Source organism: Periophthalmus magnuspinnatus, chromosome 7 (genome assembly GCF_009829125.3).
Source record: "Periophthalmus magnuspinnatus isolate fPerMag1 chromosome 7, fPerMag1.2.pri, whole genome shotgun sequence".
Classification (NCBI taxonomy): Eukaryota; Metazoa; Chordata; class Actinopteri; order Gobiiformes; family Gobiidae; genus Periophthalmus; species Periophthalmus magnuspinnatus.
Genome location: NC_047132.1, coordinates 5,579,726 through 5,713,948, shown reverse-complemented (window position 1 = coordinate 5,713,948; position 134,223 = coordinate 5,579,726). Strand labels below are relative to the sequence as shown.

General features: G+C 39.6%; 4 protein-coding genes and 1 long non-coding RNA gene across 8 annotated transcripts; 4 read left to right on the top strand and 1 right to left on the bottom strand.

Moving 5' to 3' along the window:
- Positions 1–31,458: 31,458 nt before the first annotated feature.
- Positions 31,459–44,151, top strand: LOC117373890 (immunoglobulin-like and fibronectin type III domain-containing protein 1). Its single transcript, XM_055223216.1, has 27 exons — positions 31,459–31,495; positions 31,619–31,678; positions 32,224–32,355; positions 32,430–32,563; positions 32,636–32,735; positions 32,821–32,863; positions 32,966–33,140; positions 33,746–33,902; positions 34,347–34,619; positions 34,700–35,092; positions 35,267–35,425; positions 35,702–35,815; positions 35,933–36,049; positions 36,712–36,816; positions 36,888–37,001; positions 37,623–37,747; positions 37,823–37,964; positions 38,643–38,936; positions 39,149–39,445; positions 41,397–41,576; positions 41,654–41,782; positions 42,110–42,418; positions 42,584–42,669; positions 42,753–42,945; positions 43,241–43,537; positions 43,720–44,046; positions 44,147–44,151. Exons 1-27 carry the CDS (start codon positions 31,459–31,461, stop codon positions 44,149–44,151), a joined length of 4,497 nt encoding a protein of 1,498 aa, XP_055079191.1.
- A 450-nt stretch (positions 44,152–44,601) lies between these two features.
- zgc:66479 (uncharacterized protein LOC327541 homolog) lies at positions 44,602–49,490 on the top strand. 2 transcript variants are annotated; one of them, XM_055223110.1, is made up of 5 exons: positions 44,602–45,121; positions 46,008–46,447; positions 47,095–47,152; positions 47,715–48,504; positions 48,582–49,490. In XM_055223110.1, coding segments are annotated over exons 1-5 (1,569 nt in total). In that variant the 5' UTR covers positions 44,602–44,842; the 3' UTR covers positions 48,584–49,490. The 2 variants fall into 2 exon arrangements, with proteins under 2 accessions (XP_055079085.1, XP_055079083.1); XM_055223108.1 differs by having other exon boundaries at positions 47,095–47,179.
- Positions 49,491–49,936: 446 nt separating this feature from the next.
- LOC129456394 (uncharacterized) lies at positions 49,937–51,818 on the top strand. Its single transcript, XR_008648740.1, has 3 exons — positions 49,937–50,026; positions 51,356–51,446; positions 51,737–51,818. It is a non-coding gene; the product is annotated as an uncharacterized LOC129456394 (long non-coding RNA).
- Positions 51,819–57,978: 6,160 nt separating this feature from the next.
- Positions 57,979–70,142, top strand: LOC117373420 (protein phosphatase 1 regulatory subunit 12A-like). The gene is made up of 7 exons (XM_055222913.1): positions 57,979–58,041; positions 64,206–64,222; positions 64,320–64,449; positions 65,336–65,440; positions 65,608–65,658; positions 66,241–66,291; positions 69,923–70,142. Exons 4-7 carry the CDS (start codon positions 65,336–65,338, stop codon positions 70,055–70,057), a joined length of 342 nt encoding a protein of 113 aa, XP_055078888.1. The 5' UTR covers positions 57,979–58,041; positions 64,206–64,222; positions 64,320–64,449; the 3' UTR covers positions 70,058–70,142.
- Positions 70,143–72,733: 2,591 nt separating this feature from the next.
- LOC117373414 (synaptotagmin-2-like) lies at positions 72,734–116,333 on the bottom strand. 3 transcript variants are annotated; one of them, XM_033969432.2, is made up of 9 exons: positions 116,265–116,333; positions 83,962–84,183; positions 83,039–83,199; positions 80,148–80,276; positions 79,907–80,074; positions 79,298–79,465; positions 78,873–78,990; positions 78,440–78,573; positions 72,734–77,881 (listed from the first exon to the last, which is right to left on the bottom strand). In XM_033969432.2, the coding sequence occupies exons 2-9, from the start codon at positions 84,161–84,163 to the stop codon at positions 77,666–77,668; spliced, it is 1,296 nt and encodes a 431-aa protein (XP_033825323.1). In that variant the 5' UTR covers positions 84,164–84,183; positions 116,265–116,333; the 3' UTR covers positions 72,734–77,665. The 3 variants fall into 3 exon arrangements, with proteins under 3 accessions (XP_033825323.1, XP_033825319.1, XP_033825322.1); XM_033969428.2 differs by having other exon boundaries at positions 76,941–77,881; positions 80,148–80,285; XM_033969431.2 differs by lacking the exon at positions 116,265–116,333 and adding an exon at positions 108,546–108,708 and having other exon boundaries at positions 76,941–77,881; positions 80,148–80,285.
- Between the last annotated feature and the right edge of the window lie 17,890 nt (positions 116,334–134,223).

Sequence of the window (134,223 nt, the reverse complement as noted above, 5' to 3'; positions counted from 1 at the left end):
CTGGTCAAACTGAGGAGACCTGTCTCTGTTTCTCTGAGGTGGGGAAGGGTGCACAACAACAGGCTCAAGCAATAAAACGCCTCAACTAAAGGATATTCTGTAGCTCTGATGAACAAACAAGGACACAGGACTTGTGTATTTACATATCTTTACCTGTGGTTTTCTGTGTGGATGGAGCAGACACATTTTACACAGTGACAGCGACACTTTGAAACTACATGATGCTCCAGCATGTCTCCTATAAGCCTCTATTGGCATTATATTCTGTCCTAAATGGTGCATCTGAGTGTAAAACGAAGTGTGATTATAACACCTTAATTTAAGGTCAGGTCTCAAAATTTTAACCCATTTCTTTGGGTCGTGTTTGTCAGGTTGGATTTTTACTCGGGTCGGGCGGGGACCCTGAGTCAGAAAAAAGCTGACCCACACGTCACTAGCCCTAAGTGTATCAAGGTCCATTATACACTCCTCCAAATTTGTGACGACAGGTGTGATGAACGAGTCCTTCAGTGTCATTGGCGAGTGTTCACCAGGGCGACGGCGGCAGCTACACGGCTCTGAGCGAAGTACACTGGAGGTGGAGCAGGACCCGGACATTTCCAGTATCAGAGTCAGTGTCTTCCTCTAGTTTAATCTTCGGTGGTTGTTTATTTTCTTAACGCAAAGGCTACTGTAGGCCGTAACCCACGTCAAAACAAGAGCAAACCAGCAGCAGTCTCACCTCACCAGAGCCAGTCTCCAAAACAGAGCAGCAGCTGACCAACAGAACCTCACATCAACTTGTCAGCATAGCAACCAAGAGTCATATACAAAAGCAGACACATTAACAACACATACATTTTTGAGAAAATTATTTTTATTCAAAGACTTGAATTATAGTGATCAAATAGTTTATTAACAATGATTCAGACTTTGTAACTACTTAATTAACACCTTAATTAGAGAAACCTCTTAGCACAAGTGCTAATAATTGGGATTCAAATGAAGTAGTCACCAAGCCCGAATCATTCTACTGTGGTCATTTACCGTGTAACATCCCTGTCCTTAGACCTTCCTTCAGGGTGAGGAAAAACTCATAAAGAAACCTCAGGGAGAGCCGCAGATGGATGGATCCACTCCCTGGACAGACAGGCGGCATCAGCTCCAGCCAAAACAAGACACACACAGTCCCACTTGTGTTTGGGAGATGTCTCTTTTAACTGGGGCTAATTATCAGGGTGCAGTTTGCTTTGGGGTTGTTTTCTCCATTTCTTCCTTTGTTGCTGTTTTTTTTTCCCAACCCTTTATTTTATTCTTGTATTGACCACAAGGGGGATTCAACAAAGTGACCACCTACAGACTGTATCCTGCATTGTACCAGTGCAAACGTCAGGCGTTTCAGGCATCATAATTATTAAAACACCACCACAAATTGAAGTATTTGACATATACAAATAATTGGGAAGTCTTGGTAGTCTTTTTTTAATTAATTGGAATAGGATTATGAGAATTAGGAGAATAGGATAATTTAATAGGTTGTTTATTTAATGTTTTCTGATTTTAATACAAGTGATTGAATGAATTGATTTAAAGACACATTTTAACCATCCTGTATATAAGTAAAGCCGTGTTCACTAGTCACTCTGCTCCTCGTCTGATTGATTTTGTTTTGTTTTTTTATTCCTGGACTGAGTCTCTGTTCTCTGTCCTCTTCATGGTCAGGCTCCACACATTTCCCAAACTAGACCAAAGAAAATCATATTAGACTTCTATGGTTTACTTGGTTATTTGATGAATTGTGTTCTAAGACATATTTTATCAGTCTCTCATTAAACTACCAAAGCCTGCTCACCTCTCGCTCAGTTGGTAATCTTCTTTAAAGAGCACAGTGTTATCTGGTTTGGCTGAGATGACCAAGAGGACCAAGGATTCAACCACTTCTTCCTGCACTGGTCATCCCATTTCACTCCCTATACTGCAAAGAACAAAAATATGCAGTTATATATGGTTTTCTTTACACTGTATTTTGGTATATCATGTTTAATCCCTTAATTAAGTAGTTACTAAGCTTGAATCATTATTAATAAACAATTTGTGCATTATGAATTAAGTTTTTATTCATGATATATTAAGGCTAATTAACTCCCAGCAACCTCAGTGTTAGCGTCACTACTTCTTGTCCAATTGTATCTCTATTTAAAGATGAGGCAGTGACAGGGGGCTGCAGGAGGGTTAGGGGTCAGGGGTCAGAGGTCAGGGCGTTAGGGTCAGACAGTGGACAGGGAGCTGCAGGTTGATGTCACTGACAACATGTTCAACACCAGATGACACTTTTGTGTTTAGAAAGAGACATCTCAGTGCTAGCGCTAATGCTAATTTTCAGGCATAATAATTATTAAAACACCACCACAAATTGAAGTATTTGACATATACAAATAATTGGGAAGTCTTGGTAGTCTTTTTTTAATTAATTGGAATAGGGTTATGAGAATTAGGAGAATATGATAATTTAATATGTTGTTTATTTAATGTTTTCTGATTTTAATACAAGTGAAAGTGAGTAAAAGTTAGAGCAGTGCTCTAGCTAGTGTCTTCCTGAAAATGTGAGACAGGCCTCTACTTTGACAATGTTTAAATCCAGGCTCAAAATGGTTCTGTTTAGCTGTGCATATGAATGAAAGAGTTTTATTCTGCACTTTTTTCCTTTAATGTTAATTTTATGATGATTATTTCTGATTACTTATGTTTTTATGTGTTTGTATTATGATTTTAATGTCTTTCTTATTCTGTAAAGTCCTTTGAATTACTTTCTGTACCAATTGTGCTATACAAATAAACTTGCCAAAAAGTAACTGAGTTAGCAATTCAGTTACTTCAACTATTTTCTTCATTAAAATAAACAATAACAATAAAGTACTTTCAGTATAATACTGAAAAAAATCATGGCCATGTATTGCAAAACTAAGACATTCAAATGTAATAAAATAATACAAAACCTTTAAGCCTTCTCTGGTCATACACTGTAATTCTCTGTCCAGTATTCAAATATTAATCATCTTATCTCAACATAAACGGAACTTTATCCAACTCTTTAACATTCATTAAAATTAATTATTCCTTTATCTATCTATCCATCCTAACGATTGAACCTGTGGTTGTATCTTAGAAGCAGAATCTTTCAAACCTCTGATCTGAGCCTGTTCCTCTTTGGAGAGACCACGGTCACGTTTCTGATCAAAACACAACTCGGACCCAATCAGCTGTGAATGCACGTGTGGACAGGGCATCATTTCCCATCATGCAATAAGCGTTTGTAGTCCATGCAGGCGGCCGCAGTCGGTGGAGAGCTGCTGCGCTCGCCTTGCTCAAAAACGTCCCGTTACCGGCGCACAGGTTACGTCAGAGCAAGTTGGTGGCATCTTGGACACAAAACTAACCGGCATGCACCGCGCACCGATCGTCGGCGATCTTATGTGCGTCCGCCTCATCTCAAACAAGCCTTTTATCTCACCCCAGACTGCTCTTTCACCAAAGAAACACAACAGCGCTGCAGCTCCTTGGCTGAGAGACTCTGATGAAGAGCAGAGTGAACTGAATTAAAAGTAACGCGCCACATTTTATTGTCAGTAACGGTAACGCCGTTGGGACGCTGGGAAAAGTAACTAGTTAGATTACTCCATTAGTGAAAAACAACGCAGTTAGCAACGCTGTTATAGTTTAAGCCCGTTATTCCCAACACTGCAGATAACACCAGGATAATTACATGAGAGAGAGATGGAGAGGAGAGTTCTGTGCAAGGATAAACAGAACTCACACAATGATTCAATTTTGATATTAAGTCTTACTAAAAGTAATGTATTAAATACATGTACATACACATTTTACAGTGATATCACAGTTCATCTGTAGTTTGGTTTTAGCCACTAGGCTACTTAAATAGTGAGGGTGTTGTGTAAGCGAGGTTTCACCGTGGCTTTGTGGTACCACAGAGTGCTCAACACATACTCAGCAGTACTGTAGACAATACTACACTGACCTGGTCACTTTGCAGAACAACTAAAAGAATCCACTTTATACAGTGAAATGGCCTGGATGGGACTGTTCAATGGCATTGCTTCATGGAAAGGAGTCATGGGCAGTAACTCCAACTCCTGGAGATGGTCTCCTACTGGGGCCACCAGCACCTGTCAGTACCTGACTGGGCATTGGGTGAACCCAGTCAGCTTAAGAATATTTTTACTGCAATCTGGACTGTAGTTAGACTGCAACTGTGCAGTTGGTCTTCCACCTGAAATCATTGTAGTTAAAACCTGACTTGAATATTTACCACTTTGTCTTTGTAGACTGCGCTAACTGCTAATGAGCTAAGTGCTAACGAGCCACTGTTAACATAACAGTGACTGTTGTGTGATTTTTACCAGGGCCACACTTTGACGAGTATGGACATGCTATACTCTCTTTGCTCTCTTTTAAAAGCTCTGAACCTGCTCTAATCAGTTGCTAAATGTGTTTGTTAATCACAATAAGTCACATTGCAGCACAAGCAAATAATCGCCAGAGCGAATTAGCAACGTTAGCATGCTACTATCATAAACAAAAGCACTGAGCTGATATCCTCTGTGAACTATAAAAAACCTTTAGAGTCCTAAATATTTGTACATTCCATGTGACAGTCACATGTAATTACAGCTGCCCTTAATGTGCAGAACAGTGAATGTGCAGCTTTATGGCCTCTGCACTCTGTGCAGAGATGAGCTGTGAGCGTCAAACAAGAGGCAGAACAGCTATAGTGGTATCGGCTCTTGGTATCGACAGTGCATTGATGAGTATGAGTACTGGCACCCGATACTGGTATCGGTATCTCTACATTCCTACTCATTAATATGAGCATTTACGTGAAATCACAGCATCCATGCCTAAAATCCTCTTATTTAATGTTCAGTCCTTCCAAATGATTTGATGATTATAAATCTGATGTTATGTCCAGTCTGTTTCTCTTATGCAACTCTTAACCTGGAGCACTACTTTGTACTTCTTGAGAAATATGATTTTGAAGTAAGTGTACTCTTGCTTAAGTACATCCTTTGGCTACTTTAATAAATTCTGCATTTTATGACACAAAGAACTGATAAATGTAACCCCACTTTAGTCACATTCAAAATGCACCAGAAACCAAGAAAAAAATGTCCAGAATTAAAAAATGTCTTTGGCAGATTCGCCTTCCTTAAATGTTTTCATACTGATTATGCTAGCGGTAAAAGTCCGCTAGCATAAGCCACTAGTTAATGCTAACATGTCATTTTCTGAAAAACTTGTTAACACTTTTGTAGTCATGCCCAAACTGTGGCCCGGGGACCCTCAACCTTCCAGGTGAATTGGCCCATATTACCTTAAACAGTACTTTTTACTGTACATTTCTGAAAATCTACTTTAACAAGCCCATATCAAATATTTAATGTGTCCCATTGAAAATGTAAGCATGAATAAAGGTCTAGTGGTTCAGTCTAACTTGTAATAATAACGCAGATTTGAAGTATTTACATACTGGTGACCAGTCTATGGCCCTCAATCGGCCCTTAGCTTTGTCTCTGTTTTTATGTGTGGCCCTAAATGAGAAAAGTTTGGACAACCCGGATCTACGCAATTTACCTTGGTATATAACTTATTAAAAGGTTTAGTTGTTTTCATTCCTGACTACTGTTGGACTGCTCACTAGTGGTCTTCCTCAGAGTGGTCATGTGATGTTCCTCTGACGTGTCCGGTCAGCTGTCCGGTGAAAACAGGACAATAGCGCCATCTGCAGTGTGACTTCTTCAGGACAGTACAGACAGACAGTGTCACAGTGGGGTGACAGTGGCTCAGTGGTTAGAGTGTTGGTCCCCCAACCTGAAGGTTGGAGGATCGAGTCTGGCTCACCAAGTTCTGTTGTTGTGTCCTTAGGCAAGACACTTCACCCACATTGCAGTGTGAAAGTGGTGTGTGTGCGAATGATAGGTGGTGGTCGGAGGGTGCAGATTGGCAGCCTTGCTTCTGTCAGTCTGCCCCAGGGCAGCTGTGGCTACAATAGTAGCTTACCATCACCAAGTGTGGAAATGAATGAATAATGACTATAGTGTAGCACTTTGAAAGGCTTTGAAAAAGCGCATTACAAGTGTAAGCCATTATTATTTTCTTCAGGACAGTATCCCAGGTGTGTGAGAATAAAAAAGCTGTCGATGGATTGCCCATAGGACTTTAAACCAGGACGAGGGGGACTTTTACTCTCACTCACCTGGAACACTGTCCTGAAGAAGTCACACTGCAGATGGCGCTGTCGTCCTGCCTCCACAGGTTGGAAGACATCACAGCATCATGTGACCACTCAGGAAGTTGAAATTGTCATGTATGAATACAAACTAACTTTTTTGTTACACTCCAGTAAAATTTTCAGATACATGGAAAACAAATACATAATACATTTATGAACATAATCATAATGCACAAATAGTTAATTCATTATCTTTTAAAGCATAATGAATGGGTTTGAACTTAAGGTTTTAAAGGCTAATGAAGGTGTAGTTATTGAAATGGCACCCATCTATGTGTAGACTATATGAGATCCACAGCACTGGCAGGAGTGGGCAGTGAATATGCAGTTGGATGCTGTCCCAAAATGTATATTATCTTTCACTGTATGGACACTAAAACCATAGTTTCACACAGAATATGTTTGAGTGACAGCAGTGGAGCACTTTATTGCTGGATGTTATTGCTGCAGTTTTGATTAAAGCAGAGACTTGGACACTTTTGTCATCTCTTTTTGCCAACTTCCACCATCCTGTATTTAAACCCAACCAGGCCCCTAGAATATACCAATTTATTGTATTTTTGTCACTGTTAGAATCAGAGGTTCAGCATAAGGTTCTTTCATGAAAAAAAACAAAGGTATTAGTATATGATGATTTGCTTCTATGAATGTTTGGGGAAAAATAGGCTAAAAGAACACTCTACATATACTTTTCAACATACAACAAAGTCTGCAATAAACTAAAATAAAGAATAAATGTAAAAGCCACACAAAGCATTCAAGGGAGCATTTGTGAAAATGAAATTATGATGTAAGAAAACTGTAACAACATTAGTTTTGCTCCCTGGACCTCAGTAAACTGTGATGTATAAATGAGAGGTGAAATGTTTATTTACCCAATCTCAGACCAAACAGGAGGTCAAAGGGTGGTCTGCACACTAAAGGTTTTGTATTGTGTTTCTGGGTTTTTGGTCAATTGAACTGCCAACCTTCAGATCAGTATTAACCTTTCTTTTTAAACGGAATCTCTTACAGCAAAGTCCTCCATAGTGAATCCCCAGTAAGTGACCGTCAGCCCTGTAGCTCTGTGCACAGTACTCCTTACCTCCTAAACATATTGTATTTTATTAGGTGCAGGTCAAGCAGGTGATTTTTTTTCTGAGCTAAAAGCGTGACATGCAGTGCAGGTGCATAATCAGCCCTCGTTCTGTTTTGTAATGGGTTTGATCCTATGTGGGCCATTCCTTTAGGCTTTACAATTATGATAATGCTGCAGTTTTAGAGCCGTTTCCCTCTTTGGTTCAAACAGGAAGAGATGTACAATATATACAGAGGGGAAATGTACGAAGGAAAAGTGTAGGCTGACATGATTTCAAATTTATTAATGCAATGATTTTAAAAATGCAGTATAAAAAAGTATTTTAAAAAATGGCTATAAAACTTATTGTTAAATTTGAATTGTCATATTGTCTAAAAAAGTAATTTAAGTAAAATCATTGCTCAAAACGATATAAAACTAGAAGCTTATGGTGGACAGTATCTGCTGTCAAGGGATGACGGATGAAAAATAGCCTTTGGCTAATTCTGGCATATTTACAGAAATGCTGATTAATATGCACTGTCCCTGAAATAAATAAATAAATAAATATGTCTCCATGTCTTGTTTAGAAGAGCCAAGGGTGACGCAGAAGTTCCTCCAACGAGGGCCTGTCATCAGGGTTTTCGGCCAGGCAGGATTTAAGGAAATGCAGACATTCTGGAACACAAAAAAGGGAAAAGTTTAGAAAATAAATATAAACCCAGTTTTTCATCTCAAAACATTCAACACATGACATGTTTATGTTGTAATATGTAAATGTAATAACCTACTCTCTGACAGGCCCCACTTGAAGCCCTTTATCCTCGCCACGTAGAAGAGTGTATGAAAGGAGGTTCGATGGAGGAGGCTGTAGAGGAGCGCGCCCACGTGAAACACTGTGGTGGGCTCGGCGCTGTATCCTTTAGAAGAATGCCACTCAGGAGGAGCTTTACTGAATGTCCCTGGAATCACACAATGTCAGTTATGGTACTTACTGTACTTTTTACACTTTATTACTCATTACTGTTGAAAATAGTACTTAAGAGGAGATGAAATACCTGAATAGTAATTATAGGGGCCTTCTTTGACGAGACATCCACAGCCAAAGTCAATGACCCGGACTTTGGGGTAGCTGTGGTCCGTCTCCACTAGAATGTTCTTGAGTTTAAGGTCGCGGTGGAACACATTGCTGTTGTGCATCTGGATGGAGGCTTCCACCATCTGCCTCAGAATCACTTTTGCCTCCTCTTCCTCCAGCACTCCTCCGTGGAACTCTTTATAGTCATGCAGGTCCATTGAGGGAACGGGCCGTTCCATCACCAGGATGACCTCCTCTGGAAGCTCGTAACAATCCAGCAAAGAGACCACGGCAGGGCAGTTCCCCTGGGACACTTTGACCATAATAGCCACCTCATTGATGAGCTGATGTTCCACGCCATTCTGAACCTGAACACCAAAGCATTTTACTCATAATGCTCACTTTAATCTTTTTGTTTAAAGGTGTATAATGTGACTTACCACTTTTTATAGTCGACTTTCTCCCATGGAATGTGGCTTGATGGCCACCTGTAACAGTTGTACAAATGTTAGTGCTTCATGTTTGGGGGATATTTTGGTGTAACTTTGAAAGTTACAATAATAATAAATGCTCACATTGCAGGCATCATCCAGACGTTCGCCAGCAAACACAGAGCCAAAGCCTCCACTGCCCAGTTTGTGCAGCTCACGGTACTTGGACTCAAAGTCAGCTCTGCTGGTGCTGACCTGGAAGGTCACGCCATACAGTTCATCCTTAGGAGAACTTGTGCAGCTCTCAGGCGAACTGTCAACTTTTGCCTTTTTGAGGTCCACATCAGGCTCACACTGGGCCTTCCTTTTCCTCTGGACCTTACTCTTTTCCTCCACAGGGACACAGGTGTCAGTGCCTAACACAACAATATGATCATTAGTGAAAACTGGCTCAGGGTATCACATAGAACATTATTATGAGGAAATAATGAGGAATAATGAGGAAAAAAATTGTATTTAAAAAAAAAAAAAATCCACAAATTTGTGAACTCTAGAAACCAAAAGGTGTGTGTGATACCTGAGAACTAAGACTACAATAACTTAGCTTGGGGGTTCTTAGGTCACCTGACTTAGAAGCCATAGAAAAAAAATCTGTCATATTTTATGAAAAAAAACTTTCATTCTTTTCTAAAAAGGTGTGTGTGTGTTGCTTAAAAACTAGGACTCCTATAATAGTTCTAGTTTTTAGGCAACACACACACCATAATAGGTCACCTGCCTTAGAAACTATTAAAAATAATCACTGATTTTCATGGGGAAAAACCCCTGAAAAACTCACAAAGGAAACCAAAAGGGATCTGTGATTTTTAGTGTTTTCTGTGACTTTGAGTGTTTTGGATTTCCCTAATGAAGGTTAAAATGGTTAAAGATGAGCAGAAAGCACCATGGAGGAATGATCCTGTTTGTAACAGTAAACAGATTTACAAACCCTCTAGCTCCACTGCTGTTGGAACTAATTTCCACATCTAAGTGCAATGAATTTTCAGTATTCTTGAATGACACGGTTCAGGGCGTCAAAAATACTGTCAATTCCACAACACAAATAACACCCCTGCAGCCACCTAAACACAGCGGACTCACTTTTCACCTGTAACTGACAAAACTGTCCAAGAGATGCCTGTATAATCCCTCAGTCGTCCAGGTCTTGTCCATAGTAAAAGACAAAGTTAATCTGTCAACTGGACAAAACGTAGGAGCAAAGATGTTTTGTTGCTCATACAAGCCGCTTCTTCAGTTCCGGTCAAATTACTGGTGGACACGGCCTACATTCAGCCTTAATGGCCCTTGCTAGGTCTGTTGTTCTCTTTGGTTCCTTTATTTTGTTTGCTTTGGATCTGGGGATGGAGTTGTGTATGGGGGACAGCTGTCCAAGAGATCATCACCAGTCTGAGTTCATCTACATGTTGCCTCGATGTGTTACCACTAAAGTCTGAGCTCAACAGTTTGCTGTCACCACTCATTTGCATAGTTAACATGTCACATCAATCTGGAACATTCTGAAGAGCTTTGAAAACTGTGGTTATCAAGCCTCTCCTAAAGAAGAGCAGTCTTGATGCCACGATATTGAACAATTACCCACCAATCTCAAATCTGCTGTTTCTTGATCCTGTTAGATCTGAGTGTTACTTTTGTGACTGTGGATCATGGGATCTTCTTACAGAGACTAGAGGACTGGGAGGGCATCTCTGCTACGACACTGAACTGGTTCAAGTCCAATCTAGAAAATAGGGAGTACTTTGTTGAAATTGGAAAATGTGTCTCAGATAAAATGAAATCTAGAGATAATAATGGACTCACACTTGAACTTTAACAGCCACATCAAAACAATTACATTTACATCTTTTTACCATCTGTAAAACATTGCAGAAATCAAAGGTTTACTGCCAAACTATACTTGGAGAGACTTATCCATGCATTTGTCTCAGTAGGTTAGACTACTGTAACGATAGATGCCCCGATGACAGCTGGACCCTCTCCTCCTCCCCGCCTGGCCCTCCTCCTCGCCTGGCTCTCACCTCCTCGCCCGGCTCTCCTCCTCCTCGCCTGGTCTTCCTCCTCCTCGCCTGGCTGATTTTTCTTGTTTTGTCTGATTTTTCCTGTTGTTTTGTTTTTGTGTGTAGGCAGCACGGTGGCTGTGTGGCAACACTCATGCCTCACAGCAAGAGGGTTTGGTTCAATCCCCGGGCCGCCCAGGCCTTTTGTGTGGAGTTTTGCATGTTTCTCCCCGTGTCTGGATGAGTTTCCGCCGGGTACTCCGGTTTTCCCCCCATCAACCAAAACATGAATGCCCTTCGAGACAACTGTTGTTGTGATTTTTGGGCGTTACAAAAATAAATGAATTGAATTGAATTGAATAACGGCCTGCTCACTGGCCTCTCCAAACGAGCCTTAAGACAGTTGCAGTACATCCAGAACACTGCTGCTCGGGTCCTGACTAGAACTAGGAAGTACTTCACACATGTGTCCTGTTCTCAGGTCTCTGGCTCCTGTGGCTCAGAGAATAGACTTTAAAGCAGCTCTGCTTGTGAACAAGTCTCTCCATGCAGTAGCATTAAAGTACATCTCCCACATGTTATTGCCGTATGAAGCATCTCACCGCAGGACTTCAGGGACCGGCCTCCTGCTGGTGCCCAGAGTCAGGACTAAACATGGGGAATTGATGTTTCAGTTTTATGCAGCTAAAAACCTGGAACAGTCAGGGACAGGCCTATACTTCGATAATGTTTAAATCCAGGCTCAAAACTGCCTCTGTTTAGCTGTGCATATGAGTGAATGTTTTTTATTCTGTTCTCTTCTCTTTTAAAGCAAATTTTATGATGATTATGTGTGATTATTTGTTTTGATGTTTTGTATTTTGATTTTAATGTATTTCTTATTCTGTAAAGCACTTTGAATTACCTTGTGTACAAATTGTGCTATACAAATAAACTTGCTTTGCGTTGCCCTAGAACTAAGACTACTATAATAACTTGGCTTGGGGTTCTTAGGTTAGGTTTGACTTATTGAAAAAAATCTGATTTTCTATTAAAAAAAAAAATACATAAAATTCCAAGAGTTAATTCTGGAAGCCAAAATGTTTGCGTGATTTCTGACAACAAGGATTACTATAATAACTTGGTTTGGGTTCCTGGGCTGCCCTGCCTGAGAACCCTATTGAAAAAAAAAATCACTGATTTTCTATGACAGAAATTCTTAAAAAGGACACAAAGGGTAAATGGATTTGTAAGATATGGTCTGCCCATATTTGTGTTGATTTGAATGTCTGTGAAGTGGTGCTCAGAGCAGCAAGCTTAAGTTTGATGTTGATGCAGTTGACTTGAAATAATAGTCAAGGAGTATCCTGTGGAAGATTTATGTTGATATGATTGTGATTTTTCTGCTCTACGGTAAGATTTTCATTGTATAAAAAATTGTAGTGTAAATCATAATTTATAATCACTATACAGGTACAGGCCAATAAATCATTGTGAAATCTGTATTATGTATGTATATTCTTATGCATCTAGATGTTTGTTTGTTTGTTTTTTTATTTGACACAAATTGATCAAAATAAAACACACAACATAAAAGGGCAACACTTAACAAACACTACATGGACATTAACAGGCATCATGTTAACATTCACACGCATCAGTCACATTCACACACACCACAATGACATGAACAACTATCACTTAAGAATTGACAGATGACTCCTATCAACATGGAAAGATAATTGATATCAGCTGTTTTGATGGGAAAAGGTGGGAAATGTGCTGGGGTCAGACATTATAAAATGAGAGATCTTAAAAGAGGGCATTTTGTACTTGAATCCAGTCTTATTAGCCTAAAGAGATTTGAAAGTTAAGTTATGCCAAAAATATATTGTTTTACAAGTGAAGATGCGATTCTATTTTGGGTCTAACAAGAAGAAATGTTAGTCACCATAAATTTCCAAGAACGTCCAAGGTCTCTTCGAAGTACCAGTATGTGTCATCCCTTGTTCGAGGTATAATTGAGTGGTATACCGAGGAGTTTGATAATGACTTTCAACTTTATAAAGAGAAAGAGACATATTAGACTTACAAACATTAACATGACTTGATTTACTGTCTAGATAGAGGTGGGAGATACAGAATATATATCATTTATAATTAAAAGTATTAAAAATTACCCTCAAAAAGAGCCAAAAACATGTATGTGTAAATCTCCCAAACAAGGGTATAAATAGAGATTAGGTGTCAGTCTGGTCCCATGTCCTCTGTTACGTCTCAAACCCGCTCAAAAGTGATCGTCTAATCAGATTTGTTTTGTTGTTTTTAGTGACACATGTGAAACGGAGCTCATTGGTCATATGCTTTGGCCCACCTGTTCGTCTACATTTGGCCCTAGTGACTCACTGTTTTATATGGAACGTTATGGAATAAGTCAAACCCTAACAGTAAATGGGCGATCATGGTCCCCAGGCTCCACACATCCACAGCCTCATTGAAAGGACATCCCCGAAGGATTTCAGGAGGCCTAAGGGAGGAAGAAAGACAAGGCATGAACATAACATGGACTGATAGATAAATAGATTGACATTATTAGGACGAGACATTGCAGGCCAACTACCATTATGGAAACTTCTTCTGTAGTTGAATTATAAATAAGGCGTTTCATGTGTAAAAACTGTCACAAATTTGGGAATCTGAAAGTTGAATCTGAAAATGTATAGAGCCAGGTTTAAAATTCTTGCTGCATTTTGTTGACAAAGATCCAAAAATAATTTACAGGTTGGATTTTTGGTATCTAATTTAGTAAGAAAAAACAAAAAAAGTATGTAAAAATTCCAATTTGCCACATTTTTAAGTTAAAACATCAAGGAATCAGCTTTAGAATTAAATATCAACAAATCCTGACAAGATTGTAAAGTTGATGTATGTAGGCGCTACTTAACCACTTGGGCATTCCGACGGCCCGCCCGTGAGGCATCTCGGACCCGGAGTGGTTCGTGGAACCGAGTGAAGATCTCATGGTGGACTGAGGAGTATAGGACCTTATGATTTGATGGACTGGATGCTCCTGATCGGTAAGCGTGGTTTATTCTGCTATTGACTTAATTGTGGGTCAAATGTGTATCATGTGTAATCATTAGCATTAGCTAATGCCAATCTGTGCCCCCCCCCCCTGACCATCACCAATCATCACGAACACACTGCTTGGGCGAAGTGTCTTGCCTAAGGACACAATGACAGAACTAAGGACACAATGACAGAAGTTGGTCCGAGCGGGACTCGATCCTCCAACCTTCAAGGATCGAGGGGACCAAAGCACTAACCACTGAGCCACTGTTGCAGAATGACTGTCACATTGTACAATCATGTACAGCGTGTTCTTAATTTCCAGTGTGTGTTTGTTTACATTTTAAAGTATGTGTGTGTTTGTTCACTGTTTGCAGTGTGTGCTTTGTAAATATATATTTATTTTGTTTTAACTGTATTTTATATACAAATATACATTTTATATTGTGTTTTGATATGATATATAAATGTACAGTAATAGAGCAGCTGGGTGTGCAGATACAGATTCCTCTCAGTGTGAGTTTTCAGTAGAGCTCTCACTGATGTCTGTGGGTTGAAACATTCAAAAGTTATTGCAGTTTTTCCAAACGTTCTCCAAATGTCTTCATTTGGATAGGTTTGGAGAGGCCTGGACTTACTCATGATAAAATTATTGTAAAACTCTAATTTTTATAGGTATTGACCTCAAATTTGAAATGTAAGTGGCCAACAATCTTGTCAGTTGAGATATAGTGTATTTTTGGCCCCAGCTCCCTACTGCAGCTTTCTGCACCTTCATTTTCACAAAAAAATTTGGGCGAGGATGAGAAAAATCTTTTTTTATGTGTGTTCCAAAGTGTATAAATGCTCAGCAGATATACTTACATTGATTCTGACACCTGTGGATAAAACTATAGGATGTTACCTTTACAAAGACCCCAAACTTGTGTATTTACTACTGAGGGTTCAATAATGATTATTTTAATTTGGAGAGGTCAGAACAAAGGCATGTCCCTAAGTGAGACAGTGCATTTTGCTAAAACATTAGAGCTGTCTGTAGTGTCTCCCTTTAATTTGATAAACAGGAGTGCTATAGCTCTTTTGTAGCACACAAGCTGGATCCTGAGACCTGGTTTGGCCTCGGATGTGTAAAGGGACAGGCCAAAGTCTATGAGTTTGACCTAGATGGGCCTCTGGGCACAGACCGTAACATTATCTACTTTAATATCTTTGTGGATTATGGAATATCTCTTCAGCACCTCCAAAGCAGTGGCCACCTGTACAGTGTTACAACACCAAACAAGTTAGGTTGTGGAATTCCATCTTACTTATTTCTTTGTTCATAATTCTTCATAAACCTTATATGGATCTCTACAGTGACCGTTAACTCCCTGGTTTTGCAAGTAGATTTTCCTTTACTTTTCTCTATAGACTTTACAAAAAAATATATTAGACATGTGAAAGCTTGCACAGGGAAAATCAGTAACTAATGATGACAATATAGAATGACCTATATTTTTTATTTTTTTCTGTTTCTGAAACTTTATGATTCGCTATGTTATTAAAACATTTTCCAAATCTTGTATTTAAACATATTTTTTGGACTAAAAATAACTGTGTTATGGATATTAGTTACCACAGAGCTCGCTGTCTTAAACTGATTTGAATTTCTATGGTAAGTCTATGGGAAAAATGAAATACACATACCACAGGGGACTGAGAAGTGAACGGGACTGGTGAGCTCCATAACTTATGTAAGTGAAAGAAATGACTTTGTATTATCTGTAAATAACTTAAATTATGATTTTCAGTTATAATATTTGACTGCTTATCTGCTTCTGATGCTAGTGTTAACATTACAGGCCTTCTATGAGACCAGTACTGCAGCAAATGCTATTACAATGTATGAGAAGGTACGGGCAGAGTATTACTGGAGAAAATCACTATGGAAACCAGTCAAGTCATTTCAAGGTCCTATATTATGCAAAAATTACTCTTGTGGCCATTAAGCCATGTCACAATGTTATTACCTCATCTGTCTAGATCTCCAAAGCTCAAAATGCTCTGTTCCACCTTGTGATGTCATGAAGTGATCTTTTGCCAGTTAACAGCTCCTTTTACATTTAGTTCAGTAGATTGGAAATTCCAGGGCTGAAATCATCCAAATGATTTTAATGAAGGTGTATTTAAAAACACAGTGGAGCACTACCAGTATTACCACATGACATCACAAGGTGGAACAAGGTGCTTTATGTTTCATGCAGGGTTTTTGAGATAAACATGTGCCAGTGAAACAAAACAAAACATGACTCCAGGTCTGTTTGTGATGAGGAAACAACATTAGAACATAGGCGAGACAAAAGTGTGATATGGGCTCTTTAAAGCACATTGTGAGCATTGGCTGCGGATGTGCGACAGGGGCAATTCTCCATTATGGCTTTTATAAAAGTCCCATAGACTCATGTCCAAAATTTCAAAGATCATTCGTCTTCCCAAAGGAGTGTAAAATGCCTCAAAAAACATCACGATGTTTTTCTGGTCCATCCGTTTATCCATCAGACGACACAGTATAGAGATCTGAACAGACAAGAATGAAAACGACATGTTTACATATTTAAGCATTAATATAAAATGTGTATCATTCCATTAAAGTGACAGGTTAGACATTTTTTTGTATTTTTTTTTTACTTTAGGGGAGTTTATAATTTGACTTCCTGGTTGGACATGGGCAGCAGATATGGTAAACATAGAGGTAATTAAGAGGTAAGGGCCAAAACTTGTCTTACACAGTAGTAATGATAAGACTTAAAGGGCCCATATTACACCATTTTCTGATCTATGTTATAATATTGTTTCCTCAGTTCCACCTTGTAATAATTAGAAATACTTGAAAACCTGTTGTACGCACTTTAAACAGTGTCATAAATGGGGCTTATCTCCTTCGTCGTATTCTGCCTGCACAAGGGAAGTTTGACTGCTACAATCTCCTGAGTGTCTCTCTTTTGACACTTGACCACTTGACCAAAGTTGCCGCGGGACACACAATCGATCAGCTCGTAGTTTTGTGGGATTAACTTCTTAATATCGTCTAGGGTCAGGTCAGGAACCATTCTTTGTGTCTGTAGAACTGAAACATATCACACATGAGGTAAGTCCAGATAAAAGTTGTGTTATTTCATGTTAATGCATTGACAATTCATGAGAACTCCTATGTAATGAACATGTAGGCCTAACTGCTACTACTACTACTACTACTACTACTACTACTACTACTACTACTTAACTGCATATGATTAGGCCGCCAGAGGTTCCTCAAAAGTTTGAACAGTGAAAAAGGAATTAATTTAAGTGCTTACCTACTGAAATACTGCTGGATACTTTTTACTTTTACTTCAGTAGTGAGTAGTATCTGTACTTTCTACTCCACTATATTTTTGAACTGGACTGAAAAGTAAAAAGCACTTTTCATGTGATTTGAGGGGTTATTTTTACCATGTTCGTGGAAACATCCTGACTAACATTTATGAGTTCAAGCTTTGGTTTTGAGCAAACAAAAATAAATACACAAAATAAAAACACAAAATTTGTATTTTATTTATTTATTTATTTATTTGATAGGGACAATGCACATTAATGAACATCTGTTGTGAACAAATGTAAATATGCCGGATTATAGCTACAGAGCTAATTTACATCCGCAGTCCCCAGGCAGGTAAAGAGTACAACAAATACATCACATTAGTACAATATACAAGAGTTAAAAAGTGAGAAGTAGAGTAAAAAAAAAAAAAAAAAAAAAAAAAAGGTAAGAAAAGTAAGAAGGGAGGTCCATGTATTGATTAGTGATCACATGACTGATTTGATTTCAGCCAGAGTTTGAGTTGAGTTTTAAAAGTGGATAATGTGGAGCACTCTCTTATTTGAAGTGGAATGCCGTTCCAGATCTTACTCGCCTTCACAGAAAGAGCATTTTGTCCAAAGGCAGTTTTTCTATAGGGCACCTCACAGTCTCCTCTGGACGAGGCCCTGGTCCTCATGCTTCGGGTGTTTTTTGTTTTGAAAAGGTCTGACATGGGAGGCGGGGCTAATCCATGTAGCACTTTGTAGATAAAACATGCATATTTAAAATGTTTAAAATTATCAAAACTAAAAAGATTATGCTTTTTTAAAATATTACAAACATGGAAAGAAAGAGGTTTCCTATCAAAGACCTTTAGGGATTTTTTGTAGAGTGATTCCATTATTTTGAGTGTATTTAAATTTGTTAAAGAAGATGTGAGATAATATCATTGAGTGGAGAAACACTCTGGCAGCATCAAGGGTTATAAATGGTCTGATTTGCTTAAAACCAAAGCAAATGTTGGCCAAAATATGTATATATGTATTTTTAAATCAATATCACTATAATTAACACTTAAATAAATTAACAACATTTTAAAAAGGCACCTAAATATTTTTACTTGCTTATATTTTTTTGATGTGATACTTTTACTTGAGTTAACTTTTTGCTTTTGTATCTGCACTTCATCCACTACTGCATTTGACCCGTGCTTCAATACCACGGGGGCAACCTGTCAGGAGCACAGGGACCCATCTCCTGATTTTGAGCTCATCTTAACTGGCGCTGATAGCACTAGCTGACTCAGGTTAATGAGTTTCCCCCTCAAAAAGAGGTGAAAAGTATGTTTATGTAAATGTATTGTACACGAAAAATGAAAACACTGCCTCTGCCTCAAACACTTACACTACAGCAGATGTCATTTTCTTAGTCAAATTGCAGAGAAATGTAGCTAGTACCTCACCCGTGTCACTGTAAATGAAAAATAGCTGGTTTGGAGCCTTGTTTGTTGAGTTCAGTCTCTCACACGTAAAGTGCACCTCTCCTCTGCAGAGTTCAGTCAGAAACCTTTCCTCAATACAAGTCCAAGTAGAAGGATTCCAGTGACATTCAGAGTTGTCCACCATGTCACTATATGACCTGTCATATCGCCACAGAAACATCAATCTGTAAGACATTTTAAGGCCAATCTGAAAAATATTTTAAGCCCAATCTTAAAGACATTTTAAGCCCAGTCTTAAAGACATTTTTTAACCAAGTTGAATTCCATCAAAGGTCCCTGCGGTGTTGTTCTTGTTGAAATGCCAGTAAAGATATATTTGTGATATTTGTGATATATTTGGATGGGAAACTGCTGGAAACATCATGGCCTGGTGCAGAATGCCATTGTGTCCTTAGGCAAGACACTTTGGATGTGGTGTGTGTGAGTATTGTGGTGGTCGAAGGATCTGTCTAAACTATGACTGAAACCTTGCCGTCTATAGGCTGCACACAACACCTCCTGTATCAGAGGTGGGTAGTAATCAGTTACATTTACTTGAGTAAAGTAACAATACTCTTACTTGAGTAAAAGTCGTGGTTTCTCTTTCCACAGTGAGTAAGTCTAAAGTGACTTAAGCTGTCGACAATATGAAAACATTTGTGTTTCTTGCAGCTCCTTCAGATATGATTTAGTTTGTAGTTTAGTATTTTGTGTCTGTTTGAAAATACTAGATTTTATCCTTTATTTACTGTTTTGTCCTTTAAATTACATTCACTTCAAATTATACATCAGATGTCCCGACAGTTACTCTTTAAGTTACTTTTACTTCTTTTCCCAAATACTTTTTCACTCTTACTTGAGTCATTTTCTGAGATCACTACTTTGTCCTTCTACTTGAGTAATATTATTTTTGAAGTAGCATTACTCTTAGTTGAGTACAATGTTTGGATACTTTGTACCAGTTCTGTCCTCTAGATTCAGCTCCTGATCAGCCGTAACCGAAGCGTGCATCCATGCACACTTCACGCACTGTTATATCCCATCATGCACAACGCACAATAGACATTCAAATGTTTGTACTGGTTTACCTCATCTACAACAGTGCGACATGAAACTGTTAAATCTGAATAAAGATCTGTATAGGCCGTGTTTGTGGATTAAAAAGGAGGGGAGTTACATGGAATAAAGGAATGTACAGTTATTTCTAGACATTAAGAAGACATTATTATCATTAGAAATTATTATTGCAACAATAAGAATAATGTAAGAATGTTCGTTTCTATTGTAAGCGACAAAGACCAAGAGACTGAAACATAAAGTCAGAAGGGTTTAATGAGTTCGACAGGTAAAGTGAATAATGAAGCAACGGACTCTCAGGAAAGGATAGAAGAGAGTCATGAGACGTGCACAAAATCTTCATGAGTTCAGGTACATTCCATAGGTCTGTGCCCCCTGGTGGGCATGTGTTATTTACCTTTGTGTTAGTAAATCAAGATACTAGCTTGATGTAGTGCTGCACAGCTAGAAAATACCTTATAAATATGAAAAGAACTGGCATGGCATAGAAGGGAAACAGCACCCTCTACTAGTATTAAAGTGGTTTAGCCACAGATCAAATTAAACCTGGCCCAAATACTGAATCGTTAAACTGCAATACCTCACTTTATGTACAACTAATCAGTGTTCTCTGGTTTATAGACTATGAACGTAAAAATTATATTGCTACCTCTGTCTCTCTTATTATGTTTTCACAAGGTATATTTTGTGAAAGTTATGAAGTAGCTACAATTGAGACAAAATCACCTTGAACGTTATATTTGCCTATTGATATTCAGTTTGAACAGAAAGAAATGGCTACGACGACATCTTGACTTTTCTTCTATTAAAGGATAAATAATTAAAAATAACGTATGTAACGTACGTATCGTACGCGCAAAGGAAGTATGGTCTCTGCTGTAGGCCTGTCTCATTTCGGCAAGATTGCGAGTACACATTTTCGGGTATTTCGAAGAGTACTTGGAAGAGTATGCATTTGGCAAATTGGGACACGGCCGCTGTCTGTGCGCTTATGTTACGTAGCTTACGTTACGTCGCTTACGTTACGTCGCTTACGTTACGTCGCCTAGCAACCGTGACAGTTGTTGACTCATGACCTAAACACGTAAAATGGACACTGATATAATTACAGTTTTATTTTTAATTCTTTATTATTTTATAGAGGAAGAGTCAAGGTGTCGAAGTCGCAGGTGTTTATTTCTGTTTATATTGAAGGAAGTAAGGAATTAATCTTACCCTTTGAATATCAATATACAAATATAACATTATATGTGATTTCTTCCCAATTGTAGCTAGTATTACATAACTTACATATACATTGTTTCTCCAGTAGAAAAAGACACGTGCGGTGCATGATGGGATATAGCGGTGCCCAAAGTCTGCTCGGACGCACGCTTTGTTCATGGCCGATGTCCATGGAAACGCAGGGCACATTTGTTGGCTGAATTCATCGGGTGCATGAAATGGGAAAGGCCTTGTCGTGCCGGAAATGACGTAAGAGCCCTTCGATGCAAGCGCATGTCATCCACGCCCATCTGAAAACTGAGTCTCACCGGTGTTCAGTCACATCTTCATGAGGGATTGGGAAGTGTGTCTTCTGGCAATTAAAAAAATAAAATAAAATTTCTAAAAATATCTAAAATACCCTAATAGGCCTATGTCAACAAAATAAACGGATACATAGTAGGAGCAGCAGAGAGGGGCATAGCAGAAGTAGCAGGGAGGGGCATAGCAGGAGCAGCAAAAGAATAAGGGAGTATGCGTGTTTGCATGAGTGGGCGAGTGTTTATGTGGGTGAGTATGTATCTGTGTGTTTGTCTAAATGTGTTTGTGAGTGTGTGAGGACTTAACTCCAGACGTGAGGACGTGTGCAGGAGGTCTGGACGTGTGCAGGAGGTTTGGACGTCCGGAGCAGAGCTGGGCTTTGGCTCACACAGATCTTTGGAGAGAAACATTTGAGTCAGACACCGATGCTGCAAACAGGGCTCACATACAGCAAACCCAGAGAGGATAACAAAAGGGGCCTAAATGATAAAACTGTAGAGACCAAAATGCTTCTTACATTTGTTCCAAAAATTTAAGTTTACGCCGAAAGCTGAACGCACATGGCAAAACAGCAGTTGTTGACCAGTGAAGTTCATTACTATTACAATGTTTTAAAGTCAGCACTTTAACCCTTAGATGCACACGTGGGGTCAAAAATGACCCCAGAGGTTGTTATTCTTCAAAATCTTTAAAATGAAAAGTTGTGATATATTCATATTCCAGGTATTCCTCACAAAACATGTTTGTGACATGAGTCCATTTTCATTTTTCTTTATTTTTTCATTAATTTTAAGAAATTGCAGTTTTTGTATCACTACCCCACTCTTCCACAAGTGGGGTCAAAAATGACCCCAAGCAATTCCTATGGAATCTTCTATGAACCTTTAATTCTTAGCAACTCTGCACTCTGCACGACTGTGCCACTTACACATCTGATGGCATCTCTCACATCTGATACAACTTTGACTGTCAATACTGTCCCACTTATACACCTGATGTCAGCAGTCTCACCACCCAGGAGGGGTGGGTTTGTGATGCATGCACCCCATATGCAGTTGATAGGATTGTGTACCTAGGGAGACAGCCAGGGAAAGACATCCAGAAGAATCTGAGGGAAAACATTGTCTGTCAGTTGTGCAGTGAATTCAGACACAAAGGTCGCAACATCACCAAGGACAACTTCTTCACCAGTGTGCCTCTTGCAGAGCATCTCCTGGAGAAGGTTCTGACTGTTGTGGGAACTTTGCGACAGAACAAGTCAGACATTTCACCAGTCATGAAGGCTTCCAGGTCCAGAGTGGTCTACAGCACTGAATTTGGGTTCAATGGCAGCATGACCACGATCAGCTATGTGAGACAAAAGGGAAAAGCTGTTCTGCTGCTTAGCACAATGCACCACAGCAAGATGGTGGATGAAAACAGCCCAAAGGAAAACAAAAAACAGAAGCGATCAGCTTCTACAACCTGACCAAAGGAGGAGTAGATACTATGGATCAGATGGTTGGCAACTACATCTGCAAACGCCAGACACAGAGGTGGCCCGTGGTGCTCTGAATGCCTATTCATTTTTCAGGGCTCAGCACCCTGAATTTTGCGTAGGCATCACCAACGGATGACGACACTTCCTCACAGAGGTCTCAAAGGAGCTTGTGAGACCTAACATGAAAAGTCGACTGGAAGGTACACCGACCCTACCAACCTACATCACTGAAGCAATGGGAAGGTGTGGCATGACAAAAATTGCTGCGATCTGGCCACAGGAAAGAAGCACACAGGGCCAGCAGAAGAGAAAGAGGTCCCAGTTGTGTCCACGAAACAAAGATTACAAAGCCACTGATTGCTGTTGGAAATGCAGTACCCCTGTGTGCAATGGTAACTGCCAGAAGCAAGTAGCTTGTGACGGTGCACACAGTGAGATAAGATGTTTGTGTGTGTACATATGCGTGAACAGTCTTATAGTCTCTGGACCTGTTGAATGTTCTCTGTTCATCCTTCAGACATAGGGACACACAAACATGTTTTGTCACCTGATTGACCTGATTGATTCATTATAAAGTGCTAAAATGTGAATGAAAAGTAAAAAAAAAAAAATGTACATGTCAAAAAGGAAAAGCAAAATATGTCATCTTAATCATCATGAGAGAAATGTGTTTAGTTTATTGCAAAAACACATTGATTTCAATTGGGGTCATTTTTGACCCCACTTGTGGAAGTGGGGGTAGTGATACAAAAACAGCAATTTCTTAAAAAAATAATGAAAAAATAAATAAAATGCAAATTCCCTCATGTCACAAACATGTTTTATGAGGAGTACCTGGAAAATGAAAATATTCCAACTCTTCGTTTTAAAGATTTTCAAGAATAACACCTAGGTTATTGCAAAAACGCATTGATTTTAATTGGGGTCATTTTTGACCCCACTCGTGGAAGAGTGTAGGTATTGGTAGGTTGTGCATCCAAGGGTTAAAGCAGCTCTTTGCGTACATGTTATATTAGAAGATACTATTTTTTTTAATAACCCCAAATGCATGTGAATGTTTTGAAATAATACACTGGTAGTTGGCCATACCCTGTTTTTTACAGGGTATGGCCAGGGTATTGGCCTCTCAGTGTGTAACAGTGTCTGCAGTACTAGATCAACAGTGGTTTTGATCAACAGTATTTTGATTGATTTATCTAACTCTTATGTATTACCCTGAACTAATATAGTGAATTTGTCATGTTTTAAGGTCAACTATAGTTGTAGAGTGAAGACATGTTACAATGCTTATATGCGCAGAGGTACCTAATAAGTGAGTGCATCTCTATTTCAACATACATATTCATCTGACACACTGTGTGGGCCTCAAAAGTGTCCTGTACAACACTTTATTCTCAGCCACTGAAAGGCAACAATGCAAAAAACTAGCAGGTGAAAACATATGATTTTCTGGTAGTCTAAGAAGTCCAGAAGGTTAATAGGTTTTTTTGAAAGGACAAAATTTTGAATCCACAAAATCTGGCATGTTCAAATGATACAAAATCACATCTGAAGGAGTATTGCAAGAAACACAAATGTTAAAACAATGTAGTACTGTATTGTCAACAAAAACTTGTAATCTTACTCACAGTGAGAAGAGAAAGTAGCAAAAACTTTTACTCAAGCAAGAGTACTGTTACTTCAATAATAAGCTATTCCTCAAGTAAAAGTATGTTGCTAGAAAAGCACTGTGAAATAACTACAATTTCTTTAAAAAGTTACAAGAGTAAATACAGCAGTCTGCTGTATTTGAGTACCGCTGTATTTGAGTACTGAGTACTACCAGCCTTTGTTCATACCTGGTCTTCTGCATTGTGTTGCAAAGTGCTAAGGAGCTACAAGACACCGCGGGAACTTTTGGAGTCACTTTTAATCTGTTCCATAAAAGTACAAAACTTTATGAACATGTGCCGCTACACGTCAGTCCAGCCCACTCTATACGAGAGAAGACAATGGATAAAGTCAACATCTCCCCACACTTGCCCACATGAACAAACAAAAACAACGAAACAACACAGGAGCTCAATATTAACTTACATACAAATAAAATATAACCACAGATGTAAACAAAAGTAAAGATAATTACAAGAGGGCACTTTAACATTGGGATCACAATAGATGACTGACCTCTTCCCAAGACTGAGTCGCAAAGGGAAGAGGGCAGGAGTCAAACCCCGAATTTATACCAGGAGGCAAGGTGAAGGATACACAAAAAAGAAAGTAAAACATAGAAGAAGCGGCTGGAGGACCAAGGCTGCACATAAAATTAAACACCAGGTATGAACAAAACTGTGATGAACAAAAGCAGCGTTTTGTGTAATTATACATATATATGAACCTGTTACATTAGTCCACCTTGGCACTAGAATTTGAAATAACATCATGTTATGTTTTTCTCCATAATTTGTTGTGAATGACTAAAATAAAAGTTAAAATAACAACACAAAAGAGATTGTACTGCTTTATAGTGTAAAGCAGTGACATGCTTGTGAGCTGTGTCATTGTTCACTTTACCTGTGTGAAACTCATTAAACCCTTCTGACTTTATGTTTCAGTCTCTTTGTCCTCTTTGATGCTTACACCAGAAACAAACATTCTTACCCTGACCCTGACGTGATGGCGTGGAGCGATCTGGAGGACTTTTGGGGATATCGAGGTGGAGTCTGATGACTGCGATGGTGACAACCAGGGCCCTCAAAATAAGGTAAGCAGAAAACTTATTTAATAAAATTTCTGCATAGTTTTTTCTGTTTATTTTATTTTTTTATTAGGGTTGCCAGTTTATAATTTGGGTGGCCTATCTAGTCCAGTTTGTGTTCTTATGCATGTAAAGTTGCATGAAGCACATTTACTAACACATAGGAACAGATCAATGAGCCAGTGGTAGAAATCCTGGTTGGACCAGATGGTGCTAGGCCCGGTTAGACTGTCAATAGACTAGGTTCTATTGGACATCCAATAGGACCTTGAGGGGGGCTTGTAAAATTCTTAATCAAATTGAACGTAGTCACTGCTAAGAAACACCCTATAACCAAGACGGCTGGACTTTGGTAGGGTTCTTTTGGGGTCATTGTGGGTGGCTTGGGTCTCTGACTTCTCATTTTTAGCTTTTAACGCTTAGAGTATTGGCTGGAGCAGAGCCTGTATAGGCTGCATTTGAGGGTGGAAAAAAATAAAGGCAAAAGTCCAGGGTATAGGAGTGTCGGGTCTTTAAAACTGAAATCACATGTATCCCACCAAAACCTCCACCCCGCACAGACGCCTCAGCCTCTGGGTGGACAAGGTCTATTAACATTCTTGTTCCCAATAGTTCAAATTACAGGTGTGTAAAACAGACTTAGTGACAGATTTTCAGTGGTGGAAAGAGCAGAGTTTTACTCAATTACATTTTCAACTAGTTCTCTTTAAGCAGGTACTTAGTGCATAATGCCCTTATTGTTAGTGTTATCAACCCTGCTTGTCATACTCTGTATTCCTGCTCTACACCCCTCCGTTCCTCTCGCCCATTGTCTTCCATCAACATTTGCTTTTTGTCCCATGCGCCTGGAGAGTAAATTGTAACAATATTGCGTATCTCTTCCACCACTGCAAAATGGACAGTACAGAAAGAAAGTTCAATCCTACTACAATAAAGGAGGCATGTCAAAGTGTCTTAGATTTGCTTTTTTGTTAGAGATAGAGGACAGAAAGAAAAAGATGACAGAAAAAATTGGCATGTGGGTAAAGGATTTGCAGACGAGAGGCTTGTTAGGAGAGGATGCATCTCCAAATCCTACAAAAGAACAATTAATGAATATCCAAACAGTTGTCCATGCTGCTTGTGGGGAAAGGGAAAAGGGGAAGGGGAAAACTAAATGTGTGTAATGTAATTGGTTAATTCTACTATTCGGAGAATGGGGCTTAATCTCATCCGTAGCCCTGATTCACTGTCTAGGGCTCCAGTAACCCACAACCACCACCTTATTGGCCAACATTGGTGTCAGTCAGAAGCTAATCAGAAGCTAACACGTGTGTTTAGCACTAAGGAAGAAAATTGGCACTGTCAGAAGTTTATAATGCCTGAAATCGACAAAGAAATGCAAAAAAGGACGGAGCAGATTTCACATAGATTGAACATGGAGGATCTTATTTTGTGGACATAATTTCTTGACTGGATTATATTCTCTGCACCTATATGGTGATGTTTGACAGAACCAGAGCACTCAAAGCTAAGAGAAGTCCAAATTCACATTTTTGGCTCTTCTGTAAAAACGTCTTTCCTCTTAGCACTGTGGTGATTGCAGGTGAAAGTGGTTCGCATGTTCAGAAAGATGAGAGCCGTAGCTTTCATTTGATGTGTAGATTGTTTGTGTGGGTGTATGTACCTTTTTGTAGAGTTGTAAAGTAGAGGAACGTTAACAGGTTAATAAGGAAGACTAACAAAGCACTGGACTCTCAGTCAGGGGCCCTGCAGTCAGCTCAGGTTAGAAAATGAAGGGAATCTACTGCCACCTTGTGGGACTTATGATGCACTTGTATTTATATAATTCTGAGGAAACTTTCAACATGCCAGACATAAACATTTACATTGGAGAAAACTGATGGATTTCAGGTGATTTGACAACATTCTACAGGTATATAATGGTCACGGTTTTGTGGTTGGGTAAATATCACTGTATAATAATGACATCATTATACAGATGTAGTACTATATAAAAACACATATGAAGCAAATGAAAACACACACACACCCCTACACACACACACACACATCCCAACACACACACATATACACACATACACTTATACACACACATATACATATACACACATACACTTATACACATACACACATACACTTATACACATACACAAACACACGCACACCTACACATCCACACAGATATATACACACATACACTTATACACATAAACACACACAAACACACACACATCTACACACACACCCACACATATACACATACACACACATATACATATACACATACACATACACAGACATATTTTTATATTTACCTTTTGTAAACTTGACACCTGGCGTCAGTGCATTGTTTACTCAGTCAACCACTCATCCATATAATTTTCTGGTGGTGGATCTGGCACACGCTTGTCTTATGAAAATGTTATTTCTAGAATATTCCACAGTACAGTATAAACAACCTGCATTATATTAGATTGCTGGGGTTTTTGTGTGTTTTTCGTTGGTAAAAATATTTAATGCAGTCACCTTCGTGTCTCCATAAACTGCAAAGTTTTATTCGATTCTATGTAACACTTCAGGCCAATCAACATGTCCATGGAGAAAAGGTTTTGGACCCTCCACCTAAAAACTTTCATAGTGCCTCTTTAAAGCACGAAGTACATTTGTTTCCCATTTCTGCTCTAATGTAAAATAATGTACAGGGCAGAGCAGTACTTTTAGTGTTATTGCTGGTGATACTAAAGTGTGTGTGCCTGTCTCACACTTCCATAATACAATGGTATGGTGTTGATCCTACTGGATAATGAACAATGCCATCTCTTAAAATCACTTACCTCAAGTTTTAGATTTAAGCTGACTGACATCCCAGTGAGGACTTTAATCTTATTGGTTTGTATTTGTTTTTCAGTCTAAACATGAATGTTTGTGGAAGTAAGCACTAGGGGAAGAATGTGAGTGCCAAAGTCAGGGTGTTAACACGCTGATTATTTGTGTGAGGAGAAATGAATCACAAACGCAGCCTTTAGATCTGCAAGTAATGAGCACTGAGACAGGCCATGAAGTAGATGTGATGAAGATTTAGAATGCAATTTACAGACAAAAAGCCCCTCATGAAAAGGACTAGGGGTGATATGTCGAACTAATACAGAAGGAGAAAGGAAATGGACAGCTCATTTAGGTTAAATTTAGTAGGATACTTAATTCAAAGAGATGCTGAGGCATTTTCCAGGGAAAACTGTGTATGGCTAAAGTAATCACATATACATACATAAGGTGTCAAAGCTTTGATTTTTAGTGTTAACACTTGATCACATGAGGCTGTAGCTTGTAATCTCGTCAAAAATAGATTTTCATTACTGAACAGAGATGCCTGTGCTGCCTTAGTCTGCAGCCCAGAAGTTACATTTTGGCACTGGAGACATAGAGGCATTCTGCTGCATGCCTTTTAAAGCAGTCTGAGCAATAGCAATGTAAGCTATGTCTACTATCTCCAAACATGTACATGGACACAATGCTTCATGCATTATTACACCTTATGTGCACTAATAGATCATTAGTTAATATATTAAGTTTTGCATCTTTATCTATTATGTTTGCTCCATTACTCCCAGGCTTCCTGTTGAAGGGTGACTGACATTATGAGGGCTGTACAGGAGGCCACAGTCCACAGCAGAGAGGGCAGGCCAGGCTGTCTCGTTAGCACCTTTGCGGCCGCTCTCTGTGGTCCCTTATGACAGGAATGACTGCTATGTGGCATGACATTTGGTCAATATAAAGAGGATATGCCAGTGGATCTTAATCCTTTATCCAGAAGGTTTATGTCGGCTTAGTCCGACTCAAGAGACTATTGACATGCATTAGAGTCCATCGAAGGACAAGATCAGCAGGACATTCAAGTGCACGTTGGGAAGATATTGCGTCACATCCGCCTCGTCAATAATCTCTCTATTTGTTTAGTCAGTTACTTTGTCTACTGCAATAAGTACAAGTAGTTTATAAAATAAGTAAACTGAGATAAACAAATCTCAGACACAAATAGAAAATATAAACAAATGAAAAACACAAGGATTATGGGAATGGGTAGTACTATTGTCATTGATCTATTGCAACTCCAGACTGCTCTGATATTTTTTGTCAGAATTCACTTGGCTTATCCTCAGACTGAGGTCAGAACAAAGTGTTAGCATGGCAATATATTTAGGCCGTCCATCTGTCAGAAATACTAAAAAGCTAACATGCCAAAATTGAGTGTGCAATGTGATTTCTATTGAAAACAAACTCAGCAGCTTATCACTAATGCCTCTTGAACATAAACAATAACAATATCATAATCAAAAGTTAATTATATAGTGATCCCAGAACACAGAAATAGCCTCAAATAAATTTCCTCAGGTTTAATACTGATGTGTCAAAAACAAGCTTGTCTCCATGGAGAGGTCATAACAAAAAATAAATAGTTGCTTCCAATAAAAAAAGACGAACAACTGTAAAAACAAAGTCGGCTACCATCTTTAAGGAGAGCACAATTAAAAAAGCTAGGACAAGCACACAAACAGTTATGTAAAGAATGTCAGATGTTCATGTGTTGACCTTCAGACCATTAATACATCGTTCCTTCATTTGATCTTGTCTTTTCGAAGAAACAACCAGTCAAAGCCCCGACAAGAAAGGCCACATAAGTCGCATAAATGCCACAACCTTGATTATGCAATGTAATGTAATATAAGAAGTACTCAAGAGAAGGAAAAGTACCTTGTTCGCAGCATGTCATGTATCAATATGTAAACTGATGAGTCACGTTTTCATTCAATTACAAAACTGTCGTGAGTATTTACAATCCTGGTGCTTGTCACAGATTATGTCCCGATTTATCCGTGATGTTTCATTGGCAGCATGCTCTTCCCACCTCGCTCCCCCTCCCTCCAGCCTCTTAATAATAATAAGACATATGTCGTAAGTGTCCAAACACTCTCTAAGCACATCCTCCAGGCAGCACATCTCTGACATGTTTTCCCACAGGATTTATTAACCACTAAAACACAGCAGGATTCAGCTTTACACCACATCTACACAGCTTGAGTCAGAGCCGAGACAGGTATTGTGTTTTCTTTTATTTTAATATACTGTTGACAACTGCAGAAATAGCTTGAAAGTAAATCTAATACAGTTTAAATACAGGTCAGACAAACACTGATTTATTTTATGGCTTGTTATTTTGTTTTATGCAAATATATGCTAAGCTAGTTATTTCTAGTTATGTGATATTTATGGATATTTATTATTATTTAGGATGATGTCAGCATTGTTTGTCAAAATTTTGCTTTAAGAATAACTTTTGTGATGTTGTGACCTACAGAGTGCTCTGTGCAGTGTTTGACAACAGAGCAACGAAAAGCTTTGCCAATTCTATCAGTACAAATAAAGCATAAGGTTGCACCAAATAAGGAAAAACAAATGCTATAAATGATCGTTTATCAAGGTGATCCATTATATAGTTGATAGTAAAAAAAACATAACTTTATCATATGACGTGATGCATGACGAGCTGGTGTCTGTCACAGTCACATAACAGTTTACGTAGCTTTTGTAAACTGAGAGGACTTGCTTCTGTGTGGCGCCTCAGACATCTGCGTATATAAAGTATTTAGGTTTTGTAGCCTGCTCCCACAATGTAAAGAATTTATTGGGTTTCTTGTCAAATGGTCACTGGGATCAAGTTCAGCATCTCTACTGTGTGGGTTTATTGACTATTAAAATTCACAGGCTGCTATAACATTATGTCAGTGGATAATAAAAAGATTACTCTACTATCTTTTACTTAATATGACTTATATATATATATATATACAGTATTCTTCCTTACAGTGGGATACACGGTGCTAAAATGTGGAAAAGGCCATCAGGCTCCGGAGGCAGACAAGGTGAAGTTTTTGTTTACCCCTCACTGTGGTTGTTATTTTTGATAGATACTGTACTGTACAATACTGTATTCAGTGTTTAAAAGTTCCATTCAATCAGTGCTTCATTTCCTTTCTATTCTCCAGCTTTCTCACTTGTTCATCGATACATTCAGCACTTTAATGAGGTGTCAGGAAACAAATCAGGTAAAATATAACATTTCAGTTCATTCTGGTTTGGCATTAACCCGGGACAACAAGGTAGATCTGTTTAACCAACCTCTGGAACCTGGAAGTGCTCCACTGTGTTTTTAAACTCCACACACCTTCACTAGAATCATTTGGATAATTTCAGCCCTAGAATTTCCAGTTTCTACTGAACTAAAGGTAAAAGGAGCTGTTCACTACAGCTACATGACATCACAAGGTGGAACAGAGCATTTTGAGCTTTGGAGATGTAGAGGGACGAATAACTCCAGGTTTTTGAAGAGGAAACATTACAACATGGCTTAAAGCTCACAAGAATATAGGACCTTTAGCTTTATTTTTACAGGAGTTTTGTCAGTCTATGAAACATAACTGATATGATGCTCTGCAAACACCTTCATCCCTTGTAACAATAACACATTCTCAATACATGATAGTCTGATAAAGCTTCTTCTCACAAAAATGGCATGCCTGACACCTGCTGGCAAACAAATGTAATAGCTGTTACTTTCTGCAATATTTTAACAAATGTATTTATTTTTCAGCTGCCATTCGGAGACGATCCAAAATTCCCGGCGTGACAATCACACAATATGTGCCACATTTACCTGAGGGCAAAATGCACCCTGATTTCCAATGTAAAGTGACGCCTGTGAACGTCAAAGAAGGTCATGTGTGTTTCAAATATATTTGTTTTCCCTTTTACTTATTGGACAATAACAAATACTTTCACATATTGCTCCAGGTAAAGTGGTTGTTTTTAAGGCTGTAGTTGTAGGTGAACCCAAACCCAAGGTAACATGGAGCAGAATCAAAGGAACTATATCAGATAAAGAGAAATATAAAAATAAATATGATGAAGCCACCGGGGAACACATACTGGAGGTATGTTTATTTATATTTATGAGTTATTTCTACACAATGATGTAAAAATATGTTGTTATTTTGCTTTTTTAGATTTTGAATGTGTCTGCTGAAGATGATGATACCTACAAATGTATAGCTGTAAATGAGTTTGGTAAAGCTGTGTGCACAACAGCTTTACATTTGAAAGAAGGTGAGAAAAAGTCACTTCTTAATTACCTCAAATACAACTCTTTTCTATTAAAGTTGTTACAATAACATGAAGAAAACTATTGCAGTCCTGACAAATCCTTCAGACTTCAGAAAGCTGCTGAGGAAAACGTGAGAAAAACACAAACACAATATTATTTGAACTAATTATCGTATGATTGATATGGGAGGAATGCATAATCATAAAAATGGGATTTTATTTTGTCATTATAGAAAAGTGAATTATGACGAAAACCAAACAGGAAACTACGAAGCAGAGGAAGACAGATTCTGGAGCGCCATGCTTAAAGCCGATAAAAAAGACTACAGGAGAATCTGTGATGAGTTTGGCGTCTCAGATATAAATTTAGTCATGAGAAAACTGGAGGAAAAGAGAAGAGCACAAAAGGTGAGCACATCCAAAACTACAAACTCAAGTCAAAGCAGTATATGAACACTAGAACAATACATTTTGGTGCTCAATGTTCATCATTTTCTTTGTAAAAGAAAAAATTAAAAAGATTAAGTAAATTAGTAAAAGTTTGAATAAGTCCCTTCTGTGGCTCACTGTTGAGTCATTCTGCTGTTTATTTGTTGCAACTCATGCCTTTAAATGATACTGTTTAAAAAATGCTTACTGGGATTATCCTGCAGTATTGTTATTGTGTGTCATAAAATTGTGAATATTAACGTTTATCGTTATATTTCTCTGTAATAATATAACATTCTTCACAATATGTTATCGTGACAGGCCTACATTTATAATCTAACACAATATCTACATGTACTAAACATTTTACAAGCATGATATGATATTCTCTTTGAAGATAGTTGAAGTTGATAGTTAGTATTTTCTTATTATAGTCCAAAACGGTCTAGTTGTAAACTGAGCCAAATTATTCATATGACAAAATGATTGAGCAGAGTTATCATATCATGTAGCTCTTTAAAGCACTCTACAGTCAACAAATGTTAAAGTAAATGATTTTTATGACACTGGTGTGTACTTCACAGGTGAGAGTAATGTCCTCAGATGAGGATGGGCCACAAAGCCCCAGTCCTAGAACTGGAGGTAAATCTAATGAGTTCAACAGGAGCATGGACCAGTTTGGGACAGAACACGCTGAGCCTCACAGTGAGGACAATGCATTCCTTTCAACTCAACATTTAAGTAGGTCATCTATTTGGTTATAGCTCATAATACTAATTTTAACAGCCTCAAGGCTATGTTAATGGGTTACATTCAAATAAAAGTTAAACGCAGCTGAGGCATGTTGGAATTAGCAGTTAAAGGGCCATATTACACTATTTTCTGTTCTATATTATAATGTGTGTATCATTTACTCATCAAAAACATTGACTGTCAACTTTAGTGTTTTTAATTGACAAAACCATAATCTCAGTTATTTTTAAATTATTATTGCAATGGTTGTGTGTCTTTTTTTTTTTTTTTTTTTTTTTTTTTAACTAGAGTTAATGCAAAATATTATAAGGCATGGCGAAAGACTTTTCAAGTCCACAATGTGTGGTTTATCTGTTCACATGTATTAGTGATATTACTCTCTGCTCTCCACATGTTAATTTGAACTGTCTGTCTCGTCTTGCATGGTTTCAGAGTCCAATGTGGACTTTGTTGTAAAAATTCAAGAGGTGAAAGCCCAGGAGAGAGAGGATGCTCTATTTGAGTGTGTCCTGACACAGCCCCTGCCCAGAGTCACTTGGAAAGGGAAAAACTGTGTCCTGGAAGAGAGTGACAAGTACAGCATAAGTGTATCCGACCATAAACTCATCCACAGACTGCTGATTAAAGACTGCATGCTTCTGGATAAAGGAATCTATTCAATCCAGGCTGGCACTGTGTCTTGTAGCACTTTACTATTTGTGGAAGGTACAGTTTGATCATTATTGTTGTCACTGAATCTGGAGCGTGGTTATGTGTATTATATTGTAAATTCATTGATTTTTAAGATGACCAGGACCCTGCTCCGGGTGGTATCATGAAACCTCGGAAATCCACTGTGGCAAGAGGAACAAGCGCTGACATTGAAGAACTGGCCAAAGAGCAACAAATTAAAAATCAAAAAGAAATTGAGAGGATTTTAGCAGTTGCAAAAGCAAAACAACTCAAACAGCAGCGGAAGAGAGAAAATAAACACACCAAAAAAGCAAAAGATGGTCGACAGTCAAGTGTTACTAATGTGGCAGATGGATCAGAGGCAGCTACTGGTCAAACACAGCAAACAGACAAGAAAAAAGACAAGAACAAAAGACCCAGAGAAGGCTCCACAAACACATCAGATGAGACAGGAGAACATGATGGAGTGAGAGAGAACAACAGGAAAAACACGACTCAGGACCAATGTGAGCAAGGAACAGATGCCCACACTCTACAAATACATCCTTTATACTATGACATATAACTACTGCAAATCATTTTTCAAAAATAAATACAATGTTAAACATAAATCAAATGTGCAATTTAAAGTTCATAATATTTTAAATAAATATGTGTCTTGTATGTTTCTGTTAACACAGGTATCAATGGGGATATTTATGATTCAAGCTCCGAATATTCACAGAGCAGTGAAGAATCTGAAACGGAATCTGAGTCGGAATCTGAGTCGGAATCTGAGTCCAGATCTGAGTCTGGATCTGAGTCGGGATCTAAGTTGAAATTTGAAGATGAATCAATAGGTACTCATTTAAATTCATTGTTGTGTATGTTCTACAACATAAAATAAGACAAAAATAATAGAAAATGTCCTGATGACTGTTTTAGATGAAAACTACAGTGAAGATAACACAGATGGTAAAACTGTGAAAAGTCAATCAAAAAAAGCTGTGGGGAGCCCAAACAAGATTCAACAAAAAAGCCATAACTCTGGTAGACTCTTTAGAGAGTATTATTAATGTAAAAAGAAAGGTATAAAAAAAAAAACCTTGGGGTCCAATTCTGATATTTTGCTGTAGGGACAAATAAAGTGGACAGTTGTGAAGACGATGAAATATGTGAAGAAGAAGGTGAGGATGACTTTGAAAACTCTGCTGCTACTGACAAGAACTTATCAAAGTCAAACAAGAAAAGTAACCAAACAGATCATTCAGATGATAAGTACAATAACAGTAAGCTGCACTAATATACTGCATTAACTATGTTGTAGTTTTACACCAAGTAAAAGTTAAGCATGTATAATTCTGTAGACGCAGTGTTTGAAGATGGTAATCCTGAAAAGTATAAAAAGAAAGTCAAAACAGCCTCTAAAAAAGGTTCATCAAAGAAGACAAAGAAGAAGAATCAACAAGGCACACAAGCACCTGGTAAAAGCAAATCTAAATGACTCTACTGAAGAAATGATACTTCAATACACTACTCCACCCACAGAGACTGAACTTTCTGATGATGAAGACGTCAACAATAACAAAGTCTTCAAAACAGACTCCTCGAAAAGAAAGAAACAACAACAAAGCAACATTGAATCTGGTAATTCACATTTGAAATTATTATAAACGTATCAAGGAGCACAGCATCCTACACACATGAAAACCATAAATATGAGATAAGAAACAACTGTGCTCCAAAGTCCAAAAGGTTTTCAAAAAGCATAGAGAAAAACTTGTGGTTGAACATAAACCCACTAGGACACAGGGATAATCTAAACACATTTGCCATAAATTACCAACAAGGTGTGTCCTGTAAACTTGATATTGTTCAGTGAAAATTCTATTGTATTAAACTTAATAAACTTAATCGAAAGTTTAAAAGTCAGACTCACCACTTGGCAACCACTGACCAGTTGTTAACACCTCAAAGTTTCCCCAGACAGTGTGAAGCAGGCCTGAAGGTCTCGGCAGTCCAGATCCAGGGTCCTTTTTTCTCTGCTCCAATACCACAATACTTCACATGACCCCTGTACTACAGTTGTGAAAGAAGAAACTGTTTTATATGAGGATAAATAAACCTTCAGTTTGCCTTACCTCAGGGCCAGATGGACTAGGTGACATTGTGGAGGACGGTGAAGAGCCAGACCAGCTCCTCTCCACAACAGATTCAGAGCATGGTCAAAAACTACAGGCTTCAGCACAAGGTGAAACAAAAAGAAACACACATTTAAACCTCAAAGTGTACTCAACAGTGGCTCTGTTATGTTTGTTACAGGTGTCATAAGTAAAAAGGAAGGCACAAAAAAGCAAAGAGAGAAAGGAAATGGCACATCTACATCACGTTCAAAGAGAAAACGAAGAGTTCAGCTCATAGAAGATGTAGTTATTGGTAAGTAACAAGTAACAGACAAACAGGTACGTAATAATATACTGTAGCTAAAACATTTTAGGCTTTTATCATATTTAGTAAGAAACAATCACATAGGATTATTATACATTTTGGTGACTGCAAATATTGATCTAAAACAATTTCATAACTGAAGCAGGTCCATTGACTTACTGTTCAAAACTGCAGAACTGATTACCATAGCAACCAGCAGTCAGCAATTTTTTATTTATGGTGTTTTTATTTTTGAAAATGGCTACACAACATTATTAAAATTTGCATAGCGCAGTATTGAAAGATTTTCAAAAGAATCACAAGTACAGAGGCACGGGGATAGGAGGAAGGTGCATAAGTACATTTTCTGAGCAATCAAGCCTCAAATGCAGGGCACATACTCCAGCATGCATGTGTGCACAGAAACGATTATAACACATAATGGTTTGTTTTCCATAACTCATTTCTAATATTCCAAAAAGATTAATTTGGTTGTTTGTATGGTTCTAACATACCAGTTTTGTTTGAAGAAAACAAAGGCATTTATAGTTCAAGAAGACAAAATTAATCTCATTAAAGTCAGTTTCGGATGTTGCCTTTAACTGTGCCCTATGTGGAATGTGTCTGTAGATCCAGGAGTTCATTTCATCTGGGGCCTGTCAGATGTGAACGCTGTGATTGGTGCGTCAGCCGAGTTAACGTGCAAACTCAGCAGAGAAGACTGTGAAGGAGCCTGGTTCAGAGACGGCAAAAAGGTTACAGACTATTTCCAATCACAGCTGATTTTTTTGTGTGGTTCCATTGTTCATTTTATTCTTTGCCTTGAATAGATATCCGATGATGCTAACTTCAAAACATGGAAAGATGGAGTCATTCACACATTAGTCATTACCAAGTGTGAAGAAGAACATTCTGGGAAATATCGATTTGAGGCAGACGGTCGCAAAACAGAAGCAATGGTCAATGTTAAAGGTTTGACAATAAATCTGTTTAAGACTAGGCGTTTCACAGTAATTACTGTACTAGCTTATTGTTCAAACTAGACAAAAGACCTAATTTTTGCAGTACAAAAGTGCACATATATATGACTCATTATAGTAGGGCTGAAACAAGTTCATCCATTAATTGCAACTAATCCATCCATCCATTTTTTTCTGCTTAACCGGAACTGGGTCGCGGGGGCAGCAGTCTAAGCAGGGACTCCCAGACTTCCCTCACCCCAGACACGTCCTCCAGCTCCTCCGGTGGGACCCCAAGGTGGGGCCTCCTCCCGGCAGGACATGCCCAGAACACCTCCCTAGGGAGGCGTCCAGGAGCATGCTGAACAGAGTGAGGCAGAGACTCTCCACCCGGAGAGGGCAAACCACCTTTTTCCAGTCAAGAACCATGGCCTCAGATGAGAGGACCTGATTCTCACCCCAGCCACTTCACACTCAGCTGCAGACTGCCTCAGCGGTTGCAACTAATTGATTATTGAAATAGTTGTCAACTAATTTTGTGATCAATTAATTGATTTCTGAACTATACAGACTCCAAAACATGCCATGTACATGTCAGAATTTTAAAAATCTCATATTCACAGGCCTTTTGCAATCCAAGCAACTAATACATCAAAAGAATAATCACCAGACTAATTGGGGATTTTTTTAGATCCACCCAGGTTTGTGGCAGAGGATCTAGAAGCTTTCACTAAACCTGTGACAATTAAAGTGGGACACAGCGCTGTCTTCAAAGTGGCTTTTGTTGGACATCATCCAATAAAGATTCACTGGTACCGAGAGGAAGAAGAGCTCCAAGAGGACGCCAACCTGAAGATCGAGAGGGCCTCAAGCCACAGCCGTCTACTTCTGATCAGGTGCCAAAGGAAAGACACGGGAGAAATCAAGATAAAACTGAAGAATGAAGATGGTTTCACTGAGTCTTTTTCACAGCTAATTGTGCTTGGTAAGTAACTCTCTACATGAATGAATTTAAGTTGACAAGCAACAAGAACTTGAAGTGGAAAAATAGAACACTTAGAAATAAAATCTACTTACCAAAAGAAAGATATTAACAAGGCCTAGAAATAGAAGTTTCAAATATATAAAAATTATGAACAAATCACTAAAAAGAAATTCAGTCCTACACATCAAACCTTTAGGACATTTTCATTACAGATAAACCCACCTGTCCCCTCGGTCCAGCCGAGGTGATTGAGAGCTCACCTATTTGCATTGAATTTAAGTGGAGACCTCCAAAAGATGATGGTGGTTCACCGGTGACCAATTACATACTGGAGCGTCAGCAGGTGGGTCGGAACACGTGGAAGAAGTTGGGTGAAGTGCCAGGGGTGCCCTGTTATCGTGACACAGATGTGGAACATGGGCGAAAATACTGCTACCGCATCCGTGCCGTGACTGCAGAGGGCGTCAGCGAGCTCCTGGAGACGGATGACATGCAAGCGGGTACCCTAGGTGCGTACAAACCATAGACTGTATATATAAGTGGACATAGCTAACCTGCTAGCAAATAAGAAGTGACCGGGGCGCACTCCATCAACTCTGGCTCCAACTCACTTTACATTGGAAAACTGTTGCCCGTCTCTCTGTAACTGCTGCAGTCAGGCTCGTCTTTTTGGTCATAAAATGTTAATATTAATCTGCTCTACATGATTTTGAGATTTTGATTTCACTATTGCATGAACTTTAATAAACGACAAATCACTGCTAAACCAGATACAGGCAGGTTTGACGGTTTGGTTGTTATGACACTTGCGGTCGGAATTACAAATATGGAACTTGGCGCCAGATTCGTCCCAATAACTGCTCTAGCCTCAATGAGCTTCACTTGAGTGGAATCAAACGCTGTGGGTGACGTGCCACTCACTTTGTCCACTTCTTTATACAGTCTATGCAGTGGTGGAACGTAACAAAGTAAAAGGAGTAAAGTACTGTACTAAAGTATACATTTTCTGTACTTCACATTTTAAAGTGGATACTTTAAATACTACATTTTTTAACTGGACTGAAAAGTAAAAGTATTTTTTATTAGGCCTGTTGCTGAAAAGGCTGAGAGTTTATTTTTAACATGTTCATAATTTGAGCAAACAAAAATATTCAAATAAAAACAGCTACAAAAACATATTGATTCAGTTGTTTCTGTTGAACAAAACTCTGCACAAATCTGCATCAAAATCATGTGACGCTTTATTATATCTCAAAATCTGCACAAAATACTTTTACTTTTTAAGTACATTTTTTACTTTTACTTTTACTTGCATATTTTTTTGCTCCAGTACCTGTGCTTTTACTTAAGTGACAGAACTGAGTACTTCTTAAACCACTGAGTTCACAGTACAAACAGCTGATCTTAGCCCCAAACCAAAATCTTTAATTCCTAAACCTAAACATAAAGCATATAAAGCATAAATAACCTTCTTTAAAGCTAGAATCTCATCTTTCCCAAATAAAGTGGATGGCCTGTACTAAAATTGTTTTATTATAGTTACTGCATTTCATTTAAACATCAATTTAGTTTTAATATTTATTGTGACTAGAAAAATTATAATGAGTAAACCCCAACTGACTGTATGGAAAAAAATATGTAGTAAGTAAAGTAAGTAAGTATGTATGTAAGTAAAACTGAAATAATAGTCTATGAAACATACCAATAAACAAAAGATGGCGCTATTGTTAATTACATCAAGACGAGGTCTCAGAACACTGGTATCCTACGGCAAACAAACAAACCTGTATAATAAAATATAACGTGGCATTACTGTACAAATTTACATTCATTTCACATATTGTTTTCTATTCATCCATTTATTTATTTTGGGAGTTCTTAAATTACTTATAAAGCGGTGCATTCTACGTAGCCTAACGTACAAATGCTAACCATCTGTTTTTAAACTTGTATTACAATGTTATCATTTTAAGTTTTAATGAACATTTGAGGGTAAGTCAAGGTAAGTAAACTGAACAATAACCACACCATACTCTTTAAATAGTGTTCAGTGTAATAAATAATGTAAAAAGGAATATGCTACTCAGCTAAAACACACCCGTGCGGCGTGGTCCTACCGTAGAGGCGTGGCTCTACCCTAGAGGTGGGACATGATCACGATACCGCAATAATTCAAAATATCTTGGACTGCTTTAAATAGGAAAATGAAGCTCAAATGTCTCTAAATGCATTGTTTTGTTGTACACTATATGCACAGGGAACTGCACATACCATGTTCCTTTGTTTTGTTAAGTGTTAATTAAGTACACATATTCATTTTTGGGAATGTGATAGTAATAAATAATATAATTATAGGCCTATTTGCTTACCCTTTTTTTCAAAATATTCAGTCATTAATGTAAGTAGGCAATATATTTTTACTCTAGGCAAAGAAACATGGATATGTGTTTGTTGTCTCAGCCTTCCCAGGGCCTCCTGCACCACCAAAGATAACAGATGCTTATGATGACTGCATAAATCTGGAATGGGTTGCACCAAAAAAGACGGGTGGCTCACGGATTGTGGGATACATTTTGGAGAAGCGCAAAAAAGGTAGCAATCTGTGGTCAGTTGTAAACCCATCTGGTGAACTAATAAAAGGTAATTTTGCATAAAAGAACTGTTAAACTCCTGATGTGATGTTAATTATAGCCACTGATGTTACTTTGTGTCCCCAGAGAAGAAATATTCTGTAAAAGATGTTGTGTCAGGTTTGGAGTATGAGTTCAGAGTGGCAGCTGTAAACCTTTCAGGACCTGGAGAATCCAGCTACTCCTCTGAGTTTGTTTGTGCACGAGATCCCAAAAGTAAGTGCCTCATGGTGGGTTAATGTGATATAACATTCATAGAACTCATAGTTGGGCCTATTTAACATTCAGTTCACAATTTTATTATGACATTTGACATGGCATTTAATGTATTCTCTGTCAGCATAACTTTGTTAATGTTATACACAAAAATGATATAATAATAAAACTATTATTAATACTAATATTAATATTAATAATAATAATAATAATAATAATAATAATAATAATTATTATTATTATTATTATTATTATTATTATTATTATTATTATTATTATTATTATTATTATTATTATTATTATTATTATTATTATTATTATTATTAGTGCCTCCTGGAAGAGTAATAGGCCTGAAGGTGACAGAAACCTCCTACACACACTTTGCCTTGACATGGACCAAACCTGAGGAGAGAGAGGGAATCCGGGATGAAGCCAAAGGATATTTTGTTGAGATTCGAAATGCAGAGTCGAGTGAATGGTCTCGATGTAACAGCACCCCTATGATCACCACTTCATACAGTGTAAAAGGCCTCCGGTCCATGAACCTGTACTGGGTCAGAGTGATAGCTGTCAATGATGGAGGAGAGAGTGCCCCTGAAGAGCTGCCCAACTTTGTGATGTCTATGCCTCTGCCAGGTACATACGAATCCTCAGATTCATAAAAGAAGATAAAAGAAAATGAATGTGTGACACTCCTGTTAAAATACATGTGGATAACTATACTTTGTTATAAACAGTAAATACACTTTTTATTATAAGTATTGCTTTCTGTTTGAATTCTTGTTCCACTTCTCTTCTAAGTGAGACCAAAATTTACAAATCAGAAAATGAAGAGTTTCATAGTGGTGAGAGCAGGAAATTCAGTCAGGATAACAGTAAACTTTGAGGTAAGACGTAACTACATTACGCCTTGGCAAACTATTAATACAGAGCAGTATATAGACCTGTTTATTATAATACTGTTTAATAGGCTTCCCCTAGACCAGACATTATGTGGATGAAGGACAATGTGCCTGTGGCAAAGCGTGTTACAGTGAGTAACTGTGATGGGTCATCCCAGCTGCTCATCCCCTCATCTGAACGTTCAGACTCAGGCATCTACTCCATTCTGGTGAAAAACCTCGTGGGACAAGAGACGTTCAGCACCGAGGTCAGAGTCACAGGTAAAACTGAGCTCATGTCTTTCACGATCAGATAATAATCCATCATCAGACGTCATCACAACATCTGTCCTTTATAAATCTGATGTCTAGAGCTCAGTTTCCTGATTATAAAATGAAATATTAATTATAAAATAATCAAGTGCAGCTGAAATTGGGAATTTTTCTTTTTGATACTTCTTATGAGGAATTGATAAGGAATCCAACTACCACTATAAATCTGGGATCCTCTCTAGGATTTTTTCATTAATAATAGTTATCTGAATAGTTTTCTGAATCAGTTGTTTTTTGTTTACAGATGACCCGAAGCCTCCAGGCCCAGTGGAGCTGGAGGAAAACGTCCCAGGAACAGTGACGGTTGTCTGGGAACCCTCTCCTGATGAAAAGAGAGATGACCGCCTCCACTACACTGTGTCTAAACTGGACAGCACCAAACACACATGGAGTACAGTAGCCGACCGACTTTTTAATAACAGGTTTACAGTTTGTAACATCATGCAGGGGAGAGAGTACCACTTCAGGGTTTATGCCAAGAACGACATGGGCATTTCAGCCCCCTCAGAATCACCTACCTGGGGACGAGAGAAGAAGAGAGGTAGTCTGTATTTTATATCTGTTTTTATATAACAGACATGCGTAAAGTGCACTGTGCCAAATGTCTGGTAAAGAGCTGCTTGTCTCCATGGAAATGTTATTGATAATAATATATCCATGGAGCTCTTTACCAGAAAAGATACATAGTGGACTTTTAACCATAATTTCTTCTTCTTTTTCTAGAAAAGTTTGTTCTGAGCTTGCCGTCAAGAAAGAACTGTGATTTGCAATGTGCCCCTACCTTCATTGTTCCATTGAAACTCCACACTGCGCCCAAAGGTTATGAATGCTACATGAGCTGTGCTGTGACAGGAAACCCCAAACCACGCATCACATGGTACCGAAATAACATCAGTCTAAACACAAACACTAACTATTACATCTCCAACACATGTGGGGTCTGCTCCATGTTGATCCTTCAAGTTGGACCCAAAGATATGGGAGAGTTTGTCATCACAGCAGAGAATGCACTGGGAAGAGCCCAGAGCTCCACTGTGCTCTGCATCAGAGGTGAGCTGTTTCTGAAAGTTACAGCTTTATCAAAATTATAAAAAATATTTAATATTTTATCTGTGTATATGTCATATTTTTTGTCTTCTCTTCTTGGCAGAATAAAGCAACAGAAGATTATGGTGTAATCATTTGCAGTGTGTGTGTGACACTTAATTTTAAATGATCATATTATGAATATGAATACAAATATGATTGATACTGACTGAGTAATTGTATAATAAAATTACATATATCACATAATAGAAGAGCCTCTATGCCCTGTAGTCGTGCTTTCCACTGCAAGGAGCTTCCTTAGATCATGTGATGACATGCCCACACAGCATGTGCAGGCTGTGTGCACCAGGCCTCGTGCAGCTATGGCTCTGGGTCATAAATAGCTCGTAGTGACCCAAGCCCATGGGCCGAGCAGTGGACGTGTAGTTTCTCCATTAGATGACAGCGCACGTGGTGCAGGGTCTCAGCCACTCCCCGCTGCTGCACAGCCCCTCACTCCTCCTCTTTCACTCCTCGTCTTTCACTCCTCCTTTTACACTCCTCCTTTTTCCTCCTGAATGGACGAACACGCTGTCTGCGGCACACGCCCCCTTTTTGTCATCTCCCTCTAGCTCCACATCAAGTGCCTACTGCAGCTTATCAGGACTTTATTGTGCAGTGGTTTAAAAACCAGGTCGATTTGTGCATCGTCTGTTAAAGTGACTTGACTTAAACGGCACTTTGGACCGAAATCGAGGCGTTTGAGTCAGAGGCTCCGTGCGTAAAAGCTCCGAGAACATTGTGTCCTCCGTGGGACAAAATGACAGCGAAGCATCGTAAAGGGAAGAACAACCACAAACATGAAGACAACTTTTTCAAGAATGATGTTCTGGAGTCTGAAGTTCGCGCTGCAGGGAACAACTACACCCTGGCCTTGGTTTTAGTGCTGGTTGTTGTACTTGGAGGCGCAATAGGCGCGTGGTTCTGTTTCCAACAGCACCAAACTTTAACTTATTTGACTGACAATCTTATGGGAATACAGATGAAAATAGCCAAACTACAGTCTTCTCACGAAGAGCTCAGACAGTCCAGTGGAAAGGTAAGTTTTAAATGCTTTACATTGCATTCTAGTGTTATTACGTTAAAGTAATATAATCTATAGAGTAATACCCACATTATCTCTGGAAAGGCTTAAATATACACTGTATGCTATAGCATCTAAAAGAAAAGGTCCAGCACATGCCATCAATCCACGTTGCCAGTTGCAAAGTGGAGGCCTCTATCAGATTTCAAAATGCCAGGTCCCTTATTGGATAAGAGTACAAAACTCTATTTCAAACCTCCAGGCAGCTGCTGAAGCTTGTAATGAGGATTATACTTGACCTATACAGTTTAACAGAATTTTACTAAGATCAAATAAAGACAGCTTAATATTCAAAAAATATCAATGAAGTGTGTGTTGAATAATGGATGGCCTGGATAATTATAATCAGATGCAGTGAGCCAAGGATAAATATAGTTTGTGATAATGTTACTAGGCCCAAAGACTGTTTACTGGGCTTCGGAGAAAATCCAATAGTGTTAACTCAATCACTATTAAAGTGAATGACCCTGTGTTCACTCCTGTCCATGACCTGAGCTATAGGGATCTATACATATGAACCCTATATAAGAGGTCAGACTCCAAACACTTCCCTGGAGAATACTCTGAATAGGGCACTTTTCTCACTTTGCCTCTGTATTACTCAAGGTTAGAGAAGAAACTTAACCAGCCCAGTCCTGTTCAAATATTTTAGACCAGCAATTTGTAGCCTATTATTTGGCTCACTTTAAATAGGGTTTTAGATCGTTGAAGCACATTAGCACAATCTTTTATGTTTTCTAGTGTTTATGCAGAGAATCCACCCAGCACTGTGGTACAAGTATACATCTGGAAAGTGCATCACTCATTTGCCTTATCTCTGTTATTTACCCTGTTGCCACAGCACATTTCAGACGGCCTGGTATCCCGCTTGAATGCACTTGAAGAGTCCTATTCTCTGGCCCAGAAACAAGTGGGCATGGCGCTGGCCACGGCAGAACAGCTTAAAACCTCAGACCTACCTACCCAGGTGTTATCACTGCACACAGAGATGAAAACGAGATTGGCTGAAATGCAACAAGCCACAGTGTCCACGGAGCAGCTGGGCCACATCCAGAGTCTGGTGCAGGGGAAGAGCGAGGAGTTTGAGGGGGTCAGGCTGAAGCTGGAGGCCCTGTCCGCACTCGGAGATGGCTTATCTCTCAAAGTGGAAGCACTAGAGAGCAACCTGGGAGCAGCCGAATCCAAACTCGCCGAGCAAGTTACTACTTTGAGTGCTAGTGTGGATGGACAAGCTGCTGAACTGCTGAGTCTAAGGGAGCAACTGGAGGAAGCTAGTGTGAGGTAAAAGAAATGTTTTATTTTAGCCAGTTGTTTTCAAACTGTGGTGTGTCGGTGTATTCTGGTGGTACTCAGAGGCTTATGCAGCTCATGCATTTATTTTATTTATTCTATTTTTCACTTTTACTGCCACTAATGAACAGGCAGTTTTGTCACCTTCCAAAATTGCAGTGAAACTGGGCATCCACATAATTTTCACGGACTCCAAATACCCAGTTAAAAATACAATTGAACAAGAAATCTTTAAAGATTTTTATTTTTTTATTTATTTATTTTTTTACCAATAAGAAGCATCTGTAAACACTACACAGAAAGTAGAAAATTACTTTTCATTTTAGTTCTATTGGTGCTTGAATGTAGATATTGTAAGTGGCACATAGTGTGAACCATTTTAAGAATTACCGGTTTAGAGAAATAGCTCACCTCCTCTCAGCCATAACTCAGTGTTTATTTTGCCAAAGCTTTTGTGTTGGCTAGTGTCATGTTGCCTTTTACACCCACAGTGAGATCCCCTTCATCTGTGAAAACATACTGGTACTCATTTTTGAATATATTTTACAGTTGAACAATTTAGCAGTTTTTCTAAGTATCACAGTTGTTGAAAATTGCACTGTAAATGAACTAACTTTTCTGACACTTATGTTTTGCAGAGCTGAGGTTGAACCCGAACAGGCCCCAGAAGCAACTGAAACGACAGTGGAAGAGCAGGTGGAGCAGGTGGAGCAGGTGGAGCAGGTAATCTTGACATAAAGTTTTAAAGTCAGATTTGTTTTTGTTACCATACAAAATAATGCCAAATTTGGTTAAGGGTATAAAGTTGTATGTACTACATATATACTATGTAGCAGTTAAGAATGGCTTGAGCCTATCCAGGGGGTCACATGACCACTTTCACATTAATTCACTGGGAGCAATTCACTAATACATGTGGGTCTTTGGACTTTGGTATGAAGCTGAACACAGAGGAGAGTCTTTTCTGAGAAGCAAACTGTTAAACATCCGGTTTTCTGTGTTACTTTGGGAAGTTATATTTTGTTTAGTATGACAATATTACACATCTACACTGGGGCTGAAAGACACAAATATAGCCATCATTCTGTACCAATAGCCAATTGCAACCTTCAAAATGTCTGGTAGGTGGCAGCCAGAGCTTTGAAACTGCTGTGGGCAATTGTTTCAACTGAGCCAGTTCATTTTTCATATAATCACATAGAGCTTTGCCTGATCCAAAACAGTGCAACGAAATAAGTAACATTTTGTCCGTCTCCAGGTGTTGGAGGATGTTGCTGCAGAGGTTTTGGAAGAAGCAGAATCACCACAAGAAAAGACGACTGAAGAAGTAGAAGGAACAACAGAAGGGGAGGAACTTCCACTGACGGATGAAGCGGTCTTGGCTGAACCTGCTGAGGAGGAGGAGGAGAAGGAGATGGTAGATGTTACTCAGGAGGAGCCAGCTGCACCAGAAGAGCTCCCCGTGGAGGAGAAAGCTGAGGAGGCTCCAGAGGAAGCTGAAGAGGCTCAAGAGGAACCTACCCCTGAAGTGGAGGACATGGTCGAGACTGAGCCTGTACAGGAAGAGACGACAGAAAACCAGGAGAATGTTCAAACTGAGGAAGCAAATACTGAAGATGTAGAAGCAGAGAAAATTGATGAAAGCACTGGAGTAGAGGATGCAGAGGAAGTAGAAGAAACACAAGAGGACGTCCCTAAAGAAGATGAAGAAGCTTCAGAGCAGTCAAAAGAACCTGAGCCAGAGGAGCAGTTAGAAACCAAAGAAATAACAGAGGAAGAGATCGTGGAGCAACCAGAGGAGGCTACAGAAGCAGTAGAAGAAGAACCTGCACAAGAGGACTCACTAGCAGAGGATACTAACACTGTAGATGACACAAGCATAGTAGAAGAAGAGACAGCAACAGTAGCAGAACCAGAAGTGGCAGAGCTTCCTAAAGAACAAGAGGAGCAGGTGGAGGTAGAGACTGATGACCAGGTTGAACAGGTTGAGCCAGAGCCACAGCTGGAAGCGTTGGAGGAGGAAGTTCAAGACGCTCTAGAGAACAAATGTAAGTATTGTAAGAACATGTAATACAAAGCATCACCTGTTCTCATTTTAACCATATTTTTTTCATTTATTTCACAGGAGTGCATCCCACAGTCATGGACTTTTGAAATGGACTTGTCCACAAAATAAAAGGGAATCTATCTGAGTGTCACACACACATCAACACAGAAATAAGGAAGCATTGTGTTTGAATAGGTTTTTCTTGCAGTATCAACAGTGTGGTTGCTTTGAAAAAGGCATGTCTGGTCAGAAGTCTGTCTACCTCAAAGATGTGTCTTTTTTTATTAGTAGGAAGGTCTGGTTTAGGAGGTTTAGTAGGAAGGAAGGTTTGAAGGTCTTGCTGCTAAAACAACCACAGAAGCCTTAATCTACAACAGTTTCCACTCGCCAACACTAGCACTTGTTGTCAAGGTTAGAGCTCATGCAGTTGCTGCATAGTATACAGCCATAAAGCCATAAACAAAACCTGCTTGTCTACATTAAAACAGTTGCCTAATGCCACTGTGGAATGTGTCATAAGATTATCATGCAAAAAAACTGAGCGATCCATCTGCTGAATACTTAGGCAGTTGTGCTGCCACTGACAGCTAATAGAAGTATGTTAAGGTTTTGGGAAAGTTTTAGTGGGTAGCTTTTTGTACTTTTTAATTTTCAAATTAATTCATTGCCAACTGAGAAAACTGGAAGAGGAGATTCTTCATATTTTGCACTTAAACTGGTTACTGAAGCTGTGTGTGTGATGTCAGAGTGTTGTCAGAGTATACTGGTGAAAGCTGGGATCTCTAATTATAGTGCTGAAATTAGAGCAATTAAATTATGATCTAAAGGGTCTCATGTTAGTGACAACATTTTTTTTCACAGCACAAGCTGCAAAACAACAGTCTGTCTTTTTCAGCAGAGTTGATCACCAGGAGAACTGTTTCAACAAAGGCCTTTTTGTTAATCTTACATGTCCGTTGCATTCTTTAAATAAACTCCAGTTTTTGATTTTTGTTCTGTCTGTGACTGTATGAGACTATGAGTGAAATTCTTAATCTACAAGTGTATGAATTACACAGTGCATACATTTATATTGTCTAAAGAACCCTGCCTAGGTTGCAGAATATATTGAAAAAAACTAACCATGTTCTGTGCAACTTTTCCATGTATGTTGTCAAATTGTGTTTTTCAATGTTTCTTCAAAACAAGTTTAATATGTTTACTTTAGGTCAAGTCATGTGGATTAGTTAAACGTAAAGGTTTTCTATCAAATTCTTCTATAAAGTTATTATTTATTCTCATAGCGTTTGGTAACTTATCGGGTCAGATATGTGCTGTATAGTATTTTAATTGGAGGGTGTTCTTGCTTTAGTCCAGTGCTGATGCTTGATATCGATTGTATGAGCATCTTCCTGTTTCGCAGCAGGAAGCATCTCTCTCTCCTCTGCATCAGCGCCTGATACAGTGTCATACCAGCCTCTCCCTCCTCACTACAGCAGCTCTGACCTTCCCCTAGTGAGCGACATGCAAGCCTTTGCTCCCCGGTAAGTCCTCTTACTCTCCATCATTCCCTCTTCTTTTCTTACTGTCTTTGTGGTGCTGTAGGGTCTTTTGATTCAGTTCAGAGGCTGATCATCAGAGACTAGTTATTAGCTACACTGTTTGAGTTGGCTGCCGGCTATTGCTCTTTTGAAGTACTTCTGATCATTAACAATTTATGTGCAGTCATTATGTTGATTTTCTTAATGTGTAGGAATGATTTTGTTTTTTTCCTTACATTTTTATCTTGAGTTATCTCTTTTTGTTTTACTTTGAGGCCTGTAATACAACTTTTTACTGTTTCGTTAATGCCTTTTTTAGAGATGCTATTCTTGTTATATTGAAGTTTGAACTGAATAATACATTGTTATATATGTACAGCAGAGTCTTGGAGGTTTGACAGTGATTTCTCCTCAGAGAGATCAATAGCAGTAAAAGCAGAGGCGGGGCACTGCTCTGGGTAAAACATGACCTGATGCTGATGCTGGTTCAGCTCTTTCTTCTCCCTTAACAGCACCAGTGGAAATGTGGTATAGTTACAGTATGCAGGTGGTGAGCACATAGCGGTTCTTATGAGGCATTTTGATTGGCACAGGGAATATGACAAACATATTGATTGATCACAATTTTCAGTTTTATTTGAGTGGGTCTAAAATAATGCGTAAAATAAAAACAAGCACAACAGCACATTTAAAACAACTTCAGCTGACAAAAGTGTTTCACATGAAAGTCAATAGCAATGTTGAAGATAATATGATAATACAAATAACACTAGATAGAGGAAGAGCAGGTAAACGAGTATAAAATCTTTGCTATTTAGGTCAGTCAAATGTCTTTTTTTCTTTCTCCAAAATTGGATTTCTGCTCCAAACCACAGACGTTTACTGACAGGGGATTGACCGTGGACCTCAGGATGAAAAACAACCAAGATGATAATTAACAATTAGAAATGCCTGAATCCAGATCTGGATTAAAATCAGATTAATGGTACGACCTTACGTCTTTGGTAAATGACAATGAAACTAGTATTAAATAACCTATTATGAGACTAAACAATCCATAATGTAAACTTACACAAAGCATGTCCATTCTTAGTGCATGTCCAACAGCTTCTTCAAATACTACAATTTTTTTTGTCAGTTTTGCCCATATGATAAGAAGTGTACTGATCAAAATGAAGCAAAGTAAAAGGCCAATTTACCTTTTTTCTTAGAATTATAATCACAAAGTAGACTATATTTTGTTTAGCGATTTAGAGTCATTCTAATGGTGCAACTAGTAAGTGTGTTATTAGTCTGTATTTCATTCTGTTACCCTCTAATGATCCTTTTCAGGCATTTTCTGGTCCCGGTCAAAGATGATGAGGCCGAGTCCCAAAGAAAAGCCAAATCTCGCCACGCCAGACAGACTCGTAGGTCAACACAAGTGAGTGTCACAAATCACAAGAATAAAATAAATCTATTGATACTGAGACTTTATTAAATCCATAGATGACAAAATGTTGAATGGAAATGTGTAAAACGGATTTAGGTTTGAGGATGAACAATAAGAACAGGCTTTCAGATTGATTAGCGGTTACATCGGGCAGTTAATGAAAAATGATCAGCAAAAGCATCAGAGTATATGATTAAATTAGACATACTATGACTTGAATTAAATTATATCGGATTTGTTTACAGCTAGACTGACAATTACACTGGTTGTCATTCATACAGGGGGTGACACCGACAGATTTAAAAGAGGCTCAGAAGATTGGCAGCTCATCCTCCTTAGATCCACAGCCAGGGGGCGCTGCTGTGTGGGATGACATCAGGCTCAACATCAGCCTGGCAGAATCTATGGAACCACGAGGCATCAAAGTAGTAAACAACGTGAGCACAAGACACCACCAGAGTAATTTTCACAATGTGCAATTAATTTGTGACAGGTTTTCTTAATGCGACAAGGAAATACTGAATCCAGATTAGAGGTTATTGTTGAGTCACCAGGCTTTTTCTACTCACCCACTACAAAACCACGTGGGCTCCCTGACTACAATACAAGTAACAGCCGCTATAAAGGTCAGTGCTTCTTATCAACACAACAATGCAACAGTATATATGATATGTTTAATTAAAATGGTATGGATGTATAATTTAAACGTACTTTCTTTTCAAGCGCAGTTAATGAAGGTTTGTGGAGAGATGAGAATTATAACCCAGTTGAAGACATGACATTGTTGACTTTTACCTCGACACAACAGCCCAGGCAACTTTACAGTGATGCTGATGAGGACAAAGCCTGTGCTGCAGAGGTATGGCAGGTAATACTAGCATTTCCTGATTAGGCCACAAGATGGAGCCATTGCTTAAATTCAGGCATTTCTCCATTGAGTTCAAGGCACATTTTTCACCTATGCACATCACAAGAGCTCACTGTTATTGTATTTGTTTGCTTATAAATACCATCCAACAACATATAATTTCCTTTCACAATCTTTAGATAAGATAAACTTGCTTTATAGGGAAATTAGTCCACTGTATTTGACCCATTCGTTAACGTCAACTGAGCAACCCGGCTTTGGTTAAGTCCTGGCTACCTAGCTGGATGATTAGCCTATTTTGTGTGCTATAGATTTAGTATCAGTATTAAGTAACTAGTGTCTTATTTGTATTCACCTCCCGTTGTCTCAGACTGTGGCAAAGCCTTTCTTCAAACACTCTGTCTCTCTGGTGCCTGATGCAATATTTAGACTTGTGCTGCAATCATTTTCCGTGGATGTAAAGCATGTGTGAGTTTTCTTTTACCTACAGTGCTTTAGAATAATATTACAGAGACAGAGCCCACTCTCCCATCTAAGTCGCTTAGCTTCTCTGCATCACATGTCTCAACATTCCAGACCATATTGGGCCAAACGCAGTCACTCAGAGGGCTTCAGAGGGCTGTGCTTCTCTCAGCTTTAAAAGATATGAAGTCCCCATCCACCTGGGCCTTTGGAAAACGCTGACCTAGAACTTGGTATTTATTAGACTGGACGCAGTGTTTAATTAAGTCTCTTAGCAACTAGATATTTTCAGATTTGAATGTATCATGATGTCCCGCTCTCAAATAGGGGCAGGAACCAGCATTATTGTATTGTATTGATTGTTTGACATAATAATAATAATAATAATAATAATAATAATAATAATATAAATACAGATAAATTAGTCTGAATGAACCTTATCATCTCTACATTGATCAGATTAGGCAAATTAATAATACTCATTTCCCCGTGTCCTTTAAACATTCCAGGAGAACAATATAACGTGATGTGAAACCCAGCTCAAGTATATAAAGGGTGTCATTTTGAAGGTCGTTTTGTGTGTTATGTGGTTGTTTTCTATTAGATTACTTCAGATTAGTTTTGAACTCAATTGGTTTTGTCCAAGGAGGTCTATATAACAAATAAAAGAATGCGGCACAGCAATGTAGGCGGCTGAGGTAATGTAAAGTTGACATATCAGCAGTGGCTGGTATGGCAGAGATAGCTAAAAGTGGAGCTATGACCTTATTCCTGATTTGGATGACAAAAAATTAGCTAGGGCTTAAGCAATTCCAGCTATCCTTTTCTTTCCCAGCTACTTGAACGCCTCTACTCATGTTTAACTAAGCTGTTGGTGTATGTAACTAATTAACTTGTTGTTGTATGTAGTTATATTTAAGATAGACATGATGGGTTTTGATGAGATTTGATTAAAGGACAACTATGTATATTTCTGGTGCAGGATTTGTCTCTGCTTTAAGGCATTCTGTTGCTGAAAAATAATGTGCACTGTTACTGTGAGCTCGGGCACCTCTTTACAAATCAGGGGCCTCATTTATAAACCCTCTGTACGCACAAAACGAGGTCAGAAATTTGCGTATGCAGCTCGTTGCGTCAAAGTTGCAATTACGCGCCTCCATGTAAAGTCTGGAGTTGTGTACACAGTTTTCAGAGACGAGGAGCGCAGAGAGGAGCAGTGAAGGGACAGGCTCTAGGAAGTCATGTTTGGTGCATGTTTGAAACATGTTTGAAAAAACACAGAATCTAACTGAACTGTTTTGGATGATTCCCGCAGCGACACTGTGTCCTTTTATGAAATGATCTGGACACATGTCTGACCCTCTCTTACAGCTTATCCACAGAGGAAGCACATGGCCAAACATGATCAAAGTCGCACTGCAGTCACGTGCACGGCACCGCGGCTCCACTCCCCCTTCCTCCTCACACACACACACGCACACACACACATCCATGTATTCCCCGTGCCTCCTCCACACACGCCCTCGTGGACCGCGGCGCTGACACATCTCACATCCATTCAGACCTGTAAAGTGAGAGTTAAACAGCCTTTCTTGTGTGAGTCGTTTCAATAAAGCACTTATATTTAAATACAAGTGCAGTACAAGTCAGTGTGTTCAGATGTTTCAGAGATGCAGAGTTCATTTTTTCTCTAAGTTTCCACGGATCCTCTGCTGTATTTAAGTGCGTCAGGGAGTGTGTAGGGAGGGTTCTATAAACAATTTTTTTTTTTTACCTACATGAAATTTGTGCTTTGTCTTTATGAACCTTTTTAAAGTCAAGTTTAATCAACTCTTTTATAAATGAGGCCCCTGACCTCCAGCTTGACCTGATGATGTCACCTGCTTGTCTCCATCTAAAGCAGGGGTCTCAAACTCGCGGCCCGGAGGCAAATTGCGGCCCGCGAGACGATATTTTGTGGCCCGCAGGACAATATGAAAGTTAAATGTTAGTGTGGCCTTACCATGTTGCGTGTAGAAGGTAAACCCCAGCGCTGTGTACTCACAAAAGATTCAACAAATGATGTATATCCATAAAATCCACAAGAATTGCCATATTTCCTCATGTATGTTGAACAGCGATGACGTTTGAGAAGATTTTAACAAAGCTTTTTTTGTGGAATACCTGATAAGCCCAGCCCCACCCAGACTCTTCCTCCTATGGCCCTCAGATAATTTGAGTTTGAGACCCCTGATCTAAAGAATGTCATACAGTGAAACATTTCAGGTAAAGCAACAATCTCCATGGAGACAAGCAGGTGATGGGCCCTCCAGCAGAAAAAAAAATATATTGTACCTTTAAATTTCATCAAATTGCTATTGAATACTTTTCAGCTGAATGCTCTTTCTGATACAAACGCTTCCAATGAGTAAACTGACTCATATTTATAATTATATAGTTGCATATTTTACACACCATCTTCTAACTATTATAAGAGATGCTGCCAAAAGAAAACCGACACAAATTAAAACTGGATTAATCATAAAAAACATGTATAATTCTCTTTGTTTTCCTATGATGCAGTTATGAATGAAAAGCAGCACCCACTGAACAGAGTCCAGGTCAGCTGTCCGTCACTGTCTTCAGCCTTAGAAGTGGCTGTAACACGAGAGACTGTTAGTGTTATGAACGGGCCTATATATGTCTGTGATAATCATCTCAGCAATGAGTTTTATCAGGAGCACGACAGGCTGCCCATCATACTGCGACCCTACCATAACCCTCTGATGATCCAGCCAGATTTTCCACACAACCCCAGAGCCTTCTAGAAAACAGGTGCAACACGAGTCCACTGCAAATATTTCCAGCATTTAAGTGACGATAGGCTGAAACCTGACCACTTCTAATACAGCATGCATCACTCATGAAACACAGCTAAGCCTCACGTCTAATTACACTGTGTCCAAGAGCTTAAACAACTGTGATTTAAGCATTGTGGTATATTATCGGTATAATCTAAATACACACGAGCCACAATGGACAAAATGGAAAGTTCTTAAAAACCCATCAGAAGGTGGATTCCAGCTGGAGTACGAATTCAGTAAAAGTCTCCACAGTGAATGCCAATGTAATTTATCCAGTCCAAAACTGTTCTGTTACAGGTACAGTGGGGCTGTTAAATATGACTGCAAAAGGAGCTATAGAGCAGAAGTGCTATTTGTAAGTCTACGAGGTACCAGCATAGATCTAATTTAAGAAGTTAATTTCCTCTATAACAGATTATACTCCCTCTACCAGGCAAAGTTTTTATTTTGGTTTGACAGTATGATCCATTACAGCAGTTTACAGTAGCCTGCTGGTGCTCTGTGATACTAATGCTACAAAGTAGTCAATATTCATGATTTTTCAGGTCACTTTGAAAGAGTGAAAAAAGATAACCCCTAAAATTTGACAATATTGTGATTTAGCTGTTTTAAGTGTCACAATATTTTATGAACTATTGAAATATGTCTGAGCCTGAAATGCTTTGTTTTGATCTTTAGCTCCATTTAGGGCTGTCACATAGTCAACCTGAACAAATTAAAGTTTTTTTTATTTGTTTTTTGCAACGATGTGATGAATAATGATCGTACAAAAGCAGTGCATTGGTAGAGAATAGGGAAAATAACACTGCTCTAAGTACAGTGGTCGAACACAATAAAGTAAACGTAGTAAAGCACTGTACTTAAGTAAAAAATGTAGGTATCTGTACTTTACTTAAGTGGATTTTACAGTGGATACTTTTTTACTTTTACTTAACTACATTTGAGAGCAGTATTTTGCTTTTTTTATTATTACTAATTGATAAAGGCTGCTGGAAAGGCTGAGGGTTTATTTTTAACACGTTCATTAAACAAAAATACTATAATATCAATTAAGTTGTTTCTGTTGAACAAAATTCAGTGCAAATCTTGATGAAAATCACTACATTTAATTTCACACAGACCTCAAAATCAATATGAAATACTTGTACTTTTTACTCTTTAAGTCCATTTTTAAGCAGGTATTTGAATCCTTTTACTTTACTTTCCAGCTGATACTATTACTTTAGTTTTTTTTTTTTTTTTTCCGATATATGTACTAAATTGAATACTTGTTCCAAAATCGTCTAAATAATCATACTTTTTTTCTTTTTTAGAGGCTACATGCACTCATTTCGACCCCTTAACTCTAACCCCTGGCGACAAAGTACACTCTGAACTGCACTAAACAGAAGGGGCTCGAGTGCCACCAATGGTACCAGTTTGAGAACCACCGCCACAGACTAAATACGGTGGAAGGAAGCACTGTACCCTGGAGAGAACCATAATAACACAATGAGACTCCACTGAGGACCAGTAACAGAAGAGAAAATAGCTGTGAAGCAGTCTATAAAAGGAGTGAGTCAGCCTGTGATCCAGAATTGTTTAAGATAGGGTCACTTAGATGCAAAAAAACCCCTCACAAACGCCTTTTTTAGCAAATAAACACATCTGTAGCATATAAACACCAAAATATGATGTTTGCACCACTTCAATGAAACACAATCAGTCAAGACGAGCACCTCACGTCCACACCGCTCCTCCATTTTCTCTCGCTTTTCATCAACCTGGGGGGTGGTTCCTGTTTTATTTACGTTTCAGTTCAGTTGTTGATAGCTCTTGTGCACAGTTAACCCTCCTGGACACACACAAAAAAAATCTCCCCTTATAGGTTCAGCATGTGCTCCCCTCCCCGTAACCCTGAGCACATCAGCGGGACAGTTTTAGCCCTCATCGCAAGATCAGTGTAGAGCAGCACGTCTGGCAATGGTCCACGGAGCACTGCCAAAGCCGGGGTGAGCGCGAGAGGAGAGACGGAGGGGGGGGGGGGAGAGGGGAGAAGAAGGGTCTAGGGGACAGAGGCACTGGTGCGGGGCAAGCATTAGCGAGCAGTGGTTGAAGAAAAGAAAGAGAGTATTTAAAAACTTTGGGAAGGGCCAGATTTGGGAACAGACTTTGTTGGTGGTTGCCGGGAAGGCTTGGGAATATTTTACCAGAATTCTGAAATTTCGGAAGCTTGTTTTTGCATTGGAGTTATGAGTCTCGTTTTCAGGTGGATAGTACAGTGAAGAGGAGAAAGGTTGAGAGGTTATAGACGGGGCAGACAGAGGAGATGTCCTATCTTACTTTGCCCGCTCCAAGGACCTGACCCGAACCAGGAAGTCTCGTGAGCGATTCCCCGCCAGCATCACCATCCTACACGGATAAGAACTATCGAGTAAGACCAGTAGAATGTTATTGGATGTTGGATCATTATTACTAGGGCTATTTTAATGAGATTCAGTTGTTTCTAATCGTCCATTATCAGGTCGTTTTAATCGAGAGGTGATTTCAGTAAACGTTAAACGAGTTCAGACTTTACAAATTTGATCTTTTTTTTGTGTTTAATGGTTAAAGATCTGTACTGTTTATGTTTGCTAAATTAATATGAGCAACCCTTTACCATTTTAATTTATTCTAGATAAGAAGAAAAGAAAATATAATCGAAACACTAATTGAGCTCAAAATAAGAATAATCATTAATACTTACTATACAACTGTACAATTACTACTACTGTTACCGTATTCTCCGGACTATAAATGCACTTTTTTTCATAGTTTTGCTGTTTGCGATACTCGGATGTAATTTAAATGTAAATTATATGTTTTTTTCTTCATTATTACGCATTTTTTGGCTGGTGCGACTTATACTCCAAGTGCGACTTATACTCCGGAAAATACATATGTTCTACCACATTGTTATCTTCCCATGCACGTACATGCTGGTGAAATAATTTTACACATTAACTAACTTATATTTATTACTACTCCAGTTTACTGCTACTGTTTAACTACCCAATTTCTTCACCACTTCGCCACTCTCTTTCTGCATGTTCAAAATAACTATTATTAGCATAAACTGAATATGATACTTTTTAAAGAAACCTAAATAGAGGTAGACATGTGTTTTTCAAACGCTTGTCAGAGAAAACTGAAAAACTACCTCCCATTTCGATATGAATCTTCAGACTGCATCGTCACTCTTGATACGCCGTGTACGATTATGTCATGCAACGTGGTATAACTTCACGTAACTGTTAGTCATAATAGTTGTGCTTGGGCCAAACTTTCTGGATTCAAGCTTTTCTTCATTGGCAATTTCCTGTTTGTTTTTTTGTTCCAGCTGTAAGTGTCTTATTCTCATGGGCATTGTTTAAACTGTTTCTGCTCCATCTTGTTCAGAGACGTGTGACAGAGTCTTTAAAGACACAGCACCCAATAGTACTCCAATAGTCTGGCTGTGCACGTTATCAGATTTCCAGTTAAATAAATTACAAAAATAGTGAAAAACGAAACGAAAAACTCTGCTCTGACAGCTACGGATCCTTAGTCTGCCCCGTAAAACCCTGGAAAAGCCACTTGTCTAAAGCACAGTGCCTCTTCAAACATTTTAAAACTAAGTCTATTCTTCCGTCACACGTTCACTTTTGATAATACGACGATTTCAATTATGATATTTTTTCCATTATCAAACTGTTATACACAATGTTTATCGCACGGATCACTGATGATTCCCATGTCTTTTCGTATGCATACATTCATTTTAGGTGTTATCAGACTCATGAAAACTGCCAGCACTTTTATGTCTGGGACTGCTTTGAAGGGGGTTAGAAACAGCTTGCTTCGGGAGTATTTTTAACTTTATGCAGCAATATTAAAATGCAAACTCTTTTTTTTTGGTAAAGAGTGACGATAAAGCAACAGGGTGGAATACTGGGGAAGATTTCTCACCCAGATGGGAGACATAAAAGGAAGCATGTGAAGTGAGGGAAGATGCTTTCATTGTTGGCCAGAGGAAAACATGTGCTTGTACGTGGAGAGAGTGGCTCAGATTTTCCTATCAAGAAGTCCGGTCGGCCGTAAAGGTGTCGGGAGATAATGCTATTGGAATTCTATTGGGCATGCTGTCAGACTTAGGAAAAGTAAAAAAAGGTAGGTTAATAAACACAGTATTAGATGTTACTTTGTGGGTTGTCACGATGTCAGTAAAACTATTGATTTGGGTGGTGACGCAAGAATAAAAGATAATAAATACTATAAAAGTGAAGTAGTTGTTTTTAGATAGTTTTAAAGGCCTATATTACACACTTTGAGCTATTTTATAAAGTGTTACCTCATCAAAAACAGACCTGGAGTTTTGTGTTTTGTGTTTTCTTTCATTCACACATGTTTGAGTAATCATGCGTTATTAGTTATTACTCAAAACGCTCTGTTCCACCTTGTGATGTCATGAAGCAATAGTTTCAAGTTAACAAGCTCCTTTTACCTTTTGCTCAGTAGAAATTTGGAAATTCCTCAGTTGAAATGATCCAAATGATTGTAGTGAAGCTGTGTGGAGTTTGAAAACACAGTGGAGCACTTCCTGTATTGCCACATGATGACATCACAAGGTGGAACAGAGTGTTTTCAGTTTGAAAGAAGAACTCCCATGTCTAAATATGCAGCATTTGTGTGTTTAAACATGTGTGAATGAAAGAAAACACAACTCTAGGTGTGTTTATAACGAGGAAACAACAGTATAACATGATCAAAATAGCGTAATATTGGCCCTTTAATGTATGGATGGTATAGTATAGTATAGTGTGCTTTTATTTGGAAAGGGACAGTACACAACACATTGACCTTAAAAAACAGGACAGATGTTTGGTGCCAGGTTATAGCAAAAATACTAGTTTCCACGTGTAGTCCCTGGACAGGCTGATGTTAAGTAAAAGTAACAGTTGGTGTAGGTGGATGAAAGACATGTAAACATATGGTACATACATCAAATACAACACATCTCGCCCCTCGAATGCGACATTTCTAAAGACATTCAGTCACACACACACATAACATACACAACAATGTGATGAAGTATTTGAGATAAAGCAAGTAGAGTCGAACAGAGGCCACCGAATATTTTTTGTAATAGTTTATAATAGCACATGTATATTTATCCAAACATATACCAAGTTTACACATTGATCCCATCACAATGTAAAGTTATTCAAATCTAAAGATAGTTATTATATGGTCACTTTATACTTCTTTTGTCTTTTACGCTCTCAACTTATGTTAATGAACCGGGATTTTAAAACACCGGCAAAAAACACATTTGATTCTGAAGTTGGATTGCGCTCCTTCCCTCGGGTGTAAAGTCGTTTAAGTGAGTGTTTACAGATCAGTTGGAGCGTGTTTCTATCAGCCCGACTCTCTGTTGTTGTTTTCTTCCTGGTCGCCTCTCTCCTCTACATCTGTTCTTCCTCACATAGCGTACAGCATATGCCACCTCTCAACACTTTCATTTCTCCTAACAAGGGAATCAGATGTGCGCAGATGCCACCACAAGTATAATTTCAAACAGGATTCATTGTTTGGCTCAGAATCAAGGTTTCATTATGTTTTACACAAGGAATTATTTTTGTCCCGATCGTGCTTTGAAAGTTTGAAATTACACAGAAAAGCAGGATTATTTGTAGAAAAGCTCCTTGTTTATTTTGGCAAAATTGTCATACAGCACACCAGACGTATCCAAGCTAAGGCCTGGGACTAAATGTGGACCTGAAAACCATTTCTGTTTGCCAAAGTTACCATAGGCAGTACTTTTTACTGCAAGTAGAAATGCCTTCACAAACCCAATGACATTTTGATATGTGAGGTGGCTCGGTCTAACTACTTTGAAACTTTCAGATACTCTCTTTCTCTCAGCCCTTCGTTTCGTAACAGGTGATGAATTTAAAACTCATCGCTGTACACTCAGTACAAAAAGTAGGTTGGCCATCTGGGTTCACTATCTGTCAGAAGAGAACAACACTGTATGAAATGTGTTTATAAGAGGCTACTTCATACCCCGCTCGAATATCTGATTTGCTTGTTGAAGTCTGATACGCTGAACTTTTACTACAAGATCGCACGATTGTATAAGACTAAAAACAGCACGCACTTGTAATGAAATGGGAAAAGCAACATTTATTCTCACACCTGCTCCTGTTTTTAATGTTTTAAACGGACTTACGTACTTATTTATTTGTTTTTTGGTTGTATTTTTGTGTATTTGAACAGGGTGCCCATGAAAAGGAGAGTCTGACTACTGTTGTCAGGCTCTCCTTAGATAAATAAAGATGAATAAATAAAATAAGCTGTGGTAAATGCAAATATTACAAGAATTCGCTGTATCGATTGTGGCCGTATAGTTTGGACATCCATTTGAGACAGTAAATTCTATTGAGCCAAGTATTTCTCCTTACATATACAATATTATCAGAGCAAATTACAGTATATAATTGACCTCAAGGCCGCTAAAAAAATATAATTGCAAATCTTTGGTAGTATTTTGGCAGGACACACTGTAGTTTCCTGCGATATGGCTTTTGCATTATCTGATATTTGTACTAGTATTTTACTTTTCAAATGCAGTGTCCAGTTTAATTGAAGTGAATCCAGCTCATTTTGTTCATGGACACACTGGACTGTGAGATCTCCATCCTTGGCTTGTTCTTTGAGGCTGTCAGGGTCTTTTTTCCTGGAGGGTTCTGCTGGAGCATATGACCACATAAGGACAGGCAGCACAGGCTCACTTGTGTAAACACAGTGAAATAGCTCTTTGGACACTGCATGAAATATCTCCTATCTGTACCAGTGTACATGCAAGGACAACCAGCTCTCCTTCTGAACATAAATCTAACTTTATATCCTCTGTACAGTACATCTGCTTCTTGTCCCCGTAGCTTGGATTGCCACACAAGAAGTTTACGATCGGGGGAATTAATAATGTTTTATTGTTAATCAGCAGCAAATCTGATCTTGAAAAAAATGCGAACTGGAGTAGTAATCCACAGAAAGAGACTGACATCATCTTATTCTAGCATATAAAAACAACCAATGATTATTTTTTGGTTCTCTTTGATCCCAGTTTAGTCTTGATGCAGCGTTGGTTTGGTTCTAGTACTAGTTTAGTAATGGTATCGTTGCAAGTTACTCATTTTGATGTGTTATGTTTTCCAGGCACCATTCTAATTAAACATTATAGACCTAACGTTTGTCTATTTTGTTGTCTATTTAACATTTTATACATGGTACCACTTAAATGCAACGTACTGTCTCTGTCCACTCTCTCCCTGAGTCATTTCTGGTCTTCTGATCCTACCCAGTGATCTGGTCATAGTACTATTACTAATACTGCTACTACCAACACTACTCAGGTCTCTAGCCAATATACCTACTTAAATGGGTTTCTGCTTCCTGTTATAGGTGACATTTCAAGGATGTTTCAGTTTTCAAAAGATAGAATATTTTGGTTTAAATTTGCTTTGGCAATAGTAAAAGAAAATTTAAATTCTGTCAACTGGACAAAGGTTTTAGAGTGAAGACGTTTTGTGCAGATAGATCATACCTGGACAACTGTGGGATCATACAAACATGGCAAAGGTCACATTTTTCATCGTTCTGAACCCCGTATATAGAATATTTTGATGTCATTTGTAGACCAGCCACACTGTAGCCAGTAGTTTACACTTGCACTGTGCTTTTGTAATGTCAGTAGACATGATCTCAGCCCCAGTGATGATGAATCTGGCCTTAAGCGCCACAGTCACCTCCTCAACAGCCACCAGACCAACGGTGGCAAGAGAGTTTTGGGCCGGACAGAGCTTTGCCTGTGTGTGAGGTCAGGCAGCGACCCGTCACAAAGGGGATATTTAGCCTCTGATGTCATGGTGTCATCTCCTTTCGCCGGGCCCTGGTCTGGCAGCCTGTCTATTCCAAAAGATTACCCATTCTCAGAGAGAGCGCTGACCCCCGCGACCCCTGTCAGTGCTGTGTTGTTGTGAATTCTATCTCGGTTGTGCATGCGCCGCTGCCCTGTGTGACTCTGAGCCCGTAGGGATAATTCACTCTGGGTTTTGTTTGGTTCTCAAGATGGAAAATGTCTCGATGCCAAGTAGCAGGGATGAATGAGTTTTAGAAATATCAGATTGCAATTTTGAAGACACATATATTGCATTTGTATTTATATATCAAAACCCAGCTCACATTTCACTTTTCAAACTTTGCATGTGAAATGTTGATGTTTATATGTGAAAGAGCATTTGATATTTGAGTTTAGAGGTCCGAACTTGATATTTAAGGCAAATAATTAGACTCCAAAGAGATAGAATATTGTGTTCTTTGTATTCTATCTCCAAAAAGCATTGCAACAATTTGCTAATTACGTCCTTCAAATATTTATTTTAACCATAATGTCAAGCGTTTTTCAGCTCTTATCAAACAAAAGAACCAGGATGTAACAATGACACTTATTTTTTTACAAAAAAAAAAAAAAATCCAATATACTGACTGAGATTGTTCTGTTGTTTTGTTTTGCAGCATGAACGACTGTCAAGGTAAACTTCTTTTCTCTCAATTACAGCTGCGTTTAAATTAAATCTAAATAGCACAATGTAAGTATTATGAAGTGAATAAAACCATTGTGTTCCTTAGATATGACTCTAGTGGGGAGACTGCAACAGACAAGCCTCTGGGCCGAACCAGCTCCTATTCTCGCAGAGAGGCACGTCTGGCTGCGCTCAACAGGACAGAGCCAGACACAACCTCAAAAGACTACAAAAAGGTACAGAATAATATTATCTGTCCCACTGTGTCAAATGTATGTGGTGGCATTCACATTTTAGAACTGCTTAACACAATAATGGTGAATAATGTCATCGTTTTGGCCAAATTTAAATGTAATAAGCCTATAATGTAATAACAGGCCAATAATGGCCTGTTATTACATTGTAATAACTTTTTACATCAACTACCACCAAAAAAAAAAAAAAAAAATGGTTTTCATCTTTTCCATTGTAGTTCTAAACAAGAAATGATCCAAAATAGGATAAAAAAGTGGATAAAATGAAGCAGTACATGTACCACAGTGAGAAACACTGTAACACGGTAATGAGTTATTACATTATTGTCTGGTTATTATATTTTTGGCCTGAAACTTGTCTCTGATGATGTAATAATTGCAGCCAATACTGTAGTAATTATTGTCAATATGTGATTATGTTATAGACTCACCGTAGTTATTACATTGTGGGCCTTTTATTATGGGCTTATTACATTTAAACCTGGTCAATACTCTTACATTGCTGGATGTTATTACATTATTGGCCATTATTATGTTATCAGTTGCTACAAATCCAAATAATATCCCTTGTGGATTAATATTGTTAGTCTAAGTAAATGATTTAATAACAGTTATCCAGGAGCACGTGCAGTTATTTTACTCAATGTTGTTTGGACTTAATGATCATCATCCAATAATAGAAAGGCTTAGTTACAAATTAACAACTGGTGGCAAAACATGATCTATTTTACTGTTAAAGCCCCACGAGTCAAAGACTAGATCCCTGTCCATCTCCTCATCGATTATCACAAATCATGGCTAATCACTAGATTGATAGATCAATGAAAAAGGCAGAAGTCTAATGGTTATTTGATGTGATTTGTGTCAGATGTACGAAGAGGCTCTCCATGAGAATGAGAAGCTGAAGAGCAGGCTACACAACAGCAAACAGGAGCTATCCAAGTTACGCTCACAGCTGGAAAAAGTTACTCAGGTACATACTGTATAATAATAGAAGTGTATTAAATGTGCTTCTCTGACATCTCAAACAGGAAATTGGTTGGATACATTATAATCACAACGGTATATATTCAGATCATGAAGTGGTTAAGCAATGCTTTTTGGGTATTTTCTTATAATAACAGCCTGGTTTGTGTTTAGAAGCATGACCGGATATCAGAGAGGTCCACTGCACTAGAATCTGAAAAGAGGGTGAGTGTTTTGTAACCACTGCTTTTGGTTTTATCCCTTTAAAAGCCATATGTGAAGACAATTTCTGAGTTCAGAAATCAGCAAGTGATTTTGTCTACATTTTGTTAGTAAATTAGCACTAACACAATAGTATTACATCATTAAAAAAGACTAAAAAGAACTTGGCAACAGAGAAAACTGGGAAACTACAATAACTCTATGAACTGACAGCAAAGATACTCAGAAAATACCTATTAAGTATTACAAAATATATTAATATAGTGGTTCTTCACCCATCACTTTGTTTGTCTGGTGAGTTTAAATGGCTCATATTTTAGTTCTGGGCCGTCCCTTTAGTTAACTCGATGTGTAGAACTACTGTAATCATGTTGTAGTCCTAGTTTAGACCTTGTTTAGCCTTAGTTTAGACCTCACACAGTCCTCTTTTATACCTAGTTTTGAAATTGTGGTAAACAGAAAAACAAATGTTTTAGGGGTGAAACTATTCAAATGAGTTTGTAATTGTATTGGAAATGACTGCATGAGATCAAGTCTGAGAGATCACTTACTATATAATTCAGTTTTATTGTGTTTTATTTGCAGGAAAAACAAGCTCTGGAGAAGCGAGTGTCAGACATGGAAGAGGAAATCAAGGTTAGTACAGTCACAGCACTGGCATTGATCATATTCAAATCTGGCACAACCATCACAGAACCTGCCCATAAAAGCAGTGTAAATGTGCAGTTCCATTCAGGACATGGAGCAGTCTATAATAAATCTTTTCCTTGTACGTAATTGGTCACATTCAAGAATCTAAAAACAACCATGTTCCTCCCTCAGATGGAGTTAGGAGCCAGTTTCTTTAGACCTATACAAACTTAATTGATCCACAAGGGAAATTACTTGGACATGGGAGCTTATACAGTGGTGGATCAAGTACTAGTTTTGTAAAAGTACAGATACAGAGGTAAAAATGTCTTAAAGTAAAAGTATCACATGAAAACATCAACTCAAATGTGCCCATATAAAAATACACTTTAAGAATAAAAGTATTTGACACAGGTGCTGCTAATTTATTAAAGTATTAAATAAAATAAAACATGATACATATTTTGGCCAACAGTTGCAATACAAGTCTTAATTTTTCATATGAATTTTGTGTATTTATTTTAGTTTTCTCAAAGCCAAAACTTGAACTTGAAAACTTCAGTCAGCATATTACTTATACTTATACTTACCTATATCAAATCCCCTGAAAAGTACTTTTTACTTTTCAGTCCTGTTTGCAAAAATGTAGTGGAATAGAAAGTACTGATATCTGCTCTGAAATGCAGTGGAGTAAAAGTAAAAAGTGTCCGATGTAAAATACAGATACCCAAAAATTCTACTTCACTGCTTGTACTTTGATACCTTCCACCACTGTCAGTATATAGATTTGTAGTAAAAAATAAATGGTGAATAGAAGCATTAGCATAACAACAGACTTTTACGTACGTTTAAGTTCGTGATTGTCATTATCCTACCATTTGATCCATATAATCACATCACAAAATCAGCTTATCAACAGCAGTTAGTTTAATACTCCTTTCCTAAACCTATATACAACGGGCTTAGATGATTTGTGGAGCACACTAGACCGCTGTAGACCAGGTGGGCGCTGAGACAAGGAGAGGGAAGGTTAATGCATTTGGGCTCATTAACTGATGCAGTGTTTTGGCTGGGACACTTTTTTTTCAGCTCCCCCTGCTCCAATTCTCTGCTGCCGGGGTGAACGCAGTGACCTAGTTCCAGACAAATACCAAACCCAGTCCAGCTTGCTTTTGTGAGATTTTCCCCACAATGTACCGTGTATGCTCCATCTCCACTAAAGTAAATACACTGTTAAATGACAAATTACAAATAGGCAGCAGATATGATCAATGTTTGGACGTAGTAGAGTAGCCAAATCTGTACTTAAGTCATAAGGCTGTTCAAATTAATATTACTCAAGTCAAGTATATGTAACAAGTAGTCATCCAAATAATAAAATAAAATGATAATTAAAATATACAACAAAGTAGATAGTTCATATGTTTTGATTGGTCCTCAAAATGTTGCACAAGTTTCAGTCGTCTATCTAGTTTTACACTTAAAAATTATCCATAAAAAAGTTTAAAGTAAAAGTTTTGTTTCGGCAAAAGACAGGCTATAATAAAACGATCCGTAGAAGTGCAGTTTTGAGAAGGTAGTAATTTACGACTCCACCAAAACAAATGGATGAATCACATTCAATAAGACAGTAGTCATATCTCACCAGCAGCAGTTTGTTTGACCCCTGCTGATGTTATGGTTGCCTCAGCAGGACCCCCCACGGCTGTTCCGCTGTGGATACCAGCCCTGAGGGGAGTGGGGGGGGGATGGTGAGTGCTCGGTCAATATGGCACCTGTATGTCGCACCCCCACGGTTCTATAGGGCATGTAAACACGTGTGACACCAGACGAGCACACAAACTCAGCGTGTCCGATCACTTCACTGTGCACAGGGTTCACGTTTGTATAAGAAAAGAAGCTGTATACTGAGTCAACACCAGAGGTCGCCCTACAGTCAGCAACAGAACTCTATGTACACGCCTTGTAAATGAAATATGAAAAGGGTTATTTCTGTCAGCTGCAGGTGCTTGTGGTCTACGGTAGCAGAGAGAATGGGTTTACATTGATCTTATTATAGTCTCTGTCAATACTATGACATAAAGAAAGTATTAGCATTTAATTATTAGCCTTATTAATGATGCATGAAGACAGATTTAATTCACAACGATGAAGGGCTTAGTAACTACTTAACTAAGGGGTTAGGGTGAGGAATCAGGGTTGCGGTATTTGGATAACCCTTAATTAACATTTGTTCATATTTGTTCATAACGAATTAAGTCTTTCTTCATGTTTTTGCACAAGTCTGTTTTTTTTTCTTTCTTATTTCTTTCTTCTGCTTTTGCTTTTGATCTGTGTCATGGACCTACTTAAATCAAGCTCAACACAATGTAAGAATAATGAAATAATAATGAGTAATAATTGGATTTTATAGACCTTTGAGTTCCAAGATTACACAGGAAGTCTTCACATTTTGGTCCACTTCAATTGTAATAACTCATTTCCCTTTTTTTAATTTGATTTAATGGAAGTCCACATTTTCAGGACTGTTGTGTTAATTGAACAAGTCATTTTAAATTAACCATAATTGGCTCATAACTTATAATAACCCTAACACTAGTCTAAAACCATTTGGACAAAGCGTGGTTACTCCGCTTTTCACCGGTTTAATAAAGGACTACTCCACAGTTCTGCCAAGTGGTGCTCTGTTTTATTGTTTTATTGCATCATAGACATAAACAGCCCATTCACACAAAAACGCAGGTGGACAAAATGCTCTCACAAACAAGCCCCTGTTTTAGTTAAAGTAACAGAATTGGTCACGATGCAGTGAACTCCTCTTTGTGTCGAGGGCTTTAGAAATGCAGCTCTGAATGCAAAGCTTCCGCGGTGGTGGTGGTTTACCAGTGTTAGAAGTTCAAAACCGCTGAAAGCTTTTTTGAACCGTATTGTGGTGGGTCTGAAAAAGCTGGACACCCGATGATTCATCTTACACACTCTGACATAAAGGCACGACGCTCTCATTCAGAGTACTGCAACTTTACTTTCAATATGTATTTCCTCTTTTCAGTTTTCAAACCAAACCAACGCACACTTGCTTTTTATAATTCTATTTAATTCCTTCTCTCTGTGCATGCTTTTATGTCTCCCAGTATCGTAGAGTAGAGTTTAGATGTTAAATAAATGTACTGAATTGGTGACAAAACATATTAAAACTGTATTTACTTAGCGGCATCTTCAAAATACGTCAATATAGGAGTTTAGCGTACGAAATTCAACTCAAGTCAGATGAAATGTTCCACAGTACACTATTAAACAAGCAGGAATTCAGATCTGTGAAGAGGCAAGTAAGAATGAATCACCTGTAATTGCATTGCATTTATTGAATTTACATATATTGGACATTTCTTGCAAAGTAATAATAACATCTCCCTGGAGACAAGCTAGTGACCCCTACTAGAAAAGTTACATACTGCATTTTTATATTACTCAAGTAGAAATAGAAGTGATGCAATAAAACTTCCTTGTATTCAAAGTTAGTTATGCAAAAAAATCATCCATGTAGTACTTATAGACCTGTAGTTACGTCTGTCTTTATTCCTTCTCCCTCGCACGCCCTCTCCTTCTCTACCTCCGTGTCTCCTCTGTCTTTCCCCAGGCTTTCCCCGCTCTGACCCAGGTGCAGACATTACGGAGGTTCAACCAATGTCTGGTGGCTGAGAACAAAGCCATGCTACGCGCCTTGGCCCGCCTCTCTGAAACCGCAGCTATGCCCGAAACTGAGGACCTTTGACCCTCCCTCGCCCCCTTCTGTGTCTCCTTATGTGCATCTTATAACTTCTGCTCTGTCTCCTCCTCCTCCTCCAGCCTTCCTCCACTCAGGCAGGTCCCACATTGCCATCAATCCACCAGCGCTGCACTAAAAATATACTAGAGCTGGGGCTAAACCTTGACTAGATCAGGACTATCCAGGATTAAACCAGGTCTACATCAGGACTAAATCGTTCCATCATTTAAACATAACCAGGACTATGACAAAACCAGGACCTAAACCAAAAAACAAATCTAAGGACTATGAGGACTAAAACATAATGAATAAACTTGACTTTGTGGTGTTTTATGTATTGAAACAGTACGGTTAATTAAAGGTAAATCTTCCTTTCAAACCGTGACTAAATCAAGGCTGACCGAATCTTAAAGGACTCTTACACTTACACTATTTTCTATGTTTTAATGTTGTTTCCTCATCATAAACATACCTGGAGTTGTGTTTTGTTTCATTCACATATGTTTAACACTCTGTTCCACCTTGTGATGTCATACGGTGATACAGGAAGTGCTATTAAAATCCATATAGCTTCACCCGAATCATTTGGATCTGTACTGAACTAAAGGTCAAAGGTAGCGGTTAACATGAAAACTGCCACTTCATGACATCACAAAGTGGAACGGAGCATTTTGAGCTTTGGACTAATAATAAAGTGTTACTCAAACATGTGTGAATGAAACAAAACACAACTCCAGGTCTGTTTTAATGACGTAACAACACTATAATATGGCTAAAAGCTCACATGAGTCAGTTTTACGTAATCTAGCACCTTTAATCAATATTTTAAACCGCAGCTCGTTTTAATCTCTTTGTGTATTCACATATTAGGTTAATCACAAAAAGGATTCGTCATACTGTGCAGCCCCGTTCCTCACACCCACCCCGTCCCGCTAACACACCCCTTCTAAAACATCTTTCTCATTTGAAGTTATTCTTAGCTACATTCATCATCTATGTGTCATATCACACTGGGCTCTTTTCCCTGCTCTATCATCAAACTAAACATGTTAGCTTATCCAGGCCCAGGGGTCAAACATTACAAAGTTTAAACTGTAGGAGCCAAATATATGCGAGGAAGGAACACTTGTCTGGAGAATATGCTGTGTACATTACTGTTGTTTTGTCATAAAGTGTGTTCCAGTTTCTTTTTTGTTCTTTTTTTAGAATATTGTACATGTTTTTCCTTTTTGACTTAATCAGTAGTCTACAGCAGTAGAGTTCAATCACACTTTAACTCCCCATGTTCCTCCACCTGATAGTACTTTGTTTAACTGTTTTTATTATACAGCAAGACCTTTCTTCTGAGTTTATTGTCTGTCTATCTTTACAATTATGAATGCAAAATAGCTTATTCAGAAAAAAAATACACCCGTAGGATAAGAGGAACAGGGGAGACTAAGACACTTTGAAGTTGAGACACTTTTTGCAATGTAAAATCTAAATTTAAAAACGAGTCAGGCTTTGGGGTATGTTAAACACTTCAGCTTACCCAGCAGCTCAGCTTTCCCAAGTCTCTCCTAACCATGACTACACATCTAAACAAGGGCTGAACATAAATCTAAAGAGGCGTTTGAATACATTTTCCATCTACAGACTGGAATACAAAATACAAAGGACCCTGAGTACCACTAGTTGTCCCGGTGCCATCGTTTGAGAATCACTGGTCTATAAGATATCGTGGATTTCCCGTCTGAACTAAAACGGCACATGTACAGCTGTTATTGTTTATCTCTGTTCGAGGGGAAATACTTTGACAAAGAGCCTGATATTTTTAGCCTGTGCTCCTCGACAGAGACCTGACCCACATTTGTGGAGTTGACCCTCTCCGTGGCTTCTCCTTGTCTCACTCTTCACTTGTAGACGTCTATATATTTCCAGCCTTCCACTTCCATTGCATGACCGGAATTGAAATGCATGCTTTTTTTTCCACAGCTTAAAAAAACAAAAAACAAAAAACCTATAGGCGCTGATATGTTGTCTTTTGAACGCTGCAGGTATTGACAGAGCTGAAGTCGGACAACCAGCGACTTAAGGATGAGAACGGGGCCCTCATTCGAGTCATCAGCAAACTGTCTAAATAATGAACTTCTACTTGTGAAATGACAATATAATTAACTTCAATGTCAGCCTCTGGTCCTTAAAGTTAAGTGATTGTCAATATCTCAAGAGAAGAGTTGAACGCATTTCACCACTTTAGTTTGTTCTCTTCTGCACAATAAGGACCACACGTACACTTAGGGCCCAGTAAGTTAGCATCATGGATTTTTACACTACTGAAATATAACTTCACTGTTTGGTTTGTATGCGTAGAGATCGTTTAACCTATAGTGTGGAATGGTACATGGAAATGAAAATATTTATACAGATAAACAATATCCGCTTAGATATTCTTATTTATTCATGATGTATTAATGTGTTTTGATGCTGCCATAATAAAGTTTTGTTTGCAGCTATACAGTTGCAGTAATTTGGAATTTGAATACCCATTGCGATGCTGTATTTGACTTATTTTTCATATTCATTTTTGGTTCATCACTTTGAGTTTTAGCGATATAATTAGGGAGTAAACATAAAGGATGCACATTATGTTTTTGTTTTGCACTCTGACACATTATGTCCACAGTTTGTAGGTTTGTAGGATTGTTTCTTTATCATGGAAAGCACCTGTGGTTATAGCCATAATGTTATTTTTGGTCACGATTGTATTATTGTATTGATAAAAGTCATATTTTTACAGGTGCTATGAATGTATATGGGTGGTTTTCAGTATTGATTACATGGTGTTGTCATATTGAACCTGATTATTTTAGCTGTATTCATTATGATTGACCTGTAGAATGTTGCAATGTCAAACCCAGTCATGTCTATGCAGTGTATTATAATAAGACATTGTACTGATTAAACACACTCAAAGTCATGGTAATTAAAAGGCCTTTATTTCCTATTTCTTTTTTTGTACAGAACTCGTAGAACACATATGATAAATTGTAATAAGTTTATTTGGTTCCCTTGATAACTTTTTATTATAAGGATCCCCAACGGTTTTGTCCACATAAGGGTCAAGAGGAGTTTGTGAGCAACATTTGTGTCCAGTCAAGGGCTAAAGCATGCGATCCACAGTAGGCACAAGAACTGACAGGAACACACGCACTACGACACGAGACACCAACAAACACAGCGAAACCGCCCCCAAGAGAAAATCATGGAGAAAGAAGAAAAAAAAAACCAACAAAAACAAAATAAAAGTTCAAATAATTTACAATGGGGACAATGTTTGGCAGTATAAAGTATGTCCATGATTTTGTGAAGGCCGGCGTTCCATAGACACAAAGCAGATTGAATGAGAATTTAACATTTTCTATTTAGCATACAGACAAAGACTCAGAAACAGAAGTGTACCCAGAAGTGTCTCAACAAGTTACATTGGCAAAGCATATAAAACAAAACAGCAGACTCGTAAATAGGCTTGTGCAGAAATTCACAATGTGACAATAACCTTGATGTTTCCCTTTTTAACAAAAATATATCCACGTGTGAACCATGCTGCACAGTTTGTAATGCATTTGTGCATTGAGAACGATCCAACCTCACAACCAAGTATATTTCAAACAATATCTTTTCATTATTGTACATATACAGCAATGATGAACACTGTGTCCCATGCAAACTTCCAATGCATCCTAGTGTTTTTTGCACCTTAAAGGGCCTGAACGTCAAACTCCTATCACTCACGTATACGCACTCACTCTCTGCCCCCATAGAACCTCCTGTGGTCATGTGGCTTCAGGTGACCAGGCAGTTTAAACAAGGATAAAAGAATACGACATCTTAAAAATGTGCTCTAGATGTACTTGCATTTGCCTCGCTGCTCAATTGGTCTTTGGAGATTCAAACAGCAAACGTAGGCAATTGCAAAAACGTACTGGCAGTATATATCTACTAATAAAAAAACCCTTGTGTTTTTGAATGCTTCTTAGTGCATCATTTGGTCACAGTCAATCCATTTCTGGGATTCGTTTTATATTGCATCAGACAGTGTGTTATGCAATGCTGGAAGCGTCGCACGTCACACCAAGGATTGTAGTGGCAGTTTTTCGTAACAAAATTTGGCAACTTAATTCAATCTATTCATGCATTTGTCTATATATGTGTGTGTAAAAATTATAGGCTAATGCATAGTTCTATGGGAGGCAAACATGGTGCCACTCCTTAATGTTCAAATTGACTTTCATTGATGGCAGTGCGTTTTCTGATTGTTTTTTATGACTGCTGATGCACTGCTGCAAGGAGAACTTCAAAGAGTGACCCAGTTAGGTTCACAAATTGCACTCAGCCCAACTTTAGAACACACTCTTGAGCAGTTAGTGAGACCTATAATAATAATCATAATAATGTATCAATATGCTATCAAAAACAAAAGCATATACATTACCAACCACGATACTTTAAAGGACATCAACGGCTCGGAAAGTAGAAAAACACATTCGCTCCAATGAATTCAAATGGACTCTGCCCTCCTCCTACTGAAAGGAATGTATGAACATATATATTTATATCTATATATTTATAAGTAGTTTTTTTCATAAATCCACTCTAGCTACTCAGCAGAGCTATAAAGAGTTAGTGCTTAAGTTTTATGGCTTTATCTTATAGATTTATCTTGAATATACACACACATATTATTATCAGTACAGTAAAAGAGACAGCAGTGAGGGGTTTCAGGTTGTTTTGACAGAAGTGTGGGAAAATAGACTAAAAAAGAAAGGTTTCCAAGTCTGAAATTTCAATTTACATAAAGATTCAAAAACATTCCTTCTTTAGTCCTGGCACTATTTATGTCCTCCTACTTATTCAGCATTGCAAATTGACTGTCATAAAATATTAAAGACTTGGATACCCCTCTCTCGCGCATATAAAAACATTTAAAAATAACTTCAAAACTGGTCTTCCCATAAGCACTGAAATCAAATCCATTATGAATTGTGGCAATTAAAACATGTTTTTTGCAGCACAAGTAGTTAGATAGCAAGCATGCGGCTACGTCTTCATCCTACATGAACTCACACATTACTGGACGACACACTTGCTTTTTAAGATTTCTTCAGGCGTGGAAATGTTTCTTGATATTATATTACTCTATATCAGTTTGACATTCACTCCAATGACCCTCATGGAAAATAAATACACATTTGTTTTGCTTTTAGAAAATATACAGTGCATCTTTTTTCCCTTTCGCCGTGTTATTAAATGACAAATGACACCCACATACACAAGATATTTTTGCTTTGTCTCTAAAACATGCTCTTATGTACAGTATTTTGTATAAACATGCAGTATCAACGGGTATGAACTATGTATATAGGCAAAACTACACACTGATGGGTTGCTTGATTGCTTCCATGTTGCCTTTTCCGTAGTGTTGCTTCAAATTAAAGTGTATGCAAAAACAAAATCAGGAAGATGCTCGTTGTAATAATTTAAACAAATACTGAAAAAATAAAACATCCATAAAATTTGTGGTTGACTACATTAGAATCACATTGTCTCGCACACAAACAGTTTTTGCTGTAACACATCGAGTTAATAACTATCTATTAATCCAGATTTGGCGTCACTTTCACACAGAGAATTTCTATCTGAGAGACTTCACAATGTATCAAACCAATTACATTCTGTGTATGCAGCATTGGACTGGAAGGTGTCTCTTGTGTTTTGTTAACAGGAAGCACAACTTCAGTCTCACAACATTTCATCACGATAAAATAAATGACACAGGTTTAAATAAAAACAATGACACCTAGTAGTGCAATTTAATTCAACTGTTTGGTAAGCTGTATAGAAAATACACATGGATCGGTGCCTTCTCCAGTCAGTATAATTGCGATCATTGAGACGAATAATAACTATATGAACGTAAATACAGAAAATAACCTGCTTGTGTGTTAAAATCTGGAACAAAATGTAAAACTTTGTTTATGCTGTACGTCAAAGTAACGATTTAAAGTGCTCAAGTCCAAACTAAATAAATAAATAAATACATAACATAGACGAATGAACCAATGAAGCGAACAACACCGCAAACTGGAAGGCGTCCCTGGTAAGTTGAGAATTGCTTATTTTGTTACTTGGAAGGCTTGTCTCCTTTATGACTGTAAGACGGTTTATAGGGATGCCTTTGAAGTCAAACCCTTGTGTGGAGTCCATGACTAATGGCAGTAGCACTGAACAAGAGAGATATCGGATCTGGAAGAGGCGTAAGGGCGCGAGGTGGCAGACTGCTGTTGGACAAACGTGTTTCTATTCTACCTGCGTGGTTTGGGTCGCAGCCACTTTGCACTGAAACGTCTCTCAATAGGTTGGGTTCATATGATGCCATGTCTTTTTAAAACTGTCCTTAAATTGTTCAATTCAGCTGGAGGGCAAGTATCTTTAGGTTTTCATTGATAGCTTGTTCTTTTCATCACGCTGATATTTTGGCCTTGTTTATGGTTGATGTCTCTGAAATGACTCAGCCAATCCACACAAAACATTTCTGTCCACACAAATGAACAAAAATGAAAGTACTTACTTACCGCCAATGCAAAAACTGATTATTCTATTACGAAGGACTGTCGCCAGTTGAAAAGACTTTAAACCACAAGATTAATCTGGCAATTCTGTGGACCATAACTATAACAAACAATCTGGCTTAACATTTGTGAGCTTTCAGTTTGGATATTTCATTCAAAAACTTGCCTTTAACATGCTGCAATATCGACATCAACACTTGCCCTCCTCCTGAGATTATGACATCATCAAATTCAAGAACGCGAACGCAACCTGTTTCTTAAGGATACCAAAATTTTGTCAATTTGAATGCGACGTCGCTTGTTGAGTGAAGCATCCTAATAATAACTACAACAACCCGTTTTCAAAACAAAGGCATGGATATCCTCTCATCTTTCCTGAGACGAAAGGTGAAAGGTGAACGAATCAAAAAAGGCAGTGTGTTCTCGGTAGCTGATATGTGCCTATCACCTATTGGCTACCCAAATCTAGGAATGTACTTCAACTGAACATCTCTATATGACAACGGCAGGTGAAGATCATGGTGCACCACACACCTACGGAATGGACCTGCTTGTGTTATTTCTCTATCAATATGGCAGTATAAAGCATTATTATTATTATTCATTATTATTATTAAGCACTATTCTAAGCAAACTGTGTCACTAAAGGGAAGGGCTAGGGAGTACAATACGAGTGATACGATGCTGATTACCCTCTGACCTGTATTCTCATGTATGGAACCACAACCCCAATACAAAAATAGATCTAAAGCAAATCAGTGGAGTGTCTGTCCATCCGGTGTCATCTTGGCCAATGACTTCTTACGACATGATTCACTACAGTATTTCCCGTGTATCATGTCTGAGATGAGATCGATGAGAGCTTTCGGACGGGTGATGGAGGGAGTGGAGCGGAGGGCTTGTACAGTAGTGGTGGTCTTCCTCTTGAATACATAGAAGGAGAGGGCTTGATGGGATACGTGGGGGGGGGGATGGGAGGAGGTATGGGGGGGGTCTGTGGAGTTTACTTCTTGGCAGTCAGGGCTGCGAGGGCTTGATCCACCTCCTCCTCGGGCTGCAGGGGGTGCCACTGAGCGATGGGGCGGCGTGGGTTGGCCAGCATGTCGGACCAGTGCTTCAGGCCTGCCCCCGTGGACTTGCTCCCCACCCAAATCTTGCCAATGGCGTCGTTTTTACCTATCTTGTCGTAATCAAGCACTGTGATGACGGCTTGGATTTTCTAGTGGTAGAAGGAAGAAATGGTGAATAAAATAAATGGTCCAAATTATAACTATATAATCCTCATTGCATTATTATTATTATTATTATTTATTTATTTTTTGTTATTTTTTAAGGTACCATACACTTGAACAACAGTAGTTTTACCAGGTGCACTCCTATGTCATTTTTCTGGTGTAGAATATGATGCCTGCTTGAGATGTTATTTTTTTGTTGCCTAGATGTTCCAATATATTGAATTAAACTAATCTATCCCCATGGAGACAAGCATGTGAAGACACCAGGTCAAAGTACAAGTCAGATATCTGGCGGCTGTCACAGTAAGAATGCATAAAAACATCTGTAACTGATTAAATGCCATACTGTGGAATATTTCTATAGATACAAGAAAATGTACATAGTGCACCTTTTGGAAATGCATTCCAAAATGCATTGTGTCGTTTTATTCCTTTGATTAGTGTAGTTTGGTTTAATCTGACAAACTATAATCTATCTATTGTCAAGTTGTAAGTAATTAATAGCATAAAATAAAGGTGTTTTTTTTTTTCCGTAGACTTACCTGCATTTGCTCGAGCGGAATCTCAAAACTGAACGATTCATTGTAATAAGGATTCAACGTGTTCTTTTTCACTGTTGTCTTCTTCTTCTTCAGCCTCTTTCCGTTCTGCAGCAGGTTAATTTTCACATAGGGATCTGCACCATGAACAGAACAGTCATTAGGAGAGTTCATGGAGTGCAATACCTAACTTAGCCAACAGATGGGGCCAGTGGTGAAGTCACGGTAAATCACGCTTGCTGCATGGAAGTACTGCAGCGTCAGCACGTGAGTGGAGCAGGGCTGAGCTCATAGCACCATCCTCCATATAACAGCACCAGTGATAAGCCTAATTCCACTTGAAGCTAAACATGCCTGCAATTTGGTACAGGGATGACAGCAATAACCTCCCTAATAAGATAGTTAAATTGCATTATGTGTCCTCTATACTCTGTACCTGACAGTCCACCCACATCCATTTTCTTCAGGTTTTTAGCCTCCAGAATACAGATGGTGAGCTTTCCAGCGGTGGGCACGTAACGAAGGGAGATGCAAATGTCACCCAGCTTCTCCGGCTGTGGGCAAGAAAAGTAATATGTAGTTTCCTTGTGTCCTGAATATAACAACCTCACATGAGAAGTAGTATATTTCTCTCAAAAAATTAAACAGACATCTAGTCCTATCAATGAAATGAACTGTTCTGTATTAGGCAATTGCAATTATATTGAATGTAGAAAAAAGTAGTCATCCTTTTTAGATGACTGGAGATCAGACATGCCTCTCAGTAACTATGTTAGTCAGGTACAGTATAGAACAGAGAGAGTTACATTACAAACAGCTGTAAAGAACATGGTAATCAGTGATGATGTAACCGTATCTCACCTCTTCTTGGTCTGCACTGTCCAGGTCTCTCCACTCCTCGATGGGCTTGGCCAGGTCCAGTGTGTTCATGGGGATTTTAATCTCCCCAATGACGTCATGTTTGGAGAAGCGATCAAAATCGTAGACAGACATTACCAGGGTCTTCCCTCCCATCTCTTGGAATGGAATCTAAAAAACAGGACAGAAAAATATTTTGAATCCAAAAGTACTTTACCTGTAATAGATTTCTCCTGGAGCATTGGAATAGATGGTGTTTGGGAGACAAAATGGTCTGACCTAATAGCATGCGGCTTCAGCAGATGGGGCTGACTTTGGCTCACTAAAGCAGTCTGAATTGTTTTTACAGAGCTGTGTCAGCAGGCAGGGTGCCCCAGAGGTGGCCCTCTCCTTTAATTTGATTCTCTGCCATATTCTCTCTGTCAAACACCTTCAATATGTCTGCTGCCTTTCATCGCGGCAGGCCAAAAAGGTTAGCACAGAGGAAGTCTTAGCAGCGCCTTTAGAGAAAAAGCACTGAAGCGCACTTAAAAAGGACCTTAAGAAGGACCTGTCTGATATCAAACAGAAGCAGCTGTGACAGTGTGTTAATAGGGCATGCAGCAGACTCACCTTAAAGGTGAAGGTCTCGTTAAACACTGGGTTGAGTGTCTTCTTGTGAACTTTGGTGTCAAACTTCTTCTTTTTGTCTGGAAGCACATACACCTTGACGTAGGGGTCTGAGGTGCCACCACTGTCCATGGAGAGGAGATCGGCCGCCTGCAGGATCCCAACAGTGAGCTGCAGAGAGACAAGATGTGTTTAGAGCCACAGACAAACAGATTAACTTTCTGCATTTGTACTGTAAACTTACCTTGTTCTCCTGGAAGTCATAATCGATAGAGTACTGCAGCTTGCCCAGTTTCTCCTTCTCTTTGACCTCTTCTTCCTTCTCTTCTCCAGGCAGCCCAGGCTCCACATCGTCTTCTTCATCGTCATCGTCCTGTGGTTTCTGCACAGACAGATGGGAGGGAGGGGCGGTGCAGAGAGGGCAGTGAGAGGCCAGTTTTTGGGGCAAGTGCAGCCGTGGGCATCAGCAGTCGGGTTAGTTGCACCTACCTGCCACTTACCACGGCTCACCCAAATGTTACAAGTGCAATTTATTCATCGATGGCCAAGGATGCAACCTGACTTGATTTCACTATTTCTTGGGTGACACCATTTGCTGTTTTGCTTTTCATAAATGTTGCTTGGATTTTTTTGTTAACAATATGTGGTGGAAAGTCTTTTTTAAATAACCAGAAGCAGGAAGCAAGAAGAAAGATGAGAGAAAAAGAATATAAAACAGTCAGTAGGATGCACAGAAATGTAACAAGACCTGCATCAGTCTACAAAACAGTACTCTCAATGCTAGAGGGATCTTCAAGCACTGCCATACAAACTGAAGTATACTAATCTAGAAACCCACTCATAACAAGTGAGTCATAGCAAATAGTTAACTGCAATTGTGCCCACACAGCAGCAAAGACAAGCTAAAGTAAAAGATGAAATAGTTTGTTTCAATAATGCTGCTGTGGCACACTAGTCTCTCTTCAATATCACAGTGGGACGTTCCTAATAACGTGCCATCATCAGCATTAGCTGATGGAGTAACGATGAAGTTAATACACTCCAGACTAGATTATTGCAAATAATTTATTTACAGTTGTTGCCATCTATCTTCCTCATAAAACTCCTTATTTCATTTATTTTGAGGCAGCCCAGATTAATCATGTATAAGCAGCAGTTTGCTCTAACAAACTTTCACTGGGATACTGCCTCATTTCTCAGCATGGCCCATTTTCTACTGCTGTGCTCCTAAAACAGAGAAATTTAACACACATCTTTGTAGGACTGGCGTGTGCTGCAACTTACTTTTAGCTAGAAAAGAACAGAACTCACACACGCGCACACGTAGTATCTACATGCATGCTTGAGCATGCCCACGCGCTCATACGCTCTCATTCACACTCACTGATAAAGTTGTCTTTATTCGTGGCATTCTCTATCTTTGAGGTGCTAATGCTTTTCATTCATGCATGCCAGGCCACACAATGCAGTATTCAAAAAGACATTTCTCTGTGATGGCAAATGTAAATGAATTACCCCAGAATGCCTGGGAATGTGTTTGCAATATTGTTAACTGGAGACAGATTTTTGTTCAGATTCAAAAATTCTGTGCGCATCCAAGAAGGCTTCATGCTAGACTGAGCTTAATTTAATTTCAGTGTTAAGCTGGAGATGCGGTGTGTCTGAACATGCATCCACCCTTTGACTACATGGAGTGAATCACATGATGTTAAAGCTTAAACAATGAGTTAAGATGTCATAGGCTGAGGGTGGGCTCGTGTCCTGACACACCGTTTCCCCTCACTCACACTTCTGCTTTGATTCAGACTTTCACCAAGTATCTGCAGCATGGGTCATCCAGGAACGTTACTCTCAAGTCAAGTTGTGGCCATTCAATGATACCTACTGCAAGGGCATATGCTGGTCTTTGTCAACATCATCTTTCTCATGTAGTGCAAGTGTTTGGATGAAGGTAAACATTGTGACAGCAGGAATTTCAGTAAAGGCTGATCAAGATCATTGTCAGTTTTAGAATATAAATAAATATATGTTAAGTGGTGAAAGTACAAAATGAGTAAGTTTATTTGACAAATGCCCAGCTTATCCCTTGCACATGCATGTTAGTGATTTCTAGTGAGTTGCTGAGTGCACTCGTCATTCAAAGGGTCAAAGGATGAATTTCATGTTCATTTGGAAAGGTCTATTCTGCAGGATTTTAAGGGGCAGAAATGACAAACTCTAGAAAGATTCAAGACATAGCAGTTGGTGCAGCATATCAGTTCAGTGGATTTGCGAAGCAGCTGATTTGCTCCCATAGATTCCTCAAGCACCCACAGCACCTAAGCTTGCAAAGAACTAAGGAAGCCATAGCACTCATAGTCATAGTCATTGTCATCATCAACACCAAACCGCAATCCATCCAACCCTTCCAAGACCAAGCCCCAAGACCTCCACCCCCATTCACTGCCCCCCCACCGGCCCGGGTCTGCGCTTACACAGAGAGGCCAGAGAGGGGCGCTGCGTGCTGTCAGACCTACCGTAGGCCAGAGCGGTCCATCACAGTCAAGATACACGGAGCACACATAAGACATAAAGCAGGAAGGAGGAAGAGCAGAGACAAAGGAAGAAATTGAACTCACAACAGACACCAAAAATACGGGTTATCACAACAAATGCAGTCAGCTACACTGTCGGGAGTGGCGGAGAATAACAGAAGAGCCAATTGGATCGTTTGAAGTTTTAAAATAACTCTTCTTTTATGTACTGTGTTTTAAATCATCGTGTTATCACTTTGACAGGCTAGACAAAAGCATGGGATGTACTACTTATTTTCATAATTACTCTTAATTATCTCTGAAAGCTATTGTTTACCTATGTGAATAAATCGTGCCATTCTCCACCATCACCCCAAAACACAATAACGTTAACGACAAATACATTAAAAAACTTAACAAAACATGAAAATGAAACTTGTAAAAAAGACGCTGACTGCATTATAAAACTCTAAAAAAAAAACTAAAAGAATGTAAAAATCAACGTAAAACTGCCGATCTTCTTCTGACAGCTGTTACATAATAGGCCAGTATGGAGGTTAGCGTTGGCATGGCAGCAGCAGGTGTAGACTCCGGCCACTGCCTCGCCCCCGCTGGAACGCACCTGTCCGCCCGTCAGGTTCTTCATGCCCATGTCACCCTTTCCCTTCTTGCCCTTCTTGTTCTTCTTCTTCTTGCAGCAGCACTTCTTGATGACGCAGAAGCAGCACGTTACAATTAGCAGAGCAGCGACGACAGCGATGGCGATGATGGCCCATGACGGGACTGGGGAGGAAAAGGAGAGATCGGGGTTTAAATGATTTTTTGGAGTCGTACATGAAGTTCAAAGGGTTTGGTCGCTAGACACATGCTAAGCTCTGACTCAGCTTGCGTTTTGAGATTGACTCACCACTTCCTGACGTATATTCTCCATTAAAAGCCAACTCTAATGTTTATATAATGTTGTTTTTCATTCTAGAAAAAGTAATTATAAATATATGTAGTAGTGCTCAGCTATAGTAGTTTTGTTTCCCTTATATTCAGTGGCCACAGTCATATAGCATCAGAAGTATATTTCATATTACCTGTCCTATCCATAACTACCTTACCCAGGATTTCATCGAACATTAGGCCATGTATATCTCTGATTTTGGCTTTAAATAGTCTGGGCTTAGATCTTGTGGTACTCGAAAACCCAAATATTATAGTTTGAGAACCACTGGCTAAAACATAACCACATTAATCACTTACTTCCTACTTGGACTAATACTGATTAATGAATGTATATATGGGGAAATTGTTTGACATTTCACCAACCGATCATTAAACCTACTTCCTGTCATGTCCTCTGTCACATATATTTAGTGAGAGGCGCAAGGTTAGCAATTAGTTTGGGTGAAAATTAGATTTAGCCACCATTAGGAAGGCCAAGCTAGGATCAATACTGAATAAAGGCATTATGAGGTAGCCTGCAGTCCAAGAGGAAATCCAATTCCAAAATCATCGCTTAAAGCCAGCTCAATAAAGTTTGGTTGATTGAAAACTCACGTGGGATTTTGTCGATTTCGTTTAAGAATTTGTTCTTAATCTCATCAAAGGCGTCATTCTTGGTGCTGACTTGTTCGGTGGAGTTGTTCTCCGCGGCGACCATAGCCACAGGAGCGGGAGTCACCTCCGGAGCACCGGCACCTGTGGGCTTGGCGGCACCCACAGGCGTCGTCTGGTGCTTGAACAAGTTCCACTTCGTCATTTAGGCTGCACGCACAGTCCCTGCAACAGACAGAGCAAAGATACACTCCAGTGAGGCCGATAAAATGATCATTAAGTTGATTAAGGATCCACCGGTGTGCTATGAAATCATCCAATTTATAGCCAGGCATTGGAAAGAGGATCTAATAAAACATTTTAGGCCTAGAGTTAACAACTTAGAAAAAGGCAATGTCATTATTTTACTCTGAAAAGAAAAAAGGCAGTTTTGTGATAATCTTGATTGAGAGAGACGATTGAAAACACACTGCCGAAAAGATGATCATACACCCATTATGTACATTAAATGATTTTAAAATGACATTTAAATTACCCAAACTTTCTTTTCATAAAAAGGACTAGAAGCAGAAAAATCCAAGGCAAGGATTAATGATGTAAAGCCCCCGAAGAAGACCGCCACAGTCAACAACACGTCAATCTCTCCACAAAATAAAGGATTCCTACCTATTTCTGTCAATGTGCCTTGGTTTTTACTTTTTACTTTACTCTTTATGAAAAGGCAAGTGAATCTATTCATAGTAGTAAACTGTAGACTGTACTCTACTTTCTTTTGAAGAGTGTCAAACCACTGTTGTATTATATCAGGTACAACTGTTTTGGGGCATAGATTATATACAATTGGAGATTCTTCCATCTAAGATTGTGACGATTATCACTCATTACCCTAAAGTGGACATTTATAATCCTACTCAGTTAACTGCAAAAAACAATTAAGCCTGACATGCTCATATGTGTGGCTGGCCATATATGTTCTTCCCCTGGTCAGACATGTGAAGTGATGGCTTGGATGTGCCCTTGGGATGTGTTGTGCGAATGTCTTTAAATGTCAGACTGGTGATTAACTGGTTTTAGTGCAAGCTGGACCTGCTCACGCCCTTCTCTGTTAGAAAAGCCCGTGGCCACTGTAACAATGATACAAATTGAATGAATTGTGTAACTGGGTCCTATAGTAGTTCATAGTAGTGGATAATGTCTCTGGAACACGATTTATGATACAATCCTTTTTCCCACAACACCATTAGTGTGGGCTCATTAACCCATGAACACAAATGAGAAAGAAATAACTGTGGTAGCTTTTAACAGCACCGAGCTGCACCTCCACTGAACAGAGAAGCCATATTGAAAATAAAACAGGCAACATTTTAGCATTCATAAAGTCCATTAAAACATTTAAGTTCTTATGATTCTGCTGGTATATCGCTGCAGCTAATGCTAACGACTTGTATAGGATTATGAACATGCTCATTAAGTGTGCAGAGAATTGAAACCACTAATATTAGACTAACAAAGTGGTATCGCAAATGTCAAGTTTTCACAAAAATAAAATAAATGCAGCTGTAGACATTTGTTGAGTAACAAAACTATAAAGGGCAAAGAACTCTTTACTTATTTTTTGTAAATCCACCAAAATGAATGCACTCAATCACAGGCCTCTTGATATTCCATGTGTTCATTATCATTGTCTAACATGCAATCTAATTACGAGCTCGGGCTTCATTGCACTTTGCCACTACATCCAGCAAATCAGTGTGTGGATCCAAAGCAACCTTCTCCAGCTAAACTCGGACAAGTCTGAGGTCATTGTCTTTGTCCCACAGAAACAAAGAGAAAGAGTCCGTAGTCACCTCCAGTCTCTCTCTCTCTAAAACCTTCAAATCAGGCTAGAAATCTAGGGGTAATAATGGACTCAATGGATTTAACAACTACATCAAATCAATAACATCTGCAACTTTTTCAAAAATCAAAGGTATGCTGTTTAAACCAGACTTAGCGAGACTTATCCATGCATTTGTGTCTAGTAGGTCAGACTACTGTAATGTCCTGCTCACTGGCCTCTCCAAATGAGCAGTAAGACAGCTGCAGTACATCCAGAACACTGCTGCTCAGGTCCTGACTAGAACCGGGAAGTACTTCACACATGCGTCCTGTGCTCAGGTCTCTGCACGGACTCCTGTGGCTCAGAGAATAGACTTTAAAGCAACTCTGCTTGTAAACAAGTCTCTTCATGGCCCAGACCCAAAGTACATCCCTGACATGTTAGCGCCATATGAAGCATCTCACACTCTGAGGACTTCAGGGACCGGCCTCCTGCTGGTGCCCAGAGTCAGGACTAAACATGGAGAATCAGCGTTTCAGTTTTATGTAACTAAAACCTGGAACAGTCTTCTGAAGATGTGAGACAGGCCTCTACTTTGAAAATGTTTAAATCCACGCTCAAAACGGTTCTGTTTAGCTGTGCATATGACTGAAAGGTTTTTATTCTGCACTTTTCTCTTTTAATGTTAATTTTAAAATGATGATTGTGTATGTTTTCATTTGTTTCTATTGTGATTTTAGTGTCTTTCTTATTCTGTAAAGCACTTTGAATTACTTTTGTGTACAAAATGTGCTATATAAATTGCCTTGGCTTGTAATTTGGACTGAGATAGATAAGTTACATAGTGCAAGTCTGTATGGTCATCATTCCACTAAAAGCTATCTATGTGTCTATGGCGTTGTCGCTGCCTTTTATGTTATCCGTACAATAGCCTAATCAAGCTCGGCTAAACATATGAAAGAGCTTTTCAAAATCCTGTATAAATATTTGCTTATCAGTTAACACAAACTTGTTCCTTCCCATTGTATCTTGTTATTTGTTTTGACTGAGAAAACACCATAGCCATTAATGCCACAAAAGAGAGATTACAGTCATCCACAGTGCAATCGGCCATTTTCAGAGCTTCGGACACACAGTATTACACGTAGGTTGTTGTGAGGTCAGCAGACACTGACAATATTTATACGAAATCATCATCAATCCTGTATTGTCTCACCATTTCATTTCGTTGGAAGTGGCTACGCCTGACCTGTACAGAACAACCACAGTCATTCCCCAGGCCTATGGGTTTCCAGGGGCTAAAACAATGTTCAATCAGACCTCTTATCGGGGCAAGAAATCACAATTTGACAAGTGCAGCCTGCCGAGAGAGTGCTGAGTGATTGGGTTGGAAAGATGGCAAGCAGAACGCAGCAAGAGTACTACTGTTAAAACTATTTTATTTAAGTCATGGTGGTAGTGACAAATAGGAAAATGCCTACTTCTGAAGTAAGAACAAAGATCTAGCACATATACAAATAATTCAAATTGAAGCTGACAGTGGGAGGGTATGCTTGTATTATTTAAAGTTCATGCATTTTCAATGGGAGTTTCTAAAATAGCTGGTATAGTGAGTTGTGTTAGTGCTTCATTGGGCAGTGCTGAAATGAAAATTGGATGTTGCAGAGAAGGAAAATACTACTACATTTCCATTTACGTGTGTTCTTAAATATAAAAGCAGTCGCCAGTGTCTTCATTTCATGCTTTGAGAATTCTATTTGGTGATCCATGTCCACCCATCCCAGCAAAAACACTGTCACGAATTTCTGATGCAACTACTGTGTGTCTTAAGTGAAAGTTTACAAGGTTCTGTCTGATTTATATAGTGGTGGGTGAATCAATTGATGTTCATTGGTAACATTAATAGAAAGTCAATAAATGTAATAGGTAATTCTATTGGCAAAAAATGACAATTCATATTTTGTTATTGCTTCCTATGGCTGCACATCACAATAGCAAGTGGTTCATTTAAAAAAAACAACAACATTCGTACCAAAACGACTATGCAACACTGCAGAATCCTAGGCATATCATCAATTGAGAAAGTAAAATTGAACAAAGTAAGTACAGAGCAGTCGGCGTATGTCAGTGGCAGTGAAAATGGGGAATGATCTGCAATGTAAGTGATTAAAGATTGCTCAAACATGCAAGAATCACTCCAAAAACAACTTTGACAGAGTAAATGAGGAGAGGAAATAACTATAACATGGTTAAAACCTTTGAAAAGTTGAATAGGTCTGCTTTAAACTGTAGAAGGACAAATATAGGTAGGGATAAAGACAGACAAAATATTAATCTAAAAAGACTGTGTACCACCAAACTCACACATTTCCAAACCAATGGATACGAAGCTGTTCAACACAATTCAATAAGGCATAAACAACACATCAACACAAAAAACCCAATAATGTTTGAATCATAAATGTTATCTTTTCCACGAGGGGACATATGACATAACAATCTGATCGCTAAACCGACAGAGACGTTTAGCCTTGGTATGGATACAGTGACAATAACTTTAAAAGCCTCTTATATCATTTTGAGTTTTATGTTGGTTTTCTCCTGTTCGCCCCTCACACCGCACTAGACCAGGCTGCGGTTCAATTAACATTCATGATATGTGCCGGGCCGTTTTATCGCTCTCACCCTGAGGTCCAGCGTGAGGACGGCAGAGGACAAACAGAGGGGACAGGGCTTGTTTATGACAGCTGCTTGTCCTGCGTCACACTCAACAATGAAAAATGCTTTTGTTTAAATAGTGAACTCAGACAAAACAAAGGCATTCTGTTAATATTCATGCTTTGGACTTGGAGGAGGGACAAAAAATGTATTATATTTATTGCTGTTTTAGAAATATGCTAAATTGTACTTGATATATTGTCTATAACAAAAAATACTTAAAAGGTTTCAAAAAGAGCAGTTTAAGATTTGAAATTAAACAACTTGCAGTATTATCTGAAAATAGGTATAGTCATATTTCAGCATTTTTGTGTTTAATGGCCATAGACTATCATTGTTTTAATATCATCAGTAGTGTCAAATATCACCCGAAAACATAGCGGCTTATTATTCATTCAGTCTCTACACTTGGAGGTAATACATAGACAAAGTGGGCTAAGTACCTTGCCCAAGGATACAACAGCAGTACAGTTGGTCCGAGCGGCACCAACATTTAAGTAAAACTGTCACTAGGCCCGTCATGATAATTACTATATATCGACTTATCGTGCAAAGATGGAGCATTTATTTTTGGGGGTCAATATTTATCATAGGTAGTTTTTCTCTGTACTTTTAAGGAACTTTTTCATATGTGTGTTTATAATCTACCGTAGATAACAAATATGATTATCAAAATATTACTACTACTACTACTAATGGTTAATTGTTGCAGATCTAGTATACATAGAATAGTTGGGGGCATGACAGGCCAACATTTGAGATTGTGCGTTAACAACTGATTCACTACTGACCTTATATTTTTCTCAGAACCAGACGTACTGTTTGTAAGTTGTTATATCAATGCCTTTTCAATAAAACTACAGCAACTAGTGCAGAGAATGTTGCAAATTGAGCCAGTTTAGCATGTACTCAGTTTACCACGTGGACTGGTTGGTCAATGTTTATCCCATGGAAGACGTTAACTATATAAAATAACATGGACACACCCTATACTCTATACCAGATAAACAGAGCACATTTAGTCAGGATCTATTGCTGATAACCTGTGATAAAATTTCTATCAAAAATCATTGTGTGCAGCTGTGGATTACTGTACGTACAAAAAGGATAATGAAGGTTAAAAGATGGAGGAAGGGAGATACTGAAATCTGTCTTCCATTTGATTAAGATTGTGTTGATAATAGTCCCCATAAAGCCAAAGTATGCAGAGATACCCACTGAAATTGTCGGGTTAATCTCACACAGACAAAGCAGGAGTCCACCACTTAGTGAGCCATTTCGGTTGCTCCTGCCGTGATGCCCTTGAGCAAAGCTTTTAACCCCCAGCTGCTCCTGCCAGGCCAGCCACAACACTCTCAAGTGGAGGGTGCAGAGCTTCAGGTGTAAGCACAGATGTGAGACAGACAAACAGACAAGGCAATTTAAAACGCTTTCAAACTCTGAATACAACACAGCTAAAAGAGGACGCCTTAGTGATGGACGCAATCCAAACATCCCCAGAGTGTGGAGCCCTGCCCTGAGTATTAAGTCATTAAAGTTTGAGTCATCCATTAAACTTAGACAAAATGGCTCCGCGGCTGGCCTCAGAACTGTGCTTATATAGTCTTATCACCGAGCACTGTGCACTGGTGTGAATGAGATATCAGATCGTTTATCTACACAAACAATATAGAAGGAATCGCATTAGGGCTTGTCATGATGTCAGTTTCCCTGTCCTCCCGTGCTCTCTCCCCCTCCCCTACCTGTGTGTCTGGAGCTGGGTGGAGTGCCTGACTCCTCCCGTGCACACCTGGGGTGCATCAGCCTAATCACCACCACCTGCTGCTGAGTACAAGAAGGCTTGGCAGTCTACACTCGGTGCCAGACCGTCCGCGTGTAAAACGTGAATGTTTCTTGCTAAGCTTTGTTATATGGTACTTTCCGGCAAATGCTCATTTGGATTTATGCACCCTCCAGATTCCTGCCTCTACTCGCCCCGCTCCTGCCGCCACGTTCCAGTCCCGGTATCGCTTCCAGCTCGTCTTGTCTCCTGCTCGTCTCGTCTCCTGCTCGTCTCGTCTCCTGCTCGTCTCGTCTCCTGCTCGTCTCGTCTCCTGTCCGGTCCTGGTCTCTGGTTTGTCACCCGCTCCCCGCTCTGGTCTTCGTCTGATCCGCCTGCCCTGGTACCGCACCTGCTTCTATCCCCGTCCTGGTCCTGTCCTGCCCGCCTCTACCTGCACCGCACCCGCCTGACCCGTCTCCCGCTCCCCGGTTCCTGTACCTGCTCTTGTGACCTGTTTAAAGACTGCATTTTCACCGCTGTAAATAAACACTGTTAAAACTGCTCTGGCCTGCATCCTTTGGTCCTATCCGCACCGTTACGACAGAACGGTCTGGCCACTATGGACCAAGCAGGCTCAGATCCGGACCAGATGCGCCGCCTCACGCACTCTCACCCCGAGGCGGTGCTGGGTCAGCACGAACAATCCATTCGAACTCTATTGGAGCTAAATCAGACATTGTCCCAGCAGGTGGCACAGCTTAACCACCAGGTGGCCGCGCTCCTCGTCACCCCGCCTGCTGCAGCTGGAGCGCCACCATGCCTCCCGGAGCCGAGAGGCACGGATCCGGAGCCGTATGCTGGACAACCTCACCTCTGTCGCGGATTCCTGTTCCAGTGCGAGTTCATGTTCCAGCAATGCCCTTCTCGTTTCAGCTCGGGGGCCACCAAGATCCGATATATATGTGGATTACTCCGGGGCAGAGCTCTCCAGTGGGCAGAGGCGCGCCTAATGAAGACGTCTGTGGATAGCCTGGATTTTAATGAATTTGTGTCCACGTTTAAGCTGGTGTTTGACCACCCGCACTACCAGGACAATGCTGCCTCCCGGTTATTGACTCTCAGCCAGGGCTCCAGGACGGTAGCGGATTATTCCATTGAATTCTGGACACATGCGGCGGAGCTGGACTGGACGGACAGCGCGCTGCGGGCTGTGTTTGTGCGGGGCCTGAACGAGACTTTGAAAGATGAATTGGTTTCCCGGGACGAACCCCCCGACCTGCGGACCCTCATCTCCCTCACTCACCGTATAGACAACCGCCTACGGGCTCGTCGCCGAGAGAGACGCCGGTCACCGGTCCCGCCGGAGCCACGCGCTGCCCCGCCCCCGCCGGATGAGCCCATGCAACTCGACAGGACCCTTGTGTCGACCGAGGAGCGTCAACGGAGGCGTCGTCTGGCCGGGGCTTGCCTCTACTGCGGTGAGCGCGGACATTATGTGGTCACTTGCCCAGTTCGGCCAAAAGGGGGGGCCCACCAGTAGCACTGGGAGTACTGGTGGGCGAGCAACACATCCTGGACTCTTCTAATAGACTGCGGCTCAGCGCCACCCTGTGCGTTCGCACAGAGACCTTATGCGTTTCCGCCCTTATCGACTCCGGGGCTGAGAGGGACTTTATTGATGCCCAAGTCGCGGAGCAGCTCGGGGTCTACCTGGAGCCCCTCGAACGCCCCTTAAATGCCCAGGGGCTCAATGGACGTTTTCTGGGGCACATCACTCACGTCACAGAACCTGTCACCGTGATTCTGTCCGGCAACCACCAAGAGAACCGTCAGTTTCATGTCCTGTCCTCCTCCGCTTCTCCTCTGGTCCTTGGTTACCCCTGGCTACGCGCCCACAACCCTGTTTTCGATTGGGCCAGGGGCGGAGTTTCGGGCTGGAGTCCCGATTGCCACGCCAAGTGCCTTCGGTCCGCCCTCCCTCCGGCCGGGAGGTCCGTTCCTGTCGCTGATCCGTCCCCAGACACCCCCAATCTGTCCTCGGTGCCTGCTGAATATCACGACCTGGGGGAGGTTTTTAGCAAGAGCAAGGCCCTCTCTTTACCGCCCCACCGTCCATATGACTGCGCCATTGACCTCCTGCCGGGTGCCCCACTACCATCTAGCAGGCTATATAACCTGTCTAAACCTGAACGCGAGTCAATGGAGGACTATATCCGTGGGTCCCTGGCTGCCGGAATCATCCGCCCGTCCACTTCACCCGTGGGAGCGGGGTTCTTCTTTGTGGCTAAGAAGGACAAATCCCTGCGGCCTTGCATTGATTACCGGGGTCTGAACAATATAACCGTAAAGAATAAATACCCGCTTCCCTTACTGGACTCGGCATTTACGCCCCTCCACGGTGCGACCATCTTCTCAAAGTTGGATTTGCGGAATGCGTACCACCTGGTGCGCATCAGGGAGGGAGACGAATGGAAGACGGCCTTCAAGACACCCCTGGGACATTTCGAATACTTGGTTATGCCCTTCGGTCTCACCAACGCCCCTGCCGTATTCCAAGCCCTCATCAACGATGTGCTCCGTGATTTCCTTAACCGATTCGTCTTTGTTTACTTGGATGACATCTTGATTTTCTCGCGGTCCCCCCAGGAGCATCATCAGCACGTTCGCCAGGTTCTCCAGCGCCTCCTCGAGAATAAACTGTTCGTGAAAGCTGAGAAATGCGAGTTTCACGCAGAGGAGGTCAGCTTTTTGGGCTTCATTGTGGGGCGGGGCCAAGTAAGAGCTGACCCTGAAAAGATCCAGGCTGTCACTGAGTGGCCCGTTCCTACCAGCCGGAGACAGCTCCAGAGATTTATCGGCTTTGCCAATTTTTATAGACGTTTCATCCGGGATTTTAGTAGGGTTATCTCGCCCTTAACTAAACTCACCTCTCCTGCTTTGCCGTTTGCCTGGTCTCCTGAGGCGCAGACAGCCTTCGAGAAGCTTAAGAGACTATTTACCTCCGCTCCCATCCTGCACCAGCCCGACCCTTCACGGCAATTCATCGTGGAGGTCGACGCCTCCGACTCGGGAGTGGGGGCCGTGCTTTCGCAGAGGTTCGACCCCCACAACCGCCTCTGTCCCTGCGCCTTCTTTTCCCGGCGATTGTCCTCGGCCGAGGTCAATTATGATGTGGGGGATCGGGAGCTCCTTGCCGTAAAGCTGGCCTTGGAGGAGTGGCGCCACTGGCTCGAAGGGGCGGAGCAACCATTCATCGTCTGGACCGACCATAAAAACTTGGAGTACATCCAGTCCGCCAGGCGCCTCAATCCCCGTCAAGCTCGTTGGTCCCTCTTCTTCAGCCGCTTCAACTTTCTCCTCACCTACCGCCCCGGATCTCGGAACGTCAAACCAGATGCCCTCTCCCGCCAGTTCGCCCTGGAGGATAGCCCGGTCACCGCAGAAACAATTATCCCCTCCTCGTGTGTGGTGGCCGCGGTCCATTGGGATATCGAGGACACCGTCCGAGAGGCCCAGACCAACGACCCCGACCCAGGTAACGGCCCTCCAGATAAACTGTTTGTTCCCGATTCTGTCCGGTCTCAGGTGCTCCAGTGGGTCCATGCCTCCCGTTTCGCCTGCCATCCTGGTGCCGGTCGCTCTCTCTCCCTCCTCAGGAGACGCTTCTGGTGGCCCACGATGGACACAGACACCCGGGCTTATGTCGCCGCCTGCCAGGTATGTGCTCGGGCCAAGGCCTCCCACTCACCCCCCTTCTGGTCTCTTGCATCCTCTCCCAGTTCCTCGTCGCCCTTGGTCCCACATCGCCTTGGACTTCGTGACGGGCCTTCCCCCTTCCCAGGGGAACACGGTGGTTCTCACCATTGTGGACCGCTTCTCCAAGGCCGCCCATTTCGTTGCCCTGCCTAAGCTCCCCACAGCCAAAGAAACTGCCGACCAGCTGACCAGTCATGTCTTCCGACTCCACGGCATCCCGGTGGACATCGTGTCCGACAGAGGGACCCAATTCACCTCTCAGGTATGGCGGTCTTTCTGCGACAGTTTGGGGGCCACGGTTAGCCTCACGTCCGGGTTCCATCCACAATCTAATGGGCAGACGGAGCGGGCCAACCAAGACCTGGAGTCGGCCCTACGGTGCACAGCCTCCGCCAACCCCGCGACCTGGAGTACTCACCTACCCTGGATAGAGTACGCTCACAACTCCCTCGTGAGTTCCGCCACTGGTATGTCCCCCTTCGAGGCATCGCTGGGATATCAACCCCCTCTCTTTCCCACGGAGGAGAGGGACCTCGCCGTCCCGTCTGTTCAGCGCCATCTCCAGCGCTGTCGCCGGATCTGGAAGAAGGCCAGGGCGGCCCTTCTTCGGACTGGAGCGCGCACTAAGGCGACGGCCGATCGCCACCGTGTCCCGGCGCCCGTATACCAACCTGGCCAGATGGTTTGGCTCTCCGCCAAGACGGTCCCGCTGAAGACGGACTCCCGTAAGCTGTCCCCCCGATTCCTGGGACCGTTTAAGATCATGAGGATCATAAATCCATCGGCGGTGCGCCTCCAGTTACCCCCGTCTCTCCGGATTCATCCGACCTTTCACGTCTCCCAGGTTAAACCAGTCCGGACCAGCGACCTGTGCCCTCCGGCCGATCCCCCACCGCCCGCCCGAGTCATTGACGGCCACCCGGCGTTCACCGTCCGCCGCCTGATTGACGTTCGTCGCCGTGGTAGGGGCCTCCAGTACCTCGTCGATTGGGAGGGTTACGGTCCGGAGGAGCGATCCTGGGTGCCCAGGGCACGCATTCTGGACCCCGACATGGTGAGAGACTTCCACCGCGCTCATCCTGACAAGCCTGGGGGTCCACCAGGAGGTGGACCTTAGGGGGGGGGTACTGTCATGATGTCAGTTTCCCTGTCCTCCCGTGCTCTCTCCCCCTCCCCTACCTGTGTGTCTGGAGCTGGGTGGAGTGCCTGACTCCTCCCGTGCACACCTGGGGTGCATCAGCCTAATCACCACCACCTGCTGCTGAGTACAAGAAGGCTTGGCAGTCTACACTCGGTGCCAGACCGTCCGCGTGTAAAACGTGAATGTTTCTTGCTAAGCTTTGTTATATGGTACTTTCCGGCAAATGCTCATTTGGATTTATGCACCCTCCAGATTCCTGCCTCTACTCGCCCCGCTCCTGCCGCCACGTTCCAGTCCCGGTATCGCTTCCAGCTCGTCTTGTCTCCTGCTCGTCTCGTCTCCTGCTCGTCTCGTCTCCTGCTCGTCTCGTCTCCTGCTCGTCTCGTCTCCTGTCCGGTCCTGGTCTCTGGTTTGTCACCCGCTCCCCGCTCTGGTCTTCGTCTGATCCGCCTGCCCTGGTACCGCACCTGCTTCTATCCCCGTCCTGGTCCTGTCCTGCCCGCCTCTACCTGCACCGCACCCGCCTGACCCGTCTCCCGCTCCCCGGTTCCTGTACCTGCTCTTGTGACCTGTTTAAAGACTGCATTTTCACCGCTGTAAATAAACACTGTTAAAACTGCTCTGGCCTGCATCCTTTGGTCCTATCCGCACCGTTACGACAGGGCTGTGCATTGGAGAGACTGTGGAGATAAGATGCACATCACATATATATATATATATATATATATATATATATATATATATATATATATATATATATATATATATATATATATATATATATATATATATATATATATATATATTGTTGCAATTTGTGTTGCAACAATATATATGTGTTGCAATTTGTGTCAGTGTCGCAATTTGTCATATATCAAGAGCCAATTGCACAATCTTGTCATGTAGACTAACGCCATCTATATGACAAATAGACTAGGACTCAAGACTATTCTTTTTGGGTGCAATTATTTGGGTATTTATAGTGAAAATTAAAAACAAGTATGTCTGCAAAAAGAGTGTTTGTTCCATATTGTGAATTCTTTGTGAATTATACTACACAAAACTGACTCTCATGAGCTTTAATCTATGTTTTAATACCGCTACCTCATCAAAAACATACCTGGAATTGTGTTTTGTTTTATTTGCACAATGTTCTTTTCCACCTTGTGATGTTACAAAGTGATAGTTTTCAAGTTAATAGCTCCTTTTGGCTTCTGTTCAGTAGAGATTGGAAATTTCAGGGCTGGAATTGTGCAAATGGTTCTAGTGAAGCTGTATGGAATTTAAAAACACATTGGAGCACTTCCTGTATTACCACATGATGACATCACAAGGAGGAACAGAGTGTTTTCCTTTTTTGTGTGTGTGTTAAACATGTGTGAATGGAACAAAACACAACTCCAGGTATGTTTTTGATGAGCAAACAACATCAAATTGATCAAAAACTATGTACTATGGGCCCTTTAAATTTTATTATTGTGCAATTCATGTTTGCATTATGTAATATGTAAATAATAATGCAAATGTTAGTACTAATTACAAACTGATTTTTCTGCACTCTTTACAGCTCTTAGCTATACTGGCTTTTCTAATTAACCCGCTCAGTCCATATTGTTAATCCTGAATTATGCATGGCAAAATCAATTCAGGGTTGCCAGTTAAGAACCACTATAAATGGGCTTCTTGCCAATGCAATTTCAAACTTACTAGGCAAAATAAAGTTCAGCCAAAGTTTTAGGTGGAAAATGAATTAAAGACCAAAATAAGCAACAGATTTCTATGAAAATTCCAAACTGACTAATGAATGATGCTGGCATATATCATCTTCATTAGAGGAAAATCTTATAGACTAATGAATAGAAGTGTAGTGTTCGTCCGTAATTACCCTGCACCTGCCACACTCCTCTGCCATAACAACTGGCTCTCCACTCACTCTTATAGAAACCTCATCATTAGGTGACATCATCTCCTCGCTGTTGACCCGAGGACACTCTGCTGTGACAGGGACAGGAAGCATATAGCCTCGGGATAGGGCCACTCTGCGCCACAACAAAGAGCACTGAAGCCTTGTTAGCAACCAGGTCAGATCCTGAAGAAAATAACCCAAAGCAGAGTGAGCAGGAGTCATGAAGCTGTTCCATTACCAACGACAAGTACCTCCACCAGCAATTAATTACCTATAACAGGCTGGAGAGTGTTCTGGGGGCCTAAACAATGGGTTACATCTCCCACTGTGAAGCCTATGGAGACTATATTAGTGGGTACAATAAAAAACTGTGCAAATGATTTTATAAATAGAAGAGAAACATCTAACATCACATTTTTTACATAGCACTTTTCCTCCTTCAATGCACCCGAAGAGCTTTACATGAAGGAACCACTCACCCATTCACACGCACACTCATGCAGACACTGGGGGTGAGGTGGGTTATGTGACTTGCCAAAGGACACAACGACAGCATTCATCTGTGGGAGCTTGAATTGCACCACCAACCTGTGTGTCAGTGGATCTGATTCAACCTTTGGATCAGAGGACGACCACGCTACGAACTGAGCTACTGTGACCCCATCCAGTTTGTTTTGTGTGATTTTCCTTTATTGAGGGATCAATAAATCACACCTTACCTTATTCTATTTGAATGTTTTAAACTTGTTGTCCAGGGCCATGTCTTTGTATGTTTTCAAAGGCACTTATGAGTCAAATGTATTATTATTATTATTATTAGATTAGTAAATTTGATGCTGTGCCGTATGAAATCTCTCGCACAATAATATATCGGACTTTTACAATTAAGGGTGCGACAGCTATTTATATAACTGTTATCTGGACTCTAAGGGTGCATTCACACTTGCACAAACACCTCATCAATGCAAGAATAGAAAGCCAAACCAAGGCAAGGCAAGTTTATTTGTACAGCACAATTCGTACACAGCATAATTCAAATTCACATTAAAGTCTACATTTCTGTCTGTCACGATAACAAATTTTGAAGTGCGATATATTGCTGAAGCAAATATAGACGATAAACGATGATACTGAAACCAAATCATAAAGCAGAATTAGCTTCCCAAACTATTCTAAATGTACAAAAAACTATGAGCTGCAAAAAATAAACAGCTGAATGGAACACTAGATGTTCATAATTCAACCTTCTACAGCTCAAATCTCATTGTAGTACCAAAAATTGACCAAAAACGTCTAAATCAGGACTAAACTGGGCCCAAACATGGACCAAACCAGGACAAATGTGAACACAGCCTAAAACATGCTATGTGCTGACTGCAAGAGATTTTCTGACATGAAGTAACTAGTAATTACATGAAGAATTGATATTTCGGGGTCTTTTTTGCTTTGTCCAGAAGTATTCTTTATCAAAAAGTTCATAGTTTTAACTTCACTGGATGTAGAAATGTTGAATTCACTACACTTTTGCCATATAACAACAAACTAATTAATAAAAAGTCAGGTTATTCAATATGCTCTGTGCACAGCTAACTCATTGTGCTAACTCAAAGCTAACAGTCACTTTTATTAAAATCGGAAAACATAAAAATCATCAAAGAAATTCAAATAAAGGCTACCCCATTATTTTTATATATAGAATACTTCAGTTTGTGGTGTTGTTTTAATATTCATTATGCCTCAAAATTAGCATTAGCATTAGCGTTGAGACACAAACACGTCTCACACGAGATAAAATCAGACAGGAGGTAGTGACGCTAACAGTGAGGTTGCTATTGTGCACAGACCCTATTAGCTGTTAGCAACAGCCGTACAATATATCAAATAGCAACAAAAGTGAAGAAATGACATTATAAATCTCAATTCTTTAGTTAGAGTGTGGCTGTAATAGAAGTACTAAAACATCAGCAGGAGGTTTTTATGGTTTTCTCTAAACAGCTGACTGTGAGGTGAATGTAGTACTGTGACATTTGGATATCATTACATCTCTAATTTTCTACAAACGTTATTAAAAAGTATGAGTACAAAAGGCAACAACCAATTAGCCACATGTGCACACGAGTTCTCGCCAGTAAGTCAGCAATATCATCGTGTGAGGCTATAACAGCGAACTTTTACATGCTACTCGCTGTACGTTGTATTAACCAACGCATCAATCACATTAGTAAAACTTAGAGAAGAAGAGCTGGAGGCCAAGCACTCAGCCCACCCACACATGAGCCGTAATGTCACAGATGGCAGCGGGGGTCTTACAGTGGGGGGTTGAACATCTCAAGGGGCCCATAATTCGCATAGTATCTGAAAAGACTCTGGACGTGTGTTGGACCATAACAAGTCCCCTGAAAAGCTATATAGGCTTTGTTTAACCTCCCCTGACTTTCAATTCAACAACCTTTTCTCAATGGCTCCTAATTCAATACTTCATTTGCCGCCCCACTGCACCTGACTGTTGCCCTGAGCTACCGACCCCGACCAATTTTCAGACGCCATTTTGAACGAGAATGCCAAATTTCATTCATTTTGAGTATGTACAGTATTGAGCTTCTATACGTCCATATATGCTGCACGAAAGCAGTTTTAAGTAAGTTTCCAACAAGTTTGTCAAATAAAAATATTCAAATGGATGTTGTCGAATAGAAATGATGGTTTGCTGTTTATATACTTGCAAATTACTTGCTGTTCTAATTGGTGTTCTGTTGCATCTGTGCATATTAATCATAAATATATATATATATATAAAACCTTCAACAGCCAACGTTTACTAACTAGTCACTGGCATAATATGACATATGGTAATTATTTAGCACTCCTGTACACAAGTATACATTTTAAGATAAGAAAATTAACACACTAATTTGTATATAGATCAAGACCATCCTAAAACTATATAGGAAAGGTCCAATGTTGCCCCATTTACTTGACAGTATACAGTGCCTGCTTACACGAGTATCTTATTTCCATAATGTTTTAGTATAAATTATTATCTGTCTGCGTATATATTTTCTGAAAACCCTGCATAACACTTGTATAAGATTATGTAAAAAATACAAAAGCACCTCACTCATCTATATCCCATTAAAACGATACTTTTTAGAAGCCGTAACATCATTATTTTTCTATTTTTGAAATATGAGTGCGCTTGACGGAACATTAGGACAATAAGATCTTAGACACGGAGTCACGACTGACCCTGGACGTCTTAAGACTCCATTTGAGCCCATATTGTGTAGTGGAGCATTTCTCTGCATGCACGAAATATACTATTTTATTATCTCCATCAAGCTGACAGGGCATTACTTTAGTCAGAAAGCTGGGCAGCGATGGCGAGTTGTTTCAATTAGGCTTAATGTTCAGCTTTATTCCTGAACTCTTGCTACTCTATAGTAATTTACTCCTGCTGAAATAGTCTTGGCTTTCCTACTGTTACAATAGACTCATTTTGGCCAGGTTTTAATAGGATTAGAGGAGGTTCTGATGGCTACATTGCTTGTTATTTACCAGTGAAGGATGAGGTAATATTCTGAATGACTACACTGCAGATTTAACTTTAGCCTATAAGTTGAACATTAAGCTCCAGGATTCTACAATGCACACACCGACGCATATTTAAACAGGTTTGTAGATGTTTATTGAACCAAACAATGATAACGGCTTTACTCGCGGGCACACTATTATAAGAATATTACATCCAAAGTACATATTATTTTGGCTTTGAAAATGGTAGCTAAAACATCAGAGGCTAAAAAAAGTTGGAATAAATATGATTGGAATACTCTTCTTTGCCTGCAGTGTACTGAGCCAACCACTAGAATTTTTTACTACAAATTTCATTTTTAGAAATTCAATGACTTTCATTCTGTATTTGCTGTACAAGGTCGCCAGGGCTGTCGTCAAATTTGTGGTTTCATTCCAGTCGCAGGTCAGAGCATACTGCTATTGTGTCCTTAGGCAAAACACCCACCTAGAACTGTCTACGAATGTGATTGTTTGAATGATAAGTTGTGGTTAGAAAGGTGCAGACTGGCAGCCACATTTTCACATATCTAAAGCTTTTTGCGAAACTGTAAAGAGCACTGCGTAAATCCAAGGCAATATTATGTCATCGATGTTGGTGATTCTTAACTGTCCTTGGTAAAGAATGTAAAGAGTGAGAGTACCTGACCCAAAGTTCTACAAAATTCCACTTTAAACATCAGTAAGTTTGCATCCATAGTTTGTAAACAAGGATAAAAAGTCTGACTATAAATTACAAGTGTGTAGGCTGTGCACAAACTCCACTGTAACTTGCACCATGCAGCTCTGCAGTTTGATGATCCGAAGCCAGATGCTAACCAACACTTGGCAGGCTGTGGTCAGAAAATATGAGAATACGAATGACTCCAAAGCCAAAATTTGAAAATTTCTGATCAAATGCCTCGCAGGCCTCAGCTCAGATTGTGCCAAGCATCTGTGTGGTTTGATTAAATATGAGTTAACATGCCATCAGTGAAGTCCCTGCCACCAGCTATTTCTCTGGAACATATTAAACAGGTATGTTCTAATTCTTAACAGAGGACAGTGCCTGAAGGACAGCTGTGATTGAAAATGACACTTTGGGCTGGTTTATTACACCTTAAGAATTCAATTAACTTCTCACATATGAACTAATTTACGTAGTTTGCGCAGATTATCAAGTACAAACTGAAAAAAGCCTCCAACTCAAGTGCATAATAGGGGATTTCAAATCCTTTTAAAGATTGTGCTTGTGTTTGCTATAATCTATGACACACTTGGATCATTATGTTATAATTTGCACATTTTAAACCACAATGTTCGCCTAAACAAGTTAATAAAAGAAACAAGTCCACTGATTTACGCGTTATAAAACTGCAGTGCCCAAAGGGAGCTGACGTCAAGCGTAAACATCAGCTAGGTAACGATTAGCAGATACCAAAATGACTATGCGACGCTGCCGAATCCAATGTGTATCACTGATTAAGAAAATGAAATTGGAGAACAAAGTTAGGTGCAGAGCAGTGGGAGTATATTGGTGGCAGTGAAAACAGGGGTTAATTGTCAATATGGCATCTTGAAAATAAGCAATTAAGGCTCAAACATGCAGAAATCACTCCAAATACAACTTCCATCCATCCATTTTCTTCCGCTTATCCAGTGTCGGGTTGCAGGGGCAGGAGTCTAAGCGGGGACTCGCAGACTTCCCGCACCCCAGACACGTCCCCCAGCTCCTCCAGTGGGACCCCAAGGCGTTCCCAGGCCAGCCAAGAGACAGCCGAATACAACTTAGGCTGAGTAAATGGTGAGGGGAAACAATCAGAACATGTTTAAAAACTCTGAAAAGTCAATTTAGTATAAGATGCAATGGCAGATTCCCTAGTGTCGACCACTCAGCTTTTTCAAGTTGGTGAATACTGCAACTCAGAGAAATCCATATCAAAACTCAGTGTTACACAACAACCTGAGAAAGAGCCGATTCTTGCCTCAGGGGGTCAACAATTCACACAATAGAAAGGACCACCAGACACAACAGTACAACACAACGAGCATCAATCAAAAAACGTCACGCGGGTTATTACGCCTTTTGTTGGTTAAGTGCATCAGGGTGCGAGCGCTGCTGTTGATAGGAGACAGATAAGGCGTTAAGCACATCCCCAATAAAAACGAATGAGTGAAAAACCTCATATAACTCATTGTGTTTTGTCCCGAGGGGTAGTTTGCAGAGGTCTTTTTTAGCAGTGTGCAGGTGGTGATAAAACAATGCTCATTCTCACCTGCGGCAAAATGTGACTAAGCTATTATCAAGGGGGGAAAAGGTGGGAGGGACCGAATGATAGGAAGAAAAAGCCATCCAAGGATCGTTTTACAGTCATGCAGACAACCAACCACCCCCTCGCTACCCCCTCTGCCCCAGCCCCTCATGTGCCGATTAATCATTTTGTCAGCCAGATAGGTCCAATCTGCATGTAAGTAAGGCGCAAGGCGAAAAGGGTAGGGCCGTGAGCAAGAATTCTGCGCCAGGCGAGATAAAGCAGAGAGGGGGACCTATAAAGGAATAGGAGCACATGAAAGTATATTGTTTTTTGGGAGATATCAAAATAAACACAGATAAAATGGACCCTGGATCCAGCGCAATATTAAGCTCTGCAAAACAAGAAGCAAATTATATGAGATGTGTTTGATATTTATAAAGTCATTGATCTGTAGTTTGGATCTTAAAAGTGCTATAGTACGAAAAAAAATTGACTCTTGGAAGCTTTAAGCCATGTTATAATGTTGTTACCTCATCAAAAACATACCTGAAGTTTTGTTTCGTTCACACACGTTTGAGTAATCCTGCTTTATGAGTCTATCTGCACCTTCAAAGCTCAAAACGCTCTGTTCCACCTTGTGATGTCATGATGTGGTAGTTTTGTTCAGTAGAGATTGGCAGTTACAGGGGTGAAATTATCCAAATGATAGTGGAGCACTTCCTGTATTACCACGTGGCAGGGTGGAACAGTTCTTTTGAGAGAAGAAACTCAGCCTAAATACGCCAAACATGACTGAATGAAACAAAACCAATTCCAGATATGTTTGCGATGAGGAAACAACACTGTAACAGAGATCAGAAAATAGTGCCCTTTAATAATGCATCGGTCGGTCTTCACTCTGCGCTTTCAAAGTTGTTGTCTGCGTTCAAATTGGAGTACTCACTGCTCTTATTAAAAAACAAAGCTGTCATTATAAAACAAACACTTTACTTGAACACTTACGAATCCAGTCACAGCACTACAATTAAGAGTAATCTAAATACAATGTAAATGAGAAGGGTTGTGTAAGGTGAGACATGAGACTTTAAACAAAGACAAATGAATCATGCATGTCACAGCACATAGAGCGGATGATTGCTATGGCAAACCTTAGAACAGATTAAAGAAAATAACAGCTTGTGTGAATGTATTTGTTAACCTTTCCAAACACATAGATACATCATTGGCATACGTGTTTTTGGTTGAAATGAACACAAAATCTATTGCTAGGTTTCAGATAAAATTACAGGTGAGTTCTTCCTTGTCGTAAAGCGCTTTGAGTGACTTGAAGGTGGGTCAACAGTAGAAATAACATACGACTGATACAGAAAAACTGACTTCTGTCCTCAACCGAGTATCTGAAAACCTCCCAAACAACGTCTCCTATCTTGGAACTTGTATTGCAATGCACGTCGTGTTGTCAGGTTTAGCCCGTACCCAGCCCGAGCAGAGAGATGTCATTGGAAACCCTCTGCGATGACTGAGTGTGTTTCCTTCCTAACCATCTGCTCTCAAACTTCCTGCGCATTCCTGATTAAAAGGTGCTGTTTAACTTTGTGAGTGTTGCACAAAGCATAATGGAGGACAACCAAAATTACATTTCTCTACTCTAAACAAAATTGCCAGTTATTCAGAAACACCTGCATGTAAGAGTGAATAAAAAAACAAATCACAAGTGTTCATATTTCACTTTTGACAGATGAATCAAAGCTGAATGAAAACTAGACTTAGTAGCGATTAATAATTAAAAAAGGTAGCAATTGTTTAGCAAATATTAGGCCCTCTGCAGAGAACAAAGTATCCAGTCTCCATGGGGTCTAATTATGTACTAAGACCTGCAACTCCTTCTATTATTCCTTCTACTATTTCAAATATTTCTGAAATGGGATTCGTATATTAGCAATTAGCATATGTCAGTGCTCCTGGAATACTGCTTGAACCTTGCTAATCTAATTGTTTTTACATTATCCTTCAGCCTTGTATCTCATTGGTGGGAGGCTGTGACCAGTGTTGGCACCATCTGTATTTAATAGTGTCAGTGTCTGCCAGTAGTGTCACGTGACCGGGGGCTACTACTGGGCACGCTCAGAAGCTCACCTGGAGAGAGCGGCTTGACAACAGCTGAGCAATCACAACATTAGTAGGCGTTATCGGGAAAACCAATGACTCATACGAACCAAAAGACCGTGTAATCTACAATTGAAATACATATTGTGTTTTACTACACCATTAAGTTCAGTGTTGGTGTAATCCCTCCATCAGAATTGGCTGAAAGTTGAAATATCTTCCATGCAAAACCCAATCAAGATGCTTTTTCAAAACTTTTTACTATTGATTAAATGTAATTCATCTGGTGAAGTTCTCCCATCTGTTAGCCTTCATGGAGATGTTACTGCTTTGCCTGGAAAGTCCCAGAGTATGGCATTTAACTTATCTTTCTTCACAGAAACAAGCTGTTTAATGCCAGCAGTTCAAGTTACAGGTCAGATGTGTGGAGAGGTGAGTCTGCCCCCTGTAAGATTGCATGTTTTTCAAGGTTTATTTCTTAGCAACAAAGCAGACCTATCATGCAAAATTGGCTTTTCTGAGCTTTTAACCATGTTATAGTTGCTTCCACTCACCATTTACTCACCCCAAGTTGTATTTAGAGTGATTTGTGCAGGTTTTAGCAATCTTTAATCGCTTGTTATCAAGGCACCACATTACGTTGATCAATCTCCGTTTTCACCGCCACCAGCATACACCCACAGCTCTGTACTTACTTTGTTCTCTAATTGTATTTTCTTAATTAGTGATAGGATTCGGCAGCTTTCTGTAGTCATTTTTATCAAATGAAAAAAAGTCTGCTGCTTGCTAATGTCATCTGCAAACTAAATACATGACAGTTCACACAGACAGTGGCTCCCTCTTTTCTGCATCATTTGAGGAAAAACTAAAACTAAAATGCACCAGTCCATCTTTCCCACAATTTAGCACAATAGGTCTTCTTTAAAGCCATACTGTGGAACATTCAAGATAAACCAACAATCCTCCATGATGAAACAGTGTGTACTTTTAAGTAGACAAATGTCAAAATCACAACTTAACATAAAATAAACCAGGACTAATTGTATAAGAAATTAAGACTAAAGTAAGAACATTTTATAAACAGTATGAATTTGCAATACTTTTATTTTAGACAATAAGGAATGAAGTGTGTCCATTTTTGTCAGATGGAAGACATCACTATTGTATTGTATTGTATAGTATAGTAATACAATAGTGATGGAAGACATCACTATTGTATTACTATATTTGGTTTCTTAAAATATAGATTAGATGATGGTGTGATCATTTCTCTGATATATTGGCAGCCCTATATAGGACACATCTATTGATTGAACACAATAGTGAGTAATAAGAAGCCTGTCAAAGCCTCTGCAGCTGAAAACTATTCGGTCACCAGCTGGAGTCGAGAAGGGTGCTGCCAATATTCAGAAAAAAGAAAAAAAGATTGGTGAACTTCAAAGCATCTTTCATTTTGGTAGTTATGTATGAGGGACTGAGAAGGTATTTCTCACAGCGAGTGCCACTGAGAGCTGAGCCTCAGGTATGGACTTAATGAGCGAATCTGGATGTTTTAGATTCTGACAAAAACTGTACAGGCCAAGCTTTGCATTGGACAGAGAGGAAGTCTGGGCATTGCAGAGGTAAACATGCTCCAGGATGCTATATATAGATACATACACACAATGTCCTGACATAGTTAAGCACTTTACTGAAACCTGAGTAACTACATGTTTCACAAACCAAAATGTACGCTAGCATCGACAGAGTTGGATAATTACCTCATTATATACTATTGGGAAACATAACACGCTTTACATATCAAGATGGTTTCTGCTCAGAGAAACACTGGGGAAAAGAGGGATATTGAATATTCAGTGTGTGTCAGTGAGTGTAGAAAAATGTGAAAAGTTCAAACTGGGACAAGTTCAACTGTGATGGCAAAATCAATTCCCTTTAATTTTGCATTGGTCAGTGTCACAACGGGAATTCACAAGGCATTATAATGCACTGCACTTCTAAAATTATTTACATAGCCCACAACAAAATGTATATTTTAATGTCCAAATGGAAGAGTACAGTCAAAAAGTAAGTAGTATTTTATAACTCTGAATTCATTGTTGACCAGTTCTCATTTGCTTCTTCCTTAAAGATCCCATATTAAGTTATTTTCTGATCTATGTTATAATGTTATTTCCCCATCAAAAACAGACCTGGAGTTGTGTTTTGTTTCATTCACACCTTTAACACACAAACCTTGCACAATTAGGCTGACTTCTTCTCTCAAACAAAAAAAACCCCAAAACACTCCATTCCACCTTGTCATGTCATCATGTGGTAAAACAGGAAGTGCTCCTCTGTGTTTTTAAACTCCATACACCTTCACTAGAATCATTTGGATCATTTCAGCCCTGGAATTGCCAATTTACTACTGAACAAAACTAAAAAGGTAGCTGTTAACTTGAAAACTACCACTTCATGACATCACAGGGTGGAACAGAGCATTCAAAGTGTGAATGAATGTGTGAATGAAACAAAACACAACTCCAGGTATGTCTTTGAGGAGGTAACAACATTATGACTGGGCTTAAAACTCACTCAACAGTCAATTTTGCTTTAAGTATTATTTTTAGTTTGTACTACAACTATAAAACTGTGTTAATTTAGTGTCAAAAAGTATGCTGTTAAATATTAATCCTGTCACTAAGGTCTCACAAACTGCGGTAACCCTTTGTACCAGTCCCAAGACCGGATAAAAGGGTTAGGATTAAGCTAGGCAGGCCATCTTCACTAAAGCAACACTGACATGACTGCATATGATGAGCCTTAAACTGAGCTGTAATAACCCAGTATGGAAACAGATGCATTTGAAAAGAGTATTGCAAACCTATTAGTGTTTGATACAGAAGTGCGGTCGTCAGCACTGAGCACTTGCAGAGGCACAATCGGCTCTCGACAGGTTTTGTCCTTGGTCCTGTCACCTCACTGCTGCTTGTACTGCGTGTCCCGTGGGAGCCAGCAGAAAAAAAAACAGCATCCTGCAGCAGTTTATAACGATCCCCACCCTCAATACTTCCCAGCACATCTGCCACCCTCCTCTCCTCAACTTACAACTATGCTTGGACGACCCAAAACGTGCCGAAACACACCGTGGGATTGTTTAGACTGTGTACAGTATACAGTACAGTGATGTGGTACCTCGGTGTGGCGTGCCGTTACTGTGTGGGGGGGGGTTGTTACAAAAGAAAGACTGAAATGGGGGTAGGGGCAGCATCTGTCAGCAGGCTGGACACTCTCCAGGAAAAGAGCTACTACACCCAACAGCCAGGCTAAATGAGGCGTGATCAATGTAGAAATGTAGATCCACGCCTCTCTGATCCAATTCACAACACAACGTGACCGAACAAATTGCAAAAAAACTATGAGAGGCGAGAGCGACTATTTGGGTGCTGTAAGTCAAGTTGGGACAAGGAAGTAACACATGCACGGATGATCGGACTGGCAAGCTATACAGAAAAAACAATACTAGCTTCTGCAATTCTACGTTAAGAAGAACTGTCCAGGCATCGATGAAAAGAGTTGAACCACTCTCTTACCAGCTCTATAGTATTGCCGTTTTGATGTTGTCCTGCGTCTAGCTGCTTCTAACCCATTCACCGTGGAGGCACTTGGGGTTTAATTCACAGCGTCTCAATATTATCCCCGGACCGCGGTTCCATCAGCACCACCAAACTGCAGTCTCTCCCTCTCTCCCTCTCGTGCTGGAGCCACTGCAGCACTACTTGCTCTCACTCATCCTTTGCGACTACCCCCACCTCTGCTCGCCTCGGTGCCCTCCTCCTCCTCTTCTCCCACCCCCCCTCCCGCTCTCTCCCTCTACACTCTTTCTATCTTTTGCACTGAAAGGATCCCCCCCCCCATCCTCCTCCTCTCATCCTCTTCTTCTTTTTTTTTTCTCCATCTTCCATCTCTTCCACTACACTACTCGTGCCGGGTAGCTGATTTGCGATGCCGCTCACAAGGTATGCACCAATCTGGCGTCCATGGTTGCGATGCATATAAGAGAAATCGCACGGTATTGCTATTTGCGGTTGGCTGCTAGCTGTGTTGTTTAAAGTAGAGAGCTGGATATGAGGCTTAAATGGGCTATTGGGATGGTGAGGCTAACAACAACACTGGATGTATATAAACAAAATATAGCATAGTGCTGATGAGGTCTCTGGGTAGTTGTATGAAAGAAACAAGGCTGTCACTGGCAGTGTGGTTATGCTACAGCAATAACTGGCCACATTTATCAGAATTATGTCCTTAGACTTGCTCCACTCCCACCACTGTGGAGCAAAGCAGACACAGGCAAGGGACAGTAATGTAGACTTTGTAATAATCACACTCATAAACATTGATTTGGTATACCTATTGTAAGTAATGTGATTAATTTTTAATACATGTGAAATTGCAAACACAATTTTGAGCATCTAAATTGAACTAATATATGTTCAGGTAGCTTCCAGACAAAGCTAATATTTACATTTAGTTATCCAGAGTTGGCATTTTGAATACTGGGCTATCACAGATGTTGCTAGGAGAATCTGAGGAGTTCATTTAAATAAGAAAAGTAGAAAAAAAAAACGTAACCACGATGGCATTGTCCAACGTTGCAATGCAAAGTTCAAGAACATCAGTGAATAGAAATACATAAATAATAGAAATACTCATCTAAAACTTGGCAGATTTGGACGTATACCAGCAGAACAGTTAGCTCTGTACACGTTGTATTGCATTATTCATTCACTACAGTCAATTTTATGCATGGTTTGCCTTTAATAATTGTGAGGGGAAAAAAAAAAACTGATGACAAGAACGCAGCCTTGGATCCAAATGTTCAAAGAATAACAGCGGGAATATTTGTGAAACAGGGTCAAAATCACCTATTAGCAGCACGGAAGAAATGTGCTGTTGGTAAATATTTTTAGCAATTAGAAAGTGCTACAGTCCAACTCGGTATAAACGGATACCGGCTCTGGCCACAAGGAGTCAGTAAGTAAAATAAAAGGAAGGAAGTATGAGCAAATCCATAATTAATAATTAATAAATAGTTAACTAAGAATCATTCATACATTGTAAATACTTACTTAATACCCTAACCTCTTTAGGGTTAGGGTATTTAGTTTCTAAGCCTGAATCATTCTTAATAAAGTATTTGTTTAATATTATTTCAGTCTGTGTTGTAATTCATGTGTAGTTATCATAAAGTGGTCATGTAAATCCTCTTTTCATTGCAGAATCATGTTCCAATATGATAAATAGTTGGGAAAGTGCTTTGTCAGTGTCTGTGTCTGATAAGCGCACTCCATATATGAAAGCTGCATATATGTATAATTCTAAAGCATTATCTTCACAGTAGACCTCTTAACTCATCACAGATTTTCATGCTTTGGCTGTTAACGTGTAAATCAGCCTACCTAATGACAAGATGTGGCCTCTTTTGCCTAACACCAGTGCACGGGCAGACAGTTGGGAGCCCTGTGGGTATTACTGTGTGTCACCGAGAATTATCGTTGTCCCTTAAGTGAATCACCTCTTATTGGGCAGCAACGAGCACTTGAACCAGAAATCAATAAAATCTCAATCAGTGAAAATGGAAAGGCTGAAAGATGGCTCTGGGTAATTTCCAAACATACAAGAGCAAAGAAAAGGGAGGAGAGTAATTTGTTCAGTGTCTGCGGTAACACGTACAGTCGGGTTTTAAAATTAATTGAAATTCACGGATTGTGGGTTGAATAAAGTAGAGTTGGTGCTTATACATGACTGGGACGATTGGGTTTTAAATGAGTTTTACACTAGATGCCCTTCCTGACGCAAATGAGACAACTGATCGGGTCTCTCACAATATTGTTAAAATACGACTATTTCGAACTTCAATACTAACAAGGAGGCTATTACTTATACTTCACAGTAAAAAGGTTCAAGGTTTGATTCCCGGATCGCCCAGGTGTGTGGAGTTTGCATGTTCTCCCCGTGTTTGGGTGAATTTCCTTCATGCATTCCAGGTTCTCTCATGCATCATAGGTACAATCCTCCAGCTAAGTCCTGACCGAGCTTAGCGATAAGATCACGGAGATGGGTGCCTCACTGCAGCGCCCAGTTGTTCCTAAGGATGGGTCAAATGCAGAGGACAGAGGAAGTGTATATTAACCTTTAGGCTCAATACTGATTTTGATACCACAAACATGAATAAAAAATGTGTTTATTTTAGACAATTTATTGCAATTTTCATAATAAAATTATATTAGTTTCTTTAATAGTGCATGATCTTATACTAGTTCTAATATGCAGTAGATCAAGATTATTTTGAAATGTTATCAGGAAAGTGTCTGAGTAAGTAGTTTTAGTATCAGTATTGGTATTTAATCTATCAATGGTGCAATACTTTTGACAAAATAATGCCTGTATTCAAATGAAGGTGAAGAAATCATGCATACAGTACTTTATTTAGAAATCTTAATTATTTGAAGGAGAGGTCACATGTGCAACTGCAATAAAAGTATAGCTCATGTTCTATAAAGCGATAAGGAATTGTGGCACACCTCTTGGTTCGATCAATACTATGTTTTATCACTTCAATCTTCCCTGTGCCCAGTCTATTTTCTAACTTGTATAGCCTTCTCTAACAAAATCAAATAAATAAACCATTTCCGATCCTTTCTTCATCGACAATTGGTGTGGCATTTAGCTTTTGCCGTTTCTTTATAAGCCTTTGTGCTCGACATTGTAAACGATATTTCAGACCCAGTGAAACTGAGGCAGCTCGAATTCGGTTTCTGAGAGTGCGAGGGATATCGATCACGCTGAGATTCATCGTATGCAGGGAAAACCCACAGCACGCACCCAGCCCCTCTCCCACAGGGACGTGCAGCTGAGACCAATAATGATTAGCAACACAAGCTGACAGATGGATACTCTTACGACTATCTCACGACAGCTTTAAAATAGTATATAGCCAAATGTCTTCACTGGCATCATTTCATTGAGAAAAACAAGCTTTAGTTTGAAGAAAACAGGCCAAGTCTCTGGAGTCAACTCTAAATACATTAAAATAAGTGGAGGCGAGCGTACAAGCTTAAAGCTATGAATTAAAACTGAGCAGTCATTGACTGGAGGGAGGGAGCAGAATGCAGAATAAAATCACATGTACCACCATGTGTTTATACCAGGGACTTTTTAGGACTATATCTATAACATATATAAGTTTGGGACAACAGGGACACCTCAATAACATCATGTTTTGGAGGCTGATGTTTATTTCTTTAAATATCCTATATTTAGCAAAACTGACTCTTAGAAATTGACGCTTTTAGCCATGTTGTACTGTTGTTACAGACTTAGAGTTGTGTTTTGTTTCATTCACACATGTTTTCATTATTAGTATGTCTACATCTCCAAAGCTCAAAATGCTCTGTTCCACTTTGTGAGTCAGTAGTTTTCAAGTTAACAGCTACATTTTACCTTTTATTCAGTAGAGATTGGCAATTCCAGGGCTGAAATTATCCAAACGACTGTAATGAAGGTGTATGGAGTTTTACAAAAATACAGTGAAGCACTTCCTGTATTACCACATGATGGGTGGAAAAGAGTGTTTTCAGTTTGAGAGAAGAACTCAGCTTAAATATGCAGGGTTTTTGCGTTAAACATGTGTGAATGAAACAAAACACAACTCCAGGTCTGTTTTAGATGAGAAAACATTATAAGATAGATCAGAAGATAGCGTAATATGGGACCTTTAAGCTTTGAAATACATGTTTGCAGTGAAGACATAAAACAGTTGGCTGCTTAGTTTGTTGGCTTTATCCAGGTTTACATGCTGTTTTCTTGGTTTAGAGCTTTTCTCTTACATCATGTCCTGTGCAACTTGCAGTGGGTGTTAGTATTTGGAGGCACAGATGTAAGAAGGTGCAACATGGCAACTGTGGACTGTTGGCTCTTTTTTAATGATTTCACAACTATACAAAAGAAAACATACATTTGGTAAATAGCACTTTTCTCTCTTCAAGGCACTCAAGAGCTTTACATCAAGAAACCAATCACCCATTCACACACACATTCATACACCAGTGCACACAGACACTGGGGTCTTGCCCGAGGACACAACGACAGCATTCATCTGTGGGAGCAGGAATCACACCACCAACATATTTATTGTATTTTTCTGTTAATGTCAATGATGAACTGTTAGTCTTATAATGTAATAGGAATGAAATATGTATTTTAATGTGTGTTCATCTGACCAGGCATTGCAGATGGAAACCAGCAGTAGCAAAATCTGGTACAAATCATCTTTTCTTTTGTAAGTTTAAGGAATTTGTACATGGTCCCCGACAAATAAAGAATAAAGAAAGAAAGAAACCTGTGGGTCAGTGGATCCATGATGTTCATGTCGAGAGCGGGATTCGAATCACTAACCTTCGGATTAGTGACTATACCTGTAGCCCTAAATATGCATGATATGAAAAATTGTGCAAGATGTGACTCAAGACTTGCAATGGGATAAAAAAAAGTCCTAAACTATTTCTATCACTTTTTCAACATAATAAACATATACTGAAATTAAATCTTAACATTTAAAGTCACATTCAGCACATCCATTATGAAAATAAAGAGTTTTCACTATTCCAGCGGACATAGATTGATGCTGACTGGTCCTACTCAAATGGTCCTAGCAGATTTATTTTTTACCAGCCAAAATAGTATAACTGTGCAACCTGTTTTAATGTTACCTTTATGTTATTGGTTTATTTTTCTTACAGTTTCCCTGTCTGCTCTAATCACTAGCGTTGACATAATTAATGAGCAGATAATCAATACAATATCACAGATCATTTCATTAAAGCTAAATTCACTTTCCGTAATTGAAATGGTCAGAAAACATGTCACTTTTCCATAGTTTTACTTTATGTACCCTGAGCAAGCATGACAACACATAACAGCCTCATATATTCAAATGTATTCTGCCAGTCCCCGGGGATGGTTTTCTCGTTAATAGGTGGAGCTGATCAATGCTAAAAACAATGAGGCTGACACATCCTGCTGCTGTCATTGAGAACAGCTAAGAGCAGTATTCATGCTCTCAGCCTGCTATGTCCACGGGGGATTCTAGGTTATGTTAATGTAATGTCACAACATTGAAAAGACAATACTTTAGCACTGTGATGCAGGCAGGTAAGAATGGCATGGTAAAAATTGTGGCTAACTCTCTCATTCCAATGCTATTTTGATTAAACTGGCATACTGCGATTCACTAATTCTCTCTTGAATGCAACTGCTTACATGTTGACATCTAATCCCACACACGCCTCCCATTTTGCCTGAACCTCATTGCATTTCCTTCTTGTTGACCAATCTCAGGTTTCATCTCATGGGAGTCATGTCTGCTTCCATCCTTTTTCAAAATGATCTGTCCTTCACTTTATTATTAAACCACAGGCTATTAAGAATCGTATGACATCACATGCACACAGTCTACTCTCTCCTATAGGCCCCCAAGCAGCACAGCCTCCATCACTCAGGTAAATGATTCTGATTAATCAGCAGAGTGCCGGAGTGTGGAGGTGACACAGGAGAGCCGCCTGCTTCAACACTAAATCTTCCTCACGCTGGGCTGGACTTGCGTCTTGTCCACGCCTTTTATCGCTCCCTATATACCGCAGTGAGAGTCCCCTCCTCCTCCCCAGCAGCAGCAGCGGCACATGCACAGCTTTTCAAGAACAGATGACTGAACTGGGGAAGCCCTGAGCACAACATTTAAGAGTCACATGCTGCTGAGGATCCATAAACATGCAATTATGCAATCAGGCTTTTGCGTCTGCAGTGGCGTGGCACGGATGCTCTCATTCATAATAGATAGAATGAAATGCTGACAGAATATATCCCGGAAAATTATTAATTAACAACTACAGGCATGTGATAATTAAGTTGTGGGATCAAGCCATCTGGAAATATATCAAAATGTTTTAAAATGACAGATGAAGAGACCAAAACAGCTTCTATAATCTCCCAAACAAGGCTATAAAGTGATATTTTTACACGTTTTTGTACCAGACTTCAAACTCCAGACATTAACAGGCACATTGTCAAAATATCGTGTGAGATAAATCAAAACGATTGATTTAATTTGGTCAATATAGTCCAACCTTAACCAGGAGTTCAATGTAAAAAGCAAAACACGCTCGCTTATAATGACTGCGTGACTTCATTATGATTATTGAATATAACACAGTGCTTTACATTTACATTCACGCCATCGACCCCTTAGAGCTCTTAGTGCACTCACGCACACACCACATTCACGCAGACGCAATGTGGGTGAAGGGTATTGCCGAAGGACACAAAAACAGGGCCAAGTACTATCATCCTTCTAGTGCAAGACCTAATCTTGAATGAATAGAGAGGGTTGTGTCAATTTAATATTAAGGGTACTGAATGTTGGATAGCAGATAATGAAGAACCTTGAATGGAAAAGCTGAAAGGAAAGAGGATTTTAATTTTATGAACCACTTAATTTGAGTTTTCATTAACTGTAAGCCTTAAGCATAAGCATGAAAATAAACACTTAAAATGCACTCACTGTACTATCTATTGAATTAGCCTGAAATGTGTTTGCCTTGAGTTATATGATTAAACAAAAAATATATACGTATGCCCCTTGGATCCAACTAAATACAAATTACTTTTACACTATTTTCCATTTTACTAATACCTAAAACGAAGCACTAACTGAATAATGAATCATCTGGGTGATATATTGTAGTGTCTTTATATTAAATTCAAATGCAAACTAAACCTATATGTGTTTGTGAAAGTTCATGCTTCACTGTGATTGGTTGTAATCTGTAAATCATGACATGACAAAGGCTGATCAATAGGGAGAGGGGAAAGACATCACAATTTGTCTTTTATTGCCATATTGCCGTGCCCTAACCTATTCCATTTTAATACTGAAAAGTTTCATTGTGGACCCAGCCACAGACAAATTACCATCTTGGGTTTTGCTGCCAGTGAACAGTGAAGGGACAGAGGCAGCCTGGTTGTTAGATTGGACCAGAAGCTCTTGACATTTGGGAGAAGGGCATTGGCTGCAGGATGGGGACATGTTACAGAGTGTGCAATGATCTGTCTCGTCCTAAAGAGAACGGCCACGGCAGAGGCAGAGGCACGGCTGCACAATACATTGCCGGTCAGACAGATCCTAACACATCTGCGATGCTCAGGGCATGCAATGTGCAAGAACATAAAGTCATACAAAGAGATTAGGTACTTACAGCCGGGTTCCTGAATGTCAAAATGTGGCAGGAGGTTATCACAGTGGGATGGGTTTGGTCAAAGAATCTGCAAGATAAAAAAAAAACATGTATTATCAGAATTGAAGCTTATAGAGGAGACATAATTGGCTTCCACGGTGGTTCTCATGTTGTAGTTTGTTCTGGCGGAGTCTTTAGACCTGGTTTAGATAAAGTGAAGTCCTAATCAGGCTCTGGTTTTATTTCTGGTCTGATCCTGCTACATGAGAGATTGCATTGAGATTACAAACTGATTAAGTCATTTCAGTTTAGTTTTTTTGTTAAAAGTGCACTATTTCATTTATCTGGAGGTGGAGGGACTGCTATCTCCATGGAGGTGGTGTTGTTTTGGCATTAATTAGGATTAACATTATGTATCTCACTTGAAAACCTGTATTCATAATGTGAGTGAACATGCCTTTCCACAGATCTGACCTGTAACTTGGCTTAATGAGGTCACCTTCTTGTTTTCGTGGAGGAGATAGTACAAGATAGTAGCATCTCCATGGAAACAAGCAGGTAGTAAACCAGAAAACGTACGTGTGTATTGTGCATTATTCACTGTAAGCAACTTTAACTCGTTTAGTCCAGGTAAAAAGTTTAGTTAATTATGTTTCACAAATTAAAAATCGTAAATATTTAACGGTACTTCTTCTTGCATAAAAAATAATCTTTCTCGGTTTCGCCAGTACACAAAACAACATCAAAGCGCCAGGAGTAAATGATCAAAACTCCAATTCTAATTCATTATTCTCACATCAAAACAGTGAACAGTGGCTGCAGCAGAATCATTTGGAGCTGAAAGAACAATATTGACAGCTGTCCGACTCTTACATAAACAAGCTGATAGATGCCCGGAGCTGAAGGATTTGATCCACGGTGCCGCGCTGCAAATGAATTATCAGTGACAGCGATCGGGTGCAGTACACAGCTCACCAGTTATTGGATTAATTTATTGTCATTAGCAGAGTACCACCCTAATGGTCCTCTGTGATGGATGGCTTTGATATATCACACTTTCCTCACTACCTGAAGCAGATTTCTGTACGTCTGGGTTGTGTAGTAATAATAATAGTAATGATGGGGGTGCCAAGTTTGCACAGCAGGATTGTCTAGGATTAAAAGTAATACAAAGTGAGTTCTAGGTAAGAAGAGTTTTAGGTAAAAAAAAACGTTTTCGTCCAGTTGACAGAATTTGATATTTCTTTTGCTATGGATCATACCTGGACGACTGAGCAATTACACAGACATAAGAAGATGAATTCGAGAAAGGTAGGCCTTGAGTAGTGTTTTTTGAGCGTCCTGGGTTTCAGAATTAGGAAAACACCGTTCCCATGGCAACTAACAATTCAAAACAAAATATCATAGCCTGTAACAAAAACATAAAGCTGAAATCAGTGAAAAGTAAAGACCATTAGCAACGAATAGAAAAAAACAATGCAATAGGAAATAGGAATAGGAATAGGGAAAAAAAACAATGCAATACTGTAAAAACATGATTAGCCTGTTATCTGTTTAAATTTCTGTTTTTGAGTGCCTCTCCATGTCCCACAAAATCACACAACTCATCCTCTTATCTTTAATCAATTAATTGGTAACTGTAAAATCGCTTGATATCATCATACATTACAATTTCGAAACTGTTTTACTTTTAGAGAAACAACCGTTACCAAATTGGCTTTATGAAAGAAAAATTACAAGCTTGTTCAATTAAGAGATAGTTAAATTTTACCATTTGTTCTAGAGTTTGGTAGTGTATTTTGGTAGCGTAGGTTGGCCCAGGCAGTTATGACGGTGGTTAACGCAGTAACTCGCATACCCTTGCATCATAATTGGGCATTTGAATCTCTCTAATTGCCAACATAAGGACTTAAGTGAATTCTATTTCCGAGAGAGTTTCTTCTTCAATCTTGGCAAAACAGTCCATTTCATGATTCATTAGACTTAATAGCTTTAATGTAATTGTATCACACGCAATCTACAGAGAAACCGAAGAACCATCTCCAACTGTTCGCCACAAAAACAGCTCACTGAAGACGCAAAGTTTCTGTCCTGTATGTCTTTCAGCGAAGTTGTGATAAAAAAAGATTTCCTTATCGGCGTCTGTAAAAAGTCGCTAAACTAAACTGAAAGATTGATGCAAGTGACCTTTTCTATTTTACTCCCGACTCAAGCAAGACAACGGCTGATGATTAATTGTAGCAGTAGACACGTGAGGAGACGAAATGTCCATCAGGGAGCCCACGAATTATGGACATCAAATAGGATTTTTGTTGCAATTGAGATTAGATTTGCAATTAGTTTTTCAAAAGATTCAATTCCGAGTGAGTATTTTAAGCATTAGCATTTGAGAGAAATATGAACTAAAATAAATATGTTAAAATGTGAACTTATTCCAACTACGAAAGAGGAATGTCATGCATTTTAAGTACCTGCATATAGGTTTACAGGATTAGCAGGTTTTAAATATTATATAAGACCCCATGGAGACTGGATCCATAGGTTGAAGACTAGAGACTAGAGATTAGAATGCATACTGAATGCATACAGAATGCATACTGTACGTTATACTTAAAACATGTATTTATAAGTAAAATCCTCCAGCTAAGGTAGTCCTGACTAAGCCTAGCTCAAGATCTGGAGATGGGTCCCTGTCTGCTGCACCATGGCACCAATGGTTCCTGACAGTTTGCCCAAGTGGCATTGAAGGATGAGTCAAATGCAGTGGACAAGTTTCTCTATATGGGCAATAATGTGTACTTTTTCCTTAATGAAGTGCAGCCTTTGTAAAATGACCATCCAAATAGTGATTTCATCCTCTTAGAGTTATACAGTTCTGCCTACGTACTGGGTAATTCTGAGATATTTAGGTTAAATATCAGCACAATTTAAGGGGGACATGGGTTTCTGCTGATATAAACCTAAACAATGCACCGAAAATCTTGTTAAAGTGAAAAGATAGAAGATATGTCAGAACAAGAGTATATGAACAACTCAATTTCAACAAAAATATGAGATTGAACCTGTAAGTCTAAGGAGATCACTTGGGTTCCATAGACATTATTTTCTCAGTCCTACTTCACAGCCCTTAAAAACACACCATGAAACTGCCAAAGTGAGTCGAAAGAAGGGAAAAGTAAAGCAGAGATGCTTCCAACTCAGTAGCAGCCTCCAAAGATGACAAACACCTTATCGCTTCTACTATAACACACACTTCTCTAATCAGGCCTGATTAGCTTGGGAAACTTTAAGAGGTCTTGCTGAATAACACCAAGAGTAGAAATCATCAGGGAAATAAATGTCACCCCACGAGGACAAATAAAAGGTCAACGCTCTGCTCCAAAACCCTGCAAAAATCCATGGAGGAGATGATCATAAATTGGCGAGCTGACAGAGCCGGCGGGCCCGATGTGCAGATTCTCAGATACAATCACGTTAAAAGGGAACTCTCTCTTGGTGAACATAATTGGATCTTTCCTCTACCTATTTATGTCCCCAAGGGAGGAAAGTACACAGCAGAAAAATGAAGGTTTTCAAATAAGGCCCCTGCTTCTATTAGCTCTGTGAATCATACTGCAATTAGCCAATAACATGTTGGGTAACAGCGTGATGTTGTTACCAGTCGGTGCACTTTACATCGCACTGGTTAAATCACAGAGAGAATGTACACATACACCAGCCTCATGGACAACACATGTAGTTTTATTATTGGATTATGGATTCTTTTAGTCTTTCAAGTGCCATGCTTTGCCTTATTCTCATTAAAGGATCTCCTGTAATTGGATACAGCAACACTGGACCTTAGACATAGCATTCCCTGGACAATGGTTGGTTACTCATGCCTGGCGATAGCGCACAGCAACGTGGGATTGCGTCTCTCCCTCTCATTATCATTGATTGCAATTGGTGGTTTCCATACGTACTTCAAAACAATACCCCTTAATGCCTGATCTTGTCTGATTTCTGAAGCTGGGCAGGGTTGGGCTTGGTTAGTATTTGAATGGGAGACAGCTAGGGATATCAGGTGGCACAGTGGGGCAGCAATGACTCTAGTCTAGTCATTTTAGTGCATACTGCTGTTGTGTCCTTAGGCAAGACACTTCACCCAGCTTTCCTAGTGTGAATGTGATGTGTGCATGTGGGTTGGAGAGGTCGATGGCGCATCTTGGCAGCCTCACGTCCATCAGTCTAGGGTTGTTGGGGCTTCAATAGTAGCTTCCCATCACCGTGTATGGAGTGAATGAATAATGCACGGAATTGTAAAGCAACTGTCATAATAAAGTGTTGTATAAAACTTACAAATCATAATTATTGCAATCATTGAAATGTATCATCAGTTGTAAGCCAAAATGTCAAACAAATTACCTTTTAAAACTCATTAACAGACATTTAACCAAAAACAAACAAAGCCAAAAAGGACAACATTATAAATATCATGACTAATTGATAATGTGGGCGACAGTGGCTCAGTTGGTAGTGTTTGTCCACTGATCCAAAAGTTGGCGGTCTGATTCCCATTCTCAACATTATTAAGAGGTCAAATCCGGTGACCCACAGGTCGGCGGTGCGATTCCAGCTCCCACAGATGAATACTGTCGTTGTGTCCTTGGGCAAGACACTTAACTGACCACCCCTGCCAGTGTCTGCATACACTGGTGCATGAACGGGTGAGTAGTTCTTTGGCGTAAAGCGCTTTGAATGCCTCGAAGGTGAAAAAGCACTAAAATGTGAGCATTGTGACCACCTAAATGGGACGGGGACAGGTTATTTTACGGAACATTTTTGGCCCTTTGGAACCAGAAACATGGCATGATGTAATATTATATTTAGTATTTTGCGCCTGCCCTACAATTCAGCTCACAACATTTCCTCAACAAAAATGACATTTTACCCCAGCTGATCCATCACCACATGCGTCTAAAGCCCAAAACAAGAGAAATAGTCACTCTGCCTCAAACTACACGGCCTTCTTGTTCGGTACCAGACAGCAGCAGCTTCTTAGACAGCTCAGAATAGTTGAGCCCCCAAAGGATCCTATGTTTTTGTTCTTTTCTCTCCCTCCTTTTCAGTGTATGTCTGTTTCTATGACACGTGGTCCTCCATCACTGCTGCTCTCTCGCCGGCAAGGATGGAGAGATGAAGAGAGGGAGTAAAGCAAGAGAGAGGAGGGTAGGAGAGAGAGGAGAGAGGAGAACGTGGGAGAGTGAAATGAAGAGCGGCAAGTGAGTGTAAAAGATGGCGTGAGAGATAAAGAGGGGAAGAGAGGAAGAAAAGAGGAAAGGAAAAAAAAGGGAAAGAGGAGAGGGAAAGAGAGGGACAGAGAGCAACGGAATCAAAATAGTTCTGGGGCTGTCCCGAGATCCCTGGTGCGTGGCGTATGAACACTGAAAGATGTGCGCGTGCAAGTAGTGGAGGAGGATATTCCACAGAGCAAGCGTTTGGGTCTGTAGTTTAATCCTGTCTATTGTTAGGATGGGGGGCTTTGGACGGGGAAAGGGCTGTGCCTGCTCCAATCTCCCTGGCAGTGGTGCAATGCAGGGGTTTAACATAGAGCAAGGAGGAAGACAAACATAATTAAAGAAGGGGGCCACCGTGACAGCACAAGACACCCATATCAACCAACGCACAGGAGAGTGTAGGAGACACGAGAGGATGCAACTCCATTTGGTATCGCACGTACGCACACAAGCAGACCTGCCGGGCACTGTGCAAGAGGAGAGAAAGTATGAGGGATTAGCAGAAGCAAAAAAAGTTTAATTAGTCAACTGGATTATGTTTGAGGAGTTGGGGATGTTTTGCTTTCAATTTAATAGAGTTATATTCACATTTTTCTTTTTTCTTTGCAAACTGCTTCATTTCAGCTCGGCTATAGTTAACATGAGAGTCAACTGAGAGAAGCTTGGTAGTGAATCCCTGAAATTATAACGTGGATCAGGACTTAAGTAAGTAGCCATGGTTCACAATCTACTTGCATTGACTAGAATGTTCCACAGTACAGCATTAAACATAGATGGCTCAAACTGTCACATTTTTATAGAGCGTATTTGCCACCTTCTAGGCACTCAACATGCTTCACATCAAGGAACCACTCACCCATTCACACACACATTCATACACCAGTGTACACAGACACTAGTGTCACAAAGGTCTTGCGCAAGGACACAACAACAGTATTCATTTTTAGAAGCTGGAATCGCACCGTCAACCTGTGGGTCAGTGGATCTGAGTGCTCAATCAATGATATTTATGTTGAGGGTGGGATTTGAACCGCCACTCTTTGAATCTGTGGGCAAACACCAACTGAGCTACTGGGGTCATCTTTCCACAGATCTGACATGTAATTTGGTCATATACTGTTCTCCATGAATGATAAGTTTAATGTCATACTATGGCACATTCCAGGCAAAGCGATAACATGAAGACAAATAGATTTTGGACCTGACATGAGAAAAGTTACAGAGCGCTCCCTTAGTAACATAAAAGTACTTCCTGGTTACAAGAAAGATTATATTTTTTCTTTTTGCTGTGATCTTCGCCTAAAGGACTTAAGGAATATCACACTGAAAAGGATTAGCGAAGTCAGGCACTTACTAAAAACTTCTGAAAATATGATAAATAGGTTATTAGGTGACATGTTGTGACAAAACATGTTATGGGAGAGCTTATCTGCCATGTGTGCTATTCACTGGGGCATAAATCAAGTCACAGGGAGTCGTTTGTTTTGATGTTGGCCCTTGCACATTCCCAGACTGTTGAATTGCATGATGGGAGGTCGCCTACATGACAGATTGCTGACTGTGGGAGACTCTTACAGTCAGCAGAAAAAAGCAATTGATGACACTTTAGCTTCTTTATGCTGTTACAAGCAGAGAGCGTGACTTTAGTAGCTCTAATAAATCTGCTTTTTGATTGTTCAGAGAATTAATAGTAAAGGAAAAACATGTCAAAGGTCTTATATTACACAATATTTACTTGTGTGAGCTTTAAGCCAAGTTATAATGCTGTTTCCTTCTCAAAAACATGCCTGGAGTTGTGTTTTGTTTCATTCACACATGTTTGAGTAATCCTGCATTATTAGTCTGTCTACATCTCCATAGCTCAAAATGCTCTGTTCCACCTTGTGATGTCACAAAGCTGTAGTTCTCAAGCTCCTTTTACCTTTTACTCATTAGAGATTTGCAATTCCAGATCTGAAATCATCCAAATGATTCTAGTGAAGGTGTATGGAGTTTAAAAACACAGTGGAGCACTTCCTGTATTACCACATGACATCACAGCACTGCAGCATGGCTATTGTCAACATAGTGCTAACAGTAAGAACAGCTGCTTAGTAGTGATGCAATAAAAACAATTTTTTGCATCACTACTAAGCTAAAAAAAAACATTAAAAAAGACATGAGTTTGTTTTGGTTCACTTTATCGTCAATTGCTAATTGAACTCCTGAATCTGACCTCCAATGTCGCTGGGGCAACCTATCAGGGAGACAGAGGGCGCAACAGTGCAGCTGCTGGGGGCCCATCTCCCTTAAGCCATTTTGGGACAATCTCAGCCAATTAAAAAACAATAATAAATGTGCAATGACATATATAGATATACAGTGGTCCCTCGTTTATCGCGGGAGTTATGTTCTAAAAATAACCATCTTTATTTTTTACATTTATTCTATATGTTTTTTGCTGTAAAACCCCTCACTACACACTTTATACACTTTTCTCACACAGGCATTAACATTTTCTCACATTTCTCTCTTGTTTAAACACCCTCAAAGTTCAAACCTTCGTAGGCATCTTTGTCGGTGCAGAACGTTTCATCGGCTTTGTGGGTTTTGTCGGGGAGAAAACTCGCAAACATACAGCACTTCAGAGTCACACTGCGATCCAACATTTATGTAAATTTGTCTGAACACATTCTGTACTGTACAGGAGACACGGCACGGAGGAGACTGATGGACAATGGTCTACAGTCCCTTAGCCAATCAGGACGCAGAACACAATGTGCACTCATACGCTGTTAAAAAAAGCATGTAAAAAAGCACAAAAAAACCCGTGAAACAGTGACACCACGGAAGATGAATCGCGATATAGTGAGGAACAACTGTAGACTAAATAGTTTAAGACCAATTAATTACGTCAAGTTTTTTAAATTCATTTTTTAATGGAATACATCATAATTTTGTTGAAGCAAAACTTAATTTATTTTGCTCAGTAATTCATTCACTTTTGCCCTGGGCCTTTTCTGGAGTAAGTCTCAGCCAGTGCTTTTCAAATTGATGGTAAATAATCTTTAGAAAAATTCCTATAGCACAGCAGGCTATTGAAATGAGCATTGAAAATATCCTCGAGCACAAAATGCCTTTCTGACAATCTTTGAACAAAATGCCAGAAAATAATTAACCTCGTCTGGTCTGGAGATGAAGCAAACAGCTGCATTGTTCTGTTGTTGACTTGTAATTGGAAATACCCTTAGAAAGTGCGGCTCGACAACATTTAGCAAACATGGCGCTATGACCTTCTTGCACTATAATCCAAGCAGAGGTCTTATTTAATTTTGTAGTGTGCCAGGCCAGAGCTCGACAACCAATACATCTCTGCTAAATATAAAGTGGCCGCATCGAATCAATTTCAATGTCCTACCTGGCAGCAGTTAAATCGTAATTGCCTCATTTGATTGCAATGACACAGCATAAACACAAATATAAAAGATTCAGGTTTACAGTAACAGAATGCTCTCACTGCAACAACGATCCACAATGGTTAAACTGACCACGAGAATTCAGAATTATACCACTGATTTGGGTAGTTTCGACATTGTCACGTAACTTTTCAAGAAGAGGGTTTGCCACCTGCTCATCTCTATGGCGATTCCACAGTATAGCATTAGTGATCCATCTTGGTTTTATCCATCTACAAGTGGTTTGATTGTAAAATACATGCATCGACAAATAGGCATTCCTACTGTGAGTGGGGTCATCTCTCCACAGATCTGACCAGTAATATGTCAGATGGTGTCAGGGCCTATATTATCCTATTTTCTGATCTATGTTATAATGTTGTTTCCTCATTACAAACAAACCTGGAGTTGTGTTTTGTTTCATTCACACATTTAACACACAAACGCTGCATATTATGGCTGAGTTTTTCTCTCAAACTGAAAACACTCTGTTCCACCTTGTGATGTCATCATGTGGTAATACAGGAAGTGCCCCACTGTGTTTTTAAATTTCATACACCTTCACTACAACCATTTGGATCATTTCAGCCCTGGTAATGCTAATCTCTACTGAACTCAAGACAACAGGAGCTGTTAACTTGAAAACTACCACTTCATGACATCACAAGGGGGAACAGAGAATTTTAAGCTTTGGAGATGTAACAGACTAAAAATAAAGTGTTACTCAAACATGTGTGAATGAAACAAAACACAAATCTAGGCATGTTTTTGATGAAGTAGCAATATTCTAACATGACTTAAATCTCACAAGAGTCAATTTTGCGTAATATAGGACCTTTAAGGAAAAGAAATAACTTCATGAAGACAAGCAGATGGTGAAACCTCTTCCAGAAAAATGACACAGTTCACTCTACTTCAGCTATTCAAGATTCAGAAGTAATTAGAACCAACTTGTACATTTTTGTAAAATGTGTTTTTCCAATGTGGACAAATAGCTGTTTTACTAAAGGCATCTGTGCCCATAACATGAGTATGAGAGCAAAATGTTGTTCCTTTGTGGCTTCCCTCTTCCTTGGGAGACAAGTGCTGTGGTTATGAGCTGAAATAAGGCTATTTATCATCCAGACGCCAAGAAATGGTCAACAGCCCGAGCAAAGCAGCATGCACTCGGAGATTAATCGCCTCTGACATGGAAACACTGGCAGAAAAAACAGACAAAACAGGGACTTTACATGCAGCTTTACATATGCTTTACATAGAGGTGTGCAGAATAATGGCGTTTTGGGGGAATATACGAAAAAGTTGCACAAGCCAAGATAATGTAGACATGGTGTGAATGTACTTCCGTGAGTGGGTAGTTTTGGCCACAGTCACAAGGCATTTGGCATTCAATAGTAACATATGCTGTTAGAAAATAACAAAAGGCTGCATTGCTTTACCTTGTCTTAATCCAATATCAGTGGAGTACATCTGAGTCATCACAGTAACTGGCAAAATCAAATGATATGGACATATATAGTGAAAAACACATAAAACCATTTTTATAAGCTAAGATGAATGAAATTTAAAGCAGACCTATTATGTAAAATCAGCCTTTCTGAGTTTTTTGTCATGTTATAGCTGTTTTCCCTCATCATTTACACTGTGTTTGGAGTGATTTGTGCAGGTTCGAGCAATCTTTAATGTCTTATTTTTAAGACACCATATTGCACATCACCATCCCTGGTATACAGTCGTTACTCTCTACTTACTTCATTCTCCAATTTTATTTTCTTAATCGGTGATATACATACATTCGGCATCATCTTCTAGTTAGTTTGGTAAAAATGTTGCTCGTCAGCGTGATGTGCAGCTATCCATCAGAGGTACCAGCTCTTTGTTGTGATGACGTTTACGGCGACGTCAGCTCCTGTTGGGCAATGTAGTTTTCTAACGTGGATGTCAACAGACTAGTTTCTTTTATTGAGCCATTTTAGATGAATACTGCAATTTAAAATGTGTAAATTATAACATAATGATGCAAGTGTGTCATAGATTATAACTATAGACACAAGCACAATAGAACTGCTTTAAAAACACACCAAGAACAAATTCAGTCAGTGGTGGAATGCAATGAAGTAAAAGTAGTAAAGTACTCTACTTAAGTATACATTTTAGATATCTGTGCTTTACTTAAGTAGATTTTAAGCTCAGCACTTTTTACTTTTACTTCACTACATTTGAGAGCAGTATCTGTACGTTCTACTCCACTACATTTTTGAAGAGGACTGAAAAGGAAACGTATTTTTTATTGTTGTTTGAGACTTGCTGAGGGTTTGAACAAACAAAAATATAAAAATAAAAACAGCTGGAAAAAAATGATTGATTTAATTATTTTGGCTGAACAAAATTCAACTGAAATCTTTATCTAAATCACTACATTTGAACCTCATGAGACCTAAAAATGTGCATGAAATACTTTTACTTTTTACTCTTTAAGTACATTTTTAAGCCAAATTGATTTATAAAGCACATTTAAAAAACATCCACAGCTGCCCAAAATGCTGTATAAAGGTGATATAAAGTGCAATCTTATAAAACAAAACATGCAAAAGCACAATAGAACACAACAAATACAATACAATACAAGAGTCCCCCTCAGCTCGTGTTAAAAGCCAGTGCAAACAAATGAATTTTCAACAGAGATTTAAAAAGATATTTTAAGATTGGGCTGTTCTAATACACAGGAAGACTGTTCCAGAGTCTGGGATCAGCTACAGCAAAAGCCCCGCCCCTTGTAGTTTTTAGCCGGGACCGGGATCATCTGGTCTGATGATCTCAAGGTTCTACTGGGAACATGGACAGACAAACGCTCAGAGAGACAGGGAGGGGCCAACCAGGGAGGGGTTGGTTGGGTACTTTAATACCTTTCTTTCACTTGATACTTTTATTTTTGCTTGAGTACTTTTTTTTGCCACAGTATTTGTACTGAATTGAGCCAATGCACGGGCTTTGTATTCTATCCAAATAAAAACATCCAAGAATGTACTGAGGAATGAGACAAAACTTTTAATCTTGAGTACACTTTCACTTTATTTTTATTCAGTATTTGCTGTATTATTTATCAATTTATTTTCCATTTGGTTAAGAAACATTAAATATGAACAACAATAAAATACTTCATTGACATAAATCCATCTGCTGACAAATTATTACAATGCAAGCTCTGGTTAAATGCCCGTCTGACACCATCATGTCTTTACTTTATGCTTCTTCCTCCTGCCCATCTGACTAAAAGTACAACTATTGCATTAGGCCCATTATCTGTTGTTACGAGGCAGTATTTACCACCAAGGCTCCAGAGTGGACCAAAGAAAACATGCATTCAACAAACTCATCATTAGCGGCCTCGTCACCGTCTTTGGCTCTTTGTGGTCGGGGGACAAGCTACAAAACAAGCCGCAGTGGAAAGTAGAGTGTCACCTTCATGTCGTCAAGAAGTCCATTACACGAAGCACTAAATCTCACAAACCACCGCGCAATTAGGCAAAGGCACATGTCAAACAACTCAACCATGATCCACTGCACAACAAGGAAACAGCTTTGTCATTATCTTTCATTGCACTGGTTTTCTAATGATGTGGCAAAGGCACTGAATGTGAAATGGCCATTCTGAAAAACAAGATGATAAAATAAACAAGAATATGAGACAGTGATTACGGAGCTGGTATTATTCATCCAATTACTAGTATATTACAAATTCTAATTATTCTATTTTCTTGTTTTAAAAACAACATCGTGCTTGTGTCACAATATTCATCTAAAATGGTTTAATAAAAGAAAGAAAGAAAGGAAGAAAAAAACTGCAGTGCCCAATTGGAGCTGACGTCGCCGTAAATGTCATCACAACAAAGCGCCGTACAACTATCGGCTCCTCCTAAGGATCGCTGCATAACACGATAGCGAGCCACAGATTTTTTGAAATTATCTGCTCCAAAATGACGCAATGCTGCTGAATCCTGCACGAATCACTCATTAAGAAAATAAAATTGGAAAACAAAGTAAGTGCAGAGCAGTGGGCGTGTGCCAGTGGCGATGCAATATGGCGTCTCTCACTCCAAATACAACCTCGAGAGGGTAAATGAGAAGAGGAAATAACTACAACATGGTTAAAAGCTCTGAAAAGTCCATTTTGCATAACAGGTTTGCTTTAATGGTACTGATGTCCAAAAATAGCCTACAGAAATAGCACCTTTCTTTTAATCCTGAAACTATTCAAAGTACGACCTGGCGAACGCTGCCCCAATGGTCCCTAGACTCCCAGGTTAAAGTAATGACATTTTATTAAATCGAAGGAGTGCAATGTAACTTTTCTCCATGGTGGTAAATGTATTTGCAATGGCAATAGTAATGCCATACTGTGGAACATTCCAAACAAAGCACTGACACCACAAAAGCTCAATAACGCGCCATTAAAGACGAGAATTTACTAAACAAAGCCACAATACTCAACCCTTTGTCAGTGTTAATTATAATAATCTGCATGAACACAACTTGCCATGCCCAAATGAGATTTTCTTGGCCAATTTCCTTATACTAGGTTTACACAAAGGAAACTTCAAAAGCTCCTATCTTGTCATCAAGATAGAGGCATAACCTCTATGCGAACAGACATGGATCACTGCGGAAGTACATCAGACTTTTTTCAATTAAGTGCACATTAAAATCTAAATGAAGTGGTGACCTTTTACAGATACCAGCAGCACAGGGAGGACAACAGCAGCAGACTGTCTGGCACTTCACAGCATTCATCTCATTGTCATTGGATTATAATTATAACGGCAAAATCAGTGCATTGCAAATCATTAATTGTGATTATAAGAAAAAAAAAATACAAATAAATACAAAACAGCTTTGACTAATGGGCAGACAGATTAATCGTAATGAAATCAAAATCATAATTTGATGTTTTGAATTAGCGAATTGCAACATAATAATTGTTTGTGTATCTGGAGAAAGCAAATATAGATAAAAACTTCTATAAACTTGTTGTGTAAGGCATGTGAGTCATAGTTTAACAAGTTAAGTTGATGCTCCTTCTTTAAATACTGACAACCAAGCAAAACTGCGACCAAACTTAGAATAAACCTGGACTAAAACATGACTAAACCTGGACTGGAACAGGACCAAACCAAGTCTACATCAGGACTAAACCAGGATTAAACCAGGATCAAAATCCAAATGTGTGAATGCAGCCGAGGTGAACTCCATCTTCATTTAAACTGTTATAACCGACGTGTTAAATATTTCTTCCACTGTTCAGCTCTCGTGTAAATACGCCCTGAGCAAATACTGTATTATGAGGGAAACAAAACCTTTGACATTGAAAAACTCTGAGATTTGTTGAAAAGCAGAAGTTAAACAATAGGAATGCCCCTTCGGAGAACAGTAGTGTATTATCAGCTGCCCTCACACCGCCCTGTAATCAGAGAATGGCATCAACAATCAATGGGAGGAGGGAAGGAGAAGACAAGACCAATCGATGGCTGTTAGAAACACCATGGTAATTGTGCACTTATCAGTTTGGAACAGCTAACCGCTGTGAACTTTAGGCACCCTGCACCCTGCAAAACACTACCATTTAAAATATAGTGAACGTTTTCATCCCAAGTCCATCAACCTGTCATTTAGAAGTAGCTTGTTACATTTATTCAATTATAGGTGTTTTTTTTTAATTATTATAAGTGTCTGTACTTTACTTAAGTGCATTTTAGAATTGGACTAAAAAGTACAAGTATTTTTCATTACTTACCTGTTAAAAAGTCTGAGGGGTTTATTTTCAACATGTTCATAATTTGATCAAACAAAATATACAAATAAAAACAGCCGGAAAAAATGACTGATTAATAAATAAATATCAAAATCTGCACGAAATACTTTCACTTTTTACTCATTAACTACATTTTTAAACAGGTAATTTAGTAGTAGCTTTCAAGTTAACTTTTGTTCAGTAGAGATTGACTGAAATCATCCAAATGATTCTAGTGAAGGTGTGTGGAATTTAAAAACACAGTGGAGCATTTCCTGTATTACCACATGATGACATCACAAGATAAGATAAGATATGCCTTTATTAGTCCCACAGTGGAACAGAGGTGGAACAGAGTGTTTTCTGTCTGACAAACAAACTAAATATGCAAGGTTTGTGTGTTAAACATGTACGAATTTAAAAAAAACAAAAAAAACCCAAACAACTTAGATATGTTTTTGATGAGGAAACAACATTATAACATAGACCAGAAAACAGCAAAATATTGTCCCTTTAAGAAATACTTTGACATCATGCATAACTGTGAGTGGGCTCGACTCTCCAAAGATCTGACCTCTATCTTGGCCAGGAAGTTGCACTTGCTGTCACCATGGAGTCAATTCTAATGCCATACTGTGAAATATTGCAGGTAAAGCAATAACATCTCCATAAAACACAGATGGTGGGCCTCTCGCCAGTTACATAGCGTGCCTTAAAATGCAAACACAGTCAACTTTCCTCGCACTTGGAACAGAAAATGCAGTTTGACTTTAAAATTGTTTTGTATTTTCTTTTTCATTGTATAAATCAGTCATCTGTTGTTATTGGTCTTAATTCCAAAGATCAGAAAATGCAGGTCTGTTGCTCGTAGCCACCAATCAAACAGGAGTCACGATTAACATAACCATTATTACTGACGGTTCTACGACAAACAGATGCAAACCAACAACCCCATGTTTATAAAGCATGACGCCTTGGAGATGCCCATAATCTGCATTAAATCTCCTCACTCCAGTGACAATGTGTGAAATCGTACTTGATCAAATGACGGAATTTGATCAATTATTCAGAGGGGAGAAGCTCGCAAAAGTAGAGCACCCGTGGCTATGCAGCAGTAAATCAGTGTAGCACACCATCTGCTCCTAGTGCTGTGTGCAACATTGATCCTTAAATCTGGGCTCACCTCCACCGCGAAGAGGAAAGAAAGAAAGACAGATGAAGTGATATAAGGGTCGAATAACCAAAACTAAATTTAACAAAACATAATGTGATTTGTAAGATTGCATAGGAAAGAGGATGGACTGTAAGTGCAGAGTGCAAGAAGGTATTACTGTAGCTGAAAAAGGAAACATTTCAGACAGGACTGTAAAATGGAGGTCATTAAATATTAAGCTTCAGCATGAGGCAGTGTAAAGATGATTTCTTCTCCCCTGTTCGCTCGGTGGGTCCTGCTCCCTCATTGGTGCGTTTCAAAGCCTAGCCTTCACCAGCGGCGATATGTCCCGTATTCAGACTTTAATAATGCAAAAGCCTTGGTTCTCGGGGCTACCAGGGCGGCTTGTCTGACATCTGACTAATCACTGATAAAATCATGGATTTAGTTGGCAGAGGTGGTAAGCTACGCATCAAAAGACCTTTATACAACATCTGATAGATGGATCAGACAAAACATGACCACCCAAGACCAGCATACACACAAATACAAAACACACAACACAGTACTATGCTAAAAGACACAACAACAGCACAAACTCGCAAGAGCAGGACTTGAACCACCATAACTTGCTATATTAAATTTTGTGGTAGCAGTATAAATACTTTCATTTTATAATGTAATTTATAACACAAAATGATTGACTGTTTAATGTTACTATGTGGTCTTACTCTAGTCTGGATGTAGACTGAGAGGAAATATGAAACAGGAAGTATTCACGAAAGGTTCACTTCGATTCTTGTTCAAATAAGTTATCTAGTTTCAGGGGTGTAACGTAATGAAGTAAAAGTAGTACAGCACTGTACTTAATGACAAATTTGAGGCAGCTGTACTTGACTTAAGTACATTTTAAAGTGGATACTATTTACTTTTACTTCACTACGTTTGAGAGCAGTATCTGTAATTTCTACTCCACTACATTGTTAACTGGACTGAAAAGTAAGTGCACAAATCTGTATCAAAATCACTACAGATGAAGCTTTAAAAGACCTCAAAATCTGCAAAATACTTTTACTTTTTACTCTTTAAGTACATTTTTAACAGGTACTTTAATAAGTTTACTTAAGTAGATTTTTTCACTTTTACTTGATTTTTTCTTTTTTCTTTTACTTGAGTATTGTTTTTGCTCCAGTATCTGTACTTTTACTAAACTAACAACATTAAGTACTTCTTCTACCACTGTCTAGCTTTGGTCCTAGTTTTTCCATCACTTAGTATCTGGGCATGGACACTTTTGACAACCCTGTGGACAAGCGGGGTCACTTTACCCTCTGTATGTGGAAGCATCGAGACAGTGAGGCTAATACATATGCAAGTCTTCGGTCTGCCTGTTTCATAAATTGTCTCGCATTCAAGTAATTAGCCGCGCTTGTATCTGTCAAAGAACTAATAGCTTGGTCCAACAGTGTCAGAACCATTACTGAAATCCACTCCACAATTTAAGGAGTGTGTCCGGGACATGCAAAACAACACGGAGCAGGAAAGAGTCCAAATTGCTAATGCATTTGTCACAACTCAATGCGCCCTCCTCTAGTTGAAAAGTTGATCATCAGCTGCTGAACACGTCAAATACGAGCGCTTGTGTTGTCATGAACCCAATCACATAATGATAATGGTGATGTAACTTCCTTTGAGCGATAAGGCTAATTCTTATGCTTGTCACGATAACAAAATTTGAAGCACGATATATCACTACACAGATGTAGGCAAGGCAAGTTTATTTGTATAGAAAAATGTGTACACAAAGTAATTCAAGTGCTTTACAGAATAAGAAAGAGACTAAAATCAAAACATAAATAATCATAATATTAACATTAAAACAGAAGAGTGCAGAATAAAAACCTTTCAGTCATATGCACAGATAAGCAGAACCATTTTGAGCCTGGATTTAAACATTGTCAAAGTAGAGGCCTGTGTCACGTCTTCAGGAAGATTGTTCCAGGTTTTAGCTGCATAAAACTGAAACATTGATTCCACATGTTTAGTCCAGTCCCTGAAGAGTGTGAGATGGTTCATTTGGCTCTAACATGTCAGAGATGTACTTTGGTGCTGGTCCACTTGTTCACAAGCAGAGCTGCTTTAAAGTCTAGGGCAGAGACCTGAGCACAGGACACATGTGTGAAGTACTTCCTGGTTTTAGTCAGGACTCAAGCAGAGCTGTCTTAATGCTCGTTTGGAGAGGCCAGTGAGCAGGTCGTTACAGTCTAACCTAGTGGCAACCTGGTGACAAATGCATGGATAAGTCTCTCTAAGTCTGGTTGTGACAGTA

What these genes read in the sequence shown, in the direction of transcription:
- LOC117373890 (XM_055223216.1), top strand. Translation starts at nt 31,459, where the DNA reads ATGTGGAAAAGGCCATCAGGCTCCGGAGGCAGACAAG. An exon ending in CCTTTCAACTCAACATTTAA is followed by an intron (nt 33,903 to 34,346) that starts GTAGGTCATCTA and finishes GCATGGTTTCAG; the next exon opens with AGTCCAATGTGGACTTTGTT. An exon ending in ACTACAGGCTTCAGCACAAG is followed by an intron (nt 36,817 to 36,887) that starts GTGAAACAAAAA and finishes TGTTTGTTACAG; the next exon opens with GTGTCATAAGTAAAAAGGAA.
- zgc:66479 (XM_055223108.1), top strand. Translation starts at nt 44,843, where the DNA reads ATGACAGCGAAGCATCGTAAAGGGAAGAACAACCACAAACATGAAGAC. An exon ending in CTGGAGGAAGCTAGTGTGAG is followed by an intron (nt 46,448 to 47,094) that starts GTAAAAGAAATG and finishes TATGTTTTGCAG; the next exon opens with AGCTGAGGTTGAACCCGAAC. An exon ending in AGGTGGAGCAGGTGGAGCAG is followed by an intron (nt 47,180 to 47,714) that starts GTAATCTTGACA and finishes GTCCGTCTCCAG; the next exon opens with GTGTTGGAGGATGTTGCTGC.
- LOC117373420 (XM_055222913.1), top strand. Translation starts at nt 65,336, where the DNA reads ATGTACGAAGAGGCTCTCCATGAGAATGAGAAGCTGAAGAGCAGGCTA. An exon ending in AGCTGGAAAAAGTTACTCAG is followed by an intron (nt 65,441 to 65,607) that starts GTACATACTGTA and finishes GTTTGTGTTTAG; the next exon opens with AAGCATGACCGGATATCAGA. An exon ending in ACATGGAAGAGGAAATCAAG is followed by an intron (nt 66,292 to 69,922) that starts GTTAGTACAGTC and finishes GTCTTTCCCCAG; the next exon opens with GCTTTCCCCGCTCTGACCCA.
- LOC117373414 (XM_033969428.2), bottom strand. Translation starts at nt 84,163, where the DNA reads ATGACGAAGTGGAACTTGTTCAAGCACCAGACGACGCCTGTGGGTGCC. An exon ending in GGATGTGGGTGGACTGTCAG is followed by an intron (nt 78,574 to 78,872) that starts GTACAGAGTATA and finishes TTCATGGTGCAG; the next exon opens with ATCCCTATGTGAAAATTAAC. An exon ending in TTCCGCTCGAGCAAATGCAG is followed by an intron (nt 77,882 to 78,439) that starts GTAAGTCTACGG and finishes TTCTACCACTAG; the next exon opens with AAAATCCAAGCCGTCATCAC.